General features: G+C 38.1%; 1 protein-coding gene and 1 pseudogene across 1 annotated transcript; one reads left to right on the top strand and one right to left on the bottom strand.

Annotated features, from left to right (window-relative positions):
- The first annotated feature begins 61,772 nt into the window (after positions 1-61,772).
- LOC113613210 (p53 apoptosis effector related to PMP-22 pseudogene) lies at positions 61,773-122,315 on the top strand (annotated as a pseudogene).
- A 13,262-nt stretch (positions 122,316-135,577) lies between these two features.
- Positions 135,578-140,722, bottom strand: HTR1B (5-hydroxytryptamine receptor 1B). The gene has a single exon (XM_027092119.1). It carries the CDS (start codon positions 139,765-139,767, stop codon positions 138,568-138,570), a length of 1,200 nt encoding a protein of 399 aa, XP_026947920.1. The 5' UTR covers positions 139,768-140,722; the 3' UTR covers positions 135,578-138,567.
- Between the last annotated feature and the right edge of the window lie 3,457 nt (positions 140,723-144,179).

Here is a 144,179-nt window from a genome sequence, read left to right as displayed (position 1 = left end):
ACATATTTTAAAAGAATACTGGCTATGTGAAGTTATCAGATTGTAATATACAATTATAATACATCATAATTAAGTATTGTTTATCCCAAGAATGCAAGGATGATTGAATATCAGAAAATATATCAGTGTAATTGGCCACAGATATAAGTAGCCAACTCATGATTACTTTAACAGATGCAGAAAATCATCTGATATGAATCACCTCATAATATAAAAGGGAAAAAAGCAATTATAAACAAAAGGGCATTTCCGGGCTTCCCTGGTGGCGCAGTGGTTGAGAGTCCGCCTGCTGACGCAGGGGACACGGGTTCGTGCCCCGGTCCGGGAAGATCCCACATGTTGCGGAGCGGCTGGGCCCGTGAGCCATGGCCGCTGAGCTTGCGTGTCCGGAGCCTGTGCTCCGCAACGGAGAGGCCAGAACAGTGAGAGGCCCGCGTACCGGGGGAAAAAAAAAAAAAAAAAAAAAGGACATTTCCTTGATCTAGTAAATCTCTAATAAAAATCAGTGGCACACACTTTACTTAAAAAATGCATTCAGACGCAATCCCTTGTTAAAAGAAAGAACAAGACAAGGATGACCATTATCGCTTTTATTGTTTAACAGAGTACTGAGGTCCTGGAAAAATACTATAGGAAAAGACAATAAGATGTATAAGATTTGAAAATAAAAACATAAACAGTTTTTATTTAAAGATGATAAAATAATTTACTTTGAAAAGCCAACAGTATTAATAATGTATTAAGTTCAGTATATAATATTTCCTGGAACAAGATACACATATGAAAATAAATAACTGTTTCTATACACAGGCAATAACAAGCTAGAAAATATATCCAAGAGCAAGATACACTTCATAATAGCCGTAAAAAAAAAAAACCAATAAAGTACCTAGGAATTAACAAAGAATATACTAGAAATATGGAAAGTAATCTAAAATTTTATAATAGAAAAAGCTTCCAAATTAATGGAGAGAAAAATCTGTGCTCTTCTACAGGAACATTTCAAGTGTTCATAACATAACCATTTCAAGTGTCACAAAATTATTATAAGAAGTCTTAATCATAAATCTGGCTGCATTCTTTTTAATAAATGTAGTAAATACATTCTCTAATTTATATGAACATATAATGGAAGGTATTTAATGATAATTACATAAAATTAATGATTTCTTCTTCAGTGAAGACACTATGAACAAAGTTAACAGATTAGGGACATACTAAGAATAAACACATGCCGTGTCTATTACTGACAAAGAAACATTATCTGAAATATACCTGAGTGCCTACAAATCAACCAGAAAGAGAAACAAAATTCCATAATAAATCAACACAGTATGAATTTACAGGAGGTAGCTCAAATGCCTGACTGGTATATAAGATCTTCAAATTCATTAATGATTGAAACATAAAACCAAGATAATAAATTATCTATTTATACTTATGTTTGGCAAAAATTAAGATGCTAGATGTTGTCATGTATTGGTAGAGATATAATGATATAAGATCTCCATCATTCCGGTTTTACTTTTGAGAATATTCTAATAATTATTCACATTAAAATTATATATATTCTAGGGCCCAGTAATCCAACTGTTGAAAAATATTTCAGTCATATCTGTTAAGAGGATATATTTAAGAATATACATTGTAGCAGTCTTTGTGTTAACTCCAAGCTGAAGGTAAGACAGGAATCCATCAGAAAAATGCAGAGGAGCCATGCCGTGAACACTTGGAACTCTGAAAAGCAGCAGATTCAATATATGCCATGCAGCGTGAATGTAAATTTTTTTAAATACAGTGCTTAGAGGAAAAAGGAAGGAACCTTTTAAATATGCGTGTTTTATCTTATATTTTGTTTGGAATGATAATATAAAGAAAAAAAATGTCACAGATACCTGAGAATGTCACCTATGGATAAGGGGAGGAGAAGGGGACTGGGAAAATGATGATGGTTTACCTTAAACTAAAGAGTATTATTAGCACAATCCTTTGTATCTGAGCGTCAATAAGAAAAAAATGTATATTCTGTTAAAAGTAAAGAAATAAATGCAATCTACAATGGAAGAAAATAATAATTATAGTAAAATATGTAAAAGAAAAAGCTCTACAAAAGCATAGCTAAGAGAGACTACCTATAAGGAAGCCAAAATAAAGCTTTCTGAGGATAAAGGCTGTTAATTGGGTGTTGAAGGTTGAGTTCAGTAGGATGAAATGTAGAGGGAGAACATTCAGGATGAGGGAAAAGAATATTAAAAGGCTCAAAATGTGAAAGAATGGTATATTTTTAATTAGCTGAGATGAAATAGCATATTTGTTACTTTTTTAATACGTAACATTTTCCTCAGAATATTGTAAAGTAAAATTTAGATGAAGTTATTTTTCATTTATCTTAACAAATTTTGGCCAATATTTTGTATAAGAAAATACATAGATTCATACATAATTAGTTTAATTCCAACATTCAATTCTAAAGTCATTATTCTTTGTAAAATAGAAATCAAATTATCACTCCACTAATTTTTCACAATGAAACTTTTCTTTCACATCTCAATGATGCCATCTTACATAGCAGTTGCTTTCAAAGACTGAAAAATATCACCACCTGTGAATCACCATTTTCCACCTCATCCATTCACTTAAAAAATTCAAACCACAAAGTTTTCAGATAAATAAAAGTGCCTTGCATTTGCTTCCCTGGCATATGAATCTCTTAATATTTCCCAATATGTTTCCCAATATTTCCCAATATGTTCCTGTTTTTTTTGTTTTTAACTTTATACCCTAACCCCTTATACTACTTCGCTAGACCCTTTCTTTGTACCTCTTCTGACTTTCAAATCCATACATCCATCCAGAGCTCTCCTCTGACCCTCAGATCCCAGGTCTCCTCTGTGTCTATTCACTTATCAAAGGTCTGAACCTCTCATTATAATTGCAAGGATTATATATTACTCCTCAACCTTCCCTAATTGTATTTTCTATTGCAGATAATTTTAACTGGTCCTCTAAGCCAAAAACCTTGGAGTCCTCTTTCATTCTTTTTGTCTCACACTTCTCATTCAATCAGTCAACACCTCCTGTTTACTTCGGCTGCTAATTACTTCTTGATTCATTCCCTTTCGCTCAGTCTTTATTGCCCCTCTCTCCAGGTCAAACCCTCATTATCTATCACTTGGAGAGAGGAACTAAGTGTTCACCCTGCTTTTCGCTGTCTCCCTCAGACCTGTCCTCCAGTGAGTCTTCAGAATGAGCTCTCAGAGAAATGGTCTGACCTTATCATTCCCATGCTTAAATCTCTTCGTCTCGTTTTCAACTCCTGAGAAATGCCATCCAGGGTCATTCAAATAATTCAAATCTTTGAACTACAGAATAATACAGTTGATTAAAGCAATGATCTTCAAACTTTTATGTTGCATAGCCCTAGTAGTAAATATTTTAAAATTTATTTATAATTATATGCACATAATTGCTAATATGTTATTCATATTACAGAATATTCACCAAAATTTGAGATTAAAATGAACACAAATAGAAGCTCCAGTATTTTTCTAACGCTGGCCTTCATAGCTCATATTGTGTACTCCTGAGGAGTTTGTGAACCCACTTTGGTGATCTCTGGACTAAATAGTGTTGTTAATAAAGTCAGGGTCACAGTTTTGATAGCTCTTTCTGCCAGTTAATACCTTTTTATGTATAGCAACAGACTATGCCCTTCATCTAAGTCAGGCATGTTCAAAATGTACAATTGAATCAGAATACCTTGGGATTTGAAAGGATTTTAATGGTCTAACCATATAACCTTCAAGATGTAGTATGGAATAGCACAGGATCAGTGTAAATTTATCTCCACAGGTGAAAAACAGATAAAGTACAGTGCTTCAGAAATGCATCCATTGTCTTCATACATGAATCATTACGCAGTGGTTCAAAGTTAACTTTAAGCCTTTATCTCTTACTTTAAAAACCCTCCCCTCTAGCTAGCTATTTGACTTACCTTTTACAAACATATCATAAGCTTTTTTCCTGGCTTCAAACTTTCCCTTGAGCCAATAACCTACCTGGAAATTTCCCCTCTTACTTTTCTGACTACAAGAGCACTGATATAGCATTAGAATTCTCACTCTTCCCTGATTGCTTCATTAGTCCTCTTTCTTTCACTTTTCTTCTGAGTTTCAGTATTGTGTGTCCAGTTCTCTATTGGGCAATGTCACCTCATCGTAGCTCAGGCTGCCATGAAAAATACCATCAACTGTGTAACTTAACAGCAGAAATTTATTTCCTCACAGTTCTAGAGGATGGAAATCCAAAATCAGGGTTCCAGCAGAGTTGAACATGGCAATGGCTCTCTTTCCTGGTCAACTTTGCACCGTGTCCTCACGTGACAGAGCGAAAGTGCTCAGGTTCTCTGGAGTCACTTCTTCTAATGGCACTAAGGCCAAATTGGGAGGCAGGGCTTCAACATGCAAATTTTGAGGAAACACAATTCAGTCCAAGGCATTCCACCTCTGGCTCACCAAAATTCATGTCTTTTTCACATGCAAGATACAATCATTTCTTCCCAACAGCCCCAAGAGTCTTAACTTGTCCCAGCATTGTCCCAGGTCTCATCTAAATAGGATATGGGTGAAACTCAAGGTATGATTTATCCTGAGGCAAAATTCTTCTCCAGCTATGAACCTGAGAAACCAGGCAAGTTATGTTCTTCCAAACTGCAAGGGTGGAACAGACACCAAAAGGGTGGAACAGACATCTTTCCCATTCCAAAGGGGAGAAATCATAAGGAAAAAGGGATGATGGGTCCTGAGAAAGCCCACAATTTAGCAAGACAAATTCCACTGGATCTTAGGACTCAAGAATAATCCTCTTTGCCTCCATGTCCCACGGGGGCATAAGTGTCACCCTCAAGTCTCTGCCTGGAAGTCCTGACCCCACAGCTCTGCAGGAAGGTCCCACATGTCTTCAATTAATTGAATGAGGCCCACCCACATTAGGGAGGGCAATCTGCTTTTCTCAGCTGACAAATGAAAATGTTAATCTCATCCCCAAACACCCTCACAGACGCACCTAGAATAAAGTTTGACCAAACGTCTAATGTCTAGGTACCCGATGACCCAGTCAAGTTGACACATAAATTTAACTATCACATACCTGATGTCCCAAGTGACTGATGACTGGATACAGTTGCACGTTAGAAAGTCATAGTTTCTGTTGAAGATAGATGAGAAAATCCAGAACAGGAGGCTCTTAACGTCCTTCCCAATCCACCCTGGATTACAGTAATATCCTTCACTCAGCCATATGACACTCATCATTAGTTCAAATTCTAACGTTTCTCATCGCATCATTCTCAACCTCATCCTTCAGAAGCTCAGCTTTGGCTTTGCCCCCCTCTCTGTTCCCCTGGCAGGCCTAGACCTGGCATCTGGTTAGATTCATGTTGGCCCTTCCTTGATAACACTTCTGCTTCTTAAGTACTGGCCCCTTGGTGGTCACACGATGACCTCACCTGCCCACCTGCAAGAAAGGTTGAAGAGTATTGCATTGTTAGAAGATTTAGCTGTTTAACTGATCTGTTACTTTTTCTTTCCAGGATTTTAGAGGTTATCATATTTTATGCATTTCCCCATCAACTATATTATAATGTTGTGGTCTACAAAATGCCAAATAGTCATGTCTGATTTTACATCCCAAGTATTTTTCAGTATGTACCTTATTTGCCACCCTTTCCACCACTAATATAGCTCTGAAGGAACACCTCAGGTGGATCGTTATTTCCAAGCTTTCGCTGTCAGTTGTGAATGACCAGAAGTTCTGTTTTATCAAGGACTGAGAATCAATCAGTCTCTCTCAGATAAATTCAAGCTAAGCAAGCTCAAGGGACAGATGTACAAAATTGGAATTAAAATATATTCATTTATAATTAAAGAAACCTCTTTCAAGTAGACTAAATGTCTACATTTCATAGTTAGCATGGTCTCTCCCTGTGGAACAGCTACGTCGGTAGTCAAATTAAAATCTGAAGATGGCTGGATTATTACAGTATCAGAACACCAGGAAAGAGACCATCTAGCAGTGTCTTCAGCAAAGATAATTAGAGGTTTTCTCTCCTGCTCTGGTGATAGATCTTCCCTGGGGGGCAAATATTCATATTTTTGAGGGAGAATATTCTTTCCATGGATAATAACATGGCAGAATGACCAAATAGCCTCTCAGAAATTTCTTTCATTCTGTATATACTCTTTTGCTCACATATTTGATTTTTTAAGGTTAATACAATAAGTTTGACTGCAGTATATTTTTAATTAATTGAATGAGACTTCATTTTTATTTATTTATTTATTTATTTATTTATTTTTATTTTTATTTATTTATTTATTTATTTACTTTTTATTGCCAAAGTTGAAATATCACTAGAAATAGAAGATCCGGTGTTTTAAGTGATAATGGTGAAAATCACAGTGAGACAAAAATCTCTGGACCGGGCTTCCCTGGTGGCGCAGTGGTTGAGAGTCCGCCTGCCGAGGCAGGGGACATGGGTTCGTGCCCCGGTCCGGGAAGATCCCACATGCCGCGGAGTGGCTGGCCCCGTGAGCCATGGCCGTTGAGCCTGTGCGTCCGGAGCCTGTGCTCCACAACGGGAGAGGCCACAGCAGTGAGAGGCCCACGTACCGCAAAAAAAAAAAAAAAAAAAAAAAAAAATCTCTGGACCATCTCTTGTTTTATAGGTGGGATTATATATAGTTTAGTTTGTTTTTAATTTATATACAAAACTTACTTTAACAGCTTGGGTTTATATTCTCTAGCAATATATAATTTTTGATTAACTATTAAAGGAAGGAAAATATACTTTAAAAACCAGATCAGAGAACAGTAAGTTTATATTATCTTAAAAATTTTTTTGCTCACATGAGTGTCTCACTTGAAAGAATAGGCAGAAGTCTTCATAAAGAAGGCTGTAGATATCCCTACAGATAGAACCAGTACTTTCCTTTGAAAACTGGTCTTCCTCTGCTCCAGGATATAAAGCATGAATGATTAAGCCCCCAAAGTTCTACAGACATAGAGTATGGAAGTATCGCTTTACTTTTAGAATATTTCCATATATATATATATATATGGCAGTTCAATGACATAAGTTAAACATTCCCCACAAAATAAGCAAGCTTAATAAATAGTTTCCCTGTGAGTATACCTGGAAAAATATCTGTCGTGAAATATGTTCCTCAATTATATTCGATACTCTAAACTAATTTAATTTTAGAAGACATCTCCCAAAAATGATATTTTAAATGAGGTTGACCTTGAGCCATTCTTTCTGAAGTTAGAAAACAGGCCAAATTATCTATTGAACTGGCTCCCATGTTTGACAACCAGTGTAAACAATAGTAACCTATTTCTATTTTCTAAGAGGTGGAGAGAAAAAGGTCAGAGGGTTGAGATTTGGGAAGGATGTGGAGGGAGAAGAGGCATCCACCCAAATCATATGCAAGAGGTTTCAGGCTTTTAAGAACCTGTTAAAAGGAAGAGGATCCAGAGCAAAATTCTATTCTCAGGACATGAAATAATCATCTAGTCTGTCAAGGCTTTTTGACAAAGCTTGACTTTGAATTCATTTAGGAGGAATCTAACCCAAAGAGGTAACAAAGACAAACTAATTGCCTGGGAGTAATCGTCCATGAAAAAACAATGCTTACATTTTCATAATGGCAAAGAAACTTATATAGGAGATTTACTTAATTTGATTAATTTTGTTTAACTGAACTAAATTAAGTAGACGTTTCTGGGCAAAATACCAAAGGATTGCCAGACTAAAATACACAAGATATTTAGTCTTCAATTATTACCTCTCATGTAAACAGAAATTCCCTTGTAATAGACACTTTTCTCATCTTGAACATAAGGAAACGGATGTACAATTATTATTGATAGGAAATTACTTTTTATCCTGGCACAGAGGAAGTAAATTTTTTAACAAATAGGAAAACTGAATATTGGTTAAATTAGGTACCATTTTTTATTTTATTTTATTTATTTATTTTTAACATCTTTATTGGGGTATAATTGCTTTACAACGGTGTGTTAGTTTCTGCTTTATAACAAAGTGAATCAGTTATACATATACATATGTTCCCATATCTCTTCCCTCTTGCGTCTCCCTCCCTCCTACCCTCCCTATCCCACCCCTCCAGGCGGTCACAAAGCACCGAGCTGATCTCCCTGTGCTACGTGGCTGCTTCCCACTAGCTATCTATTTTACGTTTGGTAGTGTATATATGTCCATGCCACTCTTTCACTTTGTCACAGCTTACCCTTCCCCCTCCCCATGTCCTCACGTCCATTCTCTAGTAGGTCTGTGTCCTTATTCCTGTCTTACCCCTAGGTTCTTCATGACATTTTTTTTTCTTAATTTCCGTATATATGTGTTAGCATACGGTATTTGTCTTTCTCTTTCTGACTTACTTCACTCTGTATGACAGACTCTAGGTCTATCCACCTCATTACAAATAGCTCAATTTCGTTTCTTTTTATGGCTGAGTAATATTCCATTGTATATATGTGCCACATCTTCTTTATCCATTCATCTGATGATGGGCACTTAGCTTGTTTCCATCTCCGGGCTATTGTAAATAGAGCTGCAATGAACATTTTGGTACATGACTCTTTTTGAATTATGGTTTTCTCAGGGTATATGCCCAGTAGTGGGATTGCTGGGTCATATGGTAGCTCTATTTGTAGTTTTTTAAGGAACCTCCATACTGTTCTCCATAGTGGCTGAACCAATTCACATTCCCACCAGCAGTGCAAGAGTGTTCCCTTTTCTCCACACCCTCTCCAGCGTTTATTGTTTCTAGATTTTTTGATGATGGCCATTCTGACCGGTGTGAGATGATATCTCATTGTAGTTTTGATTTGCATTTCTCTAATGATTAATGATGTTGAGCATCCTTTCATGTGTTTGTTGGTAGTCTCTATATCTTCTTTGGAGAAATGTCTATTTTTTAGCCACCTGCTGGGCTTACATATATTACTATGGCCCTTCACAGTGGGGTAACATTCACTAAACAAGGAAAGAACAAATCTACAGCTTGCTATAACCCATTTATAGGAAATTACAGGAGAACTTCTCTCTTAAGGCATGTGAGGTGGAGTTTCACAAGCTCTTCATGCCACAGCATGTCATGAACAGAATCTTTAAATTGTTTCCTGTTCTTTAAACTATAGCTCACATATTTATTGTCATGAAGATCAAAACTAGCTCTTTTTAAAGAATTTACCCCTCCTCTCCACCCTCCCTCTCCCCTGCCTCCACCAGTAATGTCTAAGAATTTCCCTCGTTACTGCATCACAGGTGCTGGAGACGAATATTTCGGCCCTTCTTCTCTGCTTTCATTCCTTGCCATTGCAGTGCTGGTACTGCTACTGTGTCTACTGTCATGGGCACCACTGCCTCTATTGATGTCAACTCCTGATGTGCTACTCCTGCTTCCTCCTGAGCACCCCCCTGCCCCTGAGGCTGGAGTTCCTCATTTCCACCCCTAATTGAGCTGCTCAAGGAATTGGCTGCTTGTTAGAATACTAGTGTTTGTCATTGCAGTTGCAAACCTTTGGAAAGTGGATGCTTGGGGAGGTGTGTGGTCTACACCTGCCTTCTTCTGAAAAGGTACAACTCTTCCCTCTAATGACATCACCGCAGTCTCTGAGTCTCTGCCCACATCCCCCTAGTTCCCAAAGAGAAGGAAGCCCAACCTCATGCAACGCCGAAGTTCCCATTGTTCCTGTCCCAGCATAAACTGCTTATCAGGACAGATACAATGGTTGCTTATGATACAATGGTTGCAATTAAAAATTCATAATGTGATGTAGTTACTACATTCTTTTTATGAAGCCTTGGCTATTCGAAATGCATGCTCAGAGTTGTTCACATGTGAAGACCCACTGTGGTGTTTTAAGATGGGAGTTAAGTATATTCTGCAATAATTCATAAACATTTTATTTCATGAATTAGCATGTAAATAGAGGGCCTCACAGAACACACTTATGTATATGCTGCCATGGGAGAATGGCACATTGAAAAGTATTTTTTGGTATATTTCAGCAACTTCAATCCCACCTTCATTGGCCCTTTGATCTTGATGTCCAAGAATACAGAGATAATCTTCTCCAACATGCGAAACTAAGAGTAAATAAATGAGTCTATTGAAGTTCAATTAAACAGATAATTAATCAAACAGTGTGTGTTTTGTTAAGAAGTATCCAACTTCTTAGGGAACCATATCAAGAATGCTTTGTTGTTGTAAGAATGTGATAGCAGTCCCCTGGAGGACTGCAGTCAGAGTGGTTAGCCTGATGCCAATATTTTTCTTATGCTATAACTTATGGCATTATATTTGCTTTCATAATTGGAGGGTGGAAAAGCTTTAAGATCTTGAATTTAGGATGTTTTCAAATTTCATATCTTTTGGAATACATAAATTTAAAACCTAAGGAAAGCTCTCTCTTGTTCTAAGAGAATAAACTTACTATTGAGGCATTACTGATTACTGATTACTCTGTAGTTTGGTGTTGGCAAAAAATGCAATTACTAAGTGGCTCAACTTGATCAAATCTAGCTTAGTTGCATCAATATAAGAATGTGAGAATATATGAAGTTAATTGGTAATGATTTTGAGCCATCTACTGGATTTCTACACCCAGTCATCTGCAGGGCTCACCCTTGCACCTGCCAGATGTGACTCCCTCTGCATGGCTACAGAGAAGTTAAAGTTGGGCCATGACAGTAGCTTAAAGATCCAGTTGCTCATCCAGAGCAAACCATGATGAGAATCATTCCTTAAGTATCAATTGAAGTGTGGTTATTCAAGATGGACAGGGGAGGCATGGTTTTAATTTTTAGATTGAGCTTCCAAAGGGTGGATGTGTGGGGCTATAATAAGTGAAGAATTAGTTCAGTGAGGACTCATCATCATCATGGCCTCAGCCCTACCATTTGATCAAGACATCCTTCAACAAATCTGATCTTCAGAAAGAAGCATCATTTACTGTGATGGAAGGATGAAAGGGAGAGGACATGAAGGGTAGAAGACAGTTTCCTAGTTGGGCGTATGTGATATACTCATATCTTTGTGGAATGCCGTTTTCCTATTTCAACCACCTCTCTTGCTTCTCCCCTGCACCCCACTATTTGTAGTGGTAAGAAACTAAGGCTGGACATTCCTTCAGTTTAGCAGACATTCATTATGCCCCTACTGTGTGTTATCTCAGATTGAAAATACATAGCAGTGCACTTAATGTTTCAGTTTTGCTTTACTGATACCTGCTCAGTTCTTGGTGAAGAATTCAGGAGCAACAATATTGTTGTGTGTACATTTCTATCTTGAAGCAATTTATTGCTATGACTCTATATATTTTTAGTATTTCTTTTTAAAAAGAGCAAATAGAAGTTAGAAGGAATTTGTAGGAAGGCTGCTTTCCATTTCACCTTCTATCCCTTAAAGAAACAAAGGCATGAAATCGTTATTCTGTGATTTTCTTTAAATATTTTCTCTTTTAGGTTTTTAATTTTTCAGTTTTGATACGTGACACTTAGTCCCAACATGATTGTGAATATGTCGCATGACAACAAGAAGTTTGCTTATTTATTCATTTACGTATGTTAAATAAGATCAAAAAATGAAGCTTGAATGACTTTATGGAAATTTCTAGGCCATGTATGAGTGTGTATATGGAAGTAGGATAGGGAAAGCCTCATATCCTTTTCAAGGGCCTAAAAGTTTAGATTCTTTGTCGTTCTTTATGTTAAAAAAACATATTTTGTTTATTTCTTTGAAGCAAACTTGTATTGCTATGCTTAACTTATACATGCCTCATTACCTTAGCAGCACCTTATAAATTATAACAAACTATGAGAAGCGAGACCTACAGCCTGACCTGACCTCAGTAGAAGATAATAACTATGGAACCCTTTGTATGGTTCCCACAGTTTGATTACACAACAGTGGGATGGTAGTCACTTTGGATTAAAAAATTTTTTCAAGTTAAACTCCCCCATTACAGAACTAATTGCAAAAATATTTTAAGTTGGTAATCTAGACAATTACACAACTTCTTAGCTTTCATTTGTAGTCATGGCCTTGGCAAATTTACAAGATAAACAGAAAAACGTTAAAATTTTGGCAATAACACGCTTATTAAAACTTACTTTTCCTTAACAGTAATATGCTGGGCCTCAATTTTCATTTATTCTTTGTCTTCAAAAAACTAGCACACAAAGACCTCATAAAGTGATAAGAACAAGGCAAAAAAAAAAAAGGTATAACTAATGGATAAGATTCTTAGCACATCCAATTTCCTCTCACTGCCTCTCTGCACTAGCCATCTGAGTACAAGAGTTGCTATATTTAATAATCACAGTTTGGGAAAGATGATGGTGGTTGTGCTGTCATTCTTTTAAAATCTTGAACCCATGAGTCATTCAAAAATTAAAGGATAATTTGAATACTTGAGGGAATTTAGGTAGTTGGGAAATGGATGATATTAAGCAGATTGATGAGGGGAAGTACATCATTTAAGTCATTGACTGAGATCATTTTAACTTTCTAAACTGAAAGCTGTATAGAAGAGCTCTGTACTTATCCACTCAGAAAGGTAACGTTGACATGAATACACCTAAAACAACCCACAGGGAACTAAACAGTAACTACATAAAAGCCTTAGTTAGCACGTCCTTTTTACAGTAGTACATTTTTTTAAACTTTTTATTTTATATTGGAATATAGCTGATTAACAATGTTGTGTTAGTTTCAGGAGTACAACAGAATGATTCAGTTATACATATACATGTATCTCTTCTTTATCAAATTCTTTTCCCACTTAAGTTGTTACACAATATTGAGCAGAGTTTCCTGTGCTATACAGTAGGTCCTAATTTATTATCCATTTTAAATATAGAAGTGTGTACATGTCAATCCCAAACTCCCAATCTATCCCTTCCCCCCACCCTTCTCCCCTGGTAATCATAAGTTTGTTCGCTAAGTCTTTGAGTCTGTTTCTGTAGTACTGTACAGTTCCTGGTGTTACTGGGAAACTATTTCTTTTTAAAAATAAGGAACTAGAGTTCATTCTACCCTACTGGCCCCAGTCAGTAAATTAATTGAGCTATCAACTGCTGGACTCCGTTCCAAGCTAAACTATATTTAAAAATTAAAACATAATAAAAGAAGAGAAAGAAAATTGCCATTCTCACACTTCCAGAGCATATTAGAAAAATATATTCCTCCATGATTCTCCAAATACTGTACTTCTTTGTGTATTATTTTGTGACAAGTAGTTCAGTTTGCATTGGTCAGTTGGTGTTTAATGGGCACTGATGCCCCTTGTGGCACATTACTGTTTAGGGGTTGGAAGACCTAATTCAAAAGCCTCATCCACACTTCTCCTGAAATTACACTAAAATATTGTTACTGAAAACTGAGTCACCATAGAAATACACAAATATCAGAGAGAAGGAGAAAGGGAGAGAGAAATAGGAGAGGATTTAGAAACAAGACGATAAAGGCTATAATGTTGAGCCCACAGGCTATGTTTCCTAGGGAAGGGTAATGTTGCTGAAGAACTGAATTTATGGAAAAAGGCACAGTATTTCCCCTACACTCTCTTCCTTCTTTCTTGTAGGTTAAATACAAAGATAGATAAAAGACAGTCTATCTGAATTTTTGTTTGTTTTTTCTTTTGGTTTGTTTTGGTCAAACATGACAAATCCCTGCTTTTCTAAGCAGTATTCTATAGATTCTCCAACTTAAGTAGCAAGTACACAGTAGACACATGGAAATAAAGAAAGACAAATAATCCTCTGCAGTGACCAAGGAGTTCTCATGTCAAAGCATTAAAAAAATACATTCCCGACTAACATACTAGTCCCCCCTGCCATTGTTCATAGCCCAAATGAGACACTGGCCTAACACTATCCTAAACTAGTTAAGCCTTCAGACTCCCCAAGTTGGACATCTTGATAATAGTGCAATAAACCAGAAGCCTAAGTAGAAGCTGGAGATGGCAATTCTATCCCTTCAAACAGATCGTCGTGAAGGGCCCACACGGCATTGCTTAAGTCAGTGGTTCTCAAAGTGTGATCTCTGGACTGAGAGTATCAGTATCGGTTGGAACTTGTTAGACATGCAAATTCTCATGTCCCACCCCAGCTCTACTGAACCAGAACCTCTGAGTTTTAACAAGCCTCCATGTGGTTTTGATGCAGGTTCAAGTGTGAGAACCACTGGCCTAAATCACGCAAGGTTGATAATAAATGACTTGTTATTATACAAAAGACGACTGTGCTTATGTGCTCCAAAACTGCCTTTGAATACAGTCTCAAAAGAGAAATGTTTTAAATGACATGAGCAATAAGGAAATTGAGGGCTAGGTGATAGAGATTTAGTCTGATGTACAAATGTCAAAGAGAGGTCCTCAGAGGAGAAATGGGAGAAATTAGATGGCAATGGAGAACACTAACAGGGAGAAATGAAAAAAAAGAAATAAGGTAAAAATGAGTATTGATTTTCCTTCCTTCCTGATTAAATCCTTCAAGTGGAGAGTTTACCTGTGCCTGTGGACACTCTACAGTTGGGAGACCTCACCTGAGACACATTTGAGGGTTTGCCTTTCTGCCTCTGAGGTGCTTTGTGTGTTATGTGGCCGGGCTAGCTAGTCCTACTACGGGTTAAGGCCTTGAAAAGATTTTCAGAAGACATAAGCCATGTGCCCCAAATGAAAGGCAAGTGTATTCCATAGGCTTACTGGCCAGACCAAGCTGAATTGAGCACACCGGTTGCAAGTGAGGTGAAAAAGCTTTTGAACACGGCGGCCCCTAAGGAATAGTCATGGCCTATATGCAAGCCACAAAGTGCTGAATAAGTGTGTTTGATAGTATTCTCTTAATTAAACACTTTAACATGAAGCCAGGGTGAATAAGTGCCCCAAATATACAGTATTTCTGGAAGAAGTTGTAAAAGAGAATACATGAACTTCACAAAATTATCCGAAAATCATCGCGTGTAGAAAATTTATATAAAATATATAGGTGGTTAAAAATTTCGTAAAAATAAAAATAGTGTGACTACCTCAACATATACAATAGTTATTTGAACGTATGTGCTTTGGTATGTTCGTTGCATAGTTACTCCAATTCTTTACCTCCCTCTACAGGTTCTCTACTTCGCAGACTCTTTTTTTCTGACAAATGAGCTTTTGTGCACTGATTTCTTTTTTGAAAAATTCTCCTTTTACTAGAAAAGGAGAGAAGACTTCTGAAAATTAATGAGGTCCTGATTAAGAAAAATTAAAAAAAATGAAAACATCAACAAAATAAAACAGGAATCAAAAACTATGTGATGGATTTCCAATGCCCAAAGGTTAAAACGTTGCAGGTTTAAGAAAAACGTGCAAAAAAGATTACGCTAAGATTGGTACTTGGTTAATGAACTGTGAAGACTCCCTTAGCAGAGACAATTGACGAAGTAATGGTGTTAAAAGTGTTCCTAGGGCTTCCCTGGTGGCGCAGTGGTTGAGAGTCCGCCTGCCGATGCAGGGGACACGGGTTCGTGCCCCGGTCCGGAAAGATCCCACATGCCGCGGAGCGGCTGGGCCCGTGAGCCATGGCCGCTGAGCCTGTGCGTCCAGAGCCTGTGCTCCGCAACGGGAGAGGCCACAACAGTGAGAGGCCCGCGTACCGCAAAACAAAAACCAAAACAAAAGTGTTCCTAGAGGCCTGACAGGTGGGCTTCAAGCAGTGGTTAATTGCCAGGCTCCAGAGGGAAGTAAAACAGGCAGCTCAAGTGGCTACTAGAAAGAAGAGCAGTTGGCTTCTTGCCTTCAGAAAATGTGAAGTTGGCAAAAATCCCCACAAAAACAAAAACAAAAATATTTCACCTTTCCCTTGGAATTGTGTTGTACAGAAAGTCACTGTCTTAGATATACAGGTCAGAATCTTTATACATCATAATAAAATCAGGACCAGGTAATGCATCAGAAGATCTTTGACTCCAAATCTTTATCAGCCTCTTAGTGGTGGTTGTGGTCTGCTATCTAATCCAAGGCCCATTCCAGATACATAGGTACCTTCCTGTGCTAAGACATACAGGACCAACGAGCCTCAAGTCCTGAAGTCAGTCAGTCAGTGGAGATTTACTGAGTGTCTAATGTGAGTTAGGCACTGGGCTAGGTCATGAGGGATATGTACTACAAATCTGGAAGAGACAATGACTGTCTTCACTGGAGCTTGAGGATATAATGGTAACCAGGAAGGTTTCATGGAGGAAAGGAAGTATGTGGTGAGTCTCGAAGGATAGGTTTTCTTTGGGCAGAAGGGCAAACATTGGTAAAGTGGTGCAGTTTGGGGAGGAGCTTCCTACCTAAATTTCTCACACTGAATCCCATATAAATAGGATGATTATGCACCTTGGTTTGCCTAGGACAATCCAAGATTATCTCTATCCTAATGAGATTATAATTGTGTCCTTTAATCTCAAAAGGGCTTTATTTGAACAGGAAACTTTATGGTCACTTTTTCTGTCAAATATCAGACCCCTTTTTGAGAGTGACACTCCTTTACACCAAAATGTAAATGAGGACATAACGATCAACTGCTTACTGATAAATGTAACAATCAAATGCACGTACAAAGCACGTTTTTATTTATTTTTAATTTTTTTATTGGAGTACAATTGCTTTACAATGTTGTATTAGTTTCTGCTGTAGAACAAAGTGAATCAGCTATACGTATACATATATCCCCATATCCCCTCCCTCTTGCATCTCCCTCCATCCCCCCGCCCACCCCACCCGGCTAAGTCATCACAGAGCACTGAGCTGAGCTCCCTGTGCTATACAGCAGCTTCCCACTAGCTATCTATTTTACACATGGTAGTGTATATATGTCAATGCTACTCTCTCAGTTTGTCCCACCCTCCCCTCCCCCACTGCGTCCACAAGTCCGTTCTCTATGTCTGCGTCTCTTTTCCTCCCCTGCAAATAAACTCATCAGTACTATTTTTCTAGATTCCATATACATGCGTTAATATACGATATTTGTTTTTCTCTTTCTGACTTACTTCACTCTGTATGACAGTCTCTAGATCTATCCACGTCTCTACAAATGACCCAATTTCTTTCCTTTTTATGGCTGAGTAATATTCCATTGTATATATATATACCACATCTTCTTTATCCATTCATCTGTAGATGGGCATTTAGGGTGCTTCCATATCCTGCCTATTGTAAACAGTGCTGCAATGAACATTGGGGTACATGTATCTTTTTGAATTATGTTTTTCTCAGGGTATGTGCCCAGTAGTGGGATTGCTGGATCATATGGTAACTCTATTTTTAGTTTTTGAAGGAACCTCCATACTGTTCTCCATAGTGGCTGTATCAATTTACATTCCCACCAACAGTGCAAGAGGGTTCCCTTTTCTCCACACCCTCTCCAGCATTTATTGTTTGTAGATTTTTAATGATAGCCATTCTGATTGATGTGAGGTGATACCTTATTGTGGTTTTGATTTGCATTTCTCTAATAATTGGTGATGTTGAGCATCTTTTCATGTGTTTGTTGGCACAAAGCAGGTTTTTAGACTCCCATTCACATGGCAGAGGAAGTGACCTAGAACTAAATATGTGTGTGTGCATGCACTTACATGTTACATGTTGATGAGTACACATATCATGTCTTGCGGTGTTCAGTGTGATGAAAACAGTGAAAGAACCTGAAGAGGACACAGAATGACAGCTAAGGGAATGAGTGCTATTTTATATATGGTGGTCAGGGAAGGCCTTGCTCAAAAGGTACCATTTAACAAGAAACCTGGAAGACAGGGGAATGTCTAGGGGAGTCACTGTGAGTAAATCTGGGTGTACTTTTGAGAGATATGGGGATCCACTGGAGGACTTCTGAGCAGTGGGATGGCAAACTCTGACATGGATTTCAGAGGATGCACTCTAGCTGACTAAAGTGAGAGGGGGTGGGAACGCTTAGAATGCACAAGCATTTTGATTGTTTATTCACTCGGAAGTTCAGCTTAGAATCATTCTTCATTCTTTTCTTTGATGGCATTGTTTTATTTCAATATACTCTTCATTAAAAAAGTGTTTGCTAATTCTAGTATAACTTATGTCCTGCCTCTCCAGGGGCATAAACTAGCAATAGAACTTCTACGTTTTCATATTCTAGCATCAGGGTGTCTGCACATAATAAGCTCTACCATGTCCTCATGGTAAGGAATTAAAAGACATTAGATTATTAACTTAAGAAAATAAAAATGGGTCATCGTTTCATGCACCCTCCCTCCATCCCTTTCAGAATAAACATTTCTGCTTCAAATTCTTACCCTTGAGTTTTCAATCTCTCTCACTTTCTATACCTTTTCTATATCCAGGGAAACCCATTGAGAACCTATCTCATTAGACTGCCCTGTATTCCAAAACTTGTTTCACCTCCCATTACAGTGTGTCTCCTTTATGGCCTGACAAGACTGAGAAGGTCTGTGATATTATCCTTGCAAGCTACCAAGTTAGCCTGCCTCAGTTTCATGGATGCTGATAGAAAATATGAGACTACCGGGCCAGACAAAAAGACTTTATTACAGCACAGGCATAAGTTTAATGGTTACATCAGGTTCTTTTGACCCTCAAGTCACATGGAGATGACACATGGCAGCCTGGGTGGATGCTGTGCACACGGTAGGGTTTTGTTGAGAAACTCCAAGCTGAAGAAACCTCAGTCTTTTCCAATTGGCTGCAAGTAAACTTACCTGACCTTTGCTCCGATGGAATACATCATCTTTATTATACTGGAGAGAAAGCAAGAAAGACACTATCTTCCAAGGCAGTTTACGATACAAACTTCCTTGAAAAGATTGTCCAGAACAAAAGCCAGTCAGTACCTTTAATTTCAAGACATGCAGAAATGTAAGAGACCTGTGGATGATTATTTCTCAACCTGGCCTGAAGAGTCCAGCTAGATGAATGCAGTTAATGATATGGCCAATGTTAGGATGTGAATGGATAATTATTGGTTAGTACCAGGGACACCTATATCTTAACAAGGGGTTCCTAGACCTCTAATGGAATAGAATAAATCTCTGGTGCTGGGAATCCTGAATGAAAGTGGTAAGGGGAAAGAGCGAAAGAGGTTTTTTAATGTACTTTGGAAAGATTTAAATGGTCACCTTGTTAGTCAAAAACTGCTAAGAAATTATGCCTTTTACTAAGAAGCTCATTATATGAAAATACCTCATTGATGCCCAGGAAGCAAAAGAGTTTTCCTAATGTTATTCATATTAGATGAATGATTATTATGGCAGTTAACTGGTATATAATCCAATAGCAGTTTTCCTCGAATTGTAAATACTTATATCGCACATTTTTAATGAAAATCACTTCCTAGTATATATTTATTTGAAAATGCTTAAATATTGGCTCTGTGTTGCTTACCTGCTGTAGTGTGTTTCATTTTACTTAATATTTACAAATAGTTCTTGTCTGACACACACATTTTTCTAGTTTATTTGTAAGTAACTCATTTTCATGTAATGGTTGTTTTAAAGAAAATCAAAGCTCAGTGGCAATAATTTATTGCTCTTAAAAAATCACTGGAATACAAGATGCTATTCACAAGCTGATTGAGGTAAGTTCTGAGATATTCTCATTATACTGTGATTTTAAACAGGTGGTGCACATCAGTAACTAGATATCAAAGAGGTTGAAAGGAGTCTCTTAGGATTCCATTTATGGAGACTCGTTGGTATCACCATATTCTCTAAGCAATGACCTACCAAAAAAGCAAAATTTGGAACTATTCTGTTATTTAAAGTGTCAAGTTTCAAAAATTATCATTAATTAACACTTTTTTACTTCACTCTTCTGTCATATGCCATAAACTCTCAAAAATGCACATCAAGACATTAAAATGAAGAAAAAATTAAAATATCATATTATTTATTGTACTGTACATACTTGCCATGTGTTATATTTATAAATAAAATTTTAATGCAGTATCTCATTTGATCTTTCAAATAAACCTAAAAAATTATCTAGATAATCAAAAAATTATCTATTTATGATTAAGGAAACTCACACTCAGAAAGTTGCTGTTTCTTTCTCAAGAAAAAATGCAAGTAGTTAGTCAGAGAGCTTGGATCCAAACCTTTGCTTTTCTATATGATCAAGCTTGATAAGCTAACCATCCTTCTAATTTATAAGGTCACAAAAAAGGAAGCCAGGACTTATATTGCCCTACATTTCCTGGGATCTATTTGATAATCCTTACTTTCAAATCCCTGGTTTTCTCTTTCCTGTTAACAGGCAAAAAATGTAGGCATGCATTTGCATTAAGATATAAAAAGAGAAGAGAGAGGAGTTTTCTTTTCCTTCTTTTCTTCATTAAAATTCAGAGCAGAGCCTGGCACCTCAGATTAAAGATAGTCATCTCCTGTCAAGGTTAATTGGATACTCTGTATCTGGTTCTCAAAATACATCAATTAGAAACAATTAAGACAGCATTAACAGAGATTAGAAATAGTTACATATTTGGGGACAGTTCTATGTAAAAACGTCCTTTTAATTCCACAACAATGAAAGATAGATGGATATGTAATTGAGTGCAGTGGCACACCCAAGTTCAAAAAACCCATATGGATCTTAGATGGCTGGCAGAGTTAGAGGGCTTCTATTTTTAATATGAAGTAGTAAGAATAATGAGTTTTATGCCAAAAGAGGCTGGTCTATTATCAATGAAAACAAAACCACACAGACTTTGTCGTCATGAGGCCATATGGAGATAATAATACTGGTAGTTAAACCTCCGCTGAAGGAGGTCAGTATAATCGTTCACTCCCTCTTTAACACAGGAATGGAAAGGAGCAATAAAATTGTTTACAACCAAGGAGAGAATTAAAGCTTCTCTTAGCCAAACTTCAGAGGTTCTTTCAACTGGGACACCTCACATCACTTCAGGTGGATTGCAATAGCCCACGCATGTGACTGGAAATCCCATTTCTTAGTTATCTCTTAGGACTAGACAATACACAGTGTTCACAGAGGTCTAAATTTGTTTTTCTCCATGATGAGAGAGAGAGAGAAGGAGAGACAAAGACGGAGAGACAGAGAAAAAGAGACACAGAGACAGATAAACAGAGAGATAGACAGCTGGGGAGGGCAGGGGCCTTCTCTCATTAACACATTAAAGTAGATGAGCTGACACAGTAAAAGTCAAAATGATCTGTGATGGGGAGAGTGTGGCATTCAGAATTGAGGTTTATGATGACCACACTTCATTTCATAGCATGTTCTCATCACTGGTCCATACACCATTCCTCAATTTATTTTATTTTCTCTCTCTTATTACCAAGCCCTCCTCTCTGTACCTGTAAGAAACCATCTAAAAGCTGGACATTTCCTTAAGTATGCATATATCTTTATATAATAAGTAGCACTGTTTCATTTTGAATGGTATTATACGACAAATCTCATTCTTTCCTTTTTCACTTATAACTAGAAATCTAATCATGCTGTTGTATGCACACTCAGTGTGTTGTTGATGTGTTGATTCTAACTACGGCAAAGCATACTATAGAATAGTGACTACATTTTACTTATCCCTTCGTCATGTGAAAGACACCTAGTTTGCCTCAACACCACCCCAAACATGAGCATTCTTGTTTATGTTCCTTACAACCTGTATGTGAATGAATTCGTTCATATAGCCAGAAGTGCTACCGTAGGGACCTGGATTACACACATTTCTTAATTCTGCTAAATATTGCCAGATTGATTTCCAAAAAATCATTTCCCCCCCCCCAAAAAAAAAGTGATTTGTATCAGCTCACATTCTTACAAGTTGGGCATGAGAATTCTCTCTCCTAAAGTTCTTTGCCAATTGTCATCGTTCCCCTTCTAATTTTTATGATTCTGATAGGTGTGCACGTTATCTTATTTCAGTTTGAGTTTCTCAAATTTACTACTGAGTTTTACAACTACATACGCTTTCTATGCGTAGGTTTCCCCATTCACAAATTGCCTCTATAATCTTCTTAACTTTTGACCATTTTTCTATTAGATAGCCTTCCTTATTTTTCCTTGTTTTTTGGAGAATTCTATTATAAAATAAATATATAAATTCCATTGTGGTTTTGCAAATATCTTTTCCTAAATAATCACCTATTAATTTTGTCTATCCAGTCCTTCACTGACCTGAAAGCTTTCATCTTGATATTAACAAATCAGTTTATTACCTTACGATTTATGTTTTTTGAATCTTTAAAAAAAATCTCTCCCCACTCTTAAGTCATAAAGATACTCTCACAAATTTTCTTTCACTAGCTTTATACTTTTACTTATTACATTTAAAACTCTTATATATGATACAAGGTAAGGACCTCAACTTCATTTTCTTCATATCTGAGCCAATTTCCCAAACTTTGTTCAATTTTAGTGGTATTAGTTTTACCAACAATCAATTTCCTGTATTTATGTAGTTCTCTTTCTGAGATCACTGTTCTGCTCTACTTTTCTATTTTTCTGTTCTTGCCTCAATTCATTCTGTGTTATTGTCATAGATTTTTGAGTACGTTATTTTATCTGGTTGGGCAATTTCTCATTCTTTGCTTTCTTTTTGTTAGTTGACTTATGTATTTGTTGTACATTATTCTTTCATATAAATTTTAGAATATGTTTGTCTAAATTATCTAGTTGGGATTTTGATTGAGATTCCTTTAGAGTTTTGAGTGACAGTGGATATCCCTATATTAAGTATGCTCATCAATAATAATGATACGTGTCTCTAGGTATTCTGATTTTAGGTCCTGTAGTGGTTTTTCGTACTAGTATAAATGTTATCTTGCTTTTATTATTATTGACTATTGATTTTCTCCTTGTATAGAGGAATAATACAACCAAGCCTCATTAAAATCCTGCTTTAGGATGAATCATTTGTCTCCTCTAACATATATTAACACCCATGTTGCCTTAGAGTACATAATTCTCAGAAAATATTTTACTATACTGAAGTATTATATTGATTATCTTTACTTTTGTCTGTGTGAAGGAAGGATTAGAGAGGTAAAATTATTTAGAAGAGCAAACTAGTTTACTTATGAAGAAGTTTTACCAGGGAGTCCAGGCTTTAGAAGAAGTTGAAACCCAAATTTAAAAGGAAGGAAGGAAGGAAGGAAGGAAGAAGAAAGAAAAGGAAGGAAGGAAGAAAGAAAAAATTAAAGAAAAAGATCCCCATAAAATAACGAAGGTTACCTTACAGTTAGCCAACTGATGGTAGGAAATTAGCAGTTTTCTTCAAATATATATGCTATTTGCAAAGACTTTTCTATATTTTCACATCAGCAATGTGAAAGTCAGGGATAAAATTGTTTATTAAGAAGTCAGTAACTTTCAAGAAAGTCTCAAAGATTAATTTATTCTGGGGACTAGAACTACACAGAGTTAACTGTCTTTTCAGTTTATTTCAGTTTGAAAAGCTTCTTTTTCACCCTATAACTGTGGTATGTGATGTGCACACTGACTTAAATAGAGGCAAGGGGCGGTATCAGATTTGCTTTCATACAGAAAGGCACAAACTCAATGAATAGACAATCCATCTTAAACAAGTCATTCTTAATTACTGATTTTTCTGAAACCTGACTAGTTCTTTTTTATTTCCAAAGTAGCAACAGTTTTATATTTCTCTGATTATAAAATGATGTATTTTTCAGAGCTTTCCTTAAGTACCTTGAAATAGATTACCTGATTTAAGTCAGATGGACCTCTTCATTGAATTGCTCATGATATAAAGACCTATGATATTTAATTTCTTTGTTCACTTGGTATCCTCTAAGACTTCGTATGAGACCATATTGACATCTGAGAACAGACTGAGAAATTATGCTCAGAGAAAACACAAGTCTATGTTTTGAAATAAATAGCCAGTATCTGTGTCATCCTATATCATCAATCGTTATGTCTGTATAGGTCCTCCCAACTCCAAGGATTTCTCCCATTGATGGTTTGCTTCTCTGGTTAAAATCTTTCCTTATTCATAGACCCAATCAATCTGTACCTCAGGCTGTCCCCTTTCTATGCCTTCTCCACTGGTGAAATAGAATCAATCATGAAACCATAAATTCCCCCCACATTAACCAATGGGATTAATGTGTTGTAGCAAAGCAGTCCACCAGTTCAGGAACAATTATTTTTTCTTTATTAGTGAAGTATAGTTGATTTACAGTATCATATTAGTTTCAGGTGTACAGCACAGTGATTCATATATATATATATATACCTTTTCAGATTCTTTTCCCTTATAGGTTATTATCGGGCACAATTATTGACATAGAAACTTATTTGATCTTAAGTCCCAAAGGCAATTGTACGCCTCTACGTAGACTAATAATGTCTTGTTACATTTCTCAACGACTAAATTCAGAGCAAAGGCCAGGTTCTTAACTTTTAACCTGTATAGATTGGTTACAGATATAGATTTAAAGCTGGCAATGCTCAGAAGTCTTCTAATTTTTCTTTCATTTGTGAGAAAGTAAAGCTTTATGTTGTATATATGTTATTTTACTCAACTATACAGTTCTAACAACACTCACTAATTATTCTGTGGCTTTAAAAGATCTCCTCAACTGGGAACCAGTAACTCAATGCAGTTTGAAATATGGGGTAATAATAATGATTTCTGTTAATTGACTTGTGGTACAAGTTTTGAATAACTTTTCCATCTTAATCTCAAAAAAATGTTACCAGAGAGTAGGTTCTTGTCTTGTTGCAGAAAGAATTCAGAGACAAGACAGGGAGGTCAAGAAAGCAAAGTGAGGCTTTATGAAGTGCTAGTATGCTCTCAAGGGGAGAGCAGGTAGACTCTGGTGAGTAGCTGCTCTGAGATTTTTTAGCAAGCTGGTTATATGGGGTGTAGAAATGAAGGGGCAGAATATTCATTAGGGAGGTAAGGGTTTGTGGGTCATATTCCCTGATTTTCATCTCAGCTCCATCTTCCTTGGTAGAGGAGGAATTTTTGTCCTTATTTGGTCTTGATCAAAAGTGTCATGGCCCCATGGCATCAGTCCGTGATGGGAACTTCTCATCTGCAAGGCTAATTTTATTGTAATGAGAGCATAATGAGCAAAAGGTTACATTAGGACGCTGGCGATTCCCGCCCTTTCCCACCTTCCTTTGTCTGCTTCCAGGACACTTACGACCCCCAAATGTGGTTTCCTGTCAATTTGGAGGTTCCTGCTTTTCTTTATCTGCCCAAGGACCCCCTGCTGTTTACAAGCTGTGTGGTTTCCTGCCATCCCATGCCCCCCTTTCTCTGCTCATATTCAGTTATCTGCCTACTCTAACATTCCCCCTCAAGGAGTCTGCACTCTTAAAAATCTTTTAAGGGGCAAAGGGTTGATGCTCTGTCTTCTGTAACTGCTTCAAGCTGAGCATGGTTGTTGCCCCTACCTGGGGGTCCAGATCTCCTTGTTGTCTGTCAGAGATAGGGGTCGTGGGGTTGTGTAGAGTGGCAGAGGAGGAGAGTGCGGAGTAGAAGGAAGCAACCTTGCCCAGCGGGTGTTGATGTTCCTCATCTTCAGGTGGGATGGGTTGAAATCTCTGGTGTAGCATCATCTGAAGCTGGAATGTTGTGTTCTAGAGAATAGAAATTTAACTAGGTAGATAAAAATACAAGGACCAAAAAGAAAGAGGAGAAATAGAGTGGCTCTGGAACCTAGAAATGGCAGAAGCCAAGTATATCCTGGAAACCAACCCTTCAGGGTCTCCGTCCATTCTTGCTTCCCTTGATTATATCTGTGGAGCCAGGAAGCCTGTTCATGGATTTTTTTCACATTTACTTCTGCTTCTCCCATGACATTAGTATATGTGCAGTGTGTTTTATTTATGACAGCAAAAATCCCTCCTTAGCTTGCTAGGAGATAGTCTAGGGCTTGGTGGTTGTCAAAGGCCTCCCCTGCCAGGGAAGCTAGGGATTTTTGTAAAAGTGTGAGAATGTCTCCAGTTTTCTTTAGTGCGCTATCCAGGGAAGAGGTTGCCTCATGGTAGGCAAATCCTCCCCAAGGGGCAGCTGCAGCTAGAGTTCCCATAATTCCTCCTAGCACCAGACCAAAGTTCCTTTATTTGTCTCACATGGGTTACAATGAAGACGGTTATTTGGGTTGGGGCCACAGTACCCAAGGTGCAGTTTCCATAAGAAGTGTGTTGTCTGGACGTGAGAGAGCAATGGCTTTGGTCATTGTGAGGTAGTTCTCAGAGGTCCCACATAGCCATAATGATCCAGGTGGTGCTGGTAAAGCAGTATGATTGGTTTGGTTATACAGCTGCAGAAAAGTTCCGTGAGGTGGAATACAGTTGCGGTGGGGTCCCATCTATATTCTGGATTTGGTCTCTGGTTTAGAGTGTCAGGAGGGACGGCCTTCTTAAAGCCGAATCAGGTAAAATTAAATAAGTTGAGTATTTTTCCCAAGTTCATACAGGTAGCATGTGTTTAAGTCAGAACCTGAAACAAAGTTCCTGATTTTAAACAGCGTGATCTTGAACAAGACTTTGGAGATTTTATTGGCCCAAAAAGTATTTAGAATATAAATACTGTGTTAATTGCAGGTCACAATTCTTGACAAAAAGTTGCCATAATTAAATTCACGAAACTTTTGGGTAGGGGAAAATTAATGAATAACAGGAAAATTTCACATCTTCCAAAATTATAGGTCAGCCTATTATATAGTCTTTTAGAGTTCTGTGGCAGTTTTATGCTCAAGAAATTTTGGAATTTAGTTACCCAAGTTGATATCTAAGATGGAAAGTTGTGTATCAGTTATGATCACGTCACAGATCTGGTTGCCTATTTGTATCTAGTCTTTTATGAAACTTTCATCTATTTCTAATGACAGAAGATAGAACAATACCCACATTTTTAAGCAAATGCTCTAACTGACTTCTTATCATTTCCCCAAACCCTTGGGCCAGAAGAATAAGACAGTGGGTCTCTGGTGGAGGGCATCTCTCACACTTTCATGCAGTAGTCAGTACACACAGGAGGGGAGGGGATGTAGCAGCTCATCCCAGCAGTCTGTGACTCCAATACGATGCTAAATCAGCACCTTCCATTCACCATTTCTGACCCAGCAGGGCTTGCATGGCTGAAAAATGGAAATCATTACAGAGAGCTGTAAAAAAAAAGGAGTCTCAAGATGTCCATTCTTTTATGAGGTGGAAAACAACTGGGATTACCAGCAGTCACTCGGGTGCTACCATCTGCTCATTTAGTTCACATATCCAACTTAACCAAACAAACCACTCAACTCCGCCAATTCAGAATTTAGACCAACATTTACATCAACATAATAATGGATGAGGGAGGAAACTCCAAATGTTTCTACCAGTTTACTCAATGGTGTAATGATCAATTCTAGCAAGTCACAGAATAGGAGGATTAAATCTGAGGAAGCCAGAAGAGGATTCTCCCAGGGTTTCTTCCTTCTCGGGCCTCTACCACTGTACTAACCCGAAAACCACCTAAAGGCAGGTAATGAGTCCTTATATCTATATTCACCAAACTGCATCAATCACTGTGTTACTCTCATTGCCTTTACTCTGAAATATGCCGAAGGACATATATTCATGTAAGTTACACATCAACAAATAAAATCAACATGTAAATTTAAGAACACAAATGTACAAATACCACAAAAACACACTCTTTTTGAGCTCATAAAAGAGGGAGTAGAGACTGTGTCATCACGTCATTGGAGCCAGTTGATAAGAGGTGAGCCACATCGTACATATGGATTCCTCCACGGGCCACCAATGTGTCTTTAGGCTTTTATCAGAATTCCAGCTTTCACAAGACTGTGTTCACATTTTGCATAGTCATTTAGTTCTTGCTATAAGAGTTATATTCAAAACAAATGGAATGCTATTGATTTTAAAGTGACTTTTTAGAGCTACACCTGCACCAAAAGGCAGAAAATACAGAGTAATCGTTTATTCAACAAATTTTTACTGAGTGCATATTATCTAGGCACTGGAGACACAGAAATGTACAAGTTAGGTGTAGACTTTCTTTTAATGAAGCATACGGTCTGTTTGTGTGTGGGGTGGAGGGGCTTAAGTTTACAAAATAACTCACTAAATAAATAAGCAATATGATTTAGGATAATATGAAGAAGTGCTATGAGACGGTGTGCTAGGGAGTGCATAGGACCACTTTAGATGTGGAAAGAAAGCCTCTGTAAGAACTGATTGACCAGAGGAAATGTCCGTGGGAAGATCTAGAGGCAGACCTGAAGCAGATCATTCCAGGCAGAGAGAAAAGTCCTAGAAGATCCTGATGCAGGAAGGGAGTTGGTGTGATGTGTCAACAAAAGGCGTCCAGGTGGCTGGAGCAATGAGCTGTGGCGATCGGTTGAAATCAAGTCGGTGGGAAGGTCAACAATGACTGTGATGTGAGAGGAGATGAGAAATGATGATTTGAGTCTCCTGAGCACACACCCAGGAGCTGGTAGCTCGCTTGCAGCGCTTTGTATCCGTGGGCACCGGCTTGCTCTGAGGCAGGGCTGCATCACTCCGCTTCTGCTGAACTGCCTAGCTGCAGAGCGTGCTGTTCTCTGAAAACATCACCTTCATTTCGACTGCACTGCGAGTAGGCGGCAGTGCCATTATGTCAGCCTTTATGAAAAGAAATTATCACCAAAAGGTACAGAGTGCAGGATCTGGGAAATTCCTGCTTTAACTGCCCAGCAGGACTGAAACAAGGAGCCCGGGCCATTTCTGCTTCCTGGTAAGGCTCAGATATGCTCTAAAGCCCAGCGCTCTAACCCCTTCCATTCTGGTGAGGCCCCGAGAATGCAGGAGTCCTGAAGAATCCAGATTCTTCTCAGTGGCAGACCAAGACACTAGCAACACAAATCTCTGTTCAGAAATGAGGCATCACAGCGCTCATGTTCAAGGTGCAAATAATCTGCCTTTTTAGCTGCAGAAGCCAAAATGTTTCTTTGGTTAGCATTTGGGGAAAGAGATGGGAACGAAATTGTGAGTGCAAACATTGAAGTGTTACAGAAAACGTCTTCCAAAACGGGATTTTTTTTCTCCTGCCCAAGTTCGTAAGACAGTGACAGAGGTAGAGGCAGACTTTTTCTGCATAAATGTTTCCCCTAACCAACGCCTCACGTGTATAGCACACAATACTCTTCAAACAGGATACATGGTAGAGTGAAGCCACAAGGAAAAAATATATTCTTTATTTCTACAGATGTCTTTTACTCTCTGTCACCTGATGTTTACATAAGAACTAAACAGTTTGAAGAGAATTATTTCTCATTTTGAAAAGAATATCACAGAACACATTTTGTGTGTTTGCCATCAGAAGTCTGATTTCCCCTTTTTAGTTTTTCTAATAAGGTAATCACACTGCTGGAATCAAATGATTGTGACTCAGGCTAGATCACACACACACAATACCCAAATTCAACAGAAGCAGGGAAGAGCTTTCAGATGTATCTCTTCCACTGCACAGATGCTGGGAGTCTACAATTCAAGAAGCTGAAGAGAGGATGACCCAAAGCAAAAGATATAAATATGCTCCATTACTGAAGGGACTGGGCTGAAAAACACAAAAGTTCTACCCCCACTGCAGTCAGCTCACATCCTTTTTATACTTTCCTCCTCCGAGACCTCCTCAGCCTAATGCGCGGTTATTGAACTCATCACAGTGGAGCTCTCCATTAGTTTCCAGGGTAATTGTTCTTTATCTAAAATAAAACTTTACAAATTATAAAAAGCATGCAGAGTTCACAGATATTATTCAGTATAACTCTTATGAGTTATAAAGTACTTTATAATTGCTTTTTTGTTAATTATGAGATTAACTTTTTCAAATAAAAGAACAAAGGCAAAAGCCTGGATGACACTTGACAAATACCAAAAGTGTAAAGCTATTTAGAGGATTTTAACATTCAGGAGAAGGTAATTACCTAGAGATCTGTAATATTAAGGATCAAATATGATGGACATTTACCTTCTGACCAGCAAGAATCTTCAAGCTATTTACTTTTTATTCTGATTATAACATATTATAAATTTGGTTTCTTTAAATTGGAAATGCTGCAAAAGAGAAAGTCAAATCATAAATTTGATTTCCCTTTCTGCTACAGTAAATTCCCATTAATGTGCTACAATAAAGATAGCAAAATAAGTAATGTATTAGTGTACTATCTGGGGAAACAGAGGTAGACGCTGCATCTTTCTTTCATCTACCTGAACCCCTCAATAGAAACAGACAGAGAAACTAAACAGAAAAAGCCAGAAACCAAAGGACCATATCTATAGTGATACTAGGTTCAAGGGAAAAAAAGAAGCTATTAGTTTATTTTAATTTCGATCATCAAAGTGAACCAATAGATAATAACTGTAAAAGAACTCAGAGTATTTTAAGGGGACTGGACTACCATAAAAATAACCGTTGTAAAAAGAAATACAGCCCTTCTTTTAAAAAAACAAAAACAATTCTAGAAAGCAAATAAAATAGAAAACTTAGGGAAAGAGGAAAGACTGATAAGATAATATGTATCCAAGAAGTGATTAAAAATATGTATATTTCTGAATTATATACTAATATTAAAAATGAAAGGATAAACCATAACATGTTTTAATGGTTATCTGTAGAGGAATTCAGAGATTAGATTAGAAAAGACCTTGGTAGCAGCTACGCGTCATTATTTATTGTTATTTTTTTAAAAAAATTTACCTATAAACATGTATGGATACATATAAAACAAAATTAAAAAGACATCCCTAAAATTTTAAAATAAAACAAATCAACCCAAATATTTCTCTAGTTTATAGCATAACCACACAGAAATCACCTTTTCCAAGAGCCTTTATAACAAAGTAATTTGATGTCATCTCTAGAGAGACATATCCTAAAGACAAAAGAGGTAGTAAAAATTACCTGTTTTAATTATCATATGATTGCTGGTAACACTGGCGTTTTATTCTGAGAAAATCATGTATGTAGTATGTGATAAAGTAAATGAGTATGTGATATTCAAATTTCCCAGAGTGGCTGTCAGGTTTCTTGTGGGAGAAAGGAGAAATAGATGTAAAATAGAAGGAACTAAGCAAAAATTCTATAGTGTCGTTTTAATTGTAGTTATCAATATTTATCCTTTAGTATTTTATCTTTAAAAATACAAACATTCAATTCCCTTCCTCTGTCCATCCACTGAAGAGGCCCAGAAATCGTTATGAACTAATAGCAATGAGCACCCCTGGTGTGTAGATTAGATTTTTTAAACATCATTTCCCACTGGAAGAAGCAAGGGTTCTTTGGAATAAGGGCTAATTTCATCACTGAGACATAAAATACACATGGGGAGGGGGGAAGGGTAAGCTGGAACGAAGTGAGAGAGTGGCATGGATATATATACACTACCAAATGTAAAATAGATAGTGGGAAGCAGCCGCATAACACAGGGAGACCAGCTCGGTGCTTTGTGACCACCTAGAGGGGTGAGATAGGGAGGGTGGGAGGGAGGGAGACACAGAGGGAGGAGATGTGGAGATATATGTATACGTATAGCTTATTCACTTTTTTATATAGCAGAAACTAACACACCATTGTAAAGCAATTATACTCCAATAAAGATGTTTTTTTTTTTTTCAAAAAAAAGAAAGTATATTGAGAGATTGTGTTGAAACATTTTAGATGTTTAGTGTATGTTTTCTCTCATTATCACTTACAGTTAGAGCCATCAGCCTAGGGTAGAGAAACTCAAATTTGTCATGCATACTTAAGCATAGAAATTATAAGAAAACTGGAAAGATGAAAGTTCACATTACAGATTAAATATATTTACTGCATATGATTAAAATTGTTAAAGAATGACCATATCTAATTTCAAGTGTTGCCCATCATTCTGCAGTGCTAAAATTCCATCATTCATTCATTTATTGATTTATCCATGAACTGGTGAACATATATGTACTTTCCTATGTATCGAGAGAGTGATTTCAGTGTTAGAGTTTCAGTAATTAATAAGGCATACACTTTATTTTGAATACTGAACAAGAGAGTACTAACAAATAAGCAAATAATTTAAAACAATGTGGTAAATTTATGATAGAGATATGCAGTTTATTAGAAAATAATAGAAAAACATAAATATAACCACTCAGCAAGTGAAGGGAAAACTATGAGGTGTTCCAGGTTTAGAAATATAATAAAGAAAAGGTCTGGGGTGGACATTACGTAGGACAGAGAGAGGGACAGGGATAATGATACGATAACACACAACTCTTTTGTCATCAAAATCGAAATATAGTATAAGTAATTTTATTCAATCTGCTGGGTCATTGTATCAGGGTTGAAAATTTAGATCATTTTCACTAGTCTGTAAATTCTCCATGAGGATAAGTACTGCCTTGGCTTTGCTCATCATGATATGCCCAGCATCTAACACATTTTCCAGCCCATAATATGTGATCAATGAAAAGTTTTTGAATAGAGGTACGGCTGGAGAGAGAGATGAATGAATAAATGTCTAGTTATTTTCAGAAAGACTGCAATCAGCATTTACAGGCATTAAAATTTGTCCTTCTCTTGGATTATTCCTTACCATAAGGCCCTGGAAGTGACATTTGTTCAGAGAGTTTAAATATTGGGCTGGCTTTTGAAACATTCACAGACATTTTAAGAAATAACCAAGGGGTATCAGCTGCAAACAGCAGCTGAGGCTGAGGAGATGGGCTTCAGGAATCATCAGCAAGGCCTGCCTCTGCAGAGCCCTGACCTTGTTAGCAGACAAACTCTCCAGGGAAACTTTGATACATGCGTTCATTCATTCATTCAACAAACGTCTACCCAGTGCCTACAATGTGCTGGCACCATATAAACACTGGAGATGCAGAAACAGACTTTCACACACACGTGCACGCATATACCTGCCCCTACAGAACATATATTCAAGTCAGAGGAGACAGATAATTAGTGAAACGTATAGTATTTCATCTAGTGATACGTGCTATGGAGAAAAATAAAGGAGAGAAGAGGCAACTAGAGTAATGGTGAACTGTGGCCTCACTGTCTATGGAGGAAGACATAATCTGGGTGTCCAGTGCATCTTGAATACTGATATAACCGGGACATAAGGGCATGAGGTTAGACCTATTGCCTCCAGAAAGTTAGTGATGGGGCTATGAGGGTTTGATTTGGGTGGAGGGAGGTAAAGGTGGAGAAAGGGGGTTGCTTGGACTGTGCATTGCTCACTCATGCTGGGGTGAGAGGTAGTCTCATCTGGAGCACTGCCAGTTCCTGGGCCACCTCCTGACTCCTTCCAGGCCGATGTGGAGGGCTGGGCCAGCTGGTTATCTCCAGACACGTCCAATGAAGACGTTATATTTACCATAAAACTTAGAGATGTCAGAGAGTCTAAGGAATCATGTACCTCAAGTTAATTAACTATTAGGGCTTTGGGATAATAAAAATAAAATCAGGGCTGTAAGCTTTCAATCAATATAACTAATGCATTGGTCCTTAGATTGGTCTACTTAATAATTATAGGGCTCAGTATTCTCATCACATCTCCATCCTCAAATTTGTTATATGACTTATCTATATATCCAAAGAAATACTGTTAGAAAGAACTGTGTTGAGATGCACTAACATGGACCAGTCTCTTTCAGACCAATGAATTAATTTTATTGATTGAAAGCTTAATGCCACAATTTTATTTTTATTACTCAAAAGCCCTAATAGTTAACTTGACATTCATGATTCCTTCTGATTCTCTAACAGAAGGATAATTATAACATCTTTATTGGAAGAAGACACAGACCTGTGATTCGCGCCTATGGTCAATGCAGGACCGAATGACTTGGCAGGTTTCCCAATGGTGCCAGGATTCCAGGAGACATCAGCTTTTCTATGGATACTGTGGAAACTCATTAAGCAACAAATCAGAGTGCATGTCCAATCCTCCATGACCCTTTGCCACGTAGACAATAAAAATGGGGTTTATAAACAAAACTTGGTCAAAATAGAGTAATAATCATCTGCTTCAAAAATAACAAATGCTAAGAAACTTCTTTTGTGTAAGGCAGAGTAGGGCCCAAATAACTACTTTCCGATTGGAAGACAAAATTGCACTGTATGGCAAAGTTGGTAGCATCGCAAAACCATTTCAGACCTGCCCCCTTAATGTAGTACATGATAGACAGGTGCGAAATGAGAAATACAGGCAACTCAGGTAACAGCTGACAAATGAAGAAGGGCCCAGCTGGGCTTGAGATTTTTAGAGTTGGTTTGGGAAGAGCTTAAATCTTTGGGAACTGGATAGATGGAGAGAAATGGAGAGGGAATTCCAAATAGGGTGAACATTGTGAGAAGAAACAGGGAGGTGGAAAAGTAAACTGCTTTTCCCAAATTTATTCGTTAAGGGATGGGCGGATTTCAGCAAGACGGCAGTGGGATGGGTGCATAGCATTAGATTCATGTACAGACAACTACAGAACTCCATGACCTTAAAAAACATGGTAGGGAAACATTCCATCCCCAAAATAGGTTTGCTTCTTTCTTTCTTTTATTTTTTTCTTTTTGCAACATAACCAAATCAAACTTTAGAGCAAGTAAGAGAAAGAACGTTCTCTGCTGTGTTTTGAAAACCCAATTCCCTTTGCGTTCCTTATATCTTTAAATAAAACCAGAGGGAACTGCCATTCTCTCGGATATTGCTAACAAGCCAGTTTAGAAGCTTTCCAAAAAATCTAGAAACAATAAATGCTGGAGAGGGTGTGGAGAAAAGGGAACACTTTTGCACTGCTGGTGGGAATGTGAATTGGTACAGCCACTATGGAGAACAGTATGGAGGTTCCTTAAAAAACTACAAATAGATCTACCATACGACCCAGCAATCCCACTGCTGGGCATATACCCCGAGAAAACCATAATTCAAAAAGAGTCATGTACCAAAATGTTCATTGCAGCTCTATTTACAATAGCCCGGAGATGGAAACAACCTAAGTGCCCATCATCGCATGAATGGATAAAGAAGATGTGGCACATATATACAATGGAATATTACTCAGCCATAAAAAGAAACGAAATTGAGCTATTTGTAATGAGGTGGATAGACCTAGAGTCTGTCATACAGAGTGAAGTAAGTCAGAAAAAGAAAGACAAATACCGTATGCTAACACATATATATGGAATTTAAGAAAAAAAAATGTCTTGAAGAACCTAGGGGTAAGACAGGAATAAAGACACAGACCTACTAGAGAATGGACTTGAGGATATGGGGAGGGGGAAGGGTAATAAGCTGTGACAAAGCGAGAGAGAGGCATGGACATATATACACTACCAAACATAAGGTAGATAGCTAGTGGGAAGCAGCCGCATAGCACAGGGAGATCAGCTCGTCTGGAGGGGTGGGATAGGGAGGTGGGAGGGAGGGAGATGCAGGAGGGAAGAGATGTGGCAGCATGTGTGTATGTGTAATTGATTCACTTTGTTGTAGAGCAGGAGCTCACACACCATTGTAAAGCAATTGTACTCCAATAAAGATGTGAAAAAATAAATAAATAAAAGCAAACAAAATGAAAAAAAAAAAAAGCAGCTTTCTAGACAGAATGTTTTCTTTGGGGAGCTTCAGAGCTGCCGCGCTTATGAAGTGTTCAAAACCACTTCCTCCCCCCAGCATTGTGCTTCTGAACGAGGGGCTCAGTATGACTCTCATGCTGGACTTGTTTTCCCCCTCCCAAGAGAGAAAGGAAGGTCTTACAGAACATTTAAACACGTAGAACTCAGTCATTCCTCCAGGAAAATGAGAAACTGCAAACAGTACTCTGACGTACGAAGAAATGTTTTGAAGACTGTAAATGTCTCTGAGGGGGAAGTTGATGAACGGGAACTCGGGTATTATTCACAGTTCTCCTTTGTTCAGGTTTTATGTAACAACTAAAAGCACCCATGAAATTGTAGACACATCTTGTGCAAGGTTTATTTTCAGTGAACATAATGAAAGTCATACTTGGGACTATTGGGAAATCAGAAAACTTCCACTTGTTTTGGTAATTAAAAGACGTGTATCAGAAATTGCAAGAATTGTGCCTGAGTGGGTGAGAGTTTACTGAGCAGGCAGTGGTTAGGCTAGTTCATAAAAGACAACAAAGCAACAACAATACTCATACGAGCACTTACTATGTATTAAGAGTTTGTATACACTATCCCACTTCAAGGTCATACCACCTACTCTTTGAAGGAAGGATTATTATAGGGAAGGTGAGGCTTAAAGAGGCTTAACCAACTTGCCCAAGGATATCAGGGCTAAACAGTGGCAGAGGCAGAATTCAAACCTAAGTGTCTTACTCCAGACTTGGCATGCTTCCGCACTAAGCCCCACCACCTCCCTGCCCACTGATAGTTCTGAAATGAGCAGGAAAGTTCCTAATTCCCTTAATTTCTTGTCTTTTTTGCTCTCTGCATTCTCTTGTCAAGTGACGTTGATGTCTACATGCTTGAGATAACTGAATGGAGTCTAGAAATTGGTCACCATAAAAGGTCATGGAAGCAACCCCTGGAGGTAATGCAAGGAGTTCTTTCTGGAGATGTCAACATGTGGGGCTGGATAGCTTCTTCCTCAGGACCTGCCCAACACATGAGAGGGTACCCTCTGATGGCTTCCATGTGGCATCCAGTAGAGACCTTTAAAATATCAGGAAGATGTTTCTGAGGCTGCTCCAGGGTTAAATAACTTGGAAGCAGGGACCATAGGCAAGGCTCTCATAGAATTGATGGGCCTGAGCAGAGACTCAGAAACTTTCACTAATGCTTAGTAGAACAGCATTCATCCTGAACAAACAATTTTATCTCTCCCGCTGCCCAAATAGACCTTCAATAATAAAAAGGACACAGCGCTGTTCCCTGTTCTTGATACAGGAATCTTTAGAGATAATCTTCATGTAATCAGAAGAACTGAAAATACAACAGTGAAAAAATTTTAAGGGACTCTTAGAAGTACTTTTAATTATTTTTTTTACCATATTAATAATGTTAATGTTCAGATATAAAACTAAATAGAGAAAAAATGGAGTGGTAGGAAAAGGTTGTTGATTCTTCAAGTCTATATTTATTGAGCACCTACTGGACGACGGCTGTTATAATCTGTATCATAGAAGATAGGAAAGCAGTATATCCATAGACTATTTTGACTTAAAAGAATTGAAGATGCATGTATAACATGATATTTTTCAAGGGAAATAGTTACATATTGTCCATACTCTCCACTTTGGCGATTTGGAAACTGCACAGAATCTGACATCCAAATAGCATAAGGACCATATTGCAATTTCTACTACTCCTTCATAAACTTTTAGTTTCCTTCCTTTAGTGGGTTAATACCAGGCTAACTACACTGAAAGCAATGACTCACCTTGCCTTAGGTTACGCACTAGTGTTTATAAATCTCTGAAGGAGTTATATGTTTTAGATAATGGATTTCTGTTCCTTCTGCCTTGCTTTGTATGATCACTTCTGCTATCTCAGCATGATGAATCTTTCCATCTTGTTAGATTTATCAGACAGTGAAGAAACTTGACAGTCTGATGACTCTTTTCGTTCTCCTTTCTCAAGGTTCTCCCTTGAAATGTAATGAATCTGTAATTAAAGCAGCTGCATTTCATAAATAATCCTTTAAGGCTAAAACACAACCATTGTGAGTTGAGTAGTTATTATTGTCCAGAGAGACACTCTACGTAGCACTAAATATTTTAAATTAATATTAATAAATGTGTCTCAGCAATCACAAACTCAGTCCCAAGACTGGTCAAATATGCAGACTGAATAGGCAACTGCTTGCCCTGCAGTGACAGAGGGGCTGGCAAGTACCTGGTGGTCCATCAAGACACCCATATTTGCTCTCCTTTATGTGAAAATCAAACAGGGAAATTTTTTTCTTTCTTCTTTTGTCTTGGGTTTATATGTTCATCCCTACCGAAAGTGTAAACGTTGATGATGTGTATACATTTAATATAAGTTGGAAATGCTTTCTTCAAAGCATATTTTAGATTCAGGAACTATAAAGTGAAAATGAAAGGATGGACCATAAGGGAAATGGACACCTAATGTAAGTGGAAAGAGAATTCTTCAAGGGGCTCAACTGCATTGGAGGCCAGTGCGAGCTTTGGCTAATTCAGAGACATGCTCGGAGCTAACTGCAGTAAAACGAAAAGTAAAATAAATTCTGAATAATAATATCCTATCACAGGACTAGACTCTTCATCCGCATACTCTAGTGAACGACTTACGCCCCAATGCCCCATGACTTAATAGTTTCCCAAAATTTTACTCATTTATTCAAGAAACATTTAAGTGTCTAAAATGTATCTTCCAATAGTCTAAGTGCTAGGGTAACAGCTGTGAACAAGATGGACAAAATTCACTCAGGAGATTTACATCCAGCTTTAAAATACCTCCTTTAAATCGAATCTCATTACACCATTTCTTATATCTAGATCTATCATAGATCTATCCAAAAGCCACAGGGCAGTTTTGCTTACAGATTACAAGTGATCCCTTTCTATGGGCTATCTTCACAAGTAGTGAAATAAATAAAATATTTTATCATTTACAAATATACCTTTGCTCTGAATGAATAAGTGAACTCATTTCTCTGTCCCAGGGCATCAACTTCTCTTGTTAAGAAAGAACAGTCCAATCTCTCTGCACAATTCTACCTCCCATAATAAACATTTAATGCCTTTAAGCAAAGAATGTTATTCTCATTCTGGACTCTAGAAATTAAACAGAAACATTAATGTTATTCCTCTCATTTTCTCTCTGATGTCCTGTGTTGTATCCAAAGCACATTAGTTTGTTGAAAGGGTCAGAACTGAGACACAGGTGTCAGTGTGAATGACTGGGAGGTAAAGAAGAACCTGCAGAATAGCTCTTCATATCAGTTTGAGGTAGGAACCTTGGTTCCATCCACAGTTGTGAAAATGGAATGCTAGGCAGGCAGGCGTTCCTATTCAGGGTAGTTTATTAACAAGAAATAGAGGCTAAGGTCAAGGTCTGTATTTCTACCTGCTAGGCGTATGCCCTAGTGCAATTTGCTTAATATCTCTAAGCCTTAGTTTCCTCACCTGTAAAATGGACACAGTATGTACACTCAACTTGTTATGGATTTCAGAGGAAGTATTGTTCTATCCTTATGTTACCAATTTTGCTTGGTCCCTGTAGCCCTAAGAGAAGGCAGTCTTGAATACTTCTACCTCTTCTCTAACACTTTTTCCTTTGCTAATCAATGTACAAAGAAGAATAACATGTCAGTTGAACATGGGGGAAACCTGATATATACTGTCATATCAACCCTGAGAAGTGTCATTGCATTAAAAGAAAAAAAGGAAGTGGTCCGGGCCTCACCTCCCTTCTGCTATCCTAATCACTAAGGAAGGCTTTTATCTTGTTGGCCCAGATAGCAAAACAGACCTTCTAAAGACCTAGCTGGAGGCTTACCTTGTTCTGTACCTTTCTTCCTTTCTCTCTGAAACTATCCGTCCTTTAGGAGACTGTATATTTGATGAAGCCATGTGGATTCCTCATGTATAAAGGTCATCTCTGTATGCTCACTTTCTGGACAAATGCCTGAAGATCTAGCTTTGGGGAAAGAGGGAAGCCTCCTTTTTAATGAAACCATAGCCACAGTCTCAAAGCAACTTTACGCAAAATAGAACCGATGCTGTACTTTGCTTTCATCTGGCACTATGTATCAACGTCTCACCTTGTTAAAGAACAGAGGACAAAAGATTCGTAAATTTCCAAGGAAGAGTGTATAAAGTGTATGTATATGAGTTCAAATTCAAGAATCTAGTCCCTACAAGAACTGGTGAGAGTAGGTGGACCATCAAATTGCAAAGGCAGAAAGCCAGGAGGAGAAAGTCTTGTTACTTAAATGGAGCTGCAAGCTGTGGTCTTGGCACCAGAAACAATGCAAGATCCTAGTTCTTGGGACTTGGGATGGAAAGGAAGAGCAGAATTAGCTGTAAGATTGAGATGTTGGATGAGAGCCCATTCTGAGGAAAGATAACACTAGGCCCAGATACTGAAGAAGCACTGAAAGTCTTAGTGAGGGATTGTTTGACACTTGCTATGGCCATTTAGAGGACAGGAAAAGACCATAAATTTGACAGGGAATTAATTAACACTGATCCAAATTGATTTCAATGTAAAATCCTACTTACTCAATTAAAATAATCTAGAAAGATTTCATTCAGTGCAGTAGCTTCATTTAAGTAGCCATTAATATCCTATAAAAATATCCCCTTGGGTAGATCAGTGTTAGGATGTCACGTACCTCAAGGGGCCAACCATGAGATGCAATTGGACAAAAGCAGTCAGATGCAGGGAATCTAATAAAGAGCGTTGGGTGAAGAGAAGGGGAGAACTGTAGATCACAGAGCAGCTGCCAGTTGGACAGCAACAAGAGCCTCTTCAGGGTGTGGTTTCTCAAGAAGATCCAAAAACCCAGGTTCTGAGAGTCTTTTAAGTATGGCATTAAACAAGTTTTAATATCGGCAACCAAGTCTAATTTTATAAATTCATGTTAGTGGGAATATCAGTGGTTTCAGCGTGAAGCCGTGGGTTTGTTATAGGACTGAGGAACCATTTTTTTTTAATTCATGGTTCACTAGTCAGTTAGGGTGGAAATCAAATATACTTGGCTTGCCCTTTTCTATCTGACAGAATTTTACCTAAATGACTTCATTAGCTTTTTTTTTTTTTTTTTTAATGCATTACGCGGGCCTCTCACTGTTGTGGTCTCTCCTGTTGTGGAGCACAGGCTCCGGACGTGCAGGCTCAGCGGCCATGGCTCACGGGCCCAGCCGCTCCGTGGCATGTGGGATCTTCCCGGACCGGGGCACGAACCCACGTCCCCTGCATCGGCAGGCGGACCCTCAACCACTGTGCCACCAGGGAAGCCCTTCATTAGCTTTTTAATTAACAAGAATGGATATACCACTTAATCAAGTAATTTGAAATATGCTTTGTACCTTATATTATGATCTGTTATTAAAGTTATAACTAGTAAGAGGGAGAAGTTTGAGTGGGAGAGTGAGCAGAGGAAGCAGGTTTGAAGATAAATGAAAAAAGAAGAAAGAGAGAAGCAAGGAGAGAGTGAAAAGGCAGAGCAGACAAATGGTGCTGGAAAGAAACACATCCTGGAAGAGAGAAGCCATTCACACACTGGGAGAGCATATAGAGAGTAGTTAGAGAAATTCTGAATTGATAGCAATTGAGAATTTCACTTTGCTATGTACCTCATTTATTCTCTCCCCAATTAATTCAAGTTAATAAAGATAATATTGACTCTCTTTGGATGCCAAACACGGTATAGCTGAAACAGATGCAGCAGTGAAGAAAAGCAGGCCCACGAGTTCATGGAGTTTACATTTTCATGGGGAAACGGAAATGAGAAGATCAAGACATTAATATCTAATCTGTCAACTGGTAGGAAATGTTATAGAAGGAAAATACCAGGGAAGGACAGGGAGAACTCATAGTTAAGAGATTGCCTCTTTGGGTAGGTGGTCAAGGAAGGCCCCATTTTAGCAGAAATCTTAAGGATGTAAAGGAGCTGCCCATGAAGTTAACACTACATACTTTAAGCCACCTCCATGAGGGCAGACACTGCATCTACTTTGTTCACCTCTGACTTCTCATCACTCAGCACACAATGATTACTCTGGGAGGGATAGCCAAAATAGCCTTACGCGGTAGGTACTAGTCTCTGGACAGCCATAGCAGGAGATACAGCACATTCCCCCAAACCTGGAAGAGTTCAAGGTCATCATATTCGTCTGTTAGGCTGTCATAGCCACATACCTCAGACTGGGTGGCTTAAACAACAGAAATTTGTTTTCTCACAGTTCTGGAAGCTAAAAGTCCCAGATCAAGGTGCTGTCAGGATTGGTTTCTAGTGAGATCTCTCTTTCTGGCACGTAGACAGCCACCTTCTCACTGTGCCCTCACATGGCCTTCCCTCTGTGTATTCAGAGAGAGGTCTCTGGTGTCTCTTCTTCTTCTTCTTTTTTTTTTTTTTTAAATTTTATTTATTTATGGCTGTGTTGGGTCTTCGTTTCTGTGCGAGGGCTTTCTCTAGTTGTGGCACGCGGGGGCCACTCTTCATTGCGGTGCGCGGGCCTCTCACTATCGCGGCCTCTCTTGTTGCAGAGCACAGGCTCCAGACGCGCAGGCTCAGTAGATGTGGCTCACGGGCCCAGTTTCTCCGTGGCATGTGGGATCTTCCCAGACCAGGGCTTGAACCCGTGTCCCCTGCATAGGCAGGCAGACTCTCAACCACTGCGCCACCAGGGAAGCCCCTCTTCTTCTTATAAAGACATTGCTTCTATCAGATTATGACCCTATTCTTATGACCTCATTCAACCTCAAATGAGGTTTTCCCTCCCTAAAAAACCTACCTCCAAATACAGTCTCATTGGGGGTTAGGGCTTCAATATATTGACATTGGGGGACTACAATTCCATTCATAATAGCCATTGTATCCAGGGAGTTTCATTAGGCTTCTTTAATCACAAGCAACAGGTAGTGACCGTGATTAATTTAGACAAAATGGAGTGTGCTGAGTGGATGTTAGGGACAAAGCTGCCTTTACTTCAGCCTGGTACCGCTGGTACCCAACTATAGTTGGGCGGTGAATAACCTGTACGATCATAATTCATGGCCTTATTCAAGAGCCTTGGAGAATTGAAGGAAATGAAAAACCAGACTTTGGAAGAACAAAAATCAGAGAATTTCCAGACTTCAAAAGCTGGAAGTAATAGAGTCTCTTCAGTGTGCCGTCTTGAATGACGCCAGTCATTTCAGTCTTTTTAGACCTCCCATCAAGATAAAAGTTTGGAGGCTCTCAAATCATGCACATCTCTCTTCGTAAAGAGAGGTCAAGAAACTTGATAAACAGTTCTACTGAGTCTTTCTTCATTGGGTCTGGGATGGTGCCCAAAGATAAATCAAAGGGCTGTTACAAGAAACAGGAGGGGGCTCCCCTGGTGGCGCAGTGGTTGAGAGGCCGCCTGCCGATGCAGGGGACACGGGTTCGTGCCCCGGTCCGGGAGGATCCCACATGCCGCGGAGCGGCTGGGCCCGTGAGCCATGGACACTGAGCCTGCGCGTCCGGAGCCTGTGCTCCGCAACGGGAGAGGCCACGACAGTGAGAGGCCCGCGTACTGCAAAAAAAAAAAAAAAAAAAGAGAAAAAAGAAACAGGAGGAATGGACTCTTGGCAGACAAAGTTGTGACAGCTAAAACTCCTATTCCAGAGGAAAATGAGCCCCGGCGCCAGTGTGTGGGGATTGGAGTTCAAACTCTGCCATGTTCACTGGCTCTGTGACTTTTGTCAAGTTACTTAACTGATCTGTGCCTCATATTCCTCATCTGTAGATGAAAGAAAATTCTAGAATTATCTCATAAAAATGTTGATTTAATTCATAAACACTTAGAGCAGTGCCTGACAGTCTGTAAGTACTCAAAAAACATTAGCTAATATTATTTTATCTGAGACTTAATGTCCTTATTCATGATCTACTGTATATTCTGCTTTAGAAAGTAATTTCTAAATCATTTGATTACCTGATTATTATTAAACAAATTTGGATTTAAACTGATTGAATTTCTCTCTCTTTCTCTCTCTCTCTCTCTCTCACACACACACACACACACACACACACGTACGTGTGCATGCACATGCTCTGATGTACGTCTCCTAAGTTTCTTCCTAAATATATTAGTGGGAAATATGCTTATGAAATTGCTCTTCATGAAATTATAGTTGTGAATATTCAAACTCACTCAAAGGCCAGAGATCAAAGCATATGATAAATGCAGTATTTAATAGGCTATGAGGAGGCGGCCAGAGAGTGAAGGTGGGTGTTAGTAATGGTTGTGTAAAATTATTTCTATTCAACATCAGGCAGAGGGAATAAATACAAAGTTAATGAAATATTTACATGGCACAAAATTGGGAGGCACTGCAAATGTTGGAAAAGCCTATGAACCAATAGCGATGTAGCCATAAAAAGGAAAATAAAACAAATGAAATTCAACTAAACAACAGTGGAATATTATGATGAAATGAAATTAAATTGAGACAGTAGACTCCTAAATGATAACACTTATTACAGTGCACTTTGCAAAATTTTTTACATCGTCATCTCCACTGCTCAGCCCAAAGCACTAAGAGACATTAACTCATTTAATTAAAAAATTATTGAGTATGGACTGTGTAGCAGATGCAGTGTTGTTCAGGGAGATGCACCAATGAACAGGTCCACATCCTAGCTAGTGATTGCTCAGAGTCTATTTCACCCATCTTTGTACCCCCTAAGGCACAAACCCGGAGAATAGGAGAAGAAAGGAACCAGAGGCCATTTTTCAAGTGATACCTAACTAAAAAAGGAATACTCAAAGTCAAAAGTATCTGAAAGGAAAACTAATAATAACACGTATTCATTCCAACCAGACCCTGCTTTCAGTCCTTGGGTTGCATTCTCACTTCATCCTCAAACAGATGCTGGCACCTTGCCTTGCACTATCGTTAAGGAAGCTAAAGGTGAGTAACTCTTCCAAGAGTACCTAGATTGCTATAGTTAGCAGTGGTGCTGAGATTCAAACCAGGTTTGTCTGATTTGGTCCTTTTAAATCCTCATAGATCATTTTAATTTCTAGGAGGTAGGACACATCTAAGAGGAGCTTTATTTAAATCTGTGAATCTCATGCATTTTTACTGAGCACACAGAGAATTTTCATGCTTGAATTCTTGACTCTTTTAGTTGAAAAAACTGTAAAAAAAATTTCAACTGGCCATCAGCATTAGTGATTATTTCATTGTTAACATTTCTTATTAAGATTTGAGTTAGAATATATCAAACATGCTCACTGCTTCTTTATTCTGAGCTAAACTCTCCTTTGTGAAATATTTATATACATTATCTCAGTTGATGCTTACAGCAACTTTGTAAGGTAGGTAGTAGATAGGGAGGGAGAAGCATTTCCTTATCCTTCTTCTATACTGTTTGTAAACTAAGATTTAAGATTTATCCAAGGGCATATGAGGAAACTTTTTTTTTTTTTTGGAATCACCATCCCCACCCCAGCTTACCTGATACATTTTCCTAATCTTGTTTGAGCCCAAAATCACTCCTTCCAGAGAGGTTTGTTTTACCTTCCCGTAACTTGTTCATATCTATTTGTAAAAGACAAAGAACTACTTCAAAGACACTGTAAGACTTTCCTGAAGGGTGTATATAAGAAGTTGAAGCTAAGTTCTGAAGTACTCCATAAATGCTGAAAAGAACAAACAAGAATAGACCTCAGGAAAATAATCTGAAATCAATGAGCAGAATCGCTCTAGAAATCAATATCACCAAAGGAGACAAATGGCTGAAAACTGAGGACAAATTAGAATTGCACACACAGTGTAACACAGTACCCAAACAGGCAGTGATTCTCAAAGCTGTGTATAAAGAGACATTTGATCATACGTTAGGAAAGTAATAGCCTTTTTCTGCAAAGCTCTGGGGACACCGCATCTGATAGTAGTGTCTGAGGTAATATAACCCTAGCAAGAGTGCAATTGACAGGCAAAAGAAATGATTGGGGAGAAGAAATATTAATTTCCAAGTTAGGCTAAGGAGCTTAATGTGTGTAGGTTGGTGATGTAATGTCAAAGAGACCCATGATTCTGAGCAATGATATCACTTCTCCAAAGAAAAATAGATGTTATTTAGTCTAATTTATGTGGGCTCATAAAAACAAACCAGCGGACCACTGAGGACTTAAAGAAAGCTAAAGCCAGATCTGTGCCTCTAACAAGAGTGTTCAAAATATTCAAAAAATGAAAGTGTATCTTAATTTTTAAATTGGCCTAGTGGCAAAGATTTTTGTTGATTCATTCTTTCAGTGAATTCTTATTGGATAATTGCTATGTGCTAGGCAGTGTATTAGGGGCTGAGGTAGAAAAATGAAGAAACTTTACCCTAAAGAGCTCATTTTTAATTCAAAATGCAATTGCATTAGAGGGTAAAAAAATTGTTGGTTGTAGACAAGGGCAGAAATCTAGAAATTCAGGGAGGCACAGGGTAAGAAATGAGGTTATGCTCAGCGTTGGTGCTGTCATAGCACCTGTCTCCACTCGGCAAAGTCACAGCTAAAGTCCAAATCTGTCAAAAATATGAAGTCAAGAATTTTCCCCATAGGATTCTGTTTCATTCTTTTACCTACTAGTTTCTTTTTATAAAACGTATCTAGAGAACTTGAGACAACATGTTCGTTAATGATAAGATGTAGTTCTTTCTGATAAGCTCAGCCCTGGCATATCCATTTATGAGAAACCAAAGTGACTTTTTCAACTTCGATTACTGTGAGATGACCACATCAAAGAAAAAAAAATGCAGTTGCAAACAAATGCTTTATTAAAAGGTGTTATGTGTCTTAAAATGCACTTATCTGTATTGGGATGAAAACAGGCGCTTAGAGGAAGGGCAAATTTTTTAATGGGGTGGGAAAAAAGAAATAACACTGTAAAACGAATTTCATGTTTTCTTTCATTTGGCTTTATAACATAAAGTTCCCATGTTATTATACACTTTTCACAAACATTTTAATGGCTGCAGATCACGTCCTGGAGTGCAAGTGATCACACTCTGCCGGCAGAAAGGGTATGGAATAGGCATCATGCCAGGCTGGTGCTGCAGTAAGCCAGGTCGCTTTATGTGTGGGCGCCTCCAGAATGTCAACCCCACCAGTGAGCAAAGTCACACTTTCCATAGCCCAGATTTGAACTCTGCTCACCAAATCCACGCTTTGACTTCCATTGGAAGAAAATCAAGACTTGTCTCTATGTCATGCACTAGGGGTACCTGGTAGCTTCTGTAGCCTGGCTTTGGGCCAGTGACTCATCTGTACTAAAGCTGAAGCAGGTACTCAGAGAGGAGGAGTGGCCATGGCAAGTGGGTACCATCCACACTGCGCTGGCACTAGTGGCATCATCCCACCATATCCTTCAGACCTGGAGGGGCAGTGTCTCCACTGTCTATAAGCCCTATGGGTTGCCATAATCCTTGCCACACTCATCCTAAAAAGGAGGGAGTAGTTAACAGGTTAATACTATTAACCATATCAATTCTCTTTTTAATTGTAATAGTAAGTAACACATATGGCAGGCCCTGTTCTATCTTGCATGCACTAATTCACTTCAACCTTGGACTAACTTTAGGAGGGAAGTGTGATTGTTTCCCATTTTATAGGGAAGGAAACTTAAGGTTTAAGAATAGTTGAGATTTCTAGGAGAAGCTGCTCAACATCACTCAGCAGGGCTGTGAGAGAGCCAATATGGGAATCCAGGCAGTCTAGATATGGAGCCTACCTGCTTAACCATGGTGTTACCTGCACATCAGGGCTTCACCTGTTTAATTAATCCAGTGAGTGGCCAGATCTCCAGTAACAGAGTATATACGATATTGGAGCCAAAAGTCCTCTTTCAGTACCAGTTCATTGAACCAACAACCCATGCTCTTATTAAGAAAGCTCTGACAAGGCCAACATAGCTTCAAATGAGAAACGGACAGAAGAAATGTTCGAAACAATAATGACTGAGAATTTTCTCACACTGAAGTCAGTCACCGGACCACAGTTCCAGAGAGCTGAGAGAACACCAAGACGAATGCCCAAAAACTACATCTAGGAGTATGGTCTTCAAAGTACAGAAATCCAAAGATAAACTCCTGAAAGAAGCCGGGAAAAAACAATTGTGTGTTGAGAAATAAACATAAGATTACATTCAGCTTCTCCTCAGAAACTATTCAATCAAGAAGAGAGTGGAATAAAATATTTAAACTATTCAAAGACTGTAAGCATCTCTTACAACCAAGCTCCATGAAGCAAAGTGTAAACACCATATGTACTTATTGGTGTTTACACTTTTTTTTCTCTTTTACTTATTGAGAACTGTCGGTTCTCAATAAGTTCTCAGCAGACAAATAAAACTCTAAAAAGAACTAACTGGAAGTTTTAAAAAGAAAATATATTAGCTGAAATAGGAAATTCAATAAACAGGCTTAATAATAGAATGGTGGTGACAGGGAAAAAATCATTGATTTTGAAGATAGAGCAATAGAAATTATCTAATTCAAGGAATAATAGTTAAATGCTTTAAAACATATCAAAGGCTTGAGACAAGTTCAGTAACAAAAGTCTTATCATTCATATTATTGGGATCCTAGAAGGAGAGGAGAAAAGATTGGTGTGGGAAAGAAATATTTAAATAATATCTGAAAACTTCCCACGTTTGTTAAAAGGTACTAATTTAGAGATTTCAGAAGTTCATTAAACCTAAATAGGATAAACTCAAAGAATGCCATGCCCAGACACATCACAGTTAAGCCATGGAAATCACAGGCAATGAAAAAATTTAATTTACTACATGTGAAGGAAAACAGGATGTGACTGAGATAACTGTGACTTTCTTGCCACAGACAGTGGAGGCTAGAAGACGTTGGAACAGCATCTTTAAAACACTGAAGGAATAGAAACAGGTAACCCAGAATTCTTTATCCATCAAAATGTTTTCCAGCAATGAAGGTGAAATAAATACATTATAGATAAAGCAAAACTAAGAATTTGTTGTCAGCAGAACTGCTCTAAAAAATACGTTAAAGGAAGTTCTTCAAGATGAAGGGCAATTATACCAAAGGTAAACTTTTTGAGCTTTAGGAATGAAAAAAGGGCAAGTAATATAGTAAACACAAAGGAAAATATAAAGAAATATATTTAAAGAAATACATTTAAAATATAAAGAAAATATTTTCTTTCATTTTATTTAAAATATGTATTGTGGATGAAAGGAAAATTATACGACATAGATGTAATTTTCTATGTGTATAGATGAATACATATAAAAACTATAACATGAGAGTAAAGGAAGCTGAAAACAAGAGTGTGCTTTTTATAACCACAGTACTGTTACCAATTCAGAAAAATTAACTTCGATAAAATGCTTTTATCTAACTTACAGTCCACGTTCTAATTTTCATAATGATATATTTTATATCACTTTCCCTAGAGTACAAGATCAGTTTAAGATCACATGTTACGTTTAGTCACATCTCTTTAATCTCCTGTAATCCGGAAGAATTTCTTATCTTTTCTTTGTATTTCATAACATTAAAGGTTTAAAGTATACAGTACAATTATTTTATAGAATGTGCTTTGATTTCACTCTATAGCTTCATGATCGAGATTTAAAGTACACATTCCCAGCTGCTGGAATACTACATAAATTATACTGGGACCTTTAGAGGATGCCCCATTTGAAGGCACCTGTTGTCTGTCTGCTCTTTATTGGGTACGTTAAATTTGATCATCTAATCAGAGCGTCCTCTAATTTTCCCACTGAATAGTTATTATTTCTGTTTTCTGATAAGCGATGTATAGGAAGACCCTTTGAGATCAGGCAGCTGTTCTGATCTTCATCAAACTTTGTCCCTGTTTTTTTAACGTTCAAGTGATTTATTGTAAACAGGATTACCCTAGCACTCCACCATACTGGCTGGCCCCCTAGACTTAATACTCATGCATGATTCTTGAAACCTTTGGAATTATAATTTCAAAATAATAACTTTCCAGCTCTGCCACTTCCTCCACATTTACCCATCGGCATTCTATTGTAAAAAGAAACATTTGTCTAAACCAGCTAACTAGTTTCTACTGCAGACTCGTAGATTTCTATTTTACTTTTTAAAAAATCTGCTTATTTTCTGGCATAACAAAAAATTCTAGGGTCATCTTGGACCTTCCCCACCCCAGGCCTGGAATTAGCCATTTCTTCGGGAATATCTGGTTCCCGAGGATGGGATATGGTACTTATAAAACAACATTCAGGTGCTAGATACACTCTTTGCTATTAGGGCATCATTATTTCTAGGTCATTTCAGTGGACAGAGGTAAGGTATATTTACAGGGATTTTGTTTTGCTTTGTTTCTCTAACCTGAGTTTATTTAGCCGAAGCATTGTGTTCAATAGTTACCTGAATTAGTTCCCCCCTCTACCCATTCAATGTGGCTATGTTACTCATTTATAATATAGTTGGATTTACTTGCCCCTGTTTGCATTCCATCTTAGAATTCCTTCTATCTTTCTAAATTTAATTTTGAATGTTTAGAATATGAACATGATTCCCAAATTATTCAAAAATTATACTCAGAAAAGTGTTACTCCCTCTGTTTTCTCTTTCTTTTCTCCTTAACCTAATAACATAGGTAACAAATCTTGCAGGGTTCTAGTTATCCATTTTGTGCTATTTTTTACAAAAATAAGTAGATTCACTCTGTATGACAGACTCTAGGTCCATCCACAAGTAAAGAGAAAAACAAATACCATATGTTAGCAAATACAGTATATACGGAATCTAAAATAAAAATGGTTTTGATGAACATAGGGGCAGGACAGGAATAAAGACACATAGAGAATGGCCTTGAGGACACGGGGAGGGGGAAGGGTAAGCTGGGACGAAGTGAGAGAGTGGCATGGACGTATATACACTACCAAATGTAAAATAGATAGCCAGTGGGAAGCAGCTGCATAGCACAGGGAGATCAGCCCCGTGCTTTGCGACCACCTAGAGGGGTGTGATAAAAAGGGTAGGAGCGAGACGCAAGAGGGAAGGGATATGGGGATATATGTACGCATATAGTGATTCACTTTGTTAGACAGCAGAAACTAACACAACACTGTAAAGCAATTATACTCCAATAAAGATGTTAAAAAACAAAAAATGTAGATTCATGTATGTTATATTTCTCCCTCTTTTGTACGCAAATGGAAAAATGCTATATATAAATGTGCACTTTACTTTTAATATATTACATTATTACAAAATGTATAAAGAACATAAAGAATAAACAATTTCCCTATATATTATGGTTATTACAATGTATTTTGTAAATGAGTTTTTACTCAATTTTTTTCACAGCTGAACAGAACCTTTTGTTCATTCAACAATTCCACTATATTTGGACATTTAAGTGGTTTATAATATTTTGCAGGTACAAATAATGCTTTAATGAATAACCTTGAGCAAAGCCATTTTTGTTGGAGGCGTATCTTTAGAGTTAATTTCTAGAAAAGAGATTGCTGAGTCAAAAGGCAAATGCATACATTGACTTTTAGACATTCCCTTTCATAGTGGTTGTACATTCTTTGAGCAATATATGAATGACTATTTCATAGAGTGACCACAGCTTCGCCAGCATTGCCAACAGGATATATTGTCAAGCTTTCAAATTTTGTTCAGTATTTCACTTATAAGTAAAGATGAACATCTCTTCATGTATTTAAATATTTAAAGAATCCGTATGTATGTGTGTGTGTCTATACTGTTTGTGTGTATGTCTATATATGATTTCCCATTTTCTTTAGGTTTTTTCTCACGTTTATTAAAATTTCTTCATATACTGAGTATATTACTTTGTATCAGTGATGTATGCTGCAAATGTTCTTCCAGTCTGTCATTTGCCTTTTGATTTTCTTTCTGATGTGCATTTTTCCTATGCAAATTTTAATCTATTTATTATGAATATTTATATGAATTTATATATTTATATATATATATGAACATAAATCTCTATAAAGTCTAAAATAATCTTATTTTATTGAATATTAATTTTTACATATATTTAGAAAGTTTCCCTACATTCATAAAGGAATTCATGAAGGTTATTTTTTTAATACTTGGACAGTTTTATATTTCACAATTAGAACTCTGATTCATTTAGAGTTTCCTCGGTGTATGTGTTGAGAAAATAGTCTGTTTTATTTTTCAAAATATCTATTAAACTATTCCAACACCATTTACTTAAAAGCCCATCTTTGCTGCGGTGATTTGAGATATTTCTTTGTTATTTGTACTTGGGTTTATATCTGAACTTTCTATTCTATTCCATACATCTATTTGTTTATTCATGGGCCAGTGACACAAACTCTAATCATAGAGGCTTTGTTGTATGTTTCACATAGTGTAAAAAACTACTTCCTCCTCATAACTATTCCTTTTCAGTGGCGTCCTAGCCATCTTTACATGTTTATTTTTCCCATTAACTCAACTAGCTCCAGAGAAGACTCTATGATTCTTTTACTTTTATCACATTGTTTATAAATTAACTTAGGGAGAATTTATATCTTGATGCTGTTGAAAAGTTCTGAAGAGCTACTTTTGTCCAATTCTACTTTTTGAAATTTCAGGGCATTTTTTTTTTCCGTTTTTGTTTTTTTGCGGTACACGGGCCTCTCACTGTTGTGGCCTCTCCCGTTGCGGAGCACAGGCTCCAGACGCGCAGGCTCAGCGGCCATGGCTCACGGGCCCAGCCGCTCCGCGGCATGTGGGATCTTCCCAGACCGGGGCACGAACCCGTGTTCCCTGCATCGGCAGGCGGACTCTCAACCACTGCGCCACCAGGGAAGCCCCCAGGGCATTTTATATCTTTCACATATGTTCAGGGTTTTTTAAAAAATAAATTTATTTTATTTTGGGCTGCGTTGGGTCTTCGTTGCTGCACATGGGCTTTCTTTAGTTGCAGTGAGCGGGGGCTACTCTTCGTTGCGGTGCGCTGGTTTCTCATTGCAGTGGCTTCTCTTGTGGAGCACGAGCTCTAGGCGCAGGGGCTTCAGTGGTTGCAGCACACGGGCTCAGTAGTAGTGGCTTGTGGGCTCTAGAGCGCAGGCTCAGTAATTGTGGCACACGGGCTTAGCTGCTCTGTAGCATGTGCGACTCTCCAGGACCAGGGATCGAACCCATGCCCCCTGCATTGGAAGGCGGATTCTTAACCACTGCGCCACCAGGGAAGCCCTGATCAGGTGTTTTATGTTAAATGTATTTCTAAGTGTTTTTATTATCATAAAAGAGGCTTTCCCTTTTATTATATATTCTCAGATTTTATTTGGTTCTGATGACTTTGAGGAGTATTGGTTGGATGTTTTTAGGATGCACCTCTATTAGAACGGGTTTAATGTTTTTCTCATATTTAGACTCAGATTGTTGGTTTTAGGGAGGAAGATTGAGAGATCAAGTATCTTTTTAATCTCTCCACACCATATCGTATCAACATGAATTACCATTGTAATTCATGATCTCCAGGCTGAGGTACTACAGGTCAGATTTTTCCACTGTCAGTTACTCTTTTGCCCCCTTTCTATAAAATTTTTTCCCTCTTCCCATAGCATACTCTTTGAAAGACAATTATTTAAGAAGCAGGGATTTACACTCCCCCTCCTTGAGCATAGAGTGTCAACATAGATTATTTAGAATTCTTCTGCACACAAGACATGTCTATTCCCTCCCAGTTATTTATTTACTCAATAATTTATACATATAAGTATGGGGTTATGGATATTTATTTTATACCTTGGGTTATTCTTTTGTTCAATTACCTTTTGCTCAAATTGTTCCACCATTGGGAGCTATTTCAGTTGGCTCCTGTGTACCTCTGATATACCCATTATTGTGGGTTTCATTTTTTAGCATTCTGTACTTTCCGGCAGTACAAGATGCTCCAGGCCCATCTTATATTTTCTGGCTCCAGTCCCAGAATCATCCACTTTTCTAAGCCAATTTTCTGATTTTTTTTTTTTTTTTTTTTGGGCAGGACACTGCTAGAAACCAGGATCTCTCCCTTAGAAACTAGGTGTGTTCATTGCTTTTGGGGTGTCATTGTTTCTTTGTCTGAGTTGACAGACTAAGGAAATCTATAGGCGTGATTCAATTTTTTATTAAGATTTTTTTAGAGCAGTTTAAGATTCACAGCAAAATTAAAAGGAAAGTACAGAGAGTTCCCATATAGCCCTCACCCCTACACATGCACAGCCTTACCCATGATCAACAACCCTCACCAAAGTGGTATTACGTTCGATGAATGTATATTACAATTGACCAGCCTATATTGACACATGATAATCACCTAAAAACCATAGTTTACATTAGGATTCACTCTTGGTGTTGTACATTCTATCAGTTTAGAAAAATGTATAATGACATGTATGCATGGCTGTGGTATCACACAGAGTATCTTCCCTGCCCTAAAAACCCTCTGTGCTCTGCCTACTCATCCCTGCCCACACCCCACCCCCTGGCAACCACTGACATTTTTACTGTCTCCACAGTTTTGTTTTCTCCAGAATGTCATATAGTTGTTATCATACAGTATGTAGACTTTTCAGATTGACTCTTTTCACTTAGTAATATTTATTTAAGATTCTTCTATGTGTTTTCGTGACTTGATAGCTCATTTCATAGTGTAGAATAATATTCCATTGTCTTAATGTACCACAGTTTATCTACACACTCACCTCCTGAGGACATCTCAGGTGTTTTTAAGTTTTGGCAATTATGAATAAAGCTTCTATAAATATCCTAGTGCAGGTTTAGAGTGGCCATAAGTTTTCAATTCCTCTGGGTAAATACCAAGATGTACAATTTCTGTTGTGTTGCATGGTAAGAGTATGATTAGCTCTGTAAGAAATCTCCAAACTCTTCCAAAATGGCTCTACCATTTCCCATTATCACCAGTGATGAATGAGAGTTCCTGTTATTTCACATCCTCTTCAGCACTTGGGGCTGTCTGTCTTCTGTTTAGGCCATTCTAATAGGTGTGTGGTGATATCTCATTGGTGTCTAATTTTGCATTGTTTCTGATGACATATGATGTGGAACATCTTTTTATATGCTATTTGTCATTTGTATGTCTTCTTTGTGAGGTGTCAAAGTCTTTGGCCCATCTTTTTTTTTGTTTTGTTTTTCTTGAGAGGTGAGAGGCATGAAGTTTATTTTTTAATTGAGTAATTCCACCATATAATTAAACAACAAATTCTAGAGGGTTGGCCCATCTTTTAATTGAGTTATTTATTTCCTTATTATTAAGTTTTAAGAGTTCTTTGTATATTCTGGATAACAGTCCTCTTTAAGATGTGTATTTTGCAAATATTTTCTCCCAGTCTGTGGCTTGTGTTCTAATTCTATTGACATTATCTTTTGCAGAGTGGAAATTTTTAATTTTAATAAAGTTCAACTTACCAATTATTTCTTTCATAGATTGTGCTTTTGGTGTTATATCTAAAAGGCATATCCAAGGTGATCTCATTTTTCTCCTATGTTATCTTTTAGAAGTTTTTTTTTTTTAATTTTGTGTTTTACATTTAGATCTGTGATCCATCTTGAGTTAATATTTGTGAAGGGTGTAAGGTCTGTGTCTAGATTCATATTTTGGCATGTGGATGTCCAGTTGCTTCAGCACCATTTGTTGAAAAGACTGTCTTAGTCCCACTGCTTTGCTTTTGCTCCTTTATCAATCTGCAATTAAATTTTGAAAGAAAAATTTGATCTTAGGTCACTTTGTGTAAATAATACCCTGAGATAGTAAGGTATCCTATTTTAATTTTTTTTCCACTTGTGAAAAAACACCCTGGGTAAATCAGTATTTTCCTCATTTTATTCACCCCTCTTCCCCCAAAATGTAGAATGTAACTATGTAACTAATAAGATTCTGAAATTATCATCCATAACCATGCATTTTTAAATGGCTGGACTGATTAAATCATTCTTGCTGATACCACAATTTATCTAAAAGAAGTAATTCTCCTGAAATTGAACTTAGAAAATAAATGAATACAAATACCAATCCATTTATAACTTTTCATTAATTACACTTTGCAGAAGATTTTATTTGATGAAGGGTATGATAATAAAATGTTTGATAACACACATGATTAAAAAAATATCTTAAGCTATTTTGGACTCACAACAGACCTCTTTTAAAACTTTACATTGTTTATATCTCTTTTCTCCTGGGACACCACTGAACCTCTAAAACGGCATATTTAACTGGTTAGATGTACTGCATATGAATGTGATCTAAACAATTACCTTAATTTTTATGTGGCACTAAACCAGAATTCTTGTGAAATTTGAAATATATCATTTGTATTTTTTTTCTGTCATCTACTGGTCTTGTTACTCAATTTGATTGAAGATTGAAGAAAAGTCCCCAATCTATACATTTTAGACAATTGTCTTGGAAGGAAACCAGTTTCTTAAAAACGGGTTTCATAGTAGGAGATAAATATCAACAAATCTCTTTTTTTTTTCCTTCTTAATATGAACTGGGACAAATTTTACTATTGTTTTTGCAAACAAGAAATAATAATATTTCTGAAATAAAAAGGCACATCTTCCTGTTAACCTCTCTGGATAGGTACATTACTATATAGTAATCTACATTAGCAGGCTCAAGGTATGGAAGAATATGAATCCTTGGAAACACTTCATTCCGTGAAGATGTTCAGCATTTGGGTCCCTAACTTACCAGCATCCCTGAAGTGTAAAGGACAGCACAAAAAGGACCCTAGGAGATTTTTAAAACAAAGAAAAATTTTAGCCTGCCCCTATTTCATAGTCTTTGGGGAAACCTGGAATGGAGAAGAATCAGTGACAAGGTCAGAGCAAGGAAAAGTTGGACATGGTAAATTACAGACACTGACACCACTGAAACCGAGTCCCCCTAAAACTGAGTTCCTCTGCTGAGTTTATGATTAACCTCACTATCCAAAATTTTATTCTCTTTCTTTTCCTGAACGTGTCCCCACCAAGATTGAGAGGTATCAAAGGAAAGGGGGGATTGAAACCATATACCAGCCCCTGTGTCCCTGTCCTTTGAAGTAAAAGGCTTTTGCTGTAGTCTCCCAGGCATCTCTTGAGTCTCAAAAGGCTGACTCAACAGTTAATGATTAGGAAACCTGAAGATGTAGAAACAAAGAACAGCTCTTGGGCTGGGGAACTGGTAACAATTTAGACTGTAAATCCACCACCTAGCAGAATCACCTAACTCACAGTTCAATGAAAGAGATAGATAAAGGCCTGGCACACATTCCTAAGTTGTTTTTACAGGAAGCAGTCCCCACCAGATGAAAACAGCCGACCGCAAGAGCACAGACCCTAGACTGGTTGAAAGCAGAATGTTGATGATGCTTGAAATTTCACGTTGATGCCAACCAATCCAAGAATTGCGCACGAGCCAGTCATGCACCCTGCAGCCCCCTCCCTCACACTGCCTATAAAACCCCTTCCCTGAAAGTCATCTGGGTGTTTGGGTCTTTTGAGCATGAGCTACCCATTCTCCTTGCTTGGCAACTTGCTATAAATGCTGCACTTTCCTTCACCACAATCCCGTATCAGTACGTTGGCTTCACTGCGTGCAGGTGACTGGACACAAGTTTGGTTCGGTAACGCCAACACCAAAATTTTCCCCTCCAATGGAGATGTGTTTTCTTGGTTCTTCATCTTGCTTCATACTTCTATCTTTCTCCCTAAAAACCAACAAACACCACCACTGTCTGTTGTCCCTGATATCTATCTTTCTCTTCTTCCTGTCTCTAAGAAATGAAGGAAAAATGGAAGTGACATCTCATTTTCCAGCAGAAGTAGACAATCCTTCCAGACTGCTGCTTAGAAACAGAAAGCCCCTCAGATGTTATTTCTGCTTTCTAAGTGGCATTTGGAAAATGAAAGAGAGGATATGAATCGAGGTATTTTCAGACTCTCCTTAATGTGTTCAGGTTCCCAAAGGATTCTGACTCACCTGGATCCCGTGAGCATGTTCTTCTTGATTCAGGAGATCTGTAGCCACACTTATTAAAAAGCTTCCCCATTATCCTTGTCAAGTAGTTTTTCTCCTCTGCTATCAGTTTAGGGACATGGAATTTCTTGTCCCCAAAGACTATGTTTTAGGGACATCAAACATTTCCCTTTGTTTCTTACAATTACCCCTTTAATGAAGTGTCTTCAGCACAGCAAAAGCAGTCTTCTGGTTATGGTATTAAAGAAGGTTTACCTTTGATGTGTGGAGATCTGTGTTTACAAACAATGACTAATAAGAAAATTAAACACAGAATTCCCTAACTGAATGGATATCACATGTATTTACTTCCTACCAATAATATGCATAGTGATCTAGTCAGCTGTCACAGACCTCCATTTTTTTCCTTCTAACCCCAAAGCCATTTCAGGTTGTCTATACTCTGTAGAATTTTCTTCCCCCTTTTTCCTATTCCTTTTTCTCTTCCTCTTTATTATCCTGTTTCAAAGGAAGCAAGATCATATCTGGCCTGTTTCCCAAGTGTCATCTTCCTGATATTAAGCCAAATTTCCTTTTTGTCTTGTTCAGGAGGATATGAAATGTATAGAATGAATTAAAGTTTTGCCAAAAGCATATATATTATGTAAAATATCATATTTGTTAGCAGAAGATTCTAGATTATATATAACTTTTTTAAATATAAAAATATTTTAAAATATAACTTTTAGATTATAAATAATGCAACTAAAATTAAAATATAGAGACCTGGTGAGAAAAAGGAGTGGAATTAATTATATTGCCCAAGTACTAACCAAAAGTTAGTTGCATTGGGCAAAATATAATCAAAGGAAAAGCTATTTACAGAAACTCACAGACATATATTAATAAAAAAAAGAAATGTGTGATATGAAATATGCACTATATATTTTTTAGACCACAAAGGAAATCTTCACATTTTTTTGAAAATCAATATCATAGGTCCCATGTTCACTGACTAGAATTCACTGAAGTTAGAACTCAAAACAAAATGTTGATTAAAATATAATATTTGGAAGCTAAAAACTGAATTTAAAATAATATATAACCTAAGGTGGATATCAGAAAGAAATTAAAAAATATGTAGGCCTGAAATAAAAGTACAATATATCAAATCTCTTGAGTGTAACAAAATTATATATGGAAAAAATTAAATACTAAATGCTTTCAATGAACAAAATTTTAAATTCTAGAAATCAGACCTATAATCAGCAATAAATTTTATCCATATCATCACAGTAAGGAAATAATTATGATTTAAATTAGTTATTAAAATATAAATAAATAAAAACAAGTTAGTTTACTCTCCCCCTGCAATTTTTCAGTGGGTTGAAAAATCTATTACTATAAAACTCCTGGCAAGTCTGATTAAGAAGAATCAATAGGGCTTCCCTGGTGGCGCAGTGGTTGAGTCCGCCTGCTGACGCAGGGGACGTGGGTTCGTGCCCCGGTCCAGGAAGATCCCACATGCTGCGGAGCGGCTGGGCCCGTGAGCCATGGCCGCTGAGCCTGCGCGTCTGGAGCCTGTGCTCCACAATGGGAGAGGCCACAACAGTGAGAGGCCCGTGTACCGCAAAAAAAAAAAAAAAAGAAGAATCAATGCATTTGACTTTATAGAACCTACATTCTAAGGGAAGTAAATAAAGTATTTATGTAGTAAGCAAGTCCTTGGTTTACCTGTACTCCCCCTCACTCTAACTGTAGCCAGTGCCATTGGAGGAGCACAGGGAGAATAGAAGAGCAAAGCAATTGTCTTTGTTTCTTATCAGTTTAGTCTGAAGTTTATTGGACATTATTTTACAGCAAGTAATTCTGTTGAAAGATGATTGCATCTTTAATTCTTTCTATCTATATTTCAGAAGGCAGGGTTGGCACTCAGTGCTATGACACATTAAATCACTACTAACCCTGCAGTTCTTTACTGGAATAACTAATCTCTAGAAAGTGCCCAAATCATTCCACTCCCACCCTTCAAATAAAGGATACTGGGCCAAGTGTTTGGGCAGCACAACTCAATGTGTGTTGTGCAACTGTGCCCTCCAGGAAGCTCTTGTTACCGGGTTGCAACAAAGGAGGGCATGCTTAGAGCCATTCTTATAGTTATCTTACAGAGTAATTGTAGGTTGTGGAAACTCAAAATGTAACAGAGAACAAACCTGACTCCATATTGGATCTATTCCTTTAGCTCTAACCTCTGTGCTCTGTTGCCTGTGCTTAGCCTTGCTGGCTCTGCAGCCTTGTAAAGGAATGTTGCCTATCGCCTGAAATATACATGATCGCCCATTCTCAAGGCTCTGCCTCTCAGGCTTTACCTTTAAATGTATAGCACTTTTACATTCTTACAGAGATAAAGTTGCAGAATGGAAAATAACATCTGTCTTGTTGGAGGTTTGCAGGAACGTCGTGACCAGACCTACACGGACAGCTGTAAGAACAGAGGATTATCACACGCCTGCCGGGGTCTAGCTGGCAACAAGAAGTTTGCAACAAGGAGCACTTTTCCTTGTCCCAAAGCCTCATGTTTTGATTTATTGGCCTGTCGTGCAGCGAGAAGTACGAACTCGGATTCGGTAACAATAATTCTTCAAATGGCCTTGTATTTTGTGTGTCCTCTTTTGCCTTTTCCCTTGCTCTATTAATTCATTTTTACTATATTTTACTAAAGCATTGGTCTGCAACTGAATGCGAATAAAAAACCAAACAAAACTGGTCGTTCACCACAGGTAGTTTGAGAAATACTGCTTCAGTACATCAGATGGCTTTTCTAGCCATGTTTGTAGCTACTTTTAAAAACCCAGAGGGAGCAGCTGCCTGGCAGCTACTAAGTGAAACATCAGCTTCAACTGCAGACACTGTGATGTCAGGTGTGTTTGGGGGCACCTGGAACTCCCTTTGCACTCTCAGTGACATTTCTCAGCCTTCATCCTGCATAAGTGCCTTTATTCAAACAATGAATCAGCTGCTGCAGGCATCACGCTGGTCACCAGAGTTCTGTGGTGAGCAAGGGCAGGTGTGGCCTTGACCTCAGAGACTTGACTTTAGTGGAGATATTATCCCTTTACCACCACTGCCCTTAGAGTTTCCTTCTCCACCTAGTTTGCAAAATTTCCTCTCAGAAAAGAAGCTGATACTGATCTTAGTGTTAAAAATAAGCAAAGTGTTACTCTCCTCAAGGGTAGCTCATGTGAATTATTACTTCTAACTATGGGATGAAAAGTTCAAGTGTTAGGTTAGTGAGGTTCAGGATGAGGTAGGGAGAGTGTTTTGCTCAAGGGAAATTACAGCACACATGCAACGCTGATTTATCTGGACTAAGCCCAGGGTCACTCCCTTCTCCCCTAAATTGTGTCTCTCGGCCTTCACCTCAAACTCAAAGGACCACGGCCTTAACCCGGAATGGCTTTTCTCCATCAGTTAATAGTTAAGTAAGTATTTGCCCTTTCTGAGATCTATCAGGCCATGCCCTTAGAACACTTTAACTCGAAACTGCAGCTACAGTATCAAAAACAGCAATCACAAAATTTCTCATTCACTCCTTTTAATTGCAGAGGAAAAGTCATGTTTGTTCCCAATCATTGTCACTTTCTTCTTAACTAGCTAGGAGGACATTTTGCTAATAACATGCCAGGAAATATACCTCCCAGGAGAGATGTGTTCTCTAGTGGCCACTGAAGGACCTCTTAGCAAAGAAAATAAAGTGGATGACTAAGTGCAAAACATTCATTAAAGTGTTCCCCAAACATGTTTTATATGAAAAGAAAAATGATTTGGCTACAGAGAATGATTGGTATGTCAAAAATTTCATTTCAGGCAACAATTTTGTTATTAGAACAAGCCTCAGTTGTCTACACCTTGCTTTTGTTCAGAAGATGTAACGCCAAGATAAGTTTAGAAAAAACTTCCAATGCTGTTATCTGCCCTGCGGTACTTCTATTGTAAGTACAGAAGATAACTGTTCTGATATTTTTTTTCATTTCCTTGGGTACCAAATCTCTCTCTTACTGCACACGATGCCCTTCACGCTGCAGCTGTCTGCTGTGGCAGCTGCTACTCCCGCTGCTAAGGAGACCCGAACAGATAATCAAGGGGTTTGTCTCTTGGGAGGAGGAAATATACTCTTATCTTTAAACTCTTGTATGTCTTACAAGGAGCAACTGAAATGATTCTTATAGTCTAAGGTACCTCAAGAATGAAAGTCACTAACTATAGAGGCATTTTACACTGTGACCAATTCCCTGAATAGGTGATTACTTTATAAGAAGTGGGTTTATAGGAGTAGCTAAATCCGTACATGCACCCAGCACACTGCTGTCCCTTGCTAGAGAGGCGAGAGCTTGGCTTCATACGATGCTCCTACAGCCCCGTAAGGTAAGTGTCACTTCTGCCTTCAGATTATTCCTGTTTCACAGAAGGATTTCTTGTTCTCCTTGCATTAATGGTTGCCAAGTATCACTTTAAAATATGTCCCAGCATTTGAAATACAGAATATCCATGATAAAGGAGACTTACCAGGTGGCCGCATGATATTGTAAAAATGTGTCCAATTCAAAGGTGAGAAGACCAGAATGTTGGTTATCACTTTGCTTGGGTCTCTCAGGTTTCTTAACTATAAAGCAGGTTTAGAAACTGCCCCCCCAGAAGTGTTATAAAGATACAAGGAGCGGATATGGGGAAGTGCACCTTGAAAAGCATGGAGTGCTCTACCTCAGTGGTTCTCAAACTTTAGCATCAGGATTTGTTACAACACCTACTGCAGGCTCCTCTCCCTGGTGTCTGACTCAGCTCCTACCGGGTGGGGCTGGAGAACGTGAGGCTGATGCTGCAAGTCTGCACAGCACACTTTGAGAATAACTGAGAAAAATCAATTTATTTGAAACTACATTCAGGGCTTCAGTCTCACCCTTTTTCCTTGTCTATCTCTGCTTTAAACAGAGCAGTTGGGCATGTTTTATTTTTATTTTTTGAATTTAGTGTATAAATACCACAGTTCTGTTGTCTTTTTTTTTTTTTTTTGGCAGTGTTGGGTCTTCGTTTCTGTGCGAGGGCTTTCTCTAGTTGCGGCGAGCGGGGGACACTCTTCATCGCGGTGCGCGGGCCTCTCACTATCGCGGCCTCTCTTGTTGCGGAGCACAGGCTCCAGATGCGCAGACTCAGTAATTGTGGCTCATGGGCCTAGTTGCTCCATGGCATGTGGGATCTTCCCAGACCAGGGCTCGAACCCGTGTCCCCTGCATCGGCAGGCAGATTCTCAACCACTGCGCCACAAGGGAAGCCCCCATGTTTTATTTTTATATCTTTGCCAGTATTTTCAACTTTTGGAAAGCAATTTTTTTCAGCTTTATGAGATATAATTGACAAATAAAACTGTAAGATATTTAGGGTCCAATGTGATGATTTGATACCTGCATACATTGTAAAAGTGTTTCCCCTCATCATTAATTAATGCATCTATCACTGCACATATTTCCTTTTTCCTTTTTTCTTTTTGGTTAGAACACTTAAATTCTACTCTCTTAGCAAATTGCAATTTTACAATGCAGTGGTATCAACTATAGTCACCATGCTATACATTAGATCATCATACCTTATTCACTTTATAGTTTAATACAGTATTACCAGCCTCTCCCTATTTCCAGCCCCTGGCAACCACTTTTCTACTGTTACTATAAGTTTGATTTTTTTTAATTCCACGTATAAATGATATCATGCAGTATTTGGCCTTTTCTGTCTGGCTTATTTCACTTAGCATAAAGCCCTCCAAGTTTGTGGAAGGCAAATATTGTCACAAATCACAGGATTTTTTTCTTTTTTTAAGGCTAAATAACATGCCAGTCTATATATAACCACATTTTCTTCATTCATTCATTGATGGGCACTTAAGATTGTTTCCATACTATGGCTATTTTGAATAATACTTCAATGAACATGAGATTACAGATATCTCTTCAAGATAATGCTTTCATTCCATTTGGATATATACCCAAAAGTGGGATTGTCAGATCGTATGGTGGTTCATTTTTAAATTTCTTCAGGAAACTCCATACTGTTTTCCATAGTGGCTGTACTAATTTACATTCCCACCAACAGTGCACAAGGGTTCCTTTTCTTTCACATTCTCACCAGCATTTATCTCTTGACTTTTTAGTAATAGGCATTCTAACAGATTTGAGATGACATCTCATTATGGTTTCGATCTGCATTTCCCTGCTAATGAGTGATGATGTGCATTTTTTCATGTACCTGTTGTTCATTTGTATGTCTTTTTGGGAAATTTCAGAACCCCTGCCCAGTTTTTAATCAATTGTTTGAGGTTTTCTTGCTATTGAGTTGTATGAGTTCTTATATATTTTGATTTGCAAATATTTTCTCCTATGCGGTAGTTTGCTTTCCATTTCATTGATAGTTTTCTTTGCTGTGCAGAAGCTTTTAAGTTTGAGGTAGTCTCACTTGTTTATTTCTACTTTTGCTGTATTTGCTTTTGGTGTCAAATCCCAAGAAATCATTGCAAAGACCGATGCTGATGAGCTTATTCCTTTTTTTTTCCTTCTAGGAGTTTAATGGTTTAAGATCTTATGTCCAAGCTTTAATCCATTTTGAGTTGATTTTTGTGTATAGTGTAAATGTGGGTCCAATTTTAGTCTTTTGCCTATGGTTATCCAGTTTTTCCGACACCATTTATTTATGAGACTATTCATTTCCCATTGTATATTCACAACTCCTTTGTCAAAAATTAGCTGACCATATAAGCATGGGTTTATTTCTGATCTCTTAATTCTGTTCCACTGGTCTATGTGTCTGCTTTTATGCCAATATTATACTATTTTTATTACAATAGCTTTGTAATATGTACAATATATTATAGTTTAAAATAAGAAAGTATGGTACCTCCAGCTTTATTTTTTTCTCAAGAATACTTTGCCTTTCCAGGCTCTTTTGTGGTTCCATACAAATTTTAGGATTGTTTTTTCTATTGCTGTGAAAAATACCATTGGAATTTTTACAGGATTTGCATTGAATTCATAGTTTGCTTTGGGTAGTATGGGCACTTTAACAATATTAATTATGCCAATTTATGAACATAGAATATCTCTTCAGTTATTTCTGTCATCTTCAATTTCCTTTATTAATGTCTTATTTTTTCAGTATATCAGATTTTCTCCTCCTTGTTAAATTTATTCTTAAGTATTTTACTGTTTTTGATGCTACTGTAAATGGAATTGTGTTCTTAATTTCTCTTTCTGATAGTTCATGTTAGTGTATAGAAATAAAGTTAGTTTTGTATGCTTTTTTATCCTGCCACTTTACTGAATACATTTATTAGCTCTAACAGTTTTTTTAGTGAAATCTTTAGAATTTTCTATATTTATTAAGTCATCCACAAACAGAAACAACTTTACTTCTTCCTTTCTGGTTTTGATGCCTTTTATTTCTTTTTCTTGTCTAATTACTCTAGCTAGGACTTCCAGTAGTATATTGAATAAAAGTGGCAAGAGTGGTCATCCTTGTCTTGTTCCTGATTTAGAGTCACTGAGTGTAATTCTGGATGTGGGTTTATCACATTATGGTCTTTGTAAGGTTGAGATATGTTTCCATTCTAATTTTCAGCATATAAATGAAGTTGAAATTTTCTACTTTTATCTATTCGAATTTCCCTTTGTGTAAATAGTCTACTTTTTCCCATTTGTTTATTGAGATTGCAGTTTTCTCATTTATTCATAAAAGCTTTATGTATATGAATAAACTTAACCCATTTTCAGTCACATGCATTTGTATTTATTGCTTTGCAAACTGTTCTTTGGTATTAATTTTTGTTGTATTTTAATTTATAGAATGTGTGTGTATTAAATTGATCTATATTTCTTATTAAAATTTTTCCATTGCTCTTATAACTACTCTTTTCTTGTGCAATTTTTAAATCTTATCATTCAGTTTTTCAGTAATTCTGCAGTCAGTATAAAAAAGAAATAAAATAAATGCAGGCAAAATCATCTCCATGGAAAAGTAACAATAACAACAACTTATTAGGTCCCTTATAGGTGCCAAACATTATTCTAGAGCTGGGGTTGTAGAACAGAATCTGATATAATCTGTCCCCAGGCAACTTAAATTCTAAAGGACAAAAGAACAAAGAACATCATATTACCTAAGTGAGTTAAGTTCATTACTAACTTTAGTACAGTTTTGTTGAATCTTCAGTTGAATATTTTTATATTACACTTTCAAACATGTTATTTAATAAGATCCATTTTTGTATACAAATGATTCCCATTATTCATTCAGTAGTTATATTGTATAAATTCACCACAAACACTGAATTAGCAAATACTGAATAATTGCTCCCAGTGGAAATACAGGGTAAGGTTCCTGAAAGTCTCTGGTCACGACATTTTTGTCAACCATCAACACTTAGCCTTGTTTTATTTGTCTCTGTTTAAAGACACTTTATTTAACATATATTATTGATTCACTAATATTGAATTCACAGCTAATAGCACTAATAACTCATGCCTGAATAAAGCTTATCTAGCATATGTATTTTCTCCATAAGACACTTCACAGTCTTCTTGTACTTAAGAACATTAGGCAACAGCTCTGCATTATGCTTCAGAATAATTTTAAACAGTGAAAAGACAGTTAATCAAAGAAAAGTACAAAAACGTCCCAAAAATGACACTAAATAGATGACAAAAAGGACACATTTACAGTTTGAGAACTGAAACAAAAAGGCAGAGTATCAGCTTGTTGAACCTCAGCTGGGAATGTGCATGTTGGATGACCCAAATTTTTTGCCACTCTTTGCATATCCACGAATGACCACAAAAACATGGCATTTATTGATTTGAGATTACAAAAAAATCTTATTGAGTAGATGAATTCACAAATGCTGAAACCATGAATAATGAAAATCAATTGTTCACTTTTTACCCAGTCATTTTATTGAATACTCATATTAATTAATCACCAACATTTTCCAACTGATAATCTGATTTTCTATGTATATTGTCATGTATAGTAGAAATAATGATAATTTTTTCTCATTCTTCCCATTGACATTTGAAATGAAGTTTCATTCCTTATTTAAGGAAATAAATTTCATCACTATTATTTCACTCTTGTCAACTATATATTTTTAACTCTATTATCTTTTTTAGACAACCTCAATAAGAGTCTGCGTTTCTCTGTTATTGACTTATTGCTTTAATTTATAGGCTCCTAACCAAATAATACAATCTACTCCAAGTGCACAAAAGCCCATTTCATACATACCAAAGCTGCTACCCTATGCCTATGTTTGGAGATTCATCATCTGAACATTCTTCTTTCATTCACTTTCTCACTTGATAAGCAAAATCTAATATACAGAATAACAGGCCTGGTTTAAGTAACAAAATAAAAACAAAATAAAATTTTATTTATTAATTCTTTATCAGTTATTGCCAGAGATAATACAAAACACATTGCCCACCCCCAGTTTCAGTTATCAATATCTATTATTGTAGCTGACCTATATTTAAGCTATTGGGAGACTTTAAACTTCATTTCAGATTAAATTGTTCACAAAATAGTAAAAGCATGGCATATATGTTTAATCTCCACCACCAACCTGATTTGCTTTCCACTACATTTCACTGTATCTTTTTGTTGTTTAATTCTGTATTATTACTGCACTAGTATAAGGCCCAATGTTTTCAGTGGCTCAACACAGTGAACGCTGCAGATATTTATTAGATAGTAAATCTTTTAAAATTGAAAAGTAGAGGCCCTGTAATAAAAGGCATGCTATCTACTGTAAAATGACTTATGGATGATGTGGACATAATGAGAAAATAGGGATAATTTCAGATTTAGGGTAAGGAGAGCTACTCTTTTCCCAGGCTTAGCTGAGTCTATAGTGTAATCTTTGCCAACCTAAGACAGGCACACTTCATAACCCATAGCAAAGTATTCTTAATTTCTATTCACTGTGTATTAACTGTGTTCTGTTTTAACTTCAAATTCAAAGGGTATGTTCAGGTATTAAAGAAAAAAAAATGCAAAGAAAATTTAAAAGAAAAGAATTGATCAGTTTTAATAAGAAAAAATTTTAAATTCTGAGTAGTCAAAAAAATTGAGCAACTTATATAAATGGACAATTAAATCAGGCAATTTCAGACAAAAAATAGTAGAAAGTATATTAAAATATAATTAAAATACCCAAATTCCTAAATAATCAGAGAAATGTAAATTGATATAAAAACATAAAACACAAAAGTGGAGGGCTTCCCTGGTGGCGCAGTGGTTGAGAGTCCGCCTGCTGATGCAGGGGACATGGGTTCGTGCCCCAGTCCGGGAAGATCCCACATGCCGCGGAGCGGCTGGGCGTGTGAGCCATGGCCACTGAGCCTGTACATCCAGAGCCTGTGCTCCGCAACGGAAGAGATCACAACAGTGAGAGGCCCACATACCGCAAAAACAAAAACAAAAACAAAAAAATACACAAAAGTGGAAATGTAGAAAACACTTTATCCAATGCTGGTAAGGATGCAAGAAATCAGAGTCTCTTGATGACTAGAAGGAGTACAAGCAGTTATAAACCAACTTAAGAGCAATTTGGCAATTTTTAAAATAGACTGAAAATGTAGATTTTTGGCTTATAAATCTTATTTACAGTAAATTATCTTGAGGAAATAATCAATGTGAACATATTTAGTTAGCTTCAAAGATGTTCATGATGGTTCTCATTAGAATAGTGAAAAATGTCCCAAGAGAGCTGAATGGTTTAATGAACAATATAAATTTACACAACATAATGATACATGGTCATTAGATATGTTGTTGTAGGAGATTATGTGGTGACATGGAAATCTTCAGGATATATTTTTAAGTGAAAAATACACATTATAGAGCTCCAAATGAAAAGAGCTTAAAAGTTACCACTCCTGTCCTTACAACAAGAAAATGCTGAACAACTGAAGATCAATGATTTTTGTTTGTACCCATCAGGGAACTGTGGTCATAAGACACAATGGTAACTTAAATTTGGAGATTTGGGTGCATATAGAGAGATACAGCAATGGAGATCTGGAAAAGAAGCTTCTGGGACCACGAACTGTTTAGAATTACATGATAATTTTTATTAATTTCTGGATGTTGAATGTTGATTAGCTTTGAGAGTGAGAAACTCCTAGGGCCACTGTCTTAGGGGACCCCACCACACTTTTGTGAATTTTCCTTCAAGAACTCCACCAGGTCCTCACAGTGAGAATATGATAAGATCTTCTCTTGGCTCTGACACAGGAAGAGTGGAAAATAACCATTGTGAAATAAGCCAAGAGTCTTTTCAATAATGAAGGCTCACTCTCCACAGTAAAGGACTTTGTCAAAGCTCAATTCTGAAACTCTATCCCATCAGGAAGAGGGAATCCCTCTCCATTCCAACCCCTCACCTAAGAGAGGAACAAAAAAATAGTCAACAGGGATCAGGGCTTCAAGGAAATAGATTGAGAACATTGCAACTAGGGAAGGGGATAGGAGGAAGGGGAGATAAAATCTACATTACTAGACTTATGAAGGTCCCAACAGATGGGCCCCCTAAAAGCCTGAAATTTAATCGGAAGATTACAGAACACTACCTCTTCCATATACCCTACCACCATACCAACAGGATTCCAAGATAACAACAGTGTTTTACAGCCAAAGAAGTTATAAAACATAGACTTTCTGAGTAGGAGTACCTAGGGAAGCCAAAAGTCAAGAGGGGACCCAATAACAAAGACAATTGAGGAATATAAGCCAATGATACCTGTAGCTACATTAAACATTAAACACAGCCCAACTCCTAGCCAGATTAACATCAATCCTCACATAATGCCTATTACCCCAGCTCCTACTACCCGAAACAATAGGTCCAGCCAAGACATGTCAAAAGGCAAGAAAAAACACTTTGAGGAGAAAATGCAATCATCAGACCTAGACTCAGATATGACACAGATGGTGGAATAATCAGAGAATTTAAAGTGATATTCTAATGGAAAAAGTAGATAATATGAAAAAACCTGATGAATAATATGAGTAAAGAGGTACAAACTCTAAGTCAAAAGGAGATAATAGAAATCAAAACTCAGTAACAGGAATGAGGAATGCTCTCAGTGGGCTCATCAGGAGACTCGACATGGCTGAGGAAAGGATCAATGAACTTAAAGACAGGTCAATAGAAAGTTCGCAAACTGAAACGCAAAAAGAAAAGAAAGAAAAAGAAAAGTGCACGTTAATCATGAGCCATGGTGTGATTCTAGATTGCTGTGTGTCAATGAGTTAACAATAATTATTTCTAAATTGGCAGTGGTATTATTTGTGATTTTTCTATCTTCATGCATATCTGCAGTTTCTTCAAGGAACATAACTGCCTTTGACAATAAATATACAAATTGTTATAGATAGAATTTCATTATAGTTGCTCATTGGTAATTGGATTCAGTGTTATGACATTTAATATTATTTTTGTTAAAAGATACTAATTTGGCTACAGAAGCTGAGTGTATAGACACACACACACACACACACACACACACACACACACTGATATGTAGAGAAGTTTTTGTCTGAGAAGGAGAGGGAGAAAGGTTTTGTGGAAGAGAAGCTACAAAGAGAGAAGATGAGGAGAATGGAGTATCTGATCTTCCTATGGCCTCTGGGACTGCGTTTGATCTCCTATGAGTAAGGAATAAGGGGGGAGAAGACATCAAAACTGTTCACTTTGTGAAACTGTATATATGCTTAGCTACTTTTAGGGTTTATGACACAAAATGCAGCAGCATGAGCTAGAGAGGAGGCCTCTCAGTCATGGAACATAACCCAGGTTTGGCTGAGAACTGGAAACTTGGCAAGCACTTGTAGTCTGCAGCCCCTAAAAGGGAGCGTCACAGCTATTTCAAGCTACTCCTTTTGCCATATATGTGAATATGCAGCACATGGAACTGTATAAGCACATGTTTGCTGTGGAGTTTCAGGAAGAGAATCAGCTCTAGGGGCAGCCTACCTGGGTTAAAAAATGGCTAAGAAACCTGGGATCCCATAGTGCTTCAGATTTCTCACCTGTCAAATGAGGGAGTTAATAGTACCCATGGTACGTGGTTGTTGTGAGGATACAATTAAATTACCATACTAAGCATGGCATAACTCCTCACACATAATAACTGCTCAATAGATTATCATCTACAGTGGCTAGCTGACAAAATGGCCTTGAATACAGAAGTTCTAGCCCTTACGGAGCATCATAAAGTAGCTGCAGGAAGGTGAGGCTGAGGTCCTGCTTTTTGTAATCAGCAACTGCAAACCGGTAGATATTTTATCTACTGGGTTATCTTTTAAGAGGAAAAAATTCGTTAACCACAAAAAACTCAAGGTTGAGTAATTCAAAAAAGTTGTCTAAATTTTTAGTTCAAAGATCTTGTTAAATCTCAATGTTTTCACTTCTTTTTCCCCATAATGTTTATCCTTCAAAATGGAATGTACAGAATAAGAGTGAAGATTAGCTGTAAATCTGGATGATGTAAACAGAAGGAGCTCCAGAATGGAAGTCAGGAAGTGTAGATTCTAGTCTTCATTCTGTAGTCATCCTTGGGGTAAGTCATTTTACAACTCTAAGGCTCAGTTATTTTAGCTGAAGAATAAGGATACTGGAATATATCTTCTTGTATAATGAAGACTGTTATACGGTGAAAACCTCTGGCCGGGCTTTCAGAAGGAGCCAGTCTGAATCTTAGGTTTATACTTTCTGGCTCCATGATCTTGAGGAGGTCACTTTACTTCTTGCTCATTTCACTGCACGGATGCACTTCACCTCTCTGCCTGCACACTGTCAGAACATTGAGAATGTCTGAAATAGAATGCCTTCATATTTTTTGATGACAAATTAAAACATGGTATAAACAGAGGTAATCAAACAGTCATGAAGCAGAATTTTTATCTTTGACTGAATTTACCATATTGAATAAAGCTACTTTAACTCTTTGCTTCAGTTCCTATATTGCAGATGAGAAAGTTTTAAGAGATTATCGTCATCAAACCTACTATTTTACATATTAGAAAACTAACCTCAGAAGGTGAGGGCAAGGAGTTTGGGGGAATTGTATTCTTTTTCATCTCAGTTGTATCTAATATGGTTAAGTTCATCTCTTCAAGACCAATCTATGCTATGTAGCATAAATTAATTCTTCAAAAGAACTGTTACTAATTTGAAAAAGATACTCAAATTTACGTTTCACATATTCTTTACTCTTTATTCCTATAACTCAGAGAAAGTCTTACCCATTTTCAGAAACCTCAATAAGTCAGTGTGAAAGGACACATTTTCCTTTTTATAGGTCAAAAAATGTAGAAGTAAATACCTGTACCTATATTGCAAGATAAAGTCAGTAAGAGAAGTATTTTCACAGAATCTAACACAGGTATAAAGAAAAAAACAAAATTGTTCTTAAATAATTACATATGATTCTAAGAGTTGGAGGCTTCTTAAACTAGTCAGCCTACCACCAAAAAGGTTTTTTTTGTTGTTGTTGCGGTACACGGGCCTCTCACTGTTGTGGCCTCTCCCCTTGCGGAACACAGGCTCCGGATGCGCAGGCTCAGCGGCCATGGCTCACGGGTCCAGCCGCTCCGCGGCATGTGGAATCCTCCCGGACCAGGGCATGAACCCGTGTCCCCTGCATCGGCAGGCGGACCCTCAACCACTGCGCCACCAGGGAAGCCCAAAAAGTTTTAAATTAGCACAGGACTCTCACCAGTCTTTCCTATCTTCACAAGTCAGGACTTGAATATATCTGATGATCAAATGATCAGGACAACCCTTTGATAAATAAAAAATACTATACAAGATTTTACAACCTTATCATATTTTACCTGAGAAGTATGGCTAAGATAGCAAAGTTAGCATAATTTCCCCTAAATGTGGTGAGTTTCTGTTGGGTGTGAGAATTATCTACATTTTTAAAGTGATGAAGCTGCTGAGTTTATAATGACTTATTTCTCATTTCAAAAGTACATCCCCCCAATTCTGAGGTTTATGTAGCCTTGCTCTCCTAACCTTTTAATCATCTCTCTGTTCCACCATTCTCTTTATATAGGAGCAGCAGGCCTACATTTCTGAGTGTGTAGGAACTGGAGGCCCACATCAAGCTGTGTGACATGCCTGAATGACAAAATAATGGAATGATCCTGGAGACTCTAGAGTCATGGCAGAGATATTTTATTGCTTAGCAACCCAGACTGATATCAAGAGTTTTGCTAAATGCAGGTGGTGAGTAGGACTGTTGAAAATCAAAATTGCTTTGCTATAATTTTTTTAAATAGTTCTCAGCAAGAAATATTAATTAACTTACCCATTTATTTGTTTGATTGATTGCTATAACAGCTTTCTGGCCAAGCACTAAAGTGGCAATTACAGTTAGCTAAAGGGCCATAGAAACAAAAAACAGGAGATAAAAACACCTGCAACTTCTTCTGGAGGATAAACATCTGCTTTTCTGAATTGATACTCAAGTGCATTTCTCTCATCATTGTTGCTATTCAGTCTAGGAAAGTGAAATGGTCTTTGAAAGCACATTAAAAATAATGGTATATTACTTAAAAGCTGTATTTATCAAGAGTATACTTTCAGTCCAGACATCATAGTTATTCCATGCTTGGGCCTCTGTTTGCAGGAAAAGTGAATAAATGATTGTGCTAAGTAGAGTTTCACAGGTTCTTGAATTAATTTCAAATATGCCATGGGGAGCCAAGTATAAAATATTAATCAGTTGTTTAAATCAGAAGTATATGTCCAGTTTATGTCACAATAAAAATCACACCTGCTGCTATGAGGAATGACTCCTGTGAAGACATACTTTATCAGTTTTCATATACCTGTAAACCATGTAAAAACTGAAAAGAAGAGCTTATTGTTGATATCTTGGATATCACATTTTAAGGATAAGCTACCTTAAAATGAAAGACTCCAGTATGAGGGTGGTATTCCTTTCCCAGTCATAAACCTCTTTAAAAAGTTGGACACAACAAGTTTAGGAAAATAAGCAAATGAACAGAAAAGAAGACCACATTTTCCGTGTATTTTTTCTGCCTTTCTTTTTCTTTCTTTTTCCTTTCTTTCTTTCTCTTTCTTTCTTTCTTTTTTCTTTCTTTTTCTTTCTCTCTTTCTTTTCTTTCTTTCTTCCTTCTTTTATTTTCTTTCAGTTTGTTTAATTATGATTTCAATTTCTTCTTCAGTCAGTTTCAGTTCTTTGAGTGTCTTTCTAGGAATTTGTTCCTTTAATTTATCTAATTGGTTAACATACGATTATTCTAATATTCCTTTATAATCTTTGTTTTTTAATGTCTGTAATACCAGTAGTAATATTCCCTCTTTTCATTTCTGGTTTTACTAATTTGAGTCCTTTCTCTTATTCTTGGTCATTCTAGCTAAAGGTTTGTTCATTTAATTGATCTTTCAAAGAACCAACTCATGGTTTCATTGATTTTCTCTATTGTTTATTTATTTCATTTATTTTCACACTAGTATTCATTTTTCCTTCTTTCTGTATGTTTTAGGCTCAGTTTTCTTTTTCTAATGTCTGATGGTAGAAGGTTGTGGAATTAACATCTTTTTTCTTTTATAATTTAAGCATTTGTAGCTACAAATTTCCCCACAAGCACTATTTTATCTGCACTCCACAAATTTCAATATGTTGTATTTACATTTCCATTTATCTCAGAGTATTCTCTAACTTCCCTTGTGATTTCTTCTTTGACCTATTATTTAGGAGTATGTTGTTTAATTTCCGCATATTTGTGGATTTCTGAATTTCCTTCTGTTACTGAGTTCGAATTTCATTCCATCATATCAGTGAACATACTTTGTATTACTTCAATCCTTTTACATTTATTGAGATATGGTCTATTCTGGAGAATATTCTATGTGCACTTGACAAGAATGTGTATTCTGTTGTTGGATAGAATGTTCCATAGATATCTGCTAGGTCTAGTTCATGTACAGTGTTGTTCAGGACTTCTATTTCTTTGTTGGCCTTTTGTCTAGTTGTTTTATCCCTTATTGAAAATGGGGTATTAGAGTCTCCAATTATTATTGTTGAATGGTCCAGTTCCCTCTTCAATTCTGTCAGTTTTGCTTCATATACCTCAGGCTCTGATGTTATATGTTTTAGTTGTTTTCCTTCTTGATGGGTTGCCATTTCGCCATTGTAAAAATGTTCTTCTTTGTCGCTAGTAACAATTTTTGTCTTAGAGTGTAATTTGTCTGCTATTAGTATAGCCATTCCAGCTCCTTTTTGGTTAATGTTTGTGGAGTATGTATATTTTCATTCTTATTTTTACATATTTGTGTCTGAATCTAAAATGGTGTCTCTTGTACACAACATAACGTTGGACGATTTTTTAAAATATCTACTATGCCAGTCTCTTCTTCTCAGTTGTAATATTTAATCCATTTTCACTTAATGTAATTACAAATAAGATAGGATTTAACTCTTCCATTTTGTTATTTATTTCTTTACTGTTTTTCTATTCCTCCAATACCACCTTTTTTTTAGGGTTAAGTGGGTATTTTCTAGTGTACAAATTTTTTTCCTTGTTTTTTCTTTTACTATATATTTGTAATCATTTTCTTAGTGGTTGTCCTGGGAATTAAGATTAACATTTTAACTTATAAAAATCTAGTTGAGATTAATGCCAACTTAATTACAATATTATACAAAGACTTCACTTCTATACAATCCATTTGCTTCCCCCTCCTTTGTGCTCATATACAAATTACATCTTTATATATTACTGTCAATACAGATTTACAATTTTTGCTTTATGCAGTTTTATTTTAAATTGGTTATGAAAGAAAAATCCCAACAAAAATACATTCACACTTTTTACAAATATTTACCTATGTAGTTACCCCTACCAGTTCTCTTTATTTCATCATTTGGATTTGAATTACTATCTAGTGTCCTTTCATTTGATACTGAAGGATTCCCTTTATGGTCTCTTATGGGGAGGTCTGCTAGCAATGAATACTCTCAGTATGGTTTATCTACGAATGTCTTAATTTCTCCTCTATCTTTGAAGGATAATTTTGCTAGAAATAGAATTATTGTTTAACAGTCTTTTTCTTTCAGCACCTTGAATATATTCTCATATTGCCTGTGGCATCCATTGTTTCTGATGAAAAATTGGTTATTAATCTTATTAGGAATCTCTTGCACCTGATGAGTTGCTTCTCTCGATACTCTCTGTGTTCTCTCTTAGTCTTTGGCTTTTGACAGTTTGATCATGATGTGTCTAGGTATGGATCTCTTTGAGCTTCTTGGATGTGTCAATGAATCTTTTTCATCAAATTTGAAAAGTTTTTATCCACAATTTCTTCAAATATTCTTTCTGCCCTTTTCTCTCCGCTACATCTAGGAATGCCATTATATATATGTTAATGTGCTTGATGGTGTCCCACAAGTCTGAGGCTCTTTTTATTTTACTTCATTCTTTTGCTTTTCTGTTCCTAAGACTGGATAATCTCAATTGGTTTACTTTCAAATTTGCTGACTGTTTCTTCTGCTGGCTCAAATCTGCTGTTGAGCTTCTCTAGTGAATTTTTTATTTCATCTATTGTACTTTTCAATTCCAGATGTTCTATTTTATTCTTTCTTAAAATAAGTTCTACCTTCTTACTGATATTCTCTACTGAGACATCATTCTCAAACTTTTCATTAATTCTTTAGAAAAGCTTTCTTTAGTTACTTAAGCATGTTTTAAAAAGCTGATTTAAAGTTTTTGTCTAGTAAGTTGAACATCTATGCTTCCACAAGGACCACTCTATTGAATTTTTTCCAGTGTATGGGCCATAGTTTCATATTTCTTTGCATATCTCATAGCATTTGTTTTGAAACGTGGATATTTTATTTATTTATTTATTTTATTTTTGGCTGTGTTGGGTCTTCGTTTCTGTGCGAGGGCTTTCTCTAGCTGTGGCAAGCGGGGGCCACTCTTCATCGCGGTGCGCGGGCCTCTCACTATCGCGGCCTCTCTTGTTGCGGAGCCCAGGCTCCAGACGCACAGGCTCAGTAGTTGTGGCTCACGGGCCTAGTCGCTCCGCGGCATGTGGGATCCTCCCAGACCAGGGCTCGAACCCGCGTCCCCTGCATTAGCAGGCAGACTCTCAACCACTGCGCCACCAGGGAAGCCCGAAACGTGGATATTTTAAACAATATATTGTGACAACTCAGGAGATCAGATTCTCCTCTGTCCCTGATCTTTGCTGTTGTGTCTATTTGTTGTGGTTGTTTATTATTGACTTTTTGGAACTAATCTGTAAAGTGTGTGTTCTTTGTCATGTCACTGAAGTTTCTGCTCAGTTATCTCAGTAGTCAGCTACTAATTGAGCAGAGATTTCCTTAAATGCATGGAAATATTAAGTTTCCCAATCTTTGCTGAAGGGCTATGTGTATTTGGTGCTAAGAGGCTGTGTGTGTATTCAACACTCAAAATGTAACTGACAATTCTATCCTTGCCTTTACTTCCTGCTCACAGAGAACCTATGGTCTAAAGGTTTGTGTATCCCCCAAATTTACATGTTGAAATCCTAACCTCCCAAGTGATGTTATTAAGATGTGAGGCTTTGGGGAGGTGATTAGGTCATGAGGACAGAGCCCTTGTGAATGGTATTAGTACCCTTATAAAGAAGGCCTAAAAGAGATCCCTTGCACCTTCCACCATGTGAGGACATGGCAAGAAGGTGTCATCTATGAGGAAGTAGGCCTTCATCAGAAAAATCTGATGCCATGATCTTGGACTTCCAAGCGTCTAGAACTGTGAGAAATAAATGTTTGTTGTTTATAAGCCATTCAGTTTATGGTATTTTTGTTATAATAGCCCAAACAAACTGATATAAGGGTTTAGACCCTTCTCAGGTTTTTTCTTAACATGTATACAGCCCTGGGCATATGAACAACCCTATGTATTCATGCAGCCTTCTAGATCCTCATAAATATGTCAGCCTTAGGGTCAGCTCATTCCCCAGATTTTCCTAAATGTTTTGGTTAGCCTGTTGTTTGCTCCAACCTTTAACCACCATCTCAGGCAAACAGAATATTTAACAATTGCCTCTGATCGTTTTTGGATGCCCCCAGAGAAAAGGCTGTTCTCACTAGGTGAACTCCAAGTCAGGTCAAGTAAAAACAGCCCTGCCAGCAAGAACCATCAGACAAACCAATGACAGTCCTCTGAGGATGGGTCTTTGGAGCTGGTCCAGCACCACTGTGCACTTCCAAATGCTGCCACGCTTCTGGTTTTCACCATGATTATGGGCTATTTGTTTTTAAAGCTACCACTGAGCTTGGCAGGAGGGCATGGGAATAGGGAAAGTTAAAATGCCACAACACTTACTTCTTTTACTGAAATTCAGCTGTTTTTACAGATTCTGTAAAGCTTTTGGTTAATTTATAGAGTTCTGAAAAAAAAATCTGACAATTTTTGCACTGTTCATTTTTATGGAGGGGAGAATATTCAGAGGTCCTCATTCTACTATGTTTGCTAACATTTTTTATTTAGTTTAGATTTGTTTTGTTTTATAACGTTTTTATGCACAACATCAAATTACACAAACTTCAGCTTACTCTATTGCTGGGATCTACTCCACAACTAAAAACTAAGAACAATAGTAATTACCACAATAGCTAATATTTATCAAGGTCTTAGTATGTACCATTCATAGTTGTAAACATTTTTATATATAATGAGTCTTTTTAAAAAAATTTTATTGGATTACAATTGATTTACAATGTTGTGTTAGTTTCAGGTGTACAGCAAAGTGAATCAGTTATACATATATATAATGAGTCTTTTAAAAGAGCAATTCAACAGGTTAAGTTATTCTCAGTATCCTTTTTTACAAATGTAGAAACCAAAACATAGGTAACTTGCCCATCACCACACAATCAGTGGTAGTCAGGAATTGAACCCAAGAAGAGCCTTTACTCTCAAGTACAAATTCTTATGCATGCCACACTAAAACTAAAAATTGAAGCTTGGTAAAAAAAAAAAAAATCTAAATAAAGTTATCTGGCTTCCTTATATAGAATAACTTCCTAGAATATAAAGGGAAAAGGGAGAGGAGATAATTATTTTTGATGTAGAAGTTGATTTGGACAGCTACTCTCAAATATATCTATAAAAGGAGATTTCCAGACTACCTTTAAGAAAATAATGCATTAGTAGGACAGGATGAGCATTGAGTTAGGGCCTCTTTTGTTACCAGGGCAGTGTGTCCCACCACTTTGTCTGCTAATGCACCAATATTTGGAAGTAGCTACAGAAGAAGGCAAATAAAACCACTCACTTTGGATGCTGCTTACTGTTTACTGTTAGATTTTTAATTTGATTCTTTGAACAACCTATGAGATATAATCTATTCTTTCAGGTAATGAAATAGAAACTCTAAGAGGTTAGGTAAATTCTTGAATATAAAGCATTTTGTTTTTACTGTGTGACAGGCAATGTTCTATGTACCTTACATTCATTGACATTTTTCCCTTCACAATAATCCTGTGAGATAGGGATTATTAGTGTCATTCCCATTTTACAGATGAGCAAACTGAGGCAGAGAGAAGTTAAATAACTTGTCCAAGGTCAAGTGGTAGAGCTGAGATTTGAACCCTAGAGAATCTAGCTATAGAGACTGAATTTTTACCACTACAATAAACTGTATAGGATTGCAAGGCCACTTCTGTGGGACCACAAAATACCACATTAAAAATGTCAAGATATTAAACTATAAAATAAAAATTTCAATCCAATAAAATTAGTTTTATGTCAGTATAACTCTTAATCCTGTCGTGATTGAATGATACACTTTATACTAAAAATTTTAAAATACTATATAAAGACTTCAAAGCCCTCTCAAATCCTCCATTATCCTGGGATTATTTCTACAAAGGACATGAGTTTTGGTCATTTTCTATAATTCAGGAACAAAATTTTCTATGCGTCAGAGAGAAGAAACTCAGGCCTGAAGAGGGTAGGGGACCTTCCCAAGGTCACCTGGAAAACCTGGGAATAGATCTGAATTGCACGCTAAGTTCTCCACCTACTTCTTCCCACACATTACTGCCATAGTAACTCACTTCATAAACAGTTCCAATGGGCAGAGTACTGCCACCACTGAGCTGACTTATGCTGAATGCTAGAGCTTTCTCACAGTACTAAGAAATGCAAGCCAATTTTAGATGAAATCATCTAAAATTAAGCACAGATTTCCCAAAACAAAAGAATGAATGATTCATTTTCAGTTAACCAGAATGTAGAAGACTGCTCTTCTCTTCCTGGTAACCCCATTTCCTTAAATACAGACTTCTTGTAAGTTTCACTTCCGTTAACTGTTTTGCCTTTAACATTAGGGCAGTTTCCCACTCCCCAGACTGATTATATATTTGAAACATCCTATTCCCTTTCTGTGGCCATTTTGACCTTTCCTTGAAATTATGAACTATTTCAAGCTCACCTGAAGTTTTGATACCCTTTTGGTCTTTTGAAAACCCTGTGTTTAGAAGACTTTCATCATTATATCTACCAAACTCTGACCTCAATCTCACCTCCATTTAACCCTTAAGTTCTGGGTTAAGTAAACAATATTATTTCTAGGCTGACTTCATCAGTGATTTTAATCATTTTATTAAGTTTCTTCTGAATTGTATTTTGATTCCCTAATGCCTTTGCATATTGACTTCTTTGAATAGAATGTTCTTCTAACAGTTGTTTTACACAGTAAATCAGTCAACCTCTGACTTTCAACAGAGAAGATGCTCCCTCTGTGGATACATTCTTGACCTTCCAGCCTCTGGACATCACTGAACTTTGCATGCCGCATCATAATTGCATTTATTGCACTGCTACTTAGCTGTATCTCCCAATCCACATGAGAACGCCTCTGAAGGAAAGGACTGAGATCCACTAGGCAGATATGCACAGCATCTGGTGAACACGAAGAGCCCAATATCTACTTTAGAATTAATGAAATCAATTTAAAAACTCATCGGTTTGGAATAATGGAGTTATTGCCAAGTTTGACTTTGTAAAAATTCTTTGTTATAGAATATTTTATAAAACAGCAACTACACTTAAGTAAATAGTCCTATTAGTGCCAAATACAGTAAATAAGATAAAACTAAAAGCTAATTAACCAGTAATATGTGGGCAAATTAATTTCTAACAAGTCACAGTTCATATACATTGTAAACCAGATCATTAATGCAAAATCTGTTTTATATACAAAAATAATGTTGCTGATCTTTAATGGGAGATACACAGGGATAAAATCCCTGATTTCCTGGGCATGTGGCTTAAAAAACTGTTTATTTCACTTGCATTCCAAAACCTTAATGATTGTTGAGGAAGTAACTATTTAATTTTCAATCGGTGTTATTATTTTGACAAAAAGAATCATATATATCCCAAAAGAAAAGTTCCATGTAAAAGGAATTCTGTTACAATTATTTTTCATTATTTCATGCTCCAATGCTGTGTTCTGTACGAGAGCACTTATAAAACGAGAGAAAAGCAAAAGTTAGATAGACATAAGCACATTTGACCCATAAAGAATTTCTAAATTTTTTAGTGTCGACTACAGATCTGTTTGAAGTGTCTAGGTCTTTAAGACAATACCAGTAAGTGATTAAAGAAAAAGATAAAAAGAAGAAAAGCAAAGGCAAAATGTATAAGAATCTATTGCTGTCATTAACTTAAGGCTCGTCAAGTCACTGGCGAAGTTGTCCAAGCATGTGAAGAGTTTCAACCTCACAAGTAAAACTATGTCGTTCTGAAATAAACTGTCATCCCATATGCTGTTAATCTGTTCTCTTAAGGTGTCTGAATATTGTTATTCAGGGCACTGAGAGAATAAACATACTTAAAGCTGCTTGGAAGAGATAATTTACCTCACCTACGTGAATATTTTATTTCAAACAATAGTTTTGTCATCGTTTCACTAAAAAAAAATTTAGTTACTATATCTGCTGCTTTACTTTTTTTTTTAGTAGGTGATTATCAGCACATGAAAAAGATATGGTATTATCACATTCTATTTATATGCTCAAAATAACCTATTGGAATACCTCTAAGTATATTTTTAAAAGAAAAATACAAAATCACCTGTACAGGGAGAAAGAACTTAGGTTTTTCTTCCTTGGGAAGAGTAAAAGCTTAAGTAAAAGCTTAAAAATTATATATGATCAGCCACCAACCAATCTGGTTTTCTTAGTACCTTTGGGCATTTAGCTTTTTTTTTTTTTTTTTTTTGCGGTACGCAGGCATCTCACTGTTGTGTCCTCTTCCGTTGTGGAGCACAGGCTCCGGATGTGCAGGCTCAGCGGCCATGGCTCACGGGCCCAGCCGCTCCGCGGCATGTAGGATCCTACCGGACCGGGGCACGAACCTGCGTCCCCCTCATGGGCAGGCGGACCCTCAACCACTGCACCACCTGGGAAGCCCTAGCATATTTTTGTCTTCTCGTATTTGTTGTGCCTCATTGCATTTATACTTTAATCTATAATTATAATTAGTGTTTTATACTTTTATATTATTTAAGTGCCTACAAGATGTTGCAATAGGTATATACTAAGAAGTCAGATGAATAAATAAAATATAACTCTTACTTTTGCTGCTTTTACTGAACTTACTCCCTGCAATCACAACTGCTGTTATTACTACTACTAATAATTGCTTTCTCAAATATTATTTTGATGAATCTTTCCTCAATGTCTAGAAGCTCTTTGGAAATAAGAATGAGTTATGTGTCAATTATGAAACAATCATTTTCAGTTTTCTCCTTATTCTCCAGAATTTTTGGATATAAATCCAAATCCTTCTCTTTGTTTGCTGTTCTGAAGATATAATTATCTTCACACACAAGGAACATGGCAATAGTATGCTATATTTGTAACTCATTGCACATTATTAAACTCTGCTCCAATTCCACCCTTCACATGGAATCTTTCCATTTTAAAACCTCATTGCTCATTTATATAACTCTAGCAATTTATTTGTATAATACTAGTAATAGTTTAGCCTATATATGCTTATATGCATATGCTTATATTACTTATGCTTATATTGCATATGCTTATATTGCATATGCTTAGATTTTATTAGAACTTGGTGTTAAGGGCATGAAGAGTCTTTCATACCTCTGATATTTATATCTTTCTTAAAAATAGCTCCCATGAATTGTATTTATGTATTTGTGATTTCTTAACATACAGCCATAGATTCTTTACAAATAATTAGAACACTTCTAGGACTTTAACTTTTTTTGTTCTTCCTCTGACTCACCTAGAAGGCGGAAACCATACCTAATGTTTCCTTAATAACTAAGCATCTCCCTGACCCTACCTGGGAGCTAATTAATCTGAGCTGCCTACCTGGAGATGTTTATCTGACTTGATAGGAGAGTTTCCATAGCAGAGCAGCTTCACTGCTGTTGCATCAGAAATGCTGCCATTTGGGCAGGTGCGGGTGACGAGCAGTGGAACCACTGAAATAGTTGGTGACAAATATCAGCTGCTGCTGGTGAAGGAGCCGTAAGGTAAATACTCAGGTGCCTTCAGCCAGACAACAGCTGAAGGGGAGAGCGGTTATGACAACCGATTCTCCCCAATGCCAGTCATTATTTTTTCAGCTTCCCTCAAAACATGTATAAAATAATCCATATTTTCAAATCTGTATTTCAAACCATATAAAAAAATCAGTTATATCACTACTCCCTCACAATTCAAATACTTCTGTAATGTAAACATTAGTTTAAACATCCATGTGCATAATAATAATCTTAGTAAAGTTCTGCAGCATAGTAAGCTGTATTTAATAGTATGTTCTTTCTTAATTTCCATCCTTAAAAATGGTAATTGTTGGGCTTCCCTGGTGGTGCAGTGGTTGAGAGTCCGCCTGCCGATGCAGGGGACACGGGTTCGTGCCCCGGTCCGGGAAGATCCCACATGCCGCGGAGCGGCTGGGCCCGTGAGACATGGGCGCTGAGCCTGCGCGTCCGGAGCCTGTGCTCTGCAACGGGAGAGGCCACAACAGTGAGAGGCCCGCGTACCACCAAAAAAAAAAAAAAAAAAAATGGTAATTGTTCACTTGATGTTGAAGACAACCACTGTATGCTTCAGACCAGAGAAGTTCTCAGAGGCCAGCCACATGTACAGTGGATGGCAGCTTTGAGAAGTCACATTGCAAAGGAGATTTGTCACAAGTCAATATTTAAGGTGACCATACAGAGACATAGAACAGTGGCATCCAAACATCTACCCCCTAGGAAAGATGAATCTGAGGCATTTTCTCTGGACTTTTTAAACTGCAGGTGGTCACAGTGTAATAGAAAGTGGCTTAGGACTGAAAATAGGAATTGACAGCCTATAAATCTGTCAAACACTCAAGACTTCCTCACGCATCTCACAAGCAGAATTCTAACAACCAGGAGTTAAGGACTTAGCCAGAATATCAGATGTTTCCCCGTTGGAGAAAGGAAATAAGAACAGTGAAAAGATCTCCATGTATCCGGTCATGTCTATGTAAATGAAATCCTGTCACAGGGCTTCACCCAGGTGCCTGATCCCTTTCTTAGTGTCTCACATTTAAACATAAGAAACAGTAGGAGTAACCCTTTTTTGAGAGATCCTGAAAAACATTTTTCAGCAAATTCATGAATAAATCAAGAAAGGGAAAGATGGGATTTTAACTCAAGAAAATGTCTAAAATAATGAAAGAACAAATAAAAGTAAAGAAGGGAACAAAAGAAAACTGCTATTAGTATCCTCAGAGCAGGGTGAGAAAGATATTCCATCCACAAAACAAGAACAAGTTGTTAGGTTTCTATTGTTGTGTAATAAATTACATGATTTATTGTGCTTAAAGCACCACAAATTTACTATTTCACAGCATCTCTGTTCAGAGTCTTATATGACTGCAGTCACCCTCATCTGGGGCTCAAGGTCCTCTTTCAAGCCAACTTGTTTTGGTGAAAGAGTTCAATTCTTTCTTGGTTAGAGGACTGAGATCCTACTTTTTGCTAGCTGTAACCCAGTACTCTCGTTTCCTAGAGACCACCTATCAGTTCCTTGCCAGGGTGGCCCCCAGAAGCATGAATGTTACTTGCCTGCAGCAAGGAGTACAACTCTCTGACTTCTTCTATCACTGTCCATTGAGCCCCCACTTGAAGAGCTCAACTAAGTTATCTCAAGACCACCCACTATAATCGCCCTTTCAATTAACTCAAAGTCTACTGATTAGTGACCTTAATTACATTTGCAAAGTCCTTTCTTTCACATGATGTGATATAGTCAAGGAAACAATATACCATCATATTTATAGTTTCCTCCCACACTCAAGAACAGGTGTGTATATGAGAGGCCAAGAAGCTTGGAAACCATCTTAGAAACCTGCCTACCACCCACTGGAAAAGAAAAAAAAATCAGAAAACAGGAAATAATTATTTATAACATAAAATATAATTGCTGAACAAATTGCAATAGAAGTTTTGAAAGATAATGATATGGAAATAGAATCTGCAGAGAGAGAAAGAAACAGAGATGAGAGAAAGAGAGAGAGAAAACAAAACCATGAGTAAAAAATCAAGAAACTTAGGGAAATTGTCTAGAAAATTCAGTATTCAACAAATTGGAGTTCTATAAGGAATAGAAGAAATTCAGAGGAAGAAAGTTAAAGAAAGTAAACGAGAATTTTCCTGAAATAAAGTATATACATTTCTAATAGAATCGGTCTACAGTACCCAGCCAAAGAACAAAAACAGATCTACAGCAGAGCACATCATTATACGATTTCAGGATAGGAAATAGAGAGAAAACCCTAAAGTCTCTAGAGATTTAAAAGAAACAAGTCATGAATAAAGAAACAAGACCGATATTTCTCACCAGCAGCACCAACTGTTAAAAGCCACTGGAGTAAGTACTTTAAAAGTCTGAGGGAAAATGCTTTTCAAACTAAAACTTCACCCAGCTAAACCATCATCGCATGTCAGGCTAGAAAAGCATCAAGGAATTTTCATGTCTGCCAGGGTTCTGAACACTTACCTCCCATGACATTATTTTGAGAGGTCCTGAAAAACATTCTTCAGCAAATTCATGAATAAATCAAGAAAGGGAAAGATGGGATTCAGGGAATATGGGATCAAATCAAGAAGTCTAGATTATAGAAAGCTAATGGAGAGATACAAAGCTAAATGTATAAATTAAAAATATTGAGACAGAAAATTGGGCATGTGAAAAGTGGGGCAGTTATTTACAATACAAAACCCACACATTGTGCATTACTTTGGCTCTGGAAGAAGTATTTGCATAAATGTAATGAGGAAGGCAATGATCATTGATTTTTTTTTTTTTTTTTTTTGTGTTGAGTCTTCGTTGCTGCGCATGGGCTTTCTCCAGTTGTGGTGAGCGGGGGGTACTCCTCGTTGCGGTGCACGGGCTTCTCATTGTGGTGTCTTCTCTTGTTGTGGAGCACGGGCTCTAGGTGCGTGGGCTTCAGTAGTTGTGGCACATGGGCTCAGTAGTTGTGGTTCACAGGCTCTAGAGCGCCAGCTCAGCAGTTGTGGTGCACGGGCTTAGTTGCTCCGTGGCATGTGGGAGCTTCCTGGACCAGGGCTCAAAACCCATGTCCCCTGCATTGGCAGGTGGATTCTCAACCACTGCTCCACTAGGGAAGCCCCAATGATCATTGGTCTAATTCCAATGTTTGGAGGGATAAATTTGGGAGAAATGGGGGAGTGGTGGGGAGATTTCAAAGAGCTAACTCTTCATCTTTACTATAGAAAGTCAAAAGGTAGAATCTAAAAATCATCAACTGAGAAATATTCTTAGAAAAAAATTATTTGGAAAAATATCAAAGAAACAGCTGAGTCAAAACTTTGCTTGAGGAATGAGACTAGAATGGGAACAGCTCTTTCTCATTATTAACTTTCTGTTACTATTGGATTTATTTTAATAGTGTGCTTATATATTTTTTCACCATATAGAATATTTCCTGCATCTGTTGGCTTCATCATAATTGAATTTCAGATAATCTTTTGGAAAAAAAACACTGTTGCAATGTTTTGTTAAACACAGAAAGCTAAGCTTTTAACATGTAGAATGTTAGTTTACCCCACCATCAACCTAACAAATTGAAACTTCTTGATTCCCACTTTTTTCTAGTGCTAATTATGGTTGGTATATATTTTTATTTATTATATTAAGGAAAACCTACATTTGTAGCACTTTGGAAGTATTAAAGCATTTCAGCTTATATGATGTTAGTTATCCTTCAACAACTGTAATGAAGGCAGAATATTCATTAAATATACACATTAATTATTAATATTAAATATTCATTCTATTGTAAAGATTAAGAAATTGAGGTTCATGAATTAAGTAAATACTCAGAATTACGTTTTTCTTAGAACCAATCTTCTAACATTAGCATAGTGCACTTCTTTTCACACCATGCTTTCTCCTGGATATAATATTTTATTTTATTTGGAATGTCTAGATCAAGTCCCATTTTGACAGTCAAGGTATTGTGTTTTATTATCTGACATTTTTAAAATTTCAAATATAACACCGTGTACTCAATATATCCATTGATGTCACTGTGAAAGGCAATTTCCTTGTTATATAATTGTATGTAGGAAATATGTATATATTTAATATATATATACTATTTATGCATTTATAATTTTACTTCTACTTTGTTGAGAAAAAGTGCATGAATATATATTTACTCTAGAGAGTTCTTCAATGTATTAGAATGTACCATGCATCTTAAAAAAAAATGCAAACACCGAAAGGATCCACGTGTGAAAATCAAGAAAATAGGAGGCAAACATTAGCCAACTGACCTTTCCTTCAGCCCTTCCATGCTTCACTTCAGAAGACTCCCACACCTTTCACCCTATCCTCAGCATATACTAACACACTGGCACTCAGAGTTTTTGGTTCTACCTTTAGGGAGCTCCCAGATTTGAGATTTCCTTTGGACTCATTTTATCTTCTCAGAAGAACTCAGCCAGAATTTAAGAAAGGAGAGAGATGAGAAGTAGACTTCCGTAGTGGAAGATGATGACTTCAACAGAAAGGAAAAGTAGTTCATTCCTTTTCAGGCAAAATCAGTGTGGATTTGGGGTGGTCATAAAGGCATCCTAGCATCACCCAAGGCAAGCAAACAGCAAGCACATAGTGATTCCAAGATAGATCCCAGAAGGACAATTCAATTTATCACATGACAACATTAGGGAGGCAGAAAATTGGGAAAATCTGTAAAGGAAGCTCCCCCACATCCTCAGGTTTTTTGAACTATTTTTTAGATCCAAAATACATATATATCCAAAAACTGGCACCATAAAGGAAGTGGGCTTGCCAACTTCATAAAGAACAGATGAATTAATGTAGTTTTACTTTAATTAAATGTATGCAATGTAACTGTGGCAATAATTCCTGTCCAGGGTCTCAGCTCTCTCCAGAAGTGTTGAGAAAAGTGAAATATGCCAAAACAGCCATACTCTATGAAGTGAATTACTTGGAAAATAGTTGCAAATAACAACAAATTGCAATGACACAAATGGTATCTAAAAAACTTTGTTCGTCTGCCTTTTTGACAACTATTTACTGAATAGCTAGAAAATAACAGGCAGGCATAATTCCTGCTCTCAAGAAGTTACCTAGTAAAGTTGGAAGGATCATAAAGTTTTTAAAAATACAATTGTATAAAGCATAAAAGAGGGTGGTACCTGGTGCTGGCTCAACTGAGCAGAACATCTGTTTTAGGGTAAGAACATGGAAGTCATCTTAGTGGAAGTAGCCCTGAGCAGAATTTTGAAGATGAAGTAAAATATAGCTTGATTCCAAATTGTGTGGGAGAGGACAGAATGGATAACTGTTAGGACTGTGTTTAGTGAGCAAAACAGAAAGTCAACTAGCACAGCTTAAATCGATAGGAATATTTTTCCATAATAAATACTCCTTGAGTAGGAAACTTAAGGTTGGTGCAACTGCTCAAGCAGTTGGTGAAGGATTCAGACTCCTTTTAGCTTCTTTCTTTGCCAATCATACTGAGTAGCTTTGGTTCTCTTGGGCATAAGATGACTGTTCTAACTTCAGGTATCATGTCTGCATTTTAGTCAGAAAGAAAGGGAGAAAGATGAAGGGAAAAAAAAGTGCCTCTCCATCTGTCCATTTTTACTAGAACAATAGCACTTCTAGAAGTCCTATACAGTAGACTTTAGCTGTTCTATTATGGACCAAACCTTGATCACATGGCCACCCTCAAAGGCAAGGAAGGTGAATATTTTAAATTTGGCACATTGCCTCCCCAAATAAAAATGAGTCACGCTAGTAAAGAGAAAATAGATATTGTGTAGGAAACTACCTCCAGGATTTCTACTTCTGAGAAGACACAGTAGTTGTATTTTGTCCAATTCCACCTACTAAGTATTACTAAAGACCTTGGACATTATATATAAGACAAACACAAGAAGATTCTGAAAGGTGAAGAGAAGACAGATTATCTAGGGACCTTTGAGGAACAATAAGGTGGTGACTTCTCTAGGTTTGATTTTTGCCTCACATATCACAACTTTGGAGCTGAAGAAAACTGCAAACCAGACATACCAACAAGTAAAGACAAAAAGGGCACCAACAAAAACCTTTAATCAAGGAACAGGGAAAGGAGCAGCCTAGCAAGTCAGAAAAACTTTTAGACCACAATCACTCTACTCAGACAAACACCACAAAAGAAATGTAAGAAATGTGGCCCCACCTGCATACATAAAAACAAAGGCTGAGTAATGATCCTAGACTACCACCCTCGTGAATCTGTGAGGATGTACTAAAACTTTTCCACTGAGTTATGTAGAGAAGGCCATGTAGGAAGGTGGAACTTATATTCCTCACCTTCTCATCCTTCCCTGACCACCTATCAGTAAAGGCCACATGGGAGGCCTGGTTTTCAGCATCATGTGATAGCTCCTCTCTGCTGGGCTAGTGTCTGAGGAGACCTAGTGGAAAACGGACTTGCAACATCACCCAATGTTAAAAAGACCACCTACCATGGTGTCAGTGGAGAACAACTGATAAGCCAGAACTCCCACTCCTACCTGGCGATAAAGAGGAGCATCCTCTTTCTTCTGGGTGTCAATTGAGGCCACTAGGAAACCTAAACTTTAACCTCCATCTGCTAATAATGAGGTAGTACTGCTCTCCCTTTCCCCTGCTGGAGTGGTACCAAAGAAAGCTAGCTAAAACAAAAGTTTTAAGTAAGTTCCAGTGTCTCATAATATGAAAATGTCCAGGTTTCAGTAAAGAAAAAAAAAATCATTCATCATGCCAAGAAACAGAAAGTACTTAAACTGAATTAAAAAATACTAAAAAGGTGCCAAGAGCAAGATGCCAAAAATGATGCTTGAAACAAGTGAAAGAAAAAGAAAGAAGGAAAGAAAGAAAGAAAGAAAGAAAGAAAAGAAAGAAAAAAGAAAAAAAGAGAAAAAAAGAAAAGAAAGAAAAGGGGGGGGGGGAGGGAAGAAGGAAGGAAAGAGAGAGAAAGAAAGAGCAAGCTTTGGCAAGAAAGAGTCTCGAAATAAATAGAAGATATAAAGAGAACAAAATGAAAATGTTAAAACCAAAAATACAACTGAAATAAAAAGTTCAGTGTATGGGCTCAAAAGCACAAATTGTAAGGCAGAGATTGACAGAGTAGTTTGGAGTAGTAGTTTGGACTCCTTTATTTTTTCTGTGTGTGTAGAAAAATAATTATATATATATATATATAAATTTTAAGTTGATGATCTCAAGTTCAAACCCATTTTAATGATCCCACATTTTACTCCCTCCTCAGGTTTACTGTTTTTTGACACTATATTTTACATCTTTTGTTCTGTGTATACCTTAACCACTTATTGTGTATGTAAATGATTTTACTACTTTTGTCATTTAACCTTCTCACTAGCTATATATAAGGTTGATTTTCTACATTTACTGTATATTTGCCCTTACCAAGGAGCTTTTTCCTTTCATAATTTTCATGTTATTAGTTGTAGTCTTTTTGTTTTTGCTTAGAGAAGTCCCTTTAACATTTCTTGTAAAGCTGGTTTGGTGGTGCTGAACTCTTTTAGCTTTTGCTTGTCTGTAAAACTTTTGATCTCTCCATCAAACCTGAATGACAGCCCTGCTGGGTAGAGTATTCGTGGTTGTTGGTTTTTCACTTTCTTCTACTGTTGATTTTTTTCTAGTGTATTTTTATTTTAGTTATTGTATTCTACACCTCTGTTTAGTTTTTCTTTATATTTTCTCTTTGTTAAAAACTTCTAACTTCTCAGTCTGTTTATCCATTCTTCTCCTGAGTTCTTTGAACATCTTTACAGTTCATTACCTTGAACTCTTTATTGGGTAAATTGCCTGTATCCATTTCACTTAGTTCCTCTTCTGGGATTTTATCCTGTTCCTTCGTTTGGAACATTTTCCTCTCTGTCCCCTCACTTTGCCTAATATGCTGTTTTTATTTCTGTGTGTTTGATTGGTAGGTTATGTTTCATGACCTTGGAGAAGTGGCCTTTTATAGGAGATGTCCTATGCATCCCAACAGCACAATTCTCTCTGGTCACCAGAGCTATATACTCTAGGGGTGTCCCATATTTGTGCTACATTGGTCCTTCTGTTGTGACAGAAGGTCCTTCTGTTGTGGGTGACCTTGTGGGCCCTACCTTGTGTGGAGACTGCCAGCCACTGGTGTGTGGGACCAGGTCATGACTCTACTAGCTGCAGGGGCTGGGGATCCCAGAACTAGTGTCAGCCTACTGGTGGTCAGGTCCAGTTCCTAACGTGGCTGGCTTTGGGGTCTGGGGTGTCCTAAAGCTGTTTTCTGCCCATTGGTGGGTGTGGTTGGATCCCAGCGTGATTGGCTGAGGGCCCCAAGGTATCTCAAAGCTAATGTTGGGCTGCTGGTGGGCAGGACTCAAGCTCAAGGGGTCTCAGCCTTGGGGCTGTCCTTCTGGTGGGTGGGATTGGAGTCCAGGATGTTCCAGGGCTGAAGCGTGCCTATTGGTGGGTAAAGCCAAGGCCTAGGGTTCTTAGAGCTTTCTTCAGCCCCTGGTGGTGGGTCCAAGGCCCAGGGCCATCCTGAGGCTAGTTCTAGCTCACTGTTGGGTAGAAGCAGGTCCCTGGGTCTCTGGTTGCAGGGTCTGGGGGTTCCATAATTAATGTTCTGGCCAGCTGGTGGGAAGGTCCAGGAGGCAAGAGTCCTGGAGCTGATGCCTACTCACTGGTGAGTGAGGCTGGTCCTGGGCTTAGGGCCAGCCCACTTGTGGGTGGAGCTGGGTCCCAGGGTCTCTTGGCTGCAGGACTCTGGGGGTCTCAAGGCTAGTGCAGGCTAACTGGTGGGAAGAACTGGGTCCCAGGGTCTCTGGCTGTACATTCCTGGGGGTCCCAGAGTTGGTATGTCTGCCCTCTGGTGTATGGAGCCAGGGCCAGGGGTCCTGAGGCTGTTGCTGACCTGCTGGTAGGTGGGCTTGGTCCTGACATGGCAGACTGTGGGGCTATGGTGGTCCTGGGGCTAGTGTCCACATGTTGGTGGGTAGGGCTGGGGCCCAGGGGATCTCAGGGCTTGTGTCCACCCACTGGTGGGTAAAGCCAGGTCCTGGGTTTAGTTTCTGCCCCCGTGGGTGGAGCCAGGTCCTGTGTTCTCTGGCTGCCTGGCCCAGATATCCCAGAACTGGTGCCGGCAGGCTGGTGGGTGGGCGGTGTGCAGGAGGTCCTGGTGCTGGTGTGTTCTCACTGGTGTGTGAGGGCTAGCTGTCTTTAAATACTTGAAGGGCAGTAATGTAAATGAAGGGGAAAATACTAGAGGAGTTGAACTTATAATGACATGGTAGAGAAACACTGTTAGGTTCAATATCAGGAAGGATTCTTAAAGGCTATAGCCTCTCAATAATTGGACATACTTCCTGTGAGAAGGGACCACCCCATTATGGAAGAGTTGATGAGGACCTTGGTGAGCATTAGCCAAGAGTGTTAAAGAGGAAATGCCTTAAGGTCTGTGAGATTGAGTTAGATGACTTCCAATTCTTTTCTGTAATTCTATGAGTTTATGGCAAAAATTACTGGTATATTTTCACCCATTTGACCCTATGATTTTACTCAATCCTATTTGCAGATGATAAATTATATTTGGCCTGAATTAAGACCAAAACCTGTAACATTTTAATTTAAAAGTATTAATTGAGTCACCCAAGATTCAAATATATTGCTTGGATTTCATAAAACAGCGTTCCAAGTAACTCAACTAAAAAATCTCATCTTTAAATGGGGGCGTATTTATTACCCAAGACATATTGGTAACTAAGGCTCTGGTACATAATTCCTGACAACTGTGGCCTATTTCTATTTAGGAAGATATAATTTTCTTTGATATTGTGTTTTACACAGAAAACTATTCAGAGATGCATGGTTGTTTCTACAAAGACAGCTCACTTTTAAAAACATAAAAATGGTAATATTGTCTCAATGTGCAAACAGAATGTGTGTCTCTCCAAACAATTCTTAAAAGAAATTTATATGATGAATTATAAAAGACAACTCCATTTTTATATGGCTTACATTCTATAGCCAAAATGTATTTGCCTTCATTTTAAAAATTAGGTATTTTGAGAAAAGTAATTATACCTATAATTATGAATAGCCATATAGCCTGAAGTATTAACAACTATGCCAACGACAAAAAATGTGAGTCTGGAACATTCGGGACTCGATATCTGGCACCATACAGAGCAACAATAAATGCTATATAAACACTAGTAAAGTGAGTGACATGAAATCTCACACTCACGAATTGTGTGACAACATAGAGTTCCAGTTGTCACACCATTAAATCTGATTTCCACATGTGGATGCTGGAACAACCAAGTTAAAAGTCCAGAGCCCTTGGGTGAACATTACTATTTATGCCTTTATAATAAAGAAATATTAAATCACGTCTCAAGATGCACAATATGAAGAGATAAGTGGCTTTAGAAGTGATGTCTTAACATTTTTAAGAGGGAAATAGTCAAGAAAAAAAGACTGAAATAGGAGGCGTTTAACTTTAAAACAAATCATGATTCTTGACATATTATTATCAAGAGACTCCGAAATTTTGTCTAACCATTCTCTGGTAAAGAAGTTATATTCCTTCATAAAGCCCTAGAGATACATTCTCTAAGATTTGGGAGATATTTGGTGAAGTCCTTCGGGAAATATATGAGTAAACCAATACTTTCCGCTTAAATCTTTGAAGCACAAGAAAGAAATATACCTATTTAGTATAAGCAGAAGATTTAAGAAATATGTGAGAAAAATATGTGCTCATGAAATTGTTTTATAAAGAAAGGATCTCCTGAGAAGCACGTGACTGCAGAATTTCTTCCATCCACTTTCTTGAAAAAATTGCTTCATGCACGGCTGATAAATTGATTATATAAAGATGGAAGGAGACAAAAATAAATGCCTTATTACTTTTTAAACAACTCACTAAAATAACTGAATTCAGAGACAAGGGACTTTAAAACTCAAGGCAATCCTGATTGATGAGAAAGGCCTAGTTTGGAGGGGAAGAAATATGGTACTAACCACCTGGGTGATTTGTGGTGAAGACACAATATCTGTGTCACCAGGACTACTTTGTTACAAGTCATAGCATAAGGTTTACTACTACTGAGTGTCCTTCCTTTGTTGGATACTTCACTCAGCTACCTTTTCTAGTTTGGTTAACCTGGGTGTATTATTTAACACCAATCTTCAATTTCCTCACTGAAGCAAGGTCAATGATAGCTGTGTAGTTGTGAAGATTAAATGGGATAAGGTACTCAGCACCTAGCATAGGGCCAGGCATCTAATAACCATTTCATAAATGTTTTCTTAGTGTTATTAACTCTTGAGTCATACCCTAGAGGTAGGTATTTTTAAAGTATGGGGATCACAGTGAGGTAATGGAATAAGTTAGAAAACAAAGTCATGACACACTTACATACATTTTGTAAACAGGCTGATATGTTTCTTTTGGCAGACAGTACAGTATTTGGCCCACAGAATGTTTTTCTTTTCATATTTGGAATTATTTTTCAATGTATAGATTTCACAAACCAATTTTAATTTCCCGCTTTTATTGAAAATGTGAAATATCTAGTGATATTAGACCTACCAACCCAAATGGCAACCATCAGGGTAAAGCTGGAGCTGTTCTTTTGAGTAGAGGTTCTCAAGTTTGCCATGGTTTCCACTTTTACTATTATCTCCACAACAACAAAAACACAATAAGTACAAATTATGATTATGCTTACAAAAGTGTCCACAAATATTACTATTGTTCTTAGATTTTTTCCAAAGGAATTGCAAATCTGGTGGTGCCCTCCATTTGACTGAAGTACACAGACTCCTCCATGTGTCTGAACTACCCAAGTAAGTAAAGTAAGTAGCTCTATTTTTAATTTTTTTAGGAACCGCCATACTGTTTTCCAAAGTGAATAAACCAATTTACATTCCCACCAACAGTGCACAAATTTCCCTTCTCTCCACATCCTCATCAACACTTGTTATTTCTTGTTTTGGGGGTACTAGCCATTCTAGTAGATGTGACATGATAGCTCATTGTGGTCTTGGTTTGTATTTCCCTGGTAATTAGTGCTGTTGAGCACCTTTCATGTACCTGTTGGTCATTTGGAAGTCTTCTTTTGAAAAATGATTATTCAGTTCCTCTGTCCATTTTTCACTTGGACTGTTTGTTTTCGTTGTTGAATTATATGAGTTCCTTATGTATTTTATATATTAACACTTTTTCAGATACATAGCTTGCAAATGTTTTCTCCCATTATATAGGTTTCTTCTATTTTTTTTATTGGCTGTGCAGAAGCTTTTTCTTTGATATAGTCCCACTTTTTGATTTTTGCTTTCATTGCTTGTGCTTTTGGTATCATATTAAAAAAATCATGGACAAGACTAATATCATGAGCATTTTCCTTACATTTTTTTCCTAGGGTTTTTTATGATTTTAAATCTTATATTTAAGTCTTTAATTCACTTTGAATTGATTTTTGTGAGTGGTATAAGAGTCTAGTTTCACTTTTCTGCATATGGTAATCCAATTTTCTCAACACCATTTATTGAAGAGATTATTCTTTCTCCACTGAATATTTTTGTCTCCTTTGTCAAATAATAGGTGACCATATATGCAAGGGTTTATATCTGGGCTCTCAATTCTGTTCTATTGGTATGTGTCTATTTTTATGCCAGTACCATACTGTTATGACTACTATAGCTTTGTAATATAACTTGAAATCAGGATGTGTGATGACTCCAGCTTTGTTCTTTTTCTTTTTTTCATGATTGCTTTTGGCTATTTAGGGTCTTTTGGATTCCATACAAACTTTAGGATTTTTTTTCTATTTATGTGAAAGATGCCATTTGAATTTTTATAAGGATTGTATTGAATCTGTTCATGGCTTTGGGTAGTATGGATATTTTAGCAATATAAATTCTTCTGATCCACAGACACATCATATCTTCCCATTTGTCTGTCTTATCCAGTTTTTTTCATCAAAGTCTTGTACTTTTCAATGTTCAGATTTCTCACTTCCTTGGTTAAATTTATTCCTAAATATTATATTGATTTTGATGCTCTTATGAATGGTATTGTTCTTTTTATTTTTTCAGATATATTGTTGCTAATGTATGCAAATGTAACTGATTTTGGTATGTTGATTTTATATCTTGCAATTTTACTAAATTCATTGATTAGTTTCAATAGTGTTTTTTTGGTGAAGTCTTTAGGATTCTTTTATATAAGATCACATCATCTGTAAAGATAATTTTACGTATTCCTTTCTGATTTCTCCTTTTATTTCTTTGTCTTGCCTGATTACTCTGGTTAGGAATTCCAGGACTATGTTGAATACAAGTTTTGAGAGTAGGCAACCTTGCCTTGTTCCTGATCTTAAAGGAAGAGCTTTAAAACTTTCACATTGAGTGATGTTTGCTGTGGGTTTTTCATATGGCCTTTATTATGTTGAGGTATGTTCCTTCTGTACCAATTTGTTGAGGATTTTTATTATAAAAGGATGTTGTATTTTGTCAAATGTTTTTTCTGTACCTATTGATGATCAATGATTTTTATTTTATTAATGTGATGTATCACATTTATTGATTTTGGTTTGGCAATATTTCATTGAGAGATTTTGAATTTGGTTTGGCAATTTTGCTCTTGAATTTGGTTTGGCAATATTTCATTGAGAGATTTTGCATCTATATTTATCAGAAATTTAAGTCTGTAGTTTACTTTTCTTGTAGTGTCCTTATCTGGCTTTGGCATCCTGGTAATATGAGCCTTGTAAAATGAGTTTAGGGGTGTTCCCTCTTCTTCAATTTTTTGGAAGGGTTTGGGAAGAATTGGCATTAATACTTCAAATATTTGGTAAAATTCCCTGGTTCTGGACTTTTCTTTTGGGGAGGTTATGATACTGATTAAATCTGCTTACTAGTCATTTGTCTATTCAGATTTTTCTACTTCTTCCTGATTCAGTCTTGGTAAGTTGTGTTTCTAGGTATTTATCTATTTCTTCTAGATTATCCAACTTTTTGGCATGTAAGTGTTCAGGGTAGAAGCTTATGATCCAATATACTTATGTTAGTATCAGTTGTAATGTCTCATCTTTAATTTCTGATTTTATTATTGAGACTTCTCTTTTCTTAGGCTAGCTAAATGGCTGTCAATTTTGTATATCTTTTCACAAAATCTTGCTCTTTGTTTCATTGATCTTTTCTACTGTTTTCTTGTCATATATATTTTTATTTCCTCTCTTATCTTTGTTATTGTCTTGCTTCTCTTAACTTTGAGCTTAGATTGTTCTTCTTTTTCTGGTTCCTCGCATAGTAAATTGTGGTTGTTTATTTAAGATCTTTCTGTTTTCTTAATATATGCATTTATCACTTGTAAACTTTCATCTAAGAACTACTTTTGTAGAATCTCATAGGTTTTTATATGTTGTGTTTGCATCTTCATTTATTTCCAGATATTATTTCCTTTTTTATTTCTTCTTTGACCAATTTATGGTTCAGGAGCATGTTGTTTAATCCCCACATATTTGTAAGTTTTCCAGCTTTTCTCTTGTTGATTTCTAGTTTCATACCATTGTGGTCAGAAAAAATACTTAGTGTAAGTTTAATCTTATTAAATTTACTAAGACTTGTTTTGTGGCCCATAATATGATCTATCCTAGAGAATGTTCTTTGTGGACTTGAGGAGATATGTATTCTGCTGCTATTGCATGGAATGTTCTATTTATGTCTGTTAGGTCCATTTGCCCTGAAGTGTGGTTCAAGTCCAATGTTACTGTGTTTTTGTTTATATCTCCTTTCAGATATGCTAGTATTTGCTTAATATATTTAGATGATCTGACGTTAGGTGCTTATGTATTTGGAATTGTTATATCTTCTTAATGAGTTGATCCTTTTTTCGTTATATAATGACCTTCTTGTCACTTGTTACCTTTTTCATCTTAAAGTCTACTTTGTTTGATATAAGTGTAGCTATTCCACTTTTTTTTGGTTTCCAATTGCTTGAAATATGTTTTTCCATCACTTCACTTTGAACCTATGTGTGTCCTTAAAGCTGGAGTGAGTCTCTTGTAAGTAGAATATATTTGGGTCTTGCTTTTTTACTCCACCCAGCCATTCTATGTCTTTTGATTGAAGACTTCAATCCATTTACATTGATTATATTGATATGTAAAAACTTAATAATGTCAACTATTAATTGCTTTCTGGTTGTTTTATAGTTCCATTGCTCCTTTTTTTCTCTCCTGCTGCCTACATTTGTGGAGGGGTGATTTTCTGTGGTAGTATACTCTGCTTCCTTTATCTTTTGTGAATGTATTATAGGTTTTTGCCTTATGGTTACCATGAGGCATACATAAATTTTTTTAAGATACTGTTATATCTATATATATAGATATATAGATACATATTTTATTTATTTATATCTATATCTATTTTATGCTTATAGAATCTTAACTTTCATCATATACAAAAACTCAGCCCTATTACAACCGCTTTCATATTTTTAATGACACAGTTTACCTCTTTTTATATTGTGTATTTATTAGCAAATTATAAGAGCTATAGTTACCTTTAGTACTCTTTTCCTTTAATCTTTATGCTATAGTTAAGAGGTTAACACATCATCATATTATAGATTAGAGTTTTCTATGTCATACTGTATATTTACCTTTACCAGTGTATTGTATACTTTCATATGTTTTAATGTTACTAATTAGTATCTTTTTATATCAGCTCAAAGAACTTCTTTTACAATTTCTCATAAGACAGGTCTAGTGATAAAGAATTCCCTCGGCTTTTATTTGTTTAGGAAAGTCTTTATTTCTCCTTTATATCTGAAGGATAATTTTGCCAGATAGAGTATCCTTGGCTGGCTTTTTGTTTTTTCTTTTTCCTGCGATTTGAATATACCATCCCATTCTCTCAACCAGTAAGGTTTCTGCCGAGAAATCTGCTGATACCTTAATGGGGGTTCCTTTGTGGCTTACAAACTGTTATTCTTTTGCTGCTTTTAGGATTCTTTTTTTTTTTTTTTTGCGGTACATGGGTCTCTCACTGTTGTGGCCTCTCCCGTTGCAGAGCACAGGCTCCAGATGTGCAGGCTCAGCGGCCATAGCTCGCGGGCCCGGCTGCTCCGCGGCATGTGGGATCTTCCCAGACCGGGGCACGAAGCCATGTCCCCTGCATCGGCAGGTGGACTCTCAACCACGGCGCCACCAGGGAAGCCCAAGGATTCTCACTTGGTCTTTGAATTTTGACACTTTCATTACAATGTGTCTTGGAGAAGATTATTTTGGTTTGAAATAATGAGATAATCCATTACCTTCATGAACTTAAACATTCTGCTGTTGATGCTCTCTGCTGTATTCTTTATTTCATTCACTGAAGTCTTCAGCTCCAGAATTTCTATTTGGTTATTTTTTATCTTTTCTATCTCTTTATTAAATTTCTCATTTTGTTCTTGTACTGTTTTCCTGATTTTGCTGAGTTGTCTTTCTGTGTTTTCTTGTATAATTGAGTTTCCACAAAACAGCTATTTTTAATTCTTTATTGGGTAAATTACAGATCTCCATGTCATTGGGTTTAAGATCTTTTGGTGATGTCCTATTTCCTTGATTTTTCATGTTCCTTGGAGTCTTGCATTGATGTTGTCACATTTGAAGTAGTAGTCACCTCCTCCAATCTTTACCAGCTACCTTCAAGTAAGAGTTACTTTTCATTAGTCCTGCTATATAAGGTGTGACTTTCTTCTTCAGCCTTGTATACTGCTCCATGTACCTGCTACATGTACCTCCAGATGTACCTGCTCCATGCCTCTTTCTCCCTCTTGTGGCATAAATCTTAAACTTGTATGTTTCCTCTTGATCTTACAATGCACCAGGCTGGCTGGCTGGCTGCTGGAAACTTCTATTTAGTTTTCCCAAAGGTGGCACTACAGCTCAAGATTGTGGGCAAGTTCCTCCCTTGCCCACAGACCTTGGACTGTTTTCTGTACACGTTCCCTGTCTACTTGAGCTCACTCCCACTGCTACTCTCAGGAGTACACACAAGGAGCTGATCCTTCCTGTCATTTCCATTTTCATAAAATATCTTTTTCCATCCTCCCACTTTCAGTCGTTGTGTGTCTTTAGCTCCGAAGTGAGTCTTCTTATAAGCAGCATATAGATTTTCTTTTTAATCCAATCAGCCACCATGTGTCTTTTCTTTCTTTTTTGGCTGTGTTGGGTCTTCGTTGCTGTGCATGAGCATCCTCTAGTTGCAACGAGTGAGGGCTCCTCTTCATTGCGATTGCAGTGCACAGGCTTCTCATTGTGGTGGCTTCTCTTGTTGCAGAGCACAGGCTCTACGTGTGTGGGCTTCAGTAGTTGTGGCACACAGGCTTAGTTGCTCTGAGGCATGTGGGATCTTCCTGGACCAGGGCTTGAACCCGTGTTCCCTGCACTGGCAGGCGGATCCTTAACCACTGCACCACCAGGGAAGTCCCAGCCACCCTGTGTCTTTTGATTTGAGCACTTAGTCCATTGACATTTAAAGTGATTATTGATAGGTATTTACTTATTGCCATTTTATTACTTGTTTTCTGGTTGTTTTTGTAATTGTTCTCTGTTCTTTCTTCTTTTAGTTTCTTCTTTGTGGTTTGATGATTTTCTTTTGTGGTATGCTTGTGTTCCTTTCTCTCTAGGTCTTGTGTACCTGCTGCAGATTTTTGATTTGTGGTTAGCATGGAATTCATATACGTTGACCTATAACTATATCTACTTGTTTTAAACTGGTAGTCATTTAACTTCAAGCACATTCTAAAAGAGCTATATTTTTTTAACTCTCGTCCCCCACATTTTGTGTTTTGATGTCATATTTTGTACCTTCACATTTATCCCTTCACTGTTTATTGTAGTTATAATTGATTTTACAATTTTTTGCCTTTTAATCTTCGTACTAGCTTATTTAACTGTTTGTTCCTCAGCCTTCAGTATATATTTGTCTTCCCTAGAGGGATTTTTCCTTTCCTATAGATTTTTACTTCTTTTTATAGCTTTTTCTTTTCCATTTAGAGAAGAGCCTTTAACATTTCTTATATGGTAGGTTTAGTACTGATGAACTCTTAGTTTTTGCTTGTCTGAGAAGTTTGTTATCTCTCCTTCAATTCTAAATGATAATTTTGTTGGGTAGAGTATCCTGGGATGCAGGTTTTTCTGTTTCATCACTTTAATTATATAATGCCACCCCCTTCAGGCCTGCAAAGTTTCTGCAGAAAAATCACCTGATAACTTTATGGGATTTCTTTGGATATGACTTTCTCTTTTTCTCTTGCTGCCTTCAGAAGTCTCTCCTTATCTTTAACTTTTGCCATTTTAATTATATGTCTTGGTCTGCTGATACCCTGATTTTGGACTCTCCAACCCCCATAATTTTTTATGTGAGAAATAAATTTCTGTTGTTTAAGCCACCCAGTCTATGGTATTCTGTTATAGCAACCTGATCTAAGAGACTTGTACTATAGAGAGAGAGATGTGTGATTATATCATAACTATATTAATTTATTCTACTTTCCGTCTTTACTTGATTAACATATTCTCTCTTCATATGAATCTTACACACTTTTCCTGGTCCCCACGGCAGAAAACATGGTTTTGTACATTTCTTGAGTGTTGTTGCTTTACTACTTGACTCTTACTTCCAAGTTCAAAATAAGAAGAGATTCATTGTCCCAATTGGTGCCCACCTCCTGAATGAATCAAGAGTGACCAGAAGTTGGGTCAGTTGATAATATGGTTGCAACATCTGCAATAATATGTATAAAGTTTTTGCCAGAGGGAGAAAGGAGTGGGGGACAGATTATCTGAAAGGAAGGGAAGGATCATTTCCAAAGGAGAAAGTTCAGACACAGAAAGCAATAGATCTTCGATGCATTAGTATTTACAAGCACTTTTCAAAGAGACCAACACATGAAAGTATACAGTAAATACTGGTTTTCTTCATTCTCTGCTTAGCGATTCTTAGTGGCTTCAAATTATCTTAGCAGCCTTCCATTTTTTTTAGTCTTTGTGTAAGTTTGTCAATTAAGGAAAGAGCTCTTAATTCCTTAAACAAATCTAACATTTATTGTCCCTTATGTCCTTTTCCTCCCTTTCTCATCTCCAACTAAGAAACTGTAGGTGGTTTCTTTGGCATAAGTTACACAGGGATTTTTCTCTAAGAGTCTGTAGAGTGTGTTGGAATTGAGTGTAATGTCTGAAGTCCATAGGATTTGTAATTAAGTTCTATTAATTTTATAATCGGGTAAGTCGGGTTTCTCTACAGTTCAGTAGTATCTATTTCACAGCGTTGTTTCAGATATCAAGTAAGATGACTGTGAAAGAACATTGTATATGGTCAAGTGGTATTCAAATATTTTCAAGAGGCAGCAGGTCCCTAAAGTGAAATACAACATGGCAGGAAAAGCTTCAAAAGTTTGGGAAGTGTACTACAGAAGAAAAGGACAAAGAATTCTAGTCTTAGAATGTATGCAGTGCAAAACTTTCTTCTGGGTAATAAATGGGATTTCAAGAATAAATATAACTTCTCCTTTCTTTTCACTCAATGTAAGAAATATGAAAAAAGGTCAAAATTGCTTTAAGAAGACCAAAGGGTTGAAATAAAATTATGCCAACTCATCAGCTTCCTTCCCATTTGACTTAACAAGAATGAGAGTCTCGATCAGTGGGGAAACTACTAGTTCTATTATTCTGAAGTTTTATTATGAGTTATCCCATAGAGAAATCACAGTACTAATAGCTGGAGAATTCAGGGCAGTCACTACTTTCCTGGGGTCTTATTTAGTCACTAGCCACTGCAGCCGCTGACTTTCAACACACTTAGAAGGGAGTTCAGGGTGGAGATCAGGAATGACATACTCTGTGTTCTGGGAAAAACTGACAGAACAGGTCTTTGGATAGCTCGATACTTTCAGGAATTTTTATGAGCCCAAATTTTTGCATCTTCTCATACCTAGAAAAGCACTAAAATGATTAATGGAAACATCTGCTCCTCGTCACTAGCAGAAACCTTCTGCAAAATATATGTGCTTGATTGCATGTATCCCCCTTCACCAGTCACATATACACTGACTCCCCTGCTACCTCTTCAGAACAGTTCCTCAGAGCTCTCTGAGATGCTGTCTCCTGGGCTATAGTCCTCATTTTGCCCCACATAAAACTTAACTCACAGCTCTCACGTTGTGCATTTTTTTTTCAGTCAACAAAGTAAAAGCAGGAAATCAACATCTATACTGTGGCAGTAACATCTGTAGTGTGCATAGTAGACAACTGAAGTTTAAAGTGATTTAACATCAGAGTAGGGATAAAATTTTCTGGGCTTCCCTGGTGGCGCAGTGGTTGAGAGTCCGCCTGCTGATGCAGGGGACACGGGTTCGAGCCCCAGTCCGGGAGGATCCCGCGTGCCGCGGAGCGGTTGGGCCCGTGAGCCATGGCCGCTGAGCCTGCGCGTCCAGAGCCTGTTGCTCCGCGGCGGGATAGGCCACAACAGTGAGAGGCCCGTGTACTGCAAAAAAAAAAAAAACAAAAACAAAAACAAAATTTTCTATTTGAATATTCAATGTTGTTCCAAAAAAAACCCCAAGTGTTTTCTTTCAGGAAAGCAAGGGATACTTTATTTTATTTTTGTCTGTGTTGGGTCTTCGTTGCTGCAGGCAGGTTTTTCTCTAGTTGTGGCCAGTGGGGGCTACTCTTCATTGCTGTGCGCAAGCTTCTCATTGCGGTGGCTTCTCTTGTTGTGGAGCACAGGCTCTAGGCACGCAGGCTTCAGTAGTTGCGGCACACGGGCTCAGTAGTTGTGGCTCACGGGCTTAGTTGCTCCATGGCATGTGGGATCTTCCCAGACTAGGGCTCGAACCCGTGTCCCCTGCATTGGCAGGTGGATTCTTAACCACTGTACCAGCAGGGAAGCCCACAAAGGATACTTTAAAGATATATAATGTAAAATGTATCACTAGACTTCAAAAGTTAATTTTCAAAAATAAGTATATAATTTGAATTTAACTTATATGTGTAAATTACTAAATTCCACTTTGAATTAGAATTATTTTCAAAATTCCTTTTCTGGAATTATCGTTTAATGAGTCTTTATAAGCAAGACATTTTCATTTTAATTACCATGTTTTCTTTCTACATGATAAATGAGATTTTTACAGAAGAAAAGTGACACTTTCATAAAACACTTTCGAAAATATACTCTTACAAAAACCAAGCATCATTGTCATAATGATTCATAGCTCAAATCTATCCATAGAATTAAGGTTCTCATGTTTTCATGTTTTGATACTTACTTATGGGTTCTAAGTAGAGATATATTTTAATTTTGAAGAGAAATAATGTGATCTGTGAATTTTTTTAAGTCATAGCAAAGTGAAAATACACACCATTTGACATGAAAGAAGGTTGTTCTCTGAAGTTAATAAAGTATTGTAGCTGGACGTTTTTTCCAGTTATTTGTGAGAAACTACACAGAGTTCCTTCAGAAAAACCACATTATCTTTCAAATGCCTTTTTATAATTAAAATATAAATGAGACATGTAGAAGAGACTTGTGTGTCCTAAAAGTAAATAAAAATGTTTGCTTCACGCTGCACTGGATTATCAGTAGACAGGCAATGTATGTATTTAGAGCACAAGGAAAACAAGAACAGTACTCTTTGTACGTATATGAATTTAATATTTCAAAAATGGGAAAATGCACCTCTATTGTCCTTTCTCGCATCTTTGTTAGTGTACAGTATCGAATGTATGTGTATACGCGTGTGGTGAAAAGGGAAATGAGACAGAAATATATTCTGTGCAAGCTTCCAGGAAACTGCTGACCTTATTATCAACCATCCTTCCTTTAAACATTCTTGTTTCTTGTCTCATTCATTTCCTTTCATTCCTTCCTTGAAATATGAAGACTACAGTTTCATAAAATAAACTGTCACAAAATTTTCTATATTATACTTTACATTCTCAGAAGCCATTGAGCACTACATAAATAGAATACGTAAAGTTAGAATCATCTAGAAGCATCAGAAAATTTTCTCAGCAATCTGTGGAGATGACTTGTATTTTTCACAAATAAAAGAAGGGAAGAAGATAGTGATATATTTTTTTTACCTGATCTCATGTTTATAGAACTCTTAAGTGAAGGCAGTGCAATCCCAATCATGTTTTTGAAGGCACCTAGGCAATCTATTTTTTTAATCATAAATTTGCATTTTGGTGTGATTTTTGACACAAGAATAAACTTCCATTTCATGCCTATGTTTCCCTTAAAAATCAGACTTTCTACTTTTCCAAAGATTATAACAATTTACGTCCATTTACATACTGATCATGTATTGATCTCCCCGCTTACCGAGAGGCACAACTGTTTAAGATATTAAAGTGAATTACTTAGATGAATTTAGTTTTTTTTTTTTAAAAAAAGATTTTTTATGGACTTCCCTGGCAGTCCAGTGGTTAAGACTCCACGCTTCCAACGTAGGGAATGCAGGTTCGATCCCTGGTCAGGGAACTAAGATCCCACATGCTGCGCAGCCAATAAACAAACAAATAAATACATCGTTTTAAAAAAAGGTTTTTTATACTACTTAAGCACCTGCTAAAAAGTTCAGTAGGGTCCTTGAAAGCAGGGGAACACTAATAAATGTTGAACATCTAAGAGGGCAAATGTTGGGCATAGCTTTCCTCATGTAGTCTTTACAACTATCCTATAAAATGGTTATTATTATCCATATTTTATATCTGAGGAAGCTGTGGCTCAGTAATAATAAATTGCTCAACACAGTAAGTTGCACAAACAGTAAGTAGGAAAGCAAGATTGTAATTCAGATTTCTGTATCTCCAAAATTTGTATTTATTCACAGTGTTACTGGTTCTCCAGTCTTTACATTTCTATTACTCAAGTTTCAAAAGAGAGAGAGAGAGAGAATTAGAAATATAAGATTGCCAAATTTTTCCTTTACTGAGTGTGGACATTAAAAATCAAATGAGCAATTTTCTTCTCTGCTTATGCCGAAAAATTATAGAAAAGCAGCAGGGAGGAAAAAGTACAAAAACCCAAACTTCATTTTCTGCAAAATAAAGAGATGAGTGTAATCTATAATCTGCAGATGCCAAATTAAATATAAATGCTGATGTTAAGCAGAAAGTGAAAAGAAGAATAGAAACACATGAGGATGAAGTACCAAGAAAACTCAGAAACACCAGCAAAAATTCACTTCCTGTAGGTGAGAGGCTCACCCTGAAATAATTACATTGCCTACTTAACAGCAGATATAGGAATTGGGGTTACCAGAACCGTTTGCAGAAACCTTTCTCCACACTAATTAATTCAGAGAAACAAAAATTGGGGAGATGCATAAAAATTGCATAGTTTGGCCAGAGCCATATTTTCAGGGCCATGTTTGTTGTCTCTATTATAACAAAAAATGTATTCTCTAGAGTGTAAAATCTTAAAACGTGCTCTAACCCTCCCCTTCCCTTTAATACTACAAAATGTTTACTTTTTACTATCCAATCTCTGATTATTCCAGTGTCTTATTATAGTAATTCTTTATACTAAAATTCTCCTGTTTTAATTACTGTGTGGTTTCTGTTGCCTGATTGGGCCCTGGGAAAGAATGAATGTTGGTATAAATGGGACCAGATTGGTCATGAATAGATAGTTGCTGGGACTGGTTAAATAGATACATGGGGGGTTATTATATTCTCCTACTTTTGTGTATATACAGAATTCTCCATAGTAAGAAGACAGCTAAACCAGCTTTAAAAAATATGTCTGCAATGGAACACATGACTATTCATTCTACATCATAGAAAAAAAGACTGTAAAGAGTTTTGCTCAGATTTTGCCAAGAAGAAAATTTGTAACAAATTTACCCCACCCCCCAAAATTTACTTTTTAGAACTTTTTATATATCAGAATTGCAGATAAGACATGGTGGATCTAAATACACATATGTAACAGCTGAATTATTCAGGTACTCGGCATGAAACAAGCTTCACACTCAAATTAGGGTCTTTCAAGGAAGGCTTATAAAGAGAATATTTTCAAAGGTGTGGGCACTGTGACGATATTAACAGCAGAGCTGTTACCACCCTAGGACGCAAAAATATGACCATAAGGAGCAGGTGTTAGAACCTGAAGGAGAAAGTTCTATAAAGAAGGCTACCTTGAAAGATCAAAGAGCACAGCAGTCTGAGGTAACCTCTCAGAAGGTCCCCGACTTCATTCTCCTCCCTCCTTCGGGTCTCCTGAACCTAACTGGAGACCACGTGGCAAAGGACCTACCTGTTGGTCCGTACCTGTCAGTAGCCTCTGGGACATAGATCAGGGTGGAATTAGATGGAAAGTATGTATGGGGAGGTCAAGGAAAAGCTATGATGCAGAGGTACAAAGACATACTCAAAAAATACTTATGGTGAATAACACTGGGGTATAGAGGAAAAGCAAGGGTGAGGGAAGAGGAAGAATAAGACACATGAGATAGATCATGGTACAGAGTAGCAAATTTATAGATCTGTGTACACAGTACACAGTACAAGGTGAGGACAATTCTGTAAACTTATAATCACTAAAACAAGAGCAAAATCCTTGTCAAAGATCAGAAATACACACTGCCAAGCAAGAAAAAGTATGGCCAAATGGTCTTTCACAGGTGTTGTAGCCACCTAGACACCTACCGGCAATATATTAGGACCTATTTTCCCACAGCCTTACAGAATTATAAAACTTTTGAAATTTGCTGAGCTGAAAAGTAAAAAATGGTATCCTAATGTAGCTGACCCCCTTTTCTCTTCAGTAATTTAAGATACAAGGTATATCATATACCAAATTTCTACATGTTGCTGTATCTATTATTGAACTTCCTATTTCATTTAATTGTTTTGTCTATTCATTTGCCAACATCATCTTATTATAATTACACAGGACATTTACTATGTTTTCATGTCTGGTAGAACTAGTCTTCTCAGACTCTTTATATTTTGGAGAATTTTCCAAAAATTCATTTGTTTATTTTTCCATATTAACTTCAGTTTGTCCACTTAAAAAACATGCTTCGTGGGGATTTTATAGCCATTGTGTTAAGTTACAAAATAACTTAGAAAAAACAACATATTCTGAAAGCTCTGTCTTCAGAATATTGTTGCAAATGTATATAAACTTTGAACTGCTAAGAATTTATCCTACAGATGTGGTGCACATGTATGAAATGCTTTAAGTACATGACTATTCATTGTGACATTGTTTGTTATACCATGCCGAACACATCATAATCAAAGTCAAAAGGCAAATGACACAACGGGAAAAGTGTTGACTCCTGGCACGGAGAAAGGGTTGACCTCCCTTACATATAGTGAGATTTCTGTAAATTGTCAAGAAAAATCCCCATAACACAATAGGAAAATGGATAAAAACATGAAATGGCAGCCCATCTCCACACCAACCAAAAGCAAACAAATAAACACAAACAGCCCCTAAGCAAATGAAAGCTTGCTTAAACTGACTCACATGTAAGATAAAATTAAATTAAAACTTACTGTGTAAAAGTGTCAGAAAGTTTGCCCTCAAACTCTGTTGAGGAGGCTGTGTGGAAACAGTTGCTCTCATACATTGTTGGTAGGAGTACAAACAGGCAGAGTTTCTGTGGAAGGCAATGGTCAAATACCAAAATTACAAATCACATACTCTCTGATTTGATCATCTCACTCCTGGGGATGTGTCATGCAGATACACATAAATGTACCACAAATATGTATAATTATTTTTAATATAGCCATAAATTAGAAATGATCCAAGTATCCATCTGTAGACCATTACTTAATTAAAGTATGGTACTTCATAATGCCATATAATGAAACTGTAAAACGAAATGCGGAATCTCTCGATAAACTGTGACATTTTTAATGATATCTCACTAAGATAAAAGAAAAAAAGTATGTGCAATACTCGAAAGAAAATGAAATACTTAGGTATAAAGCTAACAAAACATACAGAATTTATATGTTATAACTTACAAAATGCTGGTGAGAGAAAGAGGATCTAAGTAAATTAAGAGACACACCATGTTTATGGTTTGGAGATCCAACATAGTTAACATACAATTCTCCCCACATTGATCTGTAGATTTAACGCAATTGCTATCAAAATTGGAAGGTATTTCATAGACATACACAAGCTTATTCTAAAATTTATGTGGAGAAGCCAGGAACCTAAACAAGCTAAGACTATTTTGATAAAGCAGAATAAAGTGGGAGAAATTACTATACCTAAAGTTAAGTCTTACTATAAAGCTACAGTATTCAATTTTTACTATAAAGTATTCAGTATTCAAGGCTTACTATAAAGGTACAGAACTATAAAGCTACAGTATTCCAGCTACAGTATTGGCAAAGGTGTTAATACATGTATCAACAAACAGACTAGAGAACCCAGATAGAAATACAGTCAACGGATTTTTAATAAAGGTACACAGTGCACAGCAAAGGAAACCATAAACAAGACCAAAAGACAACCCTCAGAATGGGAGAAAATATTTGCAAATGAAGCAACTGACAAAGGATTTATCTCCAAAATTTACAAGCAGCTCATGCAGCTCAATAACAAGAAAACAACCCAATCCAAAAATGGGCAGAAGACCTAAATAGACATTTCTCCAAAGAAGATATACAGACTGCCAACAAACACATGAAAGAATGCTCAACATCATTAATCATTAGAGAAATGCAAATTAAAACTACCATGAGATATCATCTCACACCAGTCAGCATGGCCATCATCAAAAAATCTAGAAACAATAAATGCTGGAGAGGGTGTGGAGAAAAGGGAACACTCTTGCACTGCTGGTGGGAATGTGAATTGGTACAGCCACTATGGAGAACAGTATGGAGGTTCCTCAAAAAACTACAAATAGAACTACCATATGACCCAGCAATCCCACTACTGGGCATATACCCTGAGAAAACCATAATTCAAAAAGAGTCATGTACCAAAATGTTCATTGCAGCTCTATTTACAATAGCCCGGAGATGGAAACAACCTAAGTGCCCATCATCAGATGAATGGATAAAGAAGATGTGGCACATATATACAATGGAATATTACTCAGCCATAAAAAGAAACGAAATTGAGCTATTTGTAATGAGGTGGATAGACCTAGAGTCTGTCATACAGAGTGAAGTAAGTCAGAAAGAGAAAACCAAATACCGTATGCTAACACATATATATGGAATTTAAGAAAAAAAATGTTATGAAGAACCTAGGGGTAAGACAGGAATAAAGACATAGACCTACCAGAGAACGGACTTGAGGTAATGGGGAGGGGGAAGGGTGAGCTGTGACAAAGCGAGAGAGAGGCATGGACATATATACACTACCAAACGTAAGGTAGATAGCTAGTGGGAAGCAGCCGCATAGCACAGGGAGATCAGCTCGGTGCTTTGTGACCGCCTGGAGGGGTGGGATAGGGAGGGTGGGAGGGAGGGAGACGCAAGAGGGAAGAGATATGGGAACATATGTATATGTATAACTGATTCACTTTGTTATAAAGCAGAAACTAACACACCATTGTAAAGCAATTATACCCCAATAAAGATGTTAAAAAAAAAAAAAGGTACACAGTGATTCAATGGAGGAAAGATAGTATTTTCAACTAATGATGTTTGAACAATTAGGCACCCATAGACAAAAAAAAAAAAAAAGAATCTCAACCTAAAACTCACACTTTAAGCAAAAATTAACTCAGTTTGGGACGTGGGATTAAATATGAAACAATATAAAACTTTTAGAAAAAAAATGATCAGAAGAAAATATTTAAGATCTAGCAATAAAAGAGATTTTAGCCTTGACACAAAAACCCAATCCATGAAAGAAAAAATTGATAAATTAGATCTAATCAGAATTTAAAACTTTTTGAAAGCCCATGTGAAGAGGGTCAAAAGACCCACTGCAGATTGGGAGAAAATATTTGCAAGCTATATATATCAGACAGATGTCTTATATCTAGAACATGTAAAAAATTCTTACTATTCGATAGTAAACTCCCCAAGTCCAAATATTAAATGGGCAAAGACATGAACAGACATGTCTTTGGAAATAACATACACATGGCAAATAATTACATGCTAACATCACTAGCCATAAAGAAAATTCAAATTAAAACCACAATGAGATATTACTACACATCTATCAGAGTAGCTAAAAGACACAGTGGTAACACCAAATGCTCGCACTCGTATGCTGTGGTGGGGATGTGAAATGGTACATCCACTCTGGAAAACAGTTTGGCAGTTCCTCATAAACCTAAACATGCCTATGTCACTTCACCTAGCACTTTTACTCTTGGGTATTATCCCAGAGAAATGAAAACTTACGTTCACATAAATGTTCATAATGTTCATAAATGTTCATAGCAGCTTTACATTTGTAATAGCCAAAAGTTAGAAACAACCCAATGTCCTTCAATAGAAGAATGGTTAAACAAACCAAGGGACATCTTTATGGTGAAAACTAGAGCAGTCAGAAGGAACTAACTGTTGATACATGCAGCCACTTGGATGAATCTGAAGGTGATAATGCTGAGTGAAAAAGCCTGTCTCAAAAGGTATATATGTAAGTTTCTACGTATATAACATTTTCAAAATGAAATTTTAAAGATGGAGAACAGATTAATGATTGCCAGATTTCACTAATTTTACACAAATACATGTAAAACTGGTGAAATCTAAATATGCCCTGGAGATTGTACCAATGTCAATTTCCTGGCTTCAATATTGTGTTAAAGCTGTGCAACATGTTACCACTGGGTAAACTGGATGAATGGTACAAGGGACCATCCTATACATTTTTTGCTACTTTCAGTGCATCGGTAATCATTTATATATTTTTATATGAATACAAATACATTTCATATATTATTTTATATATATTTATCAAAATCGTTTCAAAATGGCAATGTGAAGAATTATGTGTATAATATGCTATTGTTTTGTGGAAAAGGGTAGAGGGGAAATAACATATATTTGTTTTTGCTTACGTATCCATAAAGGAACTCCAAAAGTATACTAATGACAGTGATTACCTGAGTGTTTGTAGGTTGGGGGAACTGTATCAAATAGGAGACAGATGTAGAAAGACATATATATATATATATATATATATATATATATATATATTTTTTTTTACATTTTGAACCATGTTAATCTATTTCTTTTCTTTTTTTTTTTTTTTTTTTTTGTGGTACGCGGGCCTCTCACTGTTGTGGCCTCTGCCGTTGCGGAGCACAGCCTCCAGACGCACAGGCTCAGCGGCCATGGCTCACGGGCCCAGCCGCTCCGCAGCATGTGGGATCTTCCCGGACCGGGGCACGAACCCATGTCCCCTGCATTGGTAGGCGGACTCTCAACGACTGTGCCACCAGGGAAGCCATACTTCTTATTTTAAAAAGTAAATAATTATTATTCTAGGCATAAAAATAATTATAATGACCATCATTCATAAAAGAACACAACACCAAAATATTTGAATGACATAACCTTGGATTTAGGTCAGGTATTCAAATTTAATTACTATTACTTTATTAAAATTTTACTTCATTATTATTACTCTTATTTCTGTGGATTTAAGGAAACTTGACCACTGGTCAGGGCTGGTCTTGAAAATAACACTCAGAAAACACTGCATTCATCCACACCAATGTTACCCAGGTGCCAAAATGAATCTCTTTTTGATTTGCAGCACTGTGCTTTCAGCATATGCAAAGCATTGTTCTTTTGGACTTTAGAAACAGGAAAAACAAAGAGATCCTTTAAATAACCTCCACAAATTGAAATAGAATATGCCTCTCTGTGCTTTAGTGTTCCTTGGGAAATAGACTTATGTGGTACTAGTTGTACATTTCCCAAAAAAGAAAACAAAGAACAAGAGAAAAGCAAATTTCAAAACTCAAAAGAATTTTTGGAAACAGTCAAGAGCAAATGAGGGGCCTCAATAAAAAATGCACAGGCAGCCTCTAAGCACAATTTATTAATGCAGCATATAAAAGTAAAACGCCAGCCACCTCAGATACTAATGGAAATCAATAAATGTCAATGTGCATAGTGCTGCTATGATGGAAATCTCTGCTTTTTTATTTATCTGCTACAACAGAGAAAAGTGAAAGTTAACTTAGGCCAATAAAATATTAAAGATACTCTGAGGTTATTCACATTCAAAACTGCAATTACCTGCTAAGTTAAAGGGCCATTTTTCTAGGTATCGAAGCTTTATGTATCAAAGCTAATTTTATTTATTTAGCCACACGACAGGGCTTGTGGGGTCTTAGCTCCCTGACGAGGGATTGAACCCACGCCCTCCGCAGTGAAAGCGCAGCGTCTTAACCACTGGACCGCCAGGGAGTTCCCAAAGCTAATTTTAATATTAGCTGTCTATGCATTTACTTTTCTCATTGCTTCTTTCAATATACGTACGAAGCAGTGATCAGTTTAGCCAATATTTACAGGAGAAAGGAACAGACTTTAAGAAACTATGAGAGCAAATTTAAGAGCTCTAAATTCACGTTGTTGTTTTTTTTAAGTACACATGGGAACACACAAATGTGTTAGCAATTGGACAATCTATCATTATTGGGGAAAGGCAAAGGTCTTGAATTTCAATGGCAGCAACCCAGTGAGGCCAGAGGGTCTACAGGAAGGGTGCTCTGAAGAGGGAACATGTCTGGGAACAGAGTCTCCCTCTGTACACACTTTCTTCCATTGAGACCACTGTCATCACTAGCATGTCTTCCAAGTTTGGGGACATTCAAAGCAAGTATTCAAAGAATGATAACAGCTGACCCCTCTGGCCTGGTCAATTTTCACCCATACCAGTTTGGCCCACGCTCTCACTCCTCTACCCTTTCTGCTCAAATGTCCCCTTGTTAAAGAGGCCTCCCTTGCTACTCCTCACTAACAGAGCACACCACTGTGTATCACTCACAGTTTTCTTCCCAGCACTATCACCACTGCCTATTTTATATTTACTTGGTTATTGTCTCAGTCCCCCTCAGGAATGTCAGCTCCATAAGGACAGGGATTGGACAGTTTGATTCAATTCTATGTACCCAGTATCTGGAAAAGCAATAACTCAGTAAGTCCTTCTACTTAAACCTCACAATGATTCTGTAAGTAAACGGATGCTAAAAATAACTGGGTTCCCCAAAGTTACCCATTTGATCAGGGGGAAATTTTATGACTCAAAGTCATATCTCTGAGTTCTAAATTCTATGTTTTTTCCAGCATATCACGCAGCTTCTCATTTTGATACTGTGAATTACTTTAAATCTGGAAATTCTCATCAAGTCTTTGTGGAAATGGGGCATTGTGAAGAGTAAGTGTCCACCTAAAAAGAGCACGTACTTTTTTAATTAGTTTGTTATATAATTCCTCCTTCATGTGCACAAGCAAAAACCTTTTTTTTCCAGAAACACAGAAAAATATTCAAGTATACTTATAATTAAGAATAATATGGAAACAAAAAAAAAGTGTCACTTTTCAGGATAAATTTAGATGCTAATGCAAGGACATTAATAAATCAATGAAACTAACTGCAACTATTTAACAATTTACTAAACATTTATAGAGTATCTTTTATAGGTCAGAACCTCTGCTAAGGCCATGGAGTTATAAAGATAAATAAATAATAATCCACGTCCTTAAAAGTGTTAAATCCACTTCAAGATATAGACATAGAAGTAAAAATACGATATAATGGAATCAGAGGCTTTTGTAAGTTGTTAGGAGAGCAAAGGGAATCAGTAACCAGTTCTGCCTAGGAGCATCAAACAGAAGAATTGCAGTTTGAGCTGCATCTTGGAAGATAAGTAGACATTCCCAGGTCTAATAGCAAGAGGGAGTAGCAAATATATGAAGCTGGAAAATGATATGTGTATTTCAAGGACTAGGACATTTAATATGTCTGGGCGTCAGGTACATTGAGAAGGTACAGCTGGAGATGGGACTGTCAAAAAGCATAGCAATACCACCTAAATACCCTTAAGAAGATTCAGTGAGATGATGCATGTAAAACCATCAGCATAGTGCCTCACTATGCACTGAATAATTGCTGGCACTTGGAATGGAATGGAGGCATCGAGATTTTTATATATCCACAATTCCAAAAGAAAAAATGTCTCTTGGTATAAAAATAAATCCACTGCTTATCAAATAAAATTCTTTATTGGGGTCCCCATGTGTTTAGAAATGGCAAGCATATTATTTACACAGAGCAGTATTCAAAACCAGGGAATCCAGATAGCAATCTTATCTGATGTTTTCAGCAAGAACTGATACACGTGACAGGGAGTTTAAGAAGTAATGAAGCAATCCTGTATTTAGAACCAGCCGTGATATGGACTTCACTTGCTTGAATAACAGGCTGATTTTACAGAGAAGAGGGTGTGAGTTTGATTTCTTTTTTCATTACTCATGACTTCTATCCTTAGGGAAATGACAAGATAATTTAATTCCCAAACACTCATTTGGGAGTGTCAATGATAAATGATTGGAAATATTGCTGCTCCCATCACACGGCTTTTCTTATTGGTTCTTGCCTCTGTACTTTTTTCTTCTCTTCACTCAGCCCCAAGGAGCAAACTTGATATTGGAGTGATAAAGCTTGTCACAATAAACGTAATCTTCTCTCACAATCTTTCTCTTTTTCCCCTTTTCTATTGTTTCCCCCTAAAAAAATCTTCAGTTTGATCCTTGCATGGCAACTTCATACTTCTGTATGACTGAGGGACAACAGGAATTAATTCCACTGTGTGTGCCAGTCAGCACAAGAAAGTTGTAATTTTCCTTGTCACTGCATCTTACAACCTCCTAATGAGCAGCTCTAATGCTGGGCTATTGAATTACACAATAAACAAAAGTTTTCCATCAGTTAACATTTGTTCAAAGACTCTGCTGCGGGTCCACGAGAGGAGAAAGAAGAGAAATGTGCACTTATCCAGTGAATTCAATCAATGCAAACTGCAAATTTAGTTATTCGGGCTATCAAAATCTGTTGTTGTTATTGTTATTGTATTAATGCCTAAATTGTTTGAAAAAAATTATCCTAACCTTACATGAAAGCTTGGCCTTTGTGGACATAAATGTGCCTAACAAAAAAAAATGATTTTGTATTCTAATTGAAGAATTGTTTATTTTGCAAATGAGTAAAGGGAGATACTTGGGCTAGTTATGTTTGTCTGAAAGGATGTAAGGGCTTTATTACATAGAACAGGGATCAGAAACCTTTATCTTTTGGGCCAGACTGAGGTCTTATGCCCATAAAAGTCTACTGTCTCTACCTCTGGACCTATGAACTGCCAACCCTGCAGCCAGGATTCCCACCAGGCTCTTCCTCACCACAATTCCCACTGAATAGCAGGGACTCAGTGGGAAGGACACAAGAGCCAGAACAATGCCTTCCTTCTGGGGGGCATGGCCTTCCCACCCTAGCTCCTGCCAAGCTTCCCTCCTGCTTTAGGCTTCCCTCCATAAGACTCATTTAGTTCATCATAACCTCATCCCTTCAGAAAAATCTTCCTTCACCATCCTGTGCAAAAGTACAGTAGGCATTTCTAGAAGGAAAATGTGATCCCATGAAGGACCAGTGTATGGAAATTTGTGTTTAAAACATTAATGACAATGGAAGTACAATTGTGCAGAAAGCATAGAAAATGAGGTTGCCCATTTAACTTTGCTTTCTGGTGCTGAGAGGTATTTGGCTCTTAAAGTACCATGACCTTTAATTGTGAACTTTCCTGTTGAAAATCTTCTTAGAATGTATTAGTGCACTTTTCATCCTGAGTAAGTAATATCACTTAGCCTTTTCTGATGATTCAGCATCTTGCAGTAGTTTGTTAAGAACAGATAGGCAGTTTCTCTTTTAAGGTAACACATTTTTCTTTCACTTGTACGCTTTTAACTAAAAGACTTTTACAAAACTATGTGGTTGAAAAATATTTTACTAAGCCTTATCCTGCAAGGTGAAACATTCATTCTTCATGCATTCATTTACTGAGCACTTAAGTAGTTCCTACAAAGTGCAAAGCACTGTGCCAGGCTCTGGAATGCAATGGTGAAGAACACTGAAACCTCTAAGAAAGGAAGAATGTGCGGGCCAAGTTCACCTTATATTCTCTTAAGATACTGTTGAACACTCCCCAAAACCCATCTGTACACCTGCAGCATTACCATCCACACAGCATGTGGTAGAAAGACTGCAAACACAGCATAAATGCAAGACAAATACCTCCATCTGGAAGAATCCGAAAAGATTCTCAAAGGCGACCGGGACTTAAAGAATGAGGAAGAGGAGGGGTTTAGCATTTCAACCACATTTTTCAATAACCCTACACTTTCTTGCTCTGCTAACAATTATTCTTAACTTTCTGGGGAGCCCCGTAGAGAATCTAATAAAAAATGTTAATATATTTGTATATCCATATACCTATACACGCACACACACACGCACACACACAACCTCTTCTTTATCAATGGACACAGGTTGCTTCCATATCTTGACTGTTGTAAATAATGCTGCAATGAACATAATGGTGAATATATCTTCTCAAATTAGTGTTTTTGTTTTCTTCAGAAAGATACCCAAAAGTGGAATTGCTGGATTGTATGGTAGTTTTACTTTTACTTTTTTCAGTAACCTCCATACTGTTTTCCATGGTGTCTGTACCAATTTACATTTCAATTAACGGTGCACAAGGGTACTCTTTTCTCCACACCTTTACCAATACTTGTTATTTCTTATCTTTTCGTTGTTAATCATCTGATGTCTTTTTGTGAGGTTGTAGTTCATTGTGACTTTGATTTGCATTTCCCTGATGATAAGTAATGTTGAGCATCTTTTCATGTGCCTGTTGGCCATCTGTATGTCTTCTTAGTAAGAATGTCTCTTCGGGTCCTCAGCCTTTTTTTTTTTTTCATCTTTATTGGAGTACAATTGCTTTACAATGGTGTGTTAGTTTCTGCTTTATAACAAAGTGAATCAGTTATACATATACATATGTTCCCCTATCTCTTCCCTCTTGCATCTCAGCCTGTTTTTTAACGGGGTTGTTTGATTTTTTTTTTTTTTTCGGTACGCGGGCCTCTCACTGTTGTGGCCTCTCCCGTTGTGGAGCACAGTCTCCGGACGCGCAGGCTCAGAGGCCATGGCTCACGGGCCCAGCCACTCCGCGGCATGTGCGATCTTCCCGGACCAGGGCACGAACCTGTGTCCCCTGCATCGGCAGGTGGACTCTCAACCACTGCGCCACCAGGGAAGCCCCTGATTTTTTGATATTGAGTTGTAAGTGTTCTTTGTATATTTTGGATATTAATCCCTTATGAGATATATCACTTGTTAATATCTTCTTCCATTCAGTCAGTGGCCTTGTTGTTTTGTTGATAATTTCCTTTGCTGTACAAATGTTTTTTAGTTTGGTGAAAACTATTTATGTATTTTTGTTTTTGTTTCCCTTACCAGAAGAGACATATCCAAAAAACTATTGCTAAGATAAATATCAAAGAGCATACTGCCAATGTTTTCTTCTAGGAGCTTTATGGATTTAGGTCTTACATTTTAGTTGTTAGTCCATTTATAGTTTATTTTTGCATATAGTGTGAGAAAGTAGTCCAGTTTGATTCATTTGCATGTAGCTGCCTAGTTTTCCCAACACCATTTATATAAGAGCCTGTCTTTTCCCCACTGTGTATTCTTGCATTCTTTGCCATAGATTAATTGCCCATATATGTGTGGGTTTGTTTCTGGTCTCTTTAATATGTTCCATTAATTTATGTGTTTGTTTTGTGCCAGCACCATACTGTTTTAATTACCGTAGCTTTGGAGTATAGTTTGAAATCAGGGAGCAGGGTACCTCTAGTTTTGTTCTTCTTTCGCAAGATTGTTTTGGCCATTCAGGATCTTTTGTGTTCCCATACAAATTTTAGAATTATTTGTTCTAGTTCTTTGAAAAAAGTCATTGGTATTATGATAGGGATTGTATTGAATCTGTAGATTGCCAATGCCCCTTTTTAATAATATTAATTCTTCCAATTCATGAGCATGGTATATGTTTCCATATGTTTCTGTCAATTTCAACTTGTTTTGACATCTTATGGTTTTCAAAGCACAGGTCTCTCACCTCCTTGGTTAAATTTACTCTTAGGTATTTTATTCTTTTGATGCAATTATAAATGGGATTGTTTTCTTAATTTCTCTTTCTGCTAATTCATTGTTACTGTAAAGAAATATAACCAAAAAATATATATATATAAAATCAATTTCTGTATATTAATTTTGTATCCTGAAACTTTACTGAAATATTGTTTCTAATAGTTTTTTGTTGGTGCCTTTAAGATTTCTATATATAGTATCATGTCATCTGCAAACAGTGACATTTTATGTATTCCTTTCCAATTTGGATTTCTTACATTTTTTTTTCTTGTTTGATTACTGTGGCTAGAATATCCAGTACTATGTTGAAAACAAGTGGTGAGAATGGGCAGCCTTTTCTTATTCCTGATCTTAGAGAAAATGCTTTCAGCTTTTCACCATTGAGCATGATGTTGGCTGTGGGTTAGTCATATGTGGCCTTTACTATATTGAGGTATGTTCCCTTACTACCCACTTTTTTGAGATTTTTATTATAAATGGATGTTGAATTCTGCCAAAAGCTTTTTCTGCATCTATTGAGATGATCATGAGATTTTCATCCTTCCTTTTGTTAATGTGGTGTACTGAATTGATTGATTTGTGGATACTGAATTATCCTTGGATCTCTGAGATAAATCCCACTTGATCATGGTGTATGAGCTTTTTCATGTGTTGTTAAATTTGGTTTGCTAATATTTTGTTGAGGATTTTTGCATTTATATTCATCAGTGATATTGGCCTGTATTTTTGTGTGTGTGTGTGTGGTGTCTTTATCTGGTTTCATTATCAGGGTGATGCTGGCCTTATAGAATGAGTTTGGAGGTGATTCTTCCTCTTCAATTTTCTGGAAAAGTTTGATAAGGATAAGTGTTAACTCCTCTTTAAATGTTTGACAGAATTTACCTGTGAAGCCCTCTGTTCCTGGACTTTTGTTTGTTAGGAGTTTTTTGATTACTGATTCAATGTCACTACTGGTAATCATTCTATTCATATTCTTTATTTCTTCTTAATTCAGTCTTGGGAGATTGTATGTTTCCAGGAATTCATCCATTTTTCTAGTTGCTCCAATTTGTAGGCATAGAATTGTTCGTAGTAGTATCTTTGATCCTTTGCATTTCTGTGGTGTCAGTTGTAACTTCTCTCTCATTTCTGACTTTATTTATTTGGGTCCTCTTTTTTTAATTAGTTGGTCTAAAGCTTTATTAACTTTGTTCATCTTTTCAAAGAACCACCTCTTAGTTTCATTGATCCTTTCTCCTGTTTATTTAGTCTCTTTATTTCTACTCTGATCAATATAATTTCCTTCCTTCTACTAACTTTGGGGATTTTTTGTTCTTCCTTTTCTTGTTTTTTTAGGTGTAAGGTTAAGTCACTTATTTAAGATTTTTCTTATTTCCTGAGGTAGGCTTGTTTCACTCTAATTTTCCTCTTTGAACTGCTTTTGCTAAATCCCATACATTTTGGAATGTTGTGTTTCCACTTTTATTTAACTCAAGGTATTTCTTTATTTTCTCTTTGACTTTTCAATGACCCCACTGGTTGCTTAGTAGCAGATTGTTTTGATTCCACATGTTTGTTTTTTCCACTTTTTTTTGTAGTTGATATCTGGTCTTATGCACTTGCAGTCAGAAAGGATGCTTGCTATGATTTCAGTCTTCTTAAATTTACTGAGATATGTTTTGTGGCCTAGCATGTGATCTATCCCAGAGAATGCCCTATGTGCATTTGAAAAGAATGTGTATTCTGCTGCTTTGGAATGGAATGTTATATATATATATATATACTCTATATATATTCCATCTGATCTAATGTGTCATTTAAGGCCAGTATATCCCTATTGTATTTTTATCTGGATGATCTGTCCATTGATGTATGTGAGAGTTAAAGTCTCTTACAATTATTCTGTTACTTTCAATTTCTCCCTTTATGTTTGTTAATATTTTCTTTATGTATTTATGTGCTTCTATGTTGGGTACATATATATTTATAATTGTTATATTTTCTTGTTGGATTGATCCCTTTATCATTATGTGATGTCCTTCTTTGTCTCTTGTTACAGACTTTGTTTTAAAGTCTATTCTAGCGTTTTTGTTGTGCTGCCCACACTCATGGGCCACTCTCCAGTGGTGTCTGATCCCCATGTACTCCTCTCCTCCACACTGGCACTGACATGATGCTGTCCTGCAGCCTAGCCAGCACCTGCTTCTGCTAAGCACCATCACCTTTGACATCACTGTGATGGCCAGCCACAGCTGGCTTAAGTCGAGTGACAATATCCACACATTCTCACTGTGATGGTGATATTTTCACAAGGATGGCTACAGCAGGTCTTACAAGGATGGCTGCCAGATCGTCATGATGTACGTGTGGGGAAGGGGAGCTGCCACCAACCCCTTCTGCAGCTTTATCATCCTGGTGATCTGTTTCATCCTCTCCTTCTTTGCCGTCTGTGGATCCCAAATGCTTGTCCTTCTGAGACTGAATGGTGGCTTCCTGGCCCTGGCTACTGTGTTCCAGATCATCTCCCTTGTAATTTATCATGTGAAGTACACCTAGACTTTCAACTTCATACCAACCCTCCTGTCACTACATCTATAACTGGGCCTAAGTCTTCAGATGGGCAGCCACAATCATCCTGATGGATAATTTCCCAACTATGAAGATGGCCTTCAGGGAAATGCCAAGCCCAGGTATTTGTACACATCCACCTACGTTGGGAAATGAGCAGAAGAAAATCACTGCTACTGAGATGGACTACAAAGAAACTGTTTTCCTCAGAATAATTTGAACTTATTTTTATGGCAATGTTCATAGAGTTAAACTAGGCAAAATGCTAAAATAATTTGGGAGAAAATGTTTCTTAAATGGTGTTATAGTTTTATATTCATATTTTACATGTGTCTTGTAGAGTTAAACAAGACTTACTCTTTTAACTAATTATCTATAAGATGCCAATATTTTCTTATAACTATCTATACCATTTATACTGCATTTGTAAAAGAATGTGAATATTAGACATACCACTTTATAAGGTAAAAATAAGAAGGCTTCAGCAATTTGAGTAACCTAATCAAGTTTTTGTTTTTCCCGGATGGAATGGACTAGGTCTATTAAGCACTAAGGAAAAGAGGGAGATATTAGTAAAAATTGTTACTGACCCAATATTCTAAAAGAAGTACAATAAATAAATATTTTTCAAGCCTCCAGCTATTTAAAGAAGCAAAAATATTTCTTAAATATGTATTATTTGTGAGAATTTCAATTAATAACCTTAACAAGTGACTTCTTTCTAAGCTTCATGTTAACTTGATATGGCATTGAGGAAAGTATTTTTTCATGGCCATAGCCTGTTGCAGTAGCAAGGCCTCCTTATGTAGTAAAATTTTAAGATAAAATTTTCTCATTTAAAGTGGTTTATAGGGTTGGAGTGTGGGAAAATGCTATACTAATAAATCTGTACTGTTTTGTGTGTGTGTGTGTGTGTGTGTGTGTGTGTGTGTGTATGTGTGTATTTAGTACCAGAATAGATAAGACTGAAAGATGGACTGGTCATGACTGATGGATAGGATTAGGCTGTTCAGTAAAGCATCAGCGGTTGGTTCCTATAACAAAAGTAACATTAAAAAAGGCTAAAGAGAAGAAATGGCTTGAGTTTTTTATCTTAGTTTTGACTGGGCTCTAATCATATAGACACAGCTTCTAATAGATTGCAACTATAAGCAAAAACTTAATCTAGTTAAAAACCTGGTTTTCCTTGACAAAGAGATTTTTAAAATCTGATGCAAAACATACAACAGGAGAATTCAGAGATGTGAGATTTATCTGAATGGCAAATATATGATACACCATATGGATTTTTTTTACCCCTTGTACTTACATAATGAAAACAATTCATTTTATATATCAAATTATTATTTTATAGGTTGTAAGAGTGAGCAATTGTAGTTTTCAATATGAACTTTTCCCAATAAAACAAGTGTTCTAATCTTGAAAATAAATAAATAAAGTCTATTTTATCTGATATAAGTATCACTACCCCAGATTTCTTTTCATTTCTATTTGCATGGAATACCTTTTCCATACTCTCACTTTCAGTCTGTGTGTGTCTTTAGATCTGCAGTGAGCCTCTTGTAGGCAGCATATATATCAGTCTTGATTTTTTATCCACTCAGCCACTCCATGTCTTTTGATTGGAGCATTAGTTCATTTACATTTAAGGTAATTATTGATAGGTATGTACTTATTGCCATTTTGTTCATTGTTTTCTGCTTGATTTTGGAGTTATTCTTTGTTCCTTTCTTCCTCTGCTGCTCTCTCCCCTGCTCGCTCCCCTTGTGATTTGATGACTATAGTTAGTCTTACGTTTGGATTCCTTTCTTTTTGTTGTGTTGTTGTTACACAGTTTTGCTATATAGCTTTGGTTGGTGGTTACCATGAGGTTCATATATAATAACCTGTGTATATATATAATTATTTTAAGTTAATGGTCCCTTAAGTTCAAAAACATTCTAACTACCCTTCATACTTACTCTCCCCATGTTCAATGTTTTCAACATCATATTTTACATTTTTTGTTTGGTGTATCCCTTTACTTATTGTGGATATATAGATGATTTTACTATTTTTGTCTTATAACCTCCATATTAGCTTTATGAGTTGTTGATTTACTGCATCTTTGCCTTTACCTATGAGATCTTTTTTTGGTAATTTTTGTATTTCTAGTTATGGTCTTTTCAGCTTAGAGAAATTCTTTGAACATTCCTTATAATGCCAGCTTAGGGGTGCTGGACTCTTGTATATTTTGCTTGTGTGTAAAATTATTTATCTGTATTTCCAATCTGAATGACAGCCTCGCTGGATAGAATATTCTTGTTTGTAGGGGTTTTTGTCTTTTACCACTTTCAATATTTTGTGCCACACCATTCTGGCATGCAGAATTTCTCCTTAAGAGTTTGCTGACTGTCTTATGGGAATTCCCTTGTACTTACCTAGCTGCTTTTCTCTCAGTCCTTTGAGAATTCTCCCTTTGTCTTTAATTTTTGCCGTTTTATTTATAATGTATCTTGGTGTGGACTCTTTGGGTTCATCTTGCTTGGGACTCTCTGTTCTTCTCAGGCCTGGATGTCTGTTTCTTTTCTCAGATTATGGATGTTTTCAACTATTATTTCTTCCAATAAGTTCTCCACCTCTTTCTCTCTCTCTTCTGCTGGGACATCTAGAATGTGAATGTTAGTACACTTGATATTGTCCCCAAAGTCTCTAAAATTATCTTCATTTTTTAAAAGGTCTTTTTTCTTTTCTGCTTGGGTGGTTTCCACTACTCTGTCTTCTAGCTTACTGACCCATTCCTCTGCATCATCTAATTTACTGTTGATGCCTTCTAGTGTATTTTTTATTTCAGTTAAGGTATTCCTCAGCTCTGTGTGGTTCTTCTCTATAGTTTCTAAATCTCTGTTAAACTTTTCACTGTGTTCATCGATTCTTCCCTGAGTTCATGGTGCATCTTTATGATCACTACCTTGAACTCTTTATTGGATGGATTGCTTATCTCCACTTTGCTTAGTTCTTCTGAAGTTTTGTCTTGTTCTTTTGTTTGGAACATATTCTTCTCCCACCTCATTTTCTGTAATTCTCTGTGTTTATTTCTATGTATTTGGTAGATAGGTTACATTTCCTAATCTTGGAGAAGTGACCTTATGTAGGAGATGTCCTATGGGCCCAGCAGCTCACTTCCCTCTGGCCACTAGAGTTATATGCTCTAGGGGTTCCCCCTATGTGGACTGTATGCACCTTTCTATAGTGGCAGAGCCAACCACTATGCATGTGCTGGTAGGTGGGGCTGGCCCTTGGCTAGTTGGCTGCCAGGCCCCGCCTCATTCAGTGGCTGCTGACCCACTAGTAGGTGGGCCTGTGTCCTGGCATGGCTGGTAAAGGGCCTGGGGGTGGAGGGCGAGGGCTGGGGCTGCCGTCAGCCCACTGGCAGGCAGGATTGTGTCCTGAGGCAGCTTCCTGGGGGACTGGTGGGTCCTGGAGCTGATGCCAGCCTGCCGGAGGATGGGTCCAGGTTCTGGCATGATTGGCTGCTTGGCCCAGGTTTCCCAGGACTCTTGTTGGCTTGCTGGTAGGAAGGTAACCCCCTGGTGCTAACCAGCTGAAATGGAGTGTCCTTGTGGTAGAATGAGTACCCTAAAAATTGCTGCTGTCAGCATCTATGTCTCCAGGGGGTATCCCAGTGGCTTCCTTCCTGTCCAAGATCAACAGATGTATCTGACCCAGGCTTCTTTCAAATTGCTGCCTCTGCACTGGAACTCAGAACATGTGAGATTTTGTGTTTGCCCTTTAAAGTGGAGTCTCTGTGTCCTACAGACTTCTGGATCTCCCATATGCAAGCCCTGCTGGCTTTCAAAGCCAGACATTCTGGGGTTTTGTCCTCCTGGTACAGGACCCCTGGGCTGGAGACCCTGATGTGGGGCTCATACCCCTCACTCTTTGGGGAGAATCTCTGTAATTGTGATTATCCTCTTGTTTGTGGAAGTGTGAATCTTGGTTATACCTTGTCTTTGCCCCTCCTACCTGTCTTGTTTTGGTTCCTTCTTTTGATCTAAAATAGGTCATAGGTATCATTTCTTAAAGGTAGGGGAGGGAACTCCTTCGTGAATGAAAATAATCTGGCCAGTCCATCCGCCCTGCTGTGTTAGACTGCGGCAGTTGCTATAGCAAATATCTGTGTTTTATGAACATCACCAAGTAACACTAGGAGTCAAAGATGAAAACACACTTGATTAAATGCGGACTAAGTGACCTTTAAAATTATTTCATTGCTTCTGGACAGTGGTTGGGGTTATTGTGGACAAATAGCTACTCAGTAGATACTTGTGGTACTTGGGGCTGCATCTACATGAGGCCAGGAAAGCCCCCTCCATGTGTCTGCCAGAGTCTTTCCCCTTAGAAATACACACCAGTCAGCCACCTTTAATATGGAGAAACCCACAGTGAACATTAAGAAGCACAGCAAGACAGCTTATATGTGCTCAGTTCTGTTTTTCTAGCTGAATACAGTGATATATTTACCATTCCAAATTATCTTTTCTTCTGGCAAACTTGAATGCTCATGGTATCTAAAATAATCAAAAATCTTACAGAAATATACAGTACAAAATGCAACCATACTGTTAACTAAAACTATAAAGAAGGTAAGTTTTGTTTTCAATAATCTCTTAAATTTCACTCTTCCCCTGGGGCCCTCACATGACTGCTTGTGACATGCTGCTACTCTTTCTCGTCTATCTAGAAGTATTTGAGTTATAGCTCAAAACTAGTCCTTTCTTATCCCCTAATATTCAAAAATCAGATTATTTTAGGGCTCCCCTGGTGGTGCAGTGGTTGAGAGTCCACCTGCCGATGCAGGGGACACGGGTTCGTGCCCCGGTCCGGGAAGATCCCACATGCCGCGGAGCGGCTGGGCCCGTGAGCCATGGCCGCTGAGCCTGCGCGTCCGGAGCCTGTGCTCTGCAGCGGGAGAGGCCACAACAGTGAGAGGCCCGCGTACCAAAAAAAAAAAAAAAAAATATGGCAAGTGGTTGAACATTCTCCATGAATGCTCTTGGAGGCTTTCGGATTAATTATGCCTCCATGAGAGATTGGGATATGATAGCTTTAGGTATGCAATGGTTAAGAGCACAAGAGAATTCTGATTCTAATGTGTATTTGATCTAACTTTGAACAGATTACTCTCTCTCAACCGAATTCCTATTATTTAGATTGAGATTACACCTCCTCCTAGGATTGTTTTGAGGATTAAATGATATAATATACAGACACTAAGCACTGTGCATAATGCAACATAAAAGCTTAATAAGTTGCAGTGTATTTTTACCGATATTATTTTCTGCTACTCTGTTGCCATGTTATCCTGTAAGTTTTACTTTACTGCAAAAAAAAAAATCAGATTATTTTAATGTTCTGGGCTCCGACAATCTACAGCACTCAGAAACTCATTTACATTAAGGTGCAAAGGACTGATGGCTAATGGGATGTAATAAAACTTCAAGAAGTATTTATATTTTAAAACAAAGGAAATGAATCCTTAATTAATAAACATCAGGCAGGAAACAGGGTAAGTTTTCTAGAATCTCTAAAATCCCAGCATATGATTGATTTGCGATAGCATCAATAAAACTGGTTCCAAATCATAAGTCTGTACAGTTCTCACTTTCAACAATAAAAGGGATCACAGTGATGAATGGTCCAAAACATTCACTGTTTCCAGCAGAACTACAGATGTTGGCAACTTCCTTCCTTGGATGTCTGAGTGACCCGAGATCTTACATGTAACTTATATATGCTGTTGTACGTCTAGTGTCTATGAGATTGATTGCATCAGGCTTAAAGAGTCTTCCATTTGAAGAACTTGTAATAAACTATTTTTCCTCTTCAGGAAAAAGAAAAACAATAAAAGGGATGTTACTAACACGGAAGCATAGCATATAATATCAGACCCTTGCTCCTAAAGACAGGAAAGGAAGCTGACAGAATAGAATACTAAGGTCTACTGAGCAATCGCATTGCTCCAAGAACTGTCTCAGGTGTCTGCACTTATTATATAATGCAATATTAAAGTCTTTTCAAGAGGGACATAGTAGCCCTATTTTAGGTATAGGAAAACTGACATTTACGGGGATTAAATAGCATGTTCCAAATTGCATACTAATAAGGAGAAAAAACAGAAGTTTAAACAGTTTTTCTGACTCAAAATTCCCTGGTCTCTGGATAGACACCTGGCTTATTCTGTCTGAACAGAGGGAATCCAATCAACAGCTACCATGTTTTAAGCACTCTCTGGACTGAGCGCTGCCACATGGCAGCTTGCTTAATCCTCATCACAAATCTGTGGATAAGACACTATCTGGTCCACATTAACACGTGAAGAAAGGGATGCTCAGTGTGGTAAAGGTCACAGAACTGGCAAGTGGTAAATCTGGAATTGGAGCCAAGGTCAGCCTAGGTGTAGATTCTAATTCCAAGTTTACCAAAGTTTCTATGCTGTGTATTTTTTGTTTCAACTAAAAATGGGTGATGATACTCAAAGACATAGGGCAAAAAGTATTGGGGGCAGAATTTTCTCCAATTTATATCTCTTTTATCCAAAACAGAGGAGATTCCACAGCCCATACCCACTATTGTAATGTTTGCTCCTTGATGGAAGCAAATTTTTTCTTTTATGTCTAGTCTAAGTGTTTTGGTTTTATGTCAGTTTAGTGAATACTGATAAGTTTTTGTCTCCAAGATTTACTGCTTTTGTTGTTAGTGGTAGTGTTTTAGAATTCTGGGGAAAGATACAGAGGGGAGAGGAAAATAACGAAAGGGAAAGCTCTTGGCAAAGAGGGGCTGTGATAATAATACACACAATTTAAAAACAGAGAAAAAATAGCATTAATTTAAAAGTTTTTATCTATATAATGAGAAAACAACCCTAATACCTGAAAATATCCTGTTACTTGCCTGAATTTACTTTTCACTCAGAAATTTGACTCCATGTAAAAATAGGCATATGTCTCAAGTACCCAAGTTTTTGACATATGTATATCGCTCAGTAACTTTCCATAAAAGGGAAATACCTCCTGCCATGCATTACTCATCACAGCCAAAGCATTTATATTTAATACTGCCAAATCCAGCAGTTTAAATGTACCTTTTTATCCATACCAACTCCCTTGGAAGAGGTCAGGGGCCATGATGTGTTCCCTGGATGGTCAAGGTTGTAGTCAGACAGAAAGGGACAAGAGTTTGGGAGGAGACCAATAAGGAAACCTGTGTTCCCTAGACACAACACTGAACTTATAGATAAACCCTTAAAGTTCTATTCTACTTTACTGTTTCAGATTAGCATTTAGAAAATGCTCTTCTCAAAGACTAACTGAAACAGACCTGATAATACATCTCCTTTCCAAGTATAATGATACAAATTATTCAACTGGGGCTGCTGCCGTAATTCTCTAAATCACAGAAGTGGATGAAATTGTTGTAATACCTTGTTCATGATAATGACTGTGATGATGATAACATAAAAAAATAATACCCAATTCACGATAGTGTCATAAGGTCTAATGGGGGGGGGCGGTTATTTAAAGTATGTGGCACAGAGTAACTCCTCAATAATGCCACTTCCTCCCCAATCTCTTTTAAAGTGAAGCAGTTAAATTCCCAGCAACATGTCTGGAATCCAACTCAAAGCATCAGGATTACACATGGAAGAGATGAAAGACTGTGAACTATGTTCTGTAATGTAGAATGAAAACCTAGTTGGATACTGACACTATTCGTTTCATTTTAAACACTCAAGAAATAAATAAATAAATAAACAAAAGACAGGATCCTTTGTGGAGCATCCTTTGATTCTTGTTCCCAACCTAGGCTTAGGAAACTCAACAGTGTCTCCAGCTGAATGGGTGGGTACCAAGAAATTGACAAACATTTCTCACAAATAGTTTAAATTACTGCCACTGAAAACAAAAAAAAATCACAAAGTATTTTGGGAATAAAACATGGGGAAGGGTTTTCTCTGGAATCAAAAGGCTGCTAGATCACTGCTCTAGGATATTAAGTCTCTAAACTATAATAAGAATAAAATATAATAGATGGAATGCACAGAGCTTTCACCTTTGATTATATAGTTACTTGTGTTTACAAAATAATACATAATGAACTCTACATAATATGAACTCTACATAATATGTAAGTGTGTGCATGTCTGTGTGTGTTAACAGACGGAATCCAACCGGGCTTACTAAGTGAAATAGATTACAAGGAAATCATGCCACTTGCCATATGCTCACAATTATTATTTCTTTCTTTTATTTGTTGTTTTATCATTTGTTTTGTATTTTTAATTAATTCTTTTTTTTTTTTTTAAACAGAAGACAAAGCCCTTATTTGGAAGTGATGTAAAAACAAAGGACTGAATCTGAGAGTCACGCTTTGCTGACCAAGATCCAGAAGTAAGCTGTTTGTTTTAGGGTAGACAGGGTTTGAAGCATCTGGGGAAAAGCATGTAAGGGGAAGCATTCAACATCTTCTGAAGCTGAGCCATGAATACCATGTAAACAAGTCAGGAAAACAATGTATTGTACATTAAAAAGCACATTTTCTCATCTGCAAGTTTTATGTTGCTTTTGTTTTGGAGATATATATATACACATCTCCTTAGGAAATGACAGATACTCTATAACTAAGCTGTTATACTCAGAGTGTGGTCCATGGGTGAGCATCATTGGTGTTTCCTGAGAGCCTGTCAGAAATGCATAATCTCAGGCTCCACCCTAGACCTACTGAATCAGAATCTGCATTTTAACCCAGGTGACTCAGGCTCATTAAATTTCAAGAAGCACAACTGTGAAAAAACAATTGCACTTGACTTTCTATAGCATTCAGGGACCCCTTTCACACCCAAGGATCCTGCATGTGCCAAGCATTGTTCTAAGAGTTTCAGATAATTATTCTCAGTGTATCTCACCCTGGTCACACATTAGAATTACCCAGAGAGAATTTTTTAAACAAAATTATCAGGCCCTACTCCAGATAACATAATTTAATTAGTCTGAGACAGGGTCTGAGCAAAGGTCTTTTTAAGCTCTCCTGATAGATCAAATATGCAGTCAAGGTTGGAACCAATTGCATTATCCCATTTAATTTTTACCTGCAAACATAAAGGTGTGTATGATTACATTTGCAGAGGAGCTTGCTCATGGTTGCAAAACATGCATTTAAACTCGTCTTTCTGATTTCGAACGCTCACGCTTGCAGTTTAAATCTACCAAAGTGTTGGGGACCTTCGTGCCATCCGATTCCAAGCTCCCCATGTGTGATTATCCCAACATGCTATACTCTGTTGGAAAGTCTCTGAGAGAGAGGAGAAAAGAGAGTGGACTCTGGGACCTTAAGGTTGGGCAAGGCTAGGATAGAAAGATGAAGAACCATACAACTGCTTCTCCACAAAAACAGCCCGGCCCGGTGCTGAACCCACTGAGAGTATTCAACAGACCAAGAACGGGCTGGTGAGTCACAGGGGGGAGGTGTGGATCTACACACACGATCCCAAATTCGATTAGCACATGAGTTTCCAAGAGACAACCAGGTGTGTTTACAAAAGTACCCTGGCAAACACATGAAAGGATGCTCAACATCATTAATCATTAGATAAATGCAAATCAAAACTACAATGAGATATCATCTCACACCAGACAGAATGGCCATCATCAAAAAATCTACAAACAATAAATGCTGGAGAGGGTGTGGAGAAAAGGGAATCCTCTTGCACTGTTGGTGGGAATGTGAATTGATACAGACACTATGGAGGACAGTATGGAGGTTCCTCAAAAAACTAAAAATAGAACTACCATATGACCCAGCAATCCTGCTACTGGGTATATACCCTGAGAAAACCATAATTCAAAAAGAGTCACGTAACCACAATGTTCATTGCAGCTGTATTTACAATAGCCAGGACATGGAAGCAACCTAAGTGTCCATCAACAGATGAATGGATAAAGAAGATGTGGCACATGTATACAATGGAATATTACTCAGCCGTAAAAAGAAACAAAATTGAGTTATTTGTAGTGAGGTGGATGGACCTAGAGTCTGTCATAAAGAGTGAAGTAAGTCAGAAAGAGAAAAACAAATACAGTATACTAACACATATATATGGAATCTAAAAAAAAAAAGGTCATGAAGAACCTTATTTTATAAAGGAATAAAGACGCAGACCTACTAGAGAATGGACTTGAGGACACGTGGAGGGGAAAGGGTAAGCTGGAACAAAGCGAGAGAGTGGCATGGACATATATACACTATCAAATGTAAAACAGATAGCTAGTAGGAAGAAGCCACATAGCACAGGGAGATCAGCTCGGTGCTTTGTGACCACCTAGAGGGGTGGGATAGGGAGGGTGGGAGGGAGGGAGGCGCAAGAGGGAGGAGATATGGGGATATATGTATAGCTGATTCACTTTGTTATAAAGCAGAAACTAACACACCATTTTAAAGCAATTATACTCCAATAAAGATGTTTAAAAAAAAAAAAGTACCCTGGGCACAGCCTCTGGACCAAGTAACCTACCCTTTGTGGGCTGCTCTATCACTGCAGTCCCATCAACACACTTGCGAGCAAAAGATAGCCTGAAATTTCAACTGATTATACCAACATGGGATGACCAGTCAGAGGCTAATGTGTGGAATGTTCCTACAGAGTCAGGGAGGATGTGAGTCATGACTTCACGCATCATTTAAACAAGGCATGTGTAGATTCTTTTAAGCATTTGCCATAAATGGCTCCTTATATCACCATCTGTTCACTTTAGGTACAAGAAATATTATAAGATCATTCTTGTTACATAGATTTCCAGTTTGCAGTTTTGAAAAGCGTTTCTCCTATCTTTTGAAAAATGTGCAAATAAGTAAGAAGAAATGGGCATTTTCTTTTACAAACTATACTTGCAATGGTGTTAAGACAATCTCTCTGTCAGCTGGCCCAACTCCAGGGACTGGGTCTCTCTCAGGGAGCACTGAAAATCCTAGTATAATCCTAAAATGTGGATGTTGACTTTGAAAGTCTAATTTAACTGACAGGTGTGTGAAATGGCACATAGAAAACTCCCCATTGGGGACAGTAAAAATGCTAGGGAGTAACAGTTAAGGAGAATGGCAATGATATAACCTCACTTATTTTCTCATTATATATGATCCTTTTCTAACACAGAAATTTATTTTTGTGATACGTAAGATTGTACTCACATTTATAAACACCTGTTTTTAAAGTAAATGTCAAAATTACACAGACTGGAAAGTCTGCCTTCTGGGAAAAACTGACATATAACACACATTACTTCTGTGGGGCGGTGGGGGGGGGGAAGCAACCCTCTCTTTAAATGGGAGATGGCAGTGTTCTACCTTTGAACTATGGATATATTAACTTCAAGCCAATGAAATTCTGAAAAGAAAACACAGTGATGAGAAAAATCATAATGCTGAAAGAGTTTAATAATTTGTTCTATTTTGCATATAAATTCTGTGTATGCTAATGTCTGACTTCACCCAATGTCACATTAATCAAAGGTCACAATGTTTTAAAGCACTAAGATTTTAGCATTACTTCAGGATAAGAGAAGAATAAGAAAATAACTAAGTTTGCAAATATGAAGAAAAACTTTAGTTTTATTTTAGGGATCCTCTGCCTGAATGTGCAGTTCTGAAAAAGCTGCTATTTTAAATAAATGATAAACCCCTTATATCTTGGCTCATGGAGCTTCATGTTCACTGAGTCTAGAGAAGTTGATACCATTTGCAGGGTCCAGGAAGAGGGAGTCAGATTACGAGCGGTGAGCACCTGCGTCCTCTGCGCAATTCAGAGGCGCTCTGCCCCCTGGTGGACTGTTCAAGCATAGGCTTTGAGAAAGGGTTTGGAAGCCTCATTTCCCGCCCCCTTCTCCTACTGGCCTCTTCTCATCTGAAAACTCCAGTAGAAGCCCCAAGTTGAAAGCTTTTGCCCATTCGTTTCGGTTAAAAATTTCCTTTGATATAATAATAAAAACCCTCGGCTACCTAATCAGCCCTGCACGGCTAAAATAAGAACTATATGAGATCAACGCGTTATCGTTGGTTATCATGGCTTTCCATAGGTAAGAAAAAAGCAGAGAAGTGGAAAATGAGACACTGAGGAGAGACATGGAAGCGGTGAGGGCCTTTGGAGTCTGGGAAACAACTGGAAATCTCTGGACAATAAAGAGAAAAGAGAGTTTTAAAATGACTGAGAGGGGCTTCCCTGGCGGCACAGTAGTTGAGAATCCGCCTGCTAATGCAAGGGACACGGGTTCGAGCTCTGGTCTGGGAAGATCCCACATGCCACGGAGCAACTAGGCCCATGCGCCACAACTACTGAGCCTGCGCGTCTGGAGCCTGTGCTCCGCAACAACAGAGGCCGCGATAGTGAGAGGGCCGCGCACCGCGATGAAGAGTGGCCCCCGCTCGCCGCAACTAGAGAAAGTCCTCACACAGAAACGAAGACCCAACACAGCCAAAAATAAATAAATAAATAAAAAAGCCAAGCATTTGAAGCCTTTAAAAAAAAAAAAAAAAAAAATGACAGAGAGGGTGCTCCAGGAAATGAGGTGCTCCAGGAAATGAAATGTTCGGCAGTTCCCTCTGGGCCAGCAGAACCACAGCAAACCGTCTCTTCTGCTCCCTTTCGGCCTCTTGGCTGTGTGTCGCCAGCCCAGGGGGTAAGTCTGAAAGGCTCCAAGCCTCAGTTGCTTCTAGCTTAGCCATGTTTCTCCCATTTGGGCTAGTTTGGTCTTCCCCAGTGCAAGCTTTCTCAAATAGCCCTCAAAACCTCAAGGTTTTCTCAGCTACAGGTGCCCTGCACCCACAAAGAAGGCCGTGACAAAATCATGGCTAAAGAGGAAGCATCATCTGCTGAGAGCTTAGAAATCTTGATAAGCGCTTTACGTGTATAGGCTCTAAGCCTTTGCAACAAAGCGCAAACCACACAGCGATAACAAGCTCTATGTGCAGCTAAACCTAGAACTTCCCGATTCCAAAAGCTATGTTTTCTGTCTACTTCTCCAGTGCTCAGATAGGTTGGTCTCCTCCTCTTAGGTCTCCCCCAGGTCTGCTTCTAACTCAGGTCCTCCCTTTCCTTTTTCTGTATTTCAAGCACCATGTAGTACCTTGGAATCTAATTCCCCAGCCTAGAGACTAAACATTCCTTCTAAGAATGCTGATCTGGAAAACCCCTGGGATAGTGGAACTGACTTGCCCTCTTTGCAGACTGTGTCTAATTCCTTTTAAAATCTTCCTCCGGATATAAACTAAATCCCTCAAATTGTGGCAGTACTTGTACCAGAGTATCATTTGTCATCAGCTTTTCTCTCTTGAAGGTTCAAACTCCTAATTGCAACCCAGAATCCAGTGAACCAGTCTTTCCATAATAATAGAATTACCACCCAATGCTTTTTAGGACACAAAAAAGGACTTTTATTTCATTATTTTCCTAAACTTCATTTTGAATTACACATGTTTTGAAAGGTGGAAAAGGCAATCTGCAGTCACATTAACTCCATCAAATACACATAATCTGAGTTTTTGCTGCTTCAGTGAATTACAGTCCACTCAGGGTTTCCTGACACAAGAAGATAATACTAAGATAATAGAGAGGAAGATTGAAGAAGATTGGTCTGTAGAAAATGTGTTGAAGTCAATAACTGTTCATTCATAGGTGCAGTGTCCATTCTTAGAAAGGAAACTCTAAAATTCCTAGAAACACAAGACAATATTGGTATTTGGGGATGAACACACATTCATATATTTGTGTGAAATTTTGTGCAGTTCAACAGTATGGAAAATGTTATTTGTTACCACAGCCAATGAAAATATACTTTCATTTCTATGACGGTTAAATATTTCCATCTCCCATATAATGTTCTGCAAAAAAGCCATACTATGCTATAGGCAGCAGTAACTGAAAAGGCGCTTAACAGTCTTAACTACATACCCCTAGGATGAAAAATACACTTTGCATAATCATGTGCGATGGTGGATGAGAAGTCTGGATCTCTTATAACTACAAGGGTTTACAAGCTTCTACTTCATACAGTATGACCCCAATCCAGCCAAATAGTCAAGCAAAAATTTAGGTAGGTCATCTATAAGTGGCAAACAACCCGTTTGACTAAATTGACCATGTTTTGTTAATAGGAGGACACAATCATTGCAGGTGCCCTATACAGAAATTACTTGTAAATGGCTATTGGTTTCAATTAATTTTGCCCTCTTAGGCTCCTAGAAGTTGGCTTAATTGCTTCTTAGGCCCAAGAAAAAGCCTTAACAAAAAGACAAACATATTAATAACATAAAAATAAATATCACGCTCTGTGCACAGTCTTCTCGGTAGTAAGCTAGATTTCTCCATGGGAGAAATGTCACAAAAAATGAACAGACAGACGTGGGGATACAGCAGAAATTTAGGATTACCTAATGCCTACAATTTTCTCTTACTCCAGTGACAGGTGTCAATGTTGATCAAAATTTTCTTTTGTACTTAGTTTACGTGTGAATCTTGGAACAGGATATTTTCAAGAGTCATTACGCCAGAGTAAAGGGCTGCACAGCAGGGAAGCAGTGTACTTCAGCTCAATACATCTATTGTCTGACAGTCTGGACTGGGGAGCTTCAAGCAGGGAGTGAATCCATTTTACAAAGACAACTTGTTTCTGCAGACAAAAGGTACCACCTGCAGAAAGCTCTCTAAAGAACGGAGTGTGAATCTTCTTTGGCATAATAAATGTTCCACAGACATTCATTTTTCATGCAGGTAATCCTTAGGGGCTACTCCATTTTATTCAGATCATGCGTATTTCATCTATTAGTGTGTGATCTTGCCCTGTGTCGGGGAGTCCTCAGAGTGAATTTGAGATAACAACTAAGTATTTTTAGAATTTGAAAAAAAAAAAGAGATAAATGTAAAGTATTACTGATAGTATGTATTTTCATTGAAGTGTCAGGTCAATGACAAATTTCCAAGGTTCAAAAGCTTGTTAGTTCCCTGGTTGCCCAGTAAGTCTGAGGTTTGGTTCCGTGAGTTACAGGAAAACAGGCTCAATGTTAGCTTCTCTAAGCTTTTTGAAAGTCCTTGCATGTCATTTTCTAATAATCTTTGTTCCTACTCAAACTTCAATAGCAAGGGAAAAGAAACAGGTTTTTATTTTTAACATGGTTTTTAGAGGTTTTACTATTTTGAAGATTTTTGGAGAAAGGAGCTAGTTCTATTGGTTCCTTTATACGTTAGCACACAAAGGAATTACAGATGGGAAGGAGAGTGCAAATGACTGTCAGAAAAAAGTCTCATGCATTTAAGATTTTTTACAAGTCGAAATATACATCCTCCTGTTGCCACCCATTCCTTAGTTGTATAAGAACCATTTCCATCTCATCTGTCTCCTTCATAGCTCACTCAATTGGGATTAAAAATACTTTTCTTGCAAAGGAACTTATATATCTTGTACCCATCAGTTTCATCAGTGGCGTTAATAAGAAATATAGCAGCAGCTTGGGTTGAGTCACCCATCATATCCCCCATTTCTGGGGATTTAATTGTGTAAAATGACAGGTACATGAAATTAGGAGGAAAAAGCAATCTGCAGACTTTGGCACTAGCACACGTAACATTTTGTTTGAGTTGTTAAGGAATGAGGTTTGACAATCACTACACAGGAATTACAAAATTAGAGATCTGCAGACAACAAACAATCATAGGCATTGGTTTTCAGCTTAATGCCCCCATCCACCCCCCACCCCGTATAGTTTCAATTATAATAAAAATAGAGATCTTAACATCAGAATTTTGCTGTTAACTCTTCAAGCCACACATAGGGTTGGAAGCACCAAATCCACAAGTTTCTCCAATCAAGTTTAAATGAACAAAAACTGAATGAAGACTGAAGGATGCCAAAGTAACTGTTCTTAAGCGAAGCTGTAACACAAAGTTCTCCCCCAAACACAGGGTATTAGTGTCTAGTTCAAGTACTGCCAGGCTGTATGTAGATCATGTCTCAGACAGGCTCCAGACAAGAACGACAAGTACTTCTGGTTCTAGGGGGCATCATCTGTGATACCAAAGCAGGGCAGGGATCTCTTTTCCATCATCGATTTTCTGAAAGTTGCAACCCCCCTTGCGATGGGCTGTGGCAGGGTTGGTGCTGAAACTGGGGTTTGAGGGGAGAAAGTGAGCCCCCTCCTCAGCTGTTTGAACAGTTCTCCTTTAGAGCTCTCGCAGGGCTGTCCTGGCTTCTCAGGATCCATTGCCCTTGCTCAGAAGAGAGCCTCACTCCGACCCAGTAACAGTCAAAGAGTCGACCTACCTGTGGAACCAGACACAGCATGGTCCCCCAAAGGCCGCTTAGGCGACCCCACTGCAATGGACAAGTCAGCTTGTGCACTTAAAGCGTATCAGTTTATGGAGCGCTTGTTTGAAGTCCTCGTTGGACATGGTATAGATGATGGGGTTGATGAGGGAGTTGACATAGCCCAGCCACGTGAAGAAGTCAAAGATGGCCTGGTGGAACCAGCAGGCATTCTTGCAGATAGGCATCACCAGGGAGATGATGAAGAAGGGCAGCCAACACACGATGAACGCTCCCAAAATGATTCCCAGGGTCTTGGTGGCTTTGCGCTCCCTAGCGGCCATGAGTTTCTTCTTCTCCAGCAGGGCGTCGGAGACTCGCACTTTGACTTGGTTCACGTGCACAGGAGACCCCGATTCGCTGGGTAAGTCTGCAGCCCGCGAATTAATGGAGGTGACGGAAGACGTGGACCCGGGCGAGTCAGTAACCAGCTGGGCTCGGGTCAGACGCTTGCCGGTTCTGTTGAGCGTCTGTTTCAAAATCCGGGAGCGGGCTTCCACGTAGATGCGGCCATAGAGGGCGATGAGCAGCAGGGTGGGGAAGTAGAAAGCGCCCACCGTGGAGTAGACAGTGTAGAGGATGTGATCTGTGTTCACCACGCAGTTCGACACCTCCTCCTCGGCTTTGGCCTGACGCCAGAAGAAGGGCGGCAGCGAGATGGAGATGGAGAAGACCCACACGAGCGCGATCATGACCGCCGCCCTCTTGGGAGTCCTTTTAGCCGAGTACTCCACGGCGTCCGTGATCGCCCAGTAGCGGTCCAGGGCGATGACACAGAGGTGCAAAATGGAAGCAGTGCAACAGGTGATGTCCGATGACAGCCAGAAGTCGCACACCACCTGGCCCAGCGTCCAGCGTCCCGTGACCGTGTACATGGTGCTGACGGGCATGACCAGGATGGATACCAGCAGGTCGGTGACCGCCAGGGAGGCGATCAGGTAGTTGGCGGGGGTATGCAGCTTCCGCGTCCGGTACACAGTGGCGATCACAAACGCATTGGAGAGCGTGGTGGCCAAGGTGAAGAGCGCCAGCAGCACGACCAGTACTACTTTCCAGGGCAGGGCTATGGAGTCCTGGTAAATGTTGCTCTCGGCGCTGCAGTTGTGGGAGGGAGCAGCAGAGACGTTGGCTTGCGAAAGCCCCGTCTGGGAGCTCACGGACAGCGGCGGGGCACACTGAGCGCCCGCTTCCTCCATGTCTCTCCAAGCGCAGCTCTCGGGCATGGAGCGGACGAGGACGAGGAAAGGACCGCTGAAGGGACCAGAGTCTTGTCCCCTGGTGGCTAGTCGGATCCGTGGGTTCCTCAATTACTCCTCCACCCAGGTTCCCAGGTGAACCTAGAGGTCAAGGGCGAGGCAGACGAGGCCGGCGGGCGCGTCCCCTGCACTTCGGGGCGCCCGTCGCTGCCGCCGCGTTTCTGGCTGTTCCTCTCTACGCCCCGTCTTAGCCCCGGGTTGCTAAGGGCTGGTCCACAGAGCCCCGCTGCGCTCCGGCTCCCACCGGGGCGTCTAGAGGAGGAGGCTGTGGTTTTGTTTGAGGAGGGAGCATCGGCCAGGTGGGAGGTCTTACCCCAGTTGCTCGGGGCTAAGCGTCTCCTAAACCGGGCGCTCCGGGATCTGCAGACTCGGCCCGCACGAGTTTCCTAGCTGTCGAGACCAAATCTTGCAGGCCAGCGAGGGGTCCTGATCTTGCATTCCCGCCCTCCTCCCCAGGCTGGGGCAGTTTTCCTGCGGCGGCCGCAGTCGCCAGAGCTGGGCGGGGTGAAATCTGGGAGCCGCGCTGCGCCGCGCCTCGCGCCGGAGCTCTGCCCGCCCTTCTTTTCACGCGCTGGCCACTCCGGCGAGCTGCGCCGCGGAGAAGGGGCCGCAAGAGGTGGGACTCGGGGGCTGGGGCTGCGGCTGCTCGCGCCGCGCCGCCGCCGCCACCTCGGTCCCACGGGCGCCTCTCGGAGCCATGCCGCTGGGCGCACGGGTCTGGGGGACCTGGCGCAGCGGGCGGGGAAGGGGCAGGTGTCTGGGGGAGCTGCAGGGACGCGGCATACGCCGGTCCGGGAGGAGCGTGTGAGTGGCGGAGCGGTCGGGCTCCTTTTATAGAGTCCAGGTCCGGTCCGCCGGAGCCGTGCAACTCTTGCCGTGCGGCGAGTGCCAACGCCGGCTCCCCAACACCTTCCCTTTTTCTCTCTCCCTCCCTCCTATCCTCCCGCCCGGTTCTCTTCCCCGCCAAGGAAGCTCCCGCCGGGTCCTATCGCCGTCTTCTCCAGGTCCCATCCCCTGGCCCCTCTCCCAATCCGAACACCCGGGAGCCGCGGTTCTGGCCGGAATGGGGTTGAGGGAATCCTGTCCATGCTTCTATCTTCTTCCGAGCTTGCTGCACGCCCCTCCAGTTACACTCGCACCCTCAGCCGCGGGCACGTGCACAGCCTCACTAGGCTCCTTACTAGGTCCCTTACTAGGCTCCTAAGTACCGTCCCCCCCCCCCCACCCCACCCCACCCCCGACCCCAGTAGGCCCGGCCAGCGCTAGGTGGAGCCAGCCGCAGTCTCTGACCTCTCCACTCTGGAATTTTATCCAGCCCTGCGGGCCACACCCAAGTTAGAAGGAGGCACCAGTAATATCGCCTTAGAAGGAAATGGCCAATACTGCATTTTATACTTCGGGATTCAAGTCATAAACTCTCGGTACAATACAAACTAATTTTTCATATCTGATTTTAGGAATCTGTGCTTTCCATTTAATCCCTCCCCTTTAACTGTGAGTCGACAGGAAAGAAGAGAGAGAAAAAAAAACTGCAAAAATGTACAAGTATCACAAACACAAGCACACTGTGAAATTAAACCGTCCGCTCCACCCTCCCACTTCAGCCTCTCAGCAGTTCAGTGTCTCAGGAAAACAGTTTGCAGTGAGCGCGCTCGCTCCTACAGCCCGTCTAGAATTCAAGAAACAAACGGGCTCTGGGACCACGACCACCAGCACCATCCGTGCGCCTCCTTCGGCTTCAACAAATACATCGGGGTATCACCCATACGCGGCTCCAAGCAATACCAGTACCTCGGTCCCATGACCCCGGAGCAGGTGCTCTGTACCCGTTCCTCCTCCATCCCTAACAGAAACACATGTAGAGTAGAAGTACAAGTCAGAGAACATTTAAAGAAAAGTACCAGGAAAGGACACCGTATTTTCAACCGTGAGAGCTAAGTGATCCCAACTGCGAGTTCCAAGCGTCTAGCTCCGTGTTTGGCAGCTAGAGTGCATTCAATAAAAACGACCTTATAATTGCACTTATCAGGATAAGTGTAAGCACATTTTAAAGAGAATTATTCAGTTTGAGGCCGGAGATTATCTTGCCCGTTCAGTTTAGAAGAGTCATTGAGATCCTTTGAAAGAAGAGCTTTTTACCCAAGGTGACACAACCCTAACCCCAGTTCCCTTGATTCCCGCGTCTCTAAGCCAACCAGACGGGCAAAAAATCTAGTGCCTGCTCTATGCTGGGAATTCTTCTAGGCACCTGGGTTGTAAAGGCCAATGGGGTAGACCCAGACCCAGTTTTCAAGCAGTTTACATTCTAGAAGAGGCAGGCATGCAATAATAACATGAACAGGTAAATAATTAGCATACTTTCATATAGCGTTAAGTGTTATGAAGAAAATAAAACACATTCATGTCTTGAGAGTGAGGGTCCTTCTTTAGGTGGAAATTCTCCAAAATCGTCCTCTGGCTGCAGTCTGGGCTGCAGCAGCCAAGCTGGGTATAAAGGCACCACCCTCTCTGGCCTCTCCTGCCTTCCCTAGTGCCCAGCATCGCTCCGGTAAATTTAAGCGTCATTTGCACCGCATCTTAAGGGGTGCTGCCCATCCTTCCACCCCACCCACCTACATCAGGCCGCTGGCGAGTTAACTTATTTTGCAAACTGCAGAGCTCTCTTAGAAACCGCAGCAAAGGAAAGCGAAGCAGGCGAGCCTAAACCACTAGGTGGAGGCGTTAGTCAGGACGGAGCAAAAGTGTGTGTGGGCGCTGGGGGCAGGCGGCGTGAGGGGAACGGGCAGGAAACTGTTTTCCCGCTACCTTAGGGGAGCGGGGCAAGGTTAGAGAGAACTGCTGAAGGGATGCGGGGAAGAGGAAGGCAAAGAGGAATGCTAGAGGCTGCAAGCAGCCTTTCCTTTTGCAATTTAATTGCTCCTCCTCGGGCTTGGCTTTAGCGAAGTGGGGAACCTGTGGATTTCTCCAGCCACGCCTTCGCTGCTTCGCGAGTCCCGGACCCTGAGTGCAATCTACCACCACTGGGAGGAGTTTGATTTTTCCTCCTTTGGTTAAGAATTTGCGTGAACACACCCAGCCATCACACGGATGGGATTTTGGCAGAATTTAGTGGAGAACCGTCCTTCATTAACTTGGCTCCCTTGTTTCACTCACTTTTTTTTTTGCACTTAAAAACATATAAAATATAGATATTTGCACATGAGTGCATGTTTGTGAAACACTCCAGAGACCAGGAAATCTTTAAAGTCGCCTCTGCCAGGGTCGCCCCTGCGGAGGAGGGTCCCTTGGCCGCTCTGCAGTCCGCAGCCGCGCTGGGCAACGTCCCTTCAAGTCTGCAGGAAATTCAGCCGACACAGACTCAGCTGGAGGGGCAAAGAGGGAACCGAGGTGGGGTACTGAGCTTCTGCTTGACTACCGGGCACTGAAACTGCGAATTAATGTGCTCCCCTCATCAGCTCCAAGCAAGCGGGGTGGCCTTGCAGCAGAAACTGGGGAGGTGGGGGATAACGCTGCAACTGCAGCGACGCCTGTGATTAGACACGAAGCCTGAGAAGGTGAGCTGCAGAGGGACCACAGAAGAATCGCCCCTCCAAGAGACCGAGCCTATGCTAGAAGGAAACGCTACCGCTGCTGCCGCGAAACACGAGGCGCGGTCCTCCGGGGTTGCAGCGCAGCGCTAACGAGACCCGACGCAGTGAAGACAAGCCCCTTCCACCTCCACGCAGCCCCAACAGACACCCGGTAGAACGTGCTGCAGCTCAGCTCTGGCTTGGCTGGAAGCCAGCCAGCCCTCTGGTCTGTGCGCTTGCAACATCCCTAGACTCTTTCCTGCATCTCCCAGAAAGAGACTTTAACTCCAGGGCACAGGAGCAAAGAACTTCCTTGTGAATTTTATCTTTGCTTTGCAGAAAGAAGAAGAAAAAAAAAAAAAAACCTGGAACACTCACGCTCTCGTCGCTTTGCTCTTTTGATAAAGCAAAGTGCAACTTCACACTCTGCATCCCCACCAGTTGAAAAACCCACAAGCAGTCCCTAACCACAAAGTGTGAGGACCTGGCAAGCTACTTCTTGCAGATTCTGCTTCCTCTATCTATGGCCATGTTCTTTTTTGTTTGCTTGCTTTTTTTTTTTTTTTTTTTTTAACCTCCACCCAGGAAATGGGCAGCAGGAGGTGACCATGAGCTCTGTACATCCTCATGCACGGTGGTAGCCTGTTTTTAGGTTTCTCTTATATTTCTTCCAGTAACGATTCCTTAAGAAGAATACTGGTAGTAATGAAAGTTACCTCTTACTTATGTCTTGCTTGAAACTATGGAGATGTTCCGATAAATGAACGTTTACATACATACAGATGTATACATACAATTTTTGCAGACAAC

This window comes from Aethalodelphis obliquidens, unplaced genomic scaffold (assembly GCF_003676395.1).
Source record: "Aethalodelphis obliquidens isolate GAN/ISIS:26980383/991018 unplaced genomic scaffold, ASM367639v1 scaffold3, whole genome shotgun sequence".
In the NCBI taxonomy this organism is placed as follows: domain Eukaryota; kingdom Metazoa; phylum Chordata; class Mammalia; order Artiodactyla; family Delphinidae; genus Aethalodelphis; species Aethalodelphis obliquidens.
The sequence above is the reverse complement of the archived record's forward strand: the minus strand, read 5'-3'. Positions and strand labels throughout refer to the sequence as shown.

Bases quoted from the DNA above. Each gene is read 5' to 3' on its own strand.
- HTR1B (XM_027092119.1), bottom strand. From the start codon at position 139,767: ATGCCCGAGAGCTGCGCTTGGAGAGACATGGAGGAAGCGGGCGCTCAG.